The sequence below is a fragment of the Dryobates pubescens genome, chromosome 9 (genome assembly GCF_014839835.1).
Source record: "Dryobates pubescens isolate bDryPub1 chromosome 9, bDryPub1.pri, whole genome shotgun sequence".
NCBI lineage: Eukaryota > Metazoa > Chordata > Aves > Piciformes > Picidae > Dryobates > Dryobates pubescens.
This window is the reverse complement of record NC_071620.1, coordinates 328,304-463,537: the sequence shown is the minus strand read 5'-3', so window position 1 is coordinate 463,537 and position 135,234 is coordinate 328,304. Positions and strand designations below refer to the sequence as shown.

General features: G+C 60.2%; 4 protein-coding genes across 6 annotated transcripts; 1 reads left to right on the top strand and 3 right to left on the bottom strand.

The window, feature by feature from the left end:
• Positions 1–3,603: 3,603 nt before the first annotated feature.
• On the top strand, positions 3,604–30,729 carry EMILIN2 (elastin microfibril interfacer 2). Its single transcript, XM_054164410.1, has 8 exons — positions 3,604–3,785; positions 4,549–4,671; positions 15,413–15,588; positions 16,190–18,091; positions 22,047–22,370; positions 23,405–23,443; positions 27,301–27,429; positions 30,374–30,729. Exons 1-8 carry the CDS (start codon positions 3,661–3,663, stop codon positions 30,709–30,711), a joined length of 3,156 nt encoding a protein of 1,051 aa, XP_054020385.1. The 5' UTR covers positions 3,604–3,660; the 3' UTR covers positions 30,712–30,729.
• A 6,590-nt stretch (positions 30,730–37,319) lies between these two features.
• On the bottom strand, positions 37,320–73,403 carry LPIN2 (lipin 2). Of its 3 annotated transcripts, XM_054164176.1 has the most exons (20): positions 73,373–73,403; positions 59,857–60,057; positions 55,002–55,097; positions 54,516–54,814; positions 53,913–54,020; positions 51,407–51,530; positions 50,268–50,586; positions 49,971–50,070; positions 49,204–49,367; positions 47,562–47,655; positions 47,064–47,133; positions 46,379–46,468; positions 45,617–45,699; positions 42,364–42,508; positions 41,329–41,477; positions 40,779–40,865; positions 40,049–40,201; positions 38,734–38,848; positions 38,489–38,592; positions 37,320–37,528 (listed from the first exon to the last, which is right to left on the bottom strand). In XM_054164176.1, the coding sequence occupies exons 2-20, from the start codon at positions 60,046–60,048 to the stop codon at positions 37,384–37,386; spliced, it is 2,637 nt and encodes an 878-aa protein (XP_054020151.1). In that variant the 5' UTR covers positions 60,049–60,057; positions 73,373–73,403; the 3' UTR covers positions 37,320–37,383. The 3 variants fall into 3 exon arrangements, with proteins under 3 accessions (XP_054020151.1, XP_054020152.1, XP_054020153.1); XM_054164177.1 differs by lacking the exon at positions 40,049–40,201; XM_054164178.1 differs by lacking the exon at positions 38,489–38,592 and having other exon boundaries at positions 37,395–37,528.
• LOC128897443 (collagen alpha-2(I) chain-like) lies at positions 65,976–72,929 on the bottom strand. Its single transcript, XM_054164409.1, has 4 exons — positions 72,728–72,929; positions 70,250–70,431; positions 67,372–67,501; positions 65,976–67,261 (listed from the first exon to the last, which is right to left on the bottom strand). Exons 1-4 carry the CDS (start codon positions 72,927–72,929, stop codon positions 65,976–65,978), a joined length of 1,800 nt encoding a protein of 599 aa, XP_054020384.1.
• Positions 73,404–78,697: 5,294 nt separating the features above from the next.
• MYOM1 (myomesin 1) lies at positions 78,698–122,168 on the bottom strand. Its single transcript, XM_009899401.2, has 36 exons — positions 121,771–122,168; positions 119,500–119,637; positions 115,994–116,213; positions 114,751–114,908; positions 112,988–113,080; positions 112,563–112,651; positions 112,398–112,460; positions 111,606–111,770; positions 110,779–110,940; positions 110,367–110,508; positions 109,410–109,609; positions 107,631–107,687; positions 107,153–107,277; positions 104,011–104,194; positions 101,075–101,249; positions 100,367–100,488; positions 96,963–97,159; positions 96,217–96,343; positions 95,596–95,780; positions 95,099–95,213; positions 94,285–94,441; positions 92,716–92,822; positions 92,553–92,597; positions 89,023–89,159; positions 86,461–86,605; positions 86,259–86,318; positions 85,717–85,784; positions 85,179–85,292; positions 84,040–84,127; positions 83,608–83,646; positions 83,417–83,522; positions 82,151–82,314; positions 81,538–81,574; positions 81,256–81,278; positions 80,690–80,745; positions 78,698–78,967 (listed from the first exon to the last, which is right to left on the bottom strand). Exons 1-36 carry the CDS (start codon positions 122,166–122,168, stop codon positions 78,698–78,700), a joined length of 4,731 nt encoding a protein of 1,576 aa, XP_009897703.2.
• Positions 122,169–135,234: the final 13,066 nt, after the last annotated feature.

The window sequence follows — 135,234 nt, the reverse complement described above, 5'->3', positions numbered from 1 at the left end:
GCAGGAGAGTGCAGCAGGAGAGTGCAGCAGGAGAGTGCAGGAGATGCTGCAAGGCTGACAGGAAGCTGAAGGCAGAGGAAGCGCAGGGGCTGCACTTCCATAGCCTGGTTCTTAGCCAGAATCTGGCTGTGAGGAGCTCCTCTCCACCAGGGCCTCGCTGCTGTGGCCTTGGCCTGCCCAGACCTCTCTAGGAATGAAGGCCCTGGGAGCCCTCCCACTCCTTTTCCAGGCAGGAAAGGCTACCTCCTGGGTGAGGCAGCGGCGCTGCGGCCGCAGGGGCTGCAGGCAGGGAGGGACCAAGAGCGATCCCAACCCCCTCGGGCACCGCTGCTGCTGCACTGCCATCAACTCCAGTGGGTGGCTGGCCACCCTTGCTGGTCCCCAGGGCCCTCTTGGGTGTCTTGATCAATGCTCTGGGTGAGGGCACCCAGGGCACCCTCAGCCAGTCTGCAGATGGCACCAGGCTGGGTGGCTGTGCTGGTCTGCTGGAGGGGAGGAGGCTCTGCAGGGGGACCCAGCCAGGCTGCACATGAAGGTGGCATCTCCCAGCACAGCCTCTCCTGTTCCTCCCCAGCTGGAGCCAGGCAACAGCAGAAGTATTTCTGAGCAGCACTGGCAGCTGGCAGCTCTCCCTTTCTTCAGGAAGAAAAGGCCAGAAGGCCCTCTCCCTTCTCTGCCCCCTTCCCACTGCCTCCACTTCCAGGCCAGCCTCAGCTGGGCTGCGGCATTCGGCGTGGGATCAGGAGAAGCAGGGAGAAGGCTTCCTGGAAGCTCTCAGCTCTTTCTCTGCCGAAGGCTGGGAGTTCTGTGTGCCCAGGAAGCCGTGAACGGTGCTGTCTGGGCTCAGTGACACCAGGAACTTCCTCCTCTTGTTTGCAGAGCTGCTTGTTCTCATTTTACTGCATTTTGTCACCAGTTCCTTATTAAAAACCCAACAGCATCTCTCGTGCTTCATCTGAGCTGGCAACATCTGGGCAGGGTCCCTGCTGGGCTCAGCCTGGCTGGGCTGAAGCCCCGAGCTCCAGCGGGAGGCTGGAGCAGCGGAGCCCCGGGGTCGGCGGCATCCTTCACCAGGACAGTGTCAGGGCTTGAAAATCTGCTGACAGCCTTCTCCCAGGCACTGCACAGGCAGCTGCCACTCCCTGCCCCTCCTTCCCAGCTCAGCTGCAGCCTGGGATCTGGCCTGTGGAGCCAGGGAGAGGAGAGAGAGAGGACACAGCAGGGGCCTCTGCGGGCTGCCCCCAGTTTTCATCTTTGCTCTGGAGCCCTTCAGTCCCAGGGGGGTGGGACTGGCACGGGCTGCCCGGGGAGGCTGTGGCTGCCTCCTCCCTGGAGGCCTTCAAGGCCAGGCTGGAGGAGGCCTGGAGCAGCTGAGTCCCTGCCCGTGGCAGGGGGTTGGAACTGAGCGGTCTTCAAGGTCCCTTGCAGCCCAGCCCACGCTGTGAGAGCCGCTCGGAAGGGCTGCTGGGCTCCCGCCTGTGACCTCCGTCACCCAGGGGCACCTGGAAGCTCTGCTCGGGGCGGTCCCAGGCTGCAGGCTCCCCGGGGAGGGAGGGCTGGGAGGATGCCTTCCGTCCACAGTCAGAGCCACCCGCCCTGGGCTTTCTGCGCGGCGCAGAGGACACAGCAGGAGGAGGAGGACAAAGCGTGAGCACTGCGGTGTCCTTGGGAGCACAGCTCACCCTCATTCCTACAGCCTGAAATAAAGGCAGTTACACCCACGGCAAAAATGCATCCATGAGCACATGGCCAGGCTGCACCTGAGCCGAGGATCCTCCCAGCAAAGCCCAGGCCCACCCTGGCTGGGGCTGCACCAGCTGACCTCATAGGCCCAGAGTGAATATCAGAAGAGCTGAGGTCAGCTCTGTGCATCTGCCCAAACTCCTCCATTTCTGGTCAGCTCTGGGCTTCCCAGCACAGCTCATCCTCTGCTGTCACCGAGTCACACAGCAGAGCCCTGTTCCCACACAGCTCCAGCTGCAGCCAGGAGCAGTCAGGCCCTGCAGGGCTCTCTGCTGGGATGGCTCACTGCAGACAGAACCAATTCAGCCTCTGCAGGGAAGGAGATTTCACAGCCTCTCTGGGCAGCCTTTGCTGTCCTCAGGCTGCAGCAAGTCCCCACCCCTGGGGTCAGCCCCCTTTGGTGTGTGTCTGCAGTGGGATGGCTACTAAGGAGCACTCGGAGAGCAGCACTTGGCCTCAGCACTCAAAGGTGCTCCCTGCTGGCTTTGGAGCCCTTGTGCGAGCCCCAGCAGCTGATGCAGCTTGCCAGTCTCAGCAGCTTGGGGCAGGTGGTGGGCTCCAGGTTGAGCAGGGGAGGCCCAGCCCCTGCTTTGCCTGCATGCCAGACCTAGGAAGCTGGAGCAGCTGTTGTGGCCGTGGGAGGGGGTGGGCAGTGTTGGGACAGCTCCTAACTGTCACCCCTGCCCTCTTCCCCACCTCAGCATCGCTCCCTTCCCTCCCCGGGAGCTGAGGGGGTCGTCGCCGCGGTGCGGCTCACGTGGCCAGGTCACCAAGTCAAAGGTGCTTCAGTGCATGTGGGTGAGCCAAGGTGCCGAGGGGCCTGCAGCAGCTCTGGCAGCAGCAAAGGCTGAGAGCCTGGAGAAAAGCAGCCCCAGAGGGGAGCTGAGCAGTGCTCAGCAAGAGCTAAAGGCTGGGGGGCAAGAGGCTGGGGCCAGGCTCTGCTGAGTGGTGCCCAGGGCCAGGCCAAGGGGCAGAGCCTGGAAGCCAGGAGGTGGCAGCTGAGCAGGAGGAGAAAGTGGTTTGGGGGGAGGCTGCTGGAGGCCTGGAGCAGGCTGCCCAGAGAGGTTGTGGAGTCTGCTGGGGTGGAGAGCTTCCAACCCCCCCTGGGCACTGTGCTGCTGGGGGGCCCCTGCTGGAGCAGCTCCCAAGGTCCCTCCCAACCTCACCATGCTGGGGCTGTGTACGATTCAGTGAATGCTTACTGCCCTCTACCCAGAAAGTGGCTCTCCTTATGGAATCATGGAATCATTTGAGTTGGGAAAGACCCTTCAGATCATCCAGCCCAGCTCTTAACCCACCACTGTCAGGGCACCACATGGCCCTCAACACCGCATCTCCATAGCTTTGAATCCCCCCACCAGGGGTGAGGACTCCACCACTGCCCTGGGCAGCCTGGACGACCCTTTTGGAACAGAAACTCTTCCTCACGTCCAACCTGAACCTCCCCTGGGACACCCTGAGTCCGTTTCCTCTGGCCCTATCACACCAGCAACAGCTTCCTGCACTCCTGCAGCAGGGGGCAAAAGCCTCCCTCAGCGGCCCCCAGTGCCCCGGAGCCTGCCCCCCTCCCCTCCCTCATCCTCCTCCCGGGGAGCTTCACAGGCTCCGGCGCACCTCAGGCAAGGGCTGGGGGTGCTCCGCGCACGGCGCTCGGGCGCTTTGCAGGGGCCGGGGGGCGAGAGCGGGGCCGAGGCCAGGGCCGGGACTGGGGCCGGGCAGGGGTGGAGGAGAGCGGCCGGAGGGGGCTGCGGAGCCGACGAGGAGGGCGGAAACAGGGTGGGGGGAGGTTTGCGTCAGTGAGGGAGCTGGGAGCGGGCGGGACGGACGGACCGACCGAGGGGCGGACAGACAGGCAGGCAGCGGACGAGCCGACGGACGGAGCCCGCGGAGCGGCACCGGCGCTCCCCGCTCGCCCCTATGGAGCTGTGTCCGGCTCCCGCTGCCCCCTCGGGCTGGGCGCTGCCCCTTCTCCTCGCCCTGGGCGCGGGGCTCAGCCAGGCTACCCCGCACCTGCGCTACAGCCGACCGGGATCCCGCAGCAAGTGAGTTACCGACCGCCCCGGGGCTGCCGACGGGCCAGCCGGGGCCAGCCGGGGCCAGCCGGGGCCAGCCGGGGCCAGCCGGGGCCAGCCGGGGCCAGCCGGGGCCAGCCGGGGCCAGCCGGGGCCAGCCGGGGCGGGCGGAGGTGCCTGCGCTGAAGCAGCCCGGGGATGCTGTGGCGAGCTGAGGCAGGCAGAGGTGCCGGGGCGGGCGGATTGAGGCAGCCCGGGGGTGCCGGGGCGGGCAGAGGAGAGCCAGAGCAGGAGGGCTGGAGCAGCCTCGGGGTGCCGGGGCGGGCAGAGGAGAGCCAGAGCAGGAGGGCTGGAGCAGCCTCGGGGTGCCGGGGCGGGCAGAGGAGAGCCAGAGCAGGAGGGCTGGAGCAGCCTCGGGGTGCCGGGGCGGGCAGAGGAGAGCCAGAGCAGGAGGCCTGGAGCAGCCTCGGGGTGCCGGGGCGGGCAGAGGAGAGCCAGAGCAGGAGGGCTGGAGCAGCCTCGGGGTGCCGGGGCGGGCAGAGGAGAGCCAGAGCAGGAGGGCTGGAGCAGCCTCGGGGTGCCGGGGCGGGCAGAGGTGCCAGGGCGGGAGGGTTGAGTAAGCTCGGGCGTGCTGGGGGGGGCAGGGGAGAACCAGGGTAGGATGGCCGGAGCGAACCGGGGGTGCTGAGGCGAACTGGGACAGTCTGGCATGTCGAGGCGAGACGGGGGGGTCCCTTCAGGGGGTCCCCTCATGCTGTGCCTTCCCTGATGCCCGTTGTGCTGCCCTGCCCAGGAACTGGTGCGCCTACATCGTCAACAAGAACGTGAGCTGCTCGGTGCTGGACGGGACGGAGAGCTACGTCCAAGCCCAGTACAGATGCGCCTGGAACCAGTTCCCCTGCCAGCCCACCTCGGTGTAAGTAGCTACGGAAGAGCCCTCGGGAGGGCGAGTGGCCGCCGCAGCGCTCGGGCTGTGCCTGGCACCTCCAGAAGCATAGGGCCGGGGTAGGGGGAGGCGTCCCCGGTCTGCTCCCCGGCACGCCCCGAACAAAGCAAGCTCAGCCCGCAGCGCTAATTGGAGCCAGATTGGCTGCAGGGCTGCAGGGCCAGGCCGGAGGGCAGCGGTGCTGGCACCCCTCGGTGCCTCACACCCTGCTTCCCTGGTGTGCTTGGGCCGGGCAGCCAGAATGCCAGCGTCTGCTGGGAGCACACCTGGCTACCCCAGCACAGCTGTGCCAGGGCATGGCGTTGCTCAGAGCCAGAGAATTGCTTGGGTGGGAAAAGCCCTCTGAGATCAGCCAGTCCAGCCAGCAACCCCACCCCACCATGGCCATCAAACCACGTCCCCAAGGGCCATGTTTCCTGAACACCTCCAGGGATGGTGACTCTGCCACCTCCCTGGGCGATCCCTGACCGCTCTTGCAGCACAGAAGTTGTTCCTCATGCCCAACCTAACTTTCCCCTGTCACAATTTCAGGCCGTTCGTCTCAGCCTGTCACTTGTTACTAGGGAGAAGAGACCAACCCCCACCCGAATCCAGCCTCCTTTCAGGGAGCTGTAGAGGGCAATGAGGTCTCTGCTCTTCTGAGGCAACAGCCTCGAGTCGTGCCGGGGGAGATTCAGGTTGGACAAGAGGAACAATTCCTCCACAGAAGGGGCTCTCAGGCAGTGGCCCAGGCTGCCCAGGGGGGTGGTGGAGTGGACAAGAGGAACAATTTCTCCACAGAAGGGGCTCTCAGGCTCTGGCCCAGGCTGCCCAGGGCGGGGGTGGAGTCGCCATGCCTGGAGGTGTTTCAGCGCTGGGTGGATGTGGTGCTGAGGGAGGTGGTTTGGTGGCGGTGGGGCAGCAGCAGCGGTGGGGTTGTGAGCGCTGGGTGAGATATCTCAGAGGTTTCCTCCAATCTCAACGCTTCTGTGTCCTATGATCCTACAGCAGAGCTGTGTGAGCAGGTACAGCACTCAGGGAGCAGCTGTATCTCAGTTAGCTTCTGCCTAAGCTCAGGCACATCCCCTTGGCTTCTCTCCCTGAACAGCAGCAGTATTTGTGCACCTCTGCTGGAAAGCTGGGGGTGACAAGCACTGTGTGGAGCCATGCCACCCCCCCCAGGAGGCAGGGAGAGGACAGCCTGAGAGTTTCACAGAGCCACAGCTTGCAATCATGGAACGCTTTGGGTTGGAAGGGACCTCAAAGCTCATCCAGCTCCAGCCCCCTGCCATGGGACACCTCCCACCAGCCCAGGTTGCTCAAGGCCTCATCCAGCTTGGCCTTGAACACCTCCAGGGAGGGGGCAGCCACAGGCTCCCTGGAGGGGACCTTAAAGATGGTGGTGGGCAGAGGTGACAGTGAGGATTCTGTTGCAGTGAAGCATAGCTTCGGGTTTCATTCTGAACGTGAAGCAGTGAGGGTGAGGCTGAGGGCTGGCCCTGGCTGCTGCTGGAATCAGGCTGTGGGGGCTGCTGGTGACACTGCAGCCCTGGGGACAGTAGGTGCAGGGCTGTCTGTTTGTTTGGATTGCTATTCCTGTTCCCAGAGCAGCTCTGCTCTGTCGGGAGGTACACAAACAGGGGCACTGGAAGGAAATAACAAAGGCAGCAGACAGCTGAGTGCTGCTGGGGACGAGGCTTGGCCCCAGCCTCGGGGGGGAGGGGGGACATGATGGTCCTGGGGGTCCCCTCCAGCCAAAACCATTCTGTGAGTCTGTGACAGGAAAATCTGCCTGTTGGGGGCTTGAACTACCTGGCAGCTGCTAAAAATGCAGCTTGGGGCTGGATTCCTCTTCCTTCCTTTGTATTTTTGCTAACACGTGAAATGTCCCTGGGGTGTTTCAGGAGCGTGTGGCCATGGCACTCTCGGCCATGGTCTAGTGGCCATAGGATCATGGGATGTTAGGGGCTGGAAGGGACCTTCAAAGATCCTCAAGTCCAACCCCCTGCCAGAGCAGGAGCATAGAATCCAGCACAGGTCACAGGAACACATCCAGATGGGGCTGGAAAGGCTCCAGAGCAGGAGACTCCACAGCCTCCCTGGGCAGCCTGCTCCAGGGCTCTGGGACCCTCACAGTGTAGAAGTTCCTCCTCGTGGTGAGGTGGAACCTCCTGTGCTGCAGTTTATATCCACTGCCCCTTGTCCTGTCCCAGGGTGCAAGTGAGCAGAGCCTGTAAACACCGTGGTGGTGTTAGTTTGAAGGTTGGACTGGGTGGTCTTGGAGGTCTCTCCCAGCCATGAGCTGCCCTGGCTCTCACTGCACAAATGGCCACTCTGGACTTGTGACAGGGCCCAGGGGCTGTGTCCCAGGCTGCGCTCTCTGGCTCCCCGGGGAGGAGCGAGGGGTGGTTGGAACCCATAGATCAGCAAGCATGCAGCTAAGGAGCTGCAGAGGAGGCAAAGGAAGGCTTCCTTGGGCTGGCTGTGGGCAGACAAGGAAGGACGGGCAGAGGCATCGCTTCTGGCCCGGGGCACTGCTGAGGCGAGCGCTGCTCCGGCGGGCCGGGACCGGGCAGGGGCTGGGTGGCCCCCATGGGTCCCATCCCTTCCAGACTGACTCTGAAGTGTCATTGTCTGGCCCTGTGCTGCTCCCACACGCCTGGAGCCGGCTGCTGCCGGGGCGAGGAGCGGGGCTGGGCGGACCTGCCATCTCCTGGGGGTGTCTCAGAACGGCGTTAGATACTTGCCAGCAGCCTTTCTGCCCTCAGAGCCTTCCTTGGCAAACATCCTTGTGATTTTCAGGACCACGAGGGCCGCTGCAGCGGAGCTCCTTAGGCTCCTCAGATCGCTTGGAAAGGCTGCTCAGAGAGCATCCTGGCAGCAGGGACGCTCGAGTCTGAGCTGGAGGATCTCCGGGGATGAAGCCTCAACCGCATCCCTGGGCAGCCTGCTCCAGGATTTTGCCACCCTTCCTGTGGAGAGCTTCAGCTGTTTTCAGTCCCTCTCAGCCCCAGGTGCTGAACGCTGCGAGCAGCTGCAGCGGCAGGGCCTGGACAGTTTGCTGCCTGCAGACCTTGCTGCTGACAGGCTGTGACCTTGCTGTGTCTCTCTGGGCGTGCTGTGGAGGGTCTCTTAGAGGCAGAGTCACAAAGGAACTTGGAATCCTAGAATGGTTTGGGTTGAAAGGGACCTCCACAGGTCATCCAGTCCTACCCCCCCCTGCACCCAGCAGGGACATCCTCCACCAGATCAGCTCTGCTCAGAGCCCTGTCCAGCCTCACCTTCAGTATCTCCAGGGATGGAGCCTCAACCACCTCCCTGGGCAGCCTGCTGCAGTGTTCCACCACCCTCACAGTGCAGAACTTGTTCCTCGCATCCAATCTCAATCTGCTCTGCTCTCATTTCAAACCATTGCCCCTTGTCCCTCTGCAGCCTCCTTGTAGCCCCCTTCAGGTCCTGGCAGGCAGCTCTAAGGTCGCCCTGGAGCCTTCTTTTCTCCAGGCAGAACACCCCCAGCTCCCTCAGCCTGGCCTTGTAGCAGAGGTGCTCCAGACCCCTTGGTCATCTTGGTGGCCTCCTCTGGACCTGCTCCATCAGCTCCATCTTTCCGTGATACTTCTACAGCTGTGCCTGGAGCTGGCTGAAGGGAGTGAAGTGCCCAAAGTGAGGGGTGGGAATAGAGAAATAAAAAGGATTAAAACCATCCAAAGGATCAAAGTGTTTAGCTGGCTGGAAGGGCTTTACCTGCTGCAGCTCCTTGATTTGGGCCACCATGGAGACGAGTGCCAGCAAGCTGATGTGGCTGGGGGGGCTGACTGGGACAAAGTGGCCCATGTGGCCTGGACCAGCACTGAACACATCCTTTGCAACAGTCCCTTCTGGTGCATCCTGGGAGGCCTAATGCAAAGTGTTTGGAGTAGCCAGCCCTGAGCCCCTCTGCCTGTGTCCCTGTGGGGAGCATTGCTTGGTGCAGCAGGACAGCTGAGTGCTCAGAGCTGTCTGTGAGCTCACGTGGACACAGGGGCAGGAAAAGAGCTGGAAAGGCAACAAAGGCAGGCCTGTGAGGGCTGGCCTGGGCTGACTCTCTTTTTTCCTTCATGCACTTGAACAGAGGAGTTAAAAATGGACTCAATAGCAGATATTCATTGGAATAAACTGCAGTCCCTGTCTGCGATCCCCAAGGGCCAGCTAAGAGCTCGTTCTGCTGGGGACAGTGAGAGCCAGGGCAGCCAGCGCTCCGGGGGAGTGAGCAGCACCTGAGTACTGCAGCAGGGCTGCTTTCGCCACTTGGTGGCTTTGCTGGTGCTGTAAACGGTAACGGTGGGGAAACATCCAGGTCCAGCCAGATCCCTGCTCTCTGCCAGGGAGGGAAGGGTGCATGGAGCAGGTGGGCAGAAACCCAGCAGAAACGTGCTCAGGGTCTTTGCTGCAGAGCCCCACGAGAAATGTGTCTTTAGTGGTGTGGAAGTGGAGCTCTCCCTGTAGATTACCCATCTCCAAGATTTGGTTGGGCTGGCAAAGCCCTTTCAGCTCACCCAGTCCAACCATCCTCTAACTCCACTAAGGCTGGGGCTGACCCCATGGCCCTCAGCACCACAGCTCTGCCTCTGGGAAACACCTCTAGGGATGGGGATTCAACCACTCCACCCAGGGCAGCCTGGGCCAGGCCTGGAGAACCCTTTCAGGGAAGAAGTTTCTCCTCATGGCCAACCTAAACCTTCCCTGGGGCAACTTGAGGCCATTTCTTCTTGTCCTCTCTCTTGTCTCTTGGGAAAAGAGCCCAACCCCCACCTGGCTCCAGCCTCCTCTCAGGGAGCTGCAGAGAGCCAGAAGGTCTCCCCTCGGTCTCCTGTTCCCTAGGTCCCTCAGCTGCTCCTCCCCAGCCCTGTTGTCCAGACCTTCCCCAGCTTTGTTGCCCTTCTCTGGCCCTGCTCCAGTCCCTCAATGTCCTTCTTGGAGTAGGTGGCCCAAAACTGACCCCAGTATTAGTGTAAGCCTGGGTTTAAGGAGCCTTTCTGGTGCTTAGGTACAGCCTAGGCTGTGCACAGCCTTTGCTCACATCAAAAAGCTCTCTGCAGTTGGTGTCTCACTGCCTTGAGCACGGAGGGTCCTCCTGAACTCCTCATCTTCAGACTCCACGTGGCCTATCTAGCTGGAGATGTCCCTGCTGCCTGCAGGGGGTTGGACCAGATGCCCTCGAGGGTCCCTCCCAGCCCAATGCAATCTGTGAGCGTGCTGCAGCCATGGATTTACAGCCAGCACTCTTCTCTTGGCTTCCTTTGTCCAGGAATGGGAAGCTCTGGTGATTACCCCTAAAAACCATCCCCCTGGACCCTTTTTATCTTGCCTTCAGGCCTGTTAAAAAGACCTTAAAGGTCTTTCCCAACCTTAAGGATTCTGTGATTTGCCTGCCCCCTCCCCCACCCCTCCCCACACACACCCTCCAGGAATGCCTGCACAGTGCTGTGATTCCAGCTTGGCTCCAGGGCTTGGGATGGAAATGCAGGAAGTGATTACTCTGCATTAAGTGGTTTGGAGGTGTTGGGGGCTCAAAAGTGCATCTCCAGCCTGCAAAGTCACTGAGTGCTGAGGAGAGGAGGGGGCTGAAACGTGAGTGTCTGAGAGATAGGAGGAGAGGGAGCAGGAGGGAGAAGCAGGAGGCTGCTTTGATGTCTGCTGCCTTTGAAGTGAGGGGCTCCTGGTTTATTTTCCTTAGGATTGTGCTGAGCAAAGGAGGGAGGGAGCTTGGTGCTGGTGAGTCATGGGGCTGCGGGATACTTGCACAAGAACATGTGGTGGTTTGCACCCACTCAAGAGAACTCTGTCTGGAACAGGGATGTGGCTTGGGAAAGAGCTGACCCCTCCCCTGTGGTCAGTTTCCTTCCCTGCCTTGGTGGGTGCCTCACTAACTCCCCTGGCCTTAGCAGCAGTTTGGAAGGAATAGGAAAGGTCTTTGTCTTCCTGGCTGCATCCTACACACCCCTTAGGCCTGGGGCTTCCCTTGGGCACCCCCTCGTCTGCGTGGCTGCTCCAGGGTCAGATGGCCATCATGGCTCAGGTTGGAAGGGGCCTCAGTGATCCAACCTCTCCACCATGCCCAGGGACACCTCCCACCAGCCCAGGTTGCTCAGGGCCTCATCCAGCCTGGCCTTGAGCACCCCCAGGCAGGAGGCAGCCACAGCCTCCCTGGGCAGCCTGGGCCAGAGGCTCAGCACCCTGGTGCTAAAGAACTTCTTCCTCAGCTCCAGGTGATGTCCCTGGGTTTGGTTTGCTTCTTGTGCTGCAGAGCATCCCAGAATCCCAGTACTGGGGGTTGGGAGAGGCCTCTGGAGCTCCCCCAGCCCACCCCCCTGCTCAAGCAGGACACCCACAGCAGCTTGCCCGGCAGCACAGTTGGCAGCCAGGCTTGGAAGCTCTCCAGAAAGATGGTCAGGACGGTGGTGAATGGATCAGCAGCTCACAGAGCCGGGCTCCCCAGCTGCCCCCTGAGCAGTGCTTTCCAGCCTCTGGCCATTTCTTGCTTCCAGAGGACCAACACTAAAGCTGCTGCCAAACTACTGATGGCTTTCATCACTGCCCAGGGGAAGGCTGAAGGCAAAAGACTGGGAGAACCTCGGAGGCTGTTCAGTGCTGGGTTCTGCACTCATCAGTACCAGAGCTGGCTGGACCTAGCAGCAGTGCACAGCTTCTCACCAGCACTGTTCAATGGCTAGGAGTGCAGTCAGCAGACACCTGCCGAGGCTGGAAGAGGCCTTGGACTCCAACAAGTCCAACCTCTCACTTGGAGCTCTCAATCTCACCGCTGCTGCTCAGCCACCACCACTAAACAATGTCCCTCAGCTCCACACCCAGGGGGCTTTGGGACCCCTCCAGGGATGGGGACTCCACCACCTCCCAGGGTGGGTGAAGGTGGGGAATCTGATTCCTAAACTCCAGCACATCAGACTTGGGTTCAGGTTGGAGTGGAGCTGAGGAAGAAGTTCTTCAGTCCCGGGGTGGTGAGACTCTGGCACAGGCTGCCCAGGGAGGCTGTGGCTGCCTCTGGCCTGGGGGTGTTCAAGGTCTGGCTGAGAGGTGTCCCCGGGCATGGTGGGGAGGCTGGGGCAGCTGAGCTCTGAGGTCCCTCCTAGCCTGAGCCATGCTGGGATTCTATGATCTGGTCAGTTCTAGGCTTCTGGGATGACCTCAGCAATTCACCATGTCCTGGCCACCCCGGAGCCACCTGAGTGGAGCACATCAGCCCCGCACTGGGAGCCGGCAGCAAACCCACCTGCAGTTCCCAGCCCCTTAGCAGCCCCGCTGCAGTTTGCAGTTCAAAGCCTTGAAGGCCTGGTGAGAGCTGCCGAGTTTTCCCCTCCCCATCTCTGGCAAGGGCTGTAGGATGATTTTTTTTCCCCCCTCTTCCCCCCTGCTCGTTTTGCACGGAGCAGAATCTCTTTGTAGAGGCTCCAGCTGGCTGGGGTGGGGGCGAGCCTGAGGGCTCCGGGCTGCAGACCGTGCCTGGGTTTCCTGGAGGCCTGGCTGGGAAGCCCTGGGGCGGCTGCTGGGTGTGGTGAGCTTTTCCTGGCCGGCTCCCTGGGTCCTGCATCTCTGCCCCCACCAGCGAGTCCCCCCCCGTGGGCCGGGCAGGGAGCTCTCCTCTCACACTTCATTCCGGCTTGCTGCGGTAATGCTCCCCGGCGCCTCCCACGCCGCTGCTGCGCTCACAGGCAGGGCCGGGAGGGCTTCCTGGGCTGGGAGAGACGGCTGACCTGCAGCTCTGGGGCCTCCCTTGCAGAGCATCAAACTGTTGCCAAACCAGCAAATTGTTCATTTTAGAATCCCAGAATGGCTCAGGCTGGAAGGGACCTCAGGGCTCATCCACTCCAACCTCCCCACCGTGCCCAGGGACACCGCTCAACCAGACTCATCCTTGAACACCCCCAGGCAGGAGGCAGCCACAGCCTCCCTGGGCAGCCCGGGCCAGAGTCTCACCACCCTCACACTGAGGAACTTCTTCCTCAGCTGCAGTCTAACCCAGGTCTTCAGAGAGGTTGTGGAGTTTCCCTCTCTGGAGACTTTCAAGAGCCAGAGGATGCCTTCCTGTGTGGCCTGCCCTAGGTGCCCCTGCTCTGGCAGGAGGCTTGGGCTGGATGATCTCACTGGGGTCCCCTCCCACCCCACCATCCTGTGATGTTTGCATTCATCTCTCCCCTCTGCTTCACTTCTGACCCAGTGCCCTGGGCAGTGTCAGCGCTCCAAACTGCTGTGTCCTGTGGTGGGAGCTGAGGTGCCACAGCTCAGCTCTCGCAGCCACCCAAGTGTGGGCCATCTCCTCTGTCAGACTGTGCTCCCAGATCCTCTTTCTTGGAATGATCCTGGACAAGAGGTTCTCGTGTGGGCAGAGGAGCAGAAGAGATCCTCCTGGAGCTCAAGTTCTCAGAGCATCCTGGTGAAGCTTTGTCTGCATCCTCACCTGCTCTTCCTGCTGCTGAGAGGTGAGGAGCTTGGTCACTGCTTGCTGGAGGAGCAGGTGAGGGCCTTGTTAGCACAGAACCAGGGGCAAAGGTGCTCCTGTTCGTCACTGTCAGACTAGACCATGGTGCTGCTCAGCAAAGCTCTTCTGAAACCCAGGCTGCCCAGAGGGGTTGGGAGCTGCCCCATGGCTGGCAGCACTGCAGGTCAGGCTGGCTGGGGCTCTGAGCAGCCTGCTCTGGCTGGGGATGTCCCTGCTGGCTGCAGGGGGTTGGACTGGATGGACTTTGAGGCCCCTTCCCACTCAACCCAGGCTGTGATTCTGTGACTGCATGTTCAGGGTTCTCCTGTTCCAGTTCATTTACTGTTCTGTAGTAGATATGGCAACCAGAAATAAGCAGTATGGACATGGGGGCATGTTCCAGAGAGTCCCTTGGTTGGTTCTTCCCACGAAGTTTCTGTCCCCTTCTCTCTAGAAGATTGGGTTGGAATCCCCAGGTTTTGGGATAGAAGAATTCTGAGATGAGTGGTGCCAAAATTCCCTGGGTGAGCGATGGAGATTTTGAGTGGAGCTCCAGCTGAAACCCTCTGTTGATGTCAGGAAAGGGTTGAACAGTTTTGTCTTCTGCCAGTTCTGTCATCTTCTGCCCTTCTGACTGGGGAAAAACCCAACAGCTAAGTCTGTGCTGAAACCCAGCCAGGTTCTCTGGGGTGTGTTGGGCCAGCCTCCCCTGGGGAGGACAGCAGGGTGAGAAATGGCAATGGGTGTCTTGTGCAGTAAAGAGACCCCTGTCAGGGACCAGGCTGTGTGACCTGCTCTAGGTGGTGCTGCTCCAGCAGGGGGGGTTGGGCCAGATGATCGTTTGAGGTCCTTTCCAACCCCTAACATGCTGTGTTTTGGGCACCATGATTCTCTGCTCCTTCCCTGGCATCAGTAGATGAGGGGCTGATGGTCTGTAGGTGGAAGGAAGCTTTTCCCCCATCCATTACAGTGAGGGTGGGGAGACACTGGAACAGGATGCCCAGGGAGGTTGTGGATGTCTCCTCCATGGAAGTGTTCAAGGCCAGGCTGGGTGAGGCCTTGAGCAACCTGGGCTGGAGGGAGGTGTCCCTGCCCATGGCATGAGCTGGAATTGGATGGTGTTCAAGGTCCCTTCCATCCCAAACCATTCTATGAATCTAGGAAACCTGAGAGCCAGTACCTGGGTCTCCATTCAACACAAGCATTCCATGGTGAAGGCCCCTTCTCTGCTAGCTGAGGAAACCAGGATCTGCAGGCTGCTCAGCTGTGGGACCCCTTCCAATGCCTACAGAAATGTGGCCCAGCCTGGCAGCTGTGTGCCCACTGGAGATGCTGCTTGTGCAGAGCATCTGCTGATGCTGCAGTGTCCCTTCCTCACTGCCAGGATGTGGTGGCCCTTACTCCTCACCCTCCCCAGGAGGTCCCATGCTGTGCCTAGTTGCAGAACTCAGACATATGTTTCCCCCCCCCCCGCTGTCCTGCCTGGTTTGAGTGCCGTTAGGTGACATCCCAGCTGCCAGGGCTGGCTGCTTCCCTCTGGGCTTTAGCAGGGCCAGCGAGCCGTGGGCCGTTCCCCAGCCTCCATGTCCAGGTTCCACAGCAAGCATCTACTTCTGATTAAGCTTTTCCTTGTCTCTTAAATAGGAGGAGTAATGGAATGCTGCTGCCACGCTGGGTGACCTCATTGCAGCGGCACAATGCTTAGCCACTCGATGTGGAGCTCTGCATTGGCCTTCTGCATTGCCTCCGGGTTGGGTCAGCGCCGTGAGCTCATGGCTCATGCAGCCCTCAGGCAGCTGTGTGCTGGGCTGCAGCCAGAGCAGGGTGGGCAGCAGGGCAGCAGAGGGGATTCTGCCCCTGGGCTCTGCTCTGCTCAGACCTCCCCTCCAATCCTGCCTCCAGCTCTGCTGTCCCCAGCAGGAGATGGACACAGAGACATTGGAGAGAGTCCAGAGGCGGCCACAAAGATGATCCAAGGGCTGGAGCACCCTGCAGGCAGCAGGGACACCTCCAAGTCTGATCTTGGATGTCTGCAGGGATGGGGACTCCACCGCATCCCATGGCAGCCCGTTCCCGTTGAGTGGAGGCCATGTTAGCCCTAGAGGGCCATGGCTTCCTCTGGTGTCTGGAGGAGGTCCTGGACCAGAGGTGGAAGCAGCTGAGCTCGATTTCAACCCTGCTGTGGCATCAGGCCCTGGTGTGAGCCCAGCTGTGCCCCCTGGCAGAGCTGCTGATGGCCCGCCCCTGTCTTGGCAGGTACCGCACCAGCTTCCGGCCGCGCTACACAGTGGCGTACAAGACAGTGACGGAGCTGGAGTGGAGATGCTGCCCTGGCTACAGAGGGGAGGACTGCAGGGAAGGCCCAGCAGAGAAGCCCAGCGCCGCTCGCCGCCCCGCCACGCCGGCCAGAGCCGTGGTGAAGAAAGGCCTGGGTAACTTTGTGTCATTGCTGCTGTGCCTGCAGCCAGAGAAGGGCTCAGGCTGGGGGGGACCTCAGAGCTCATCTACCGCAACCTGCGGCCACCTCTCAGCTAGGCTCCCCTGGGGTTGTCCAGCCTGGGCAGGCATTTTACTCCAACACACTTTGCTAGAGAAGACTCCAGGGGGACCTTAGAGCTGCCTGACAGTACCTGAAAGGATCCTGCAGGAATCCTACAGAGGGACTTTCCAAGCTGAGGCAGAGCAGGGGCAGAGTGGAGCTGAGGAAGAAGTTCTTCAGTGTGAGGCTGCTGAGCCTCTGGCCCAGGCTGCCCAGGGAGGCTGTGGCTGCCTCCTGCCTGGGGGTGTTGAATGCCAGGCTGGATGAGGCCTTGAGCAGCGGAGTCTGGTTGAGAGGTGTCCCTGGGCACGGTGGGGAGGTTGGAGCAGAGGAGCTCTGGGGTCCCTTCTAACCTGAGCCATTCTATGATGATGATGATGTAATTGAAGTCATATTTGGCTCCACAGCAAAGTGAGGTTAGCCTCAGCTGGTGGAAGCAGACACCCCTCTGGGGATGCTGACCTCGGGCTTTGTCTGTTGTCCCCACGGAGCAGATGCAGAGCCCACAGAAGCTCCGGAGCCTTCTCCATCTGAGAAGAAGCTGCAGTTCCTGGAGGACGAGCTGTTCCGGCTGACGCGCTCCGTGCTGGAGCTCCAGTCCTCCGTGGCAGGGGTGAACGAAAACCTGAAGCTGACTGTCCAAGAGGATGCCAGCAGGATGTTGGTCACTTGGCTGAACAACCTCTATGACCGGCCGGAGCCCGACAGCGCGGTGGCCGGGGACACCGACACCATCCGGCTGCCTGGGCTCCTCAGCAGCAAAGATCAGAAGGATCCTTTTCTGGATTTGGAGATGGAAGATCTCAAGTCTGAGCTCGCCGAGGTCAAAGAGGCCCTGAAGGTGAGGAACGAGCAGCTGGAGGAGCTGACCGGCAAGGTGAAAGGCTACGAGGGGCAGCTGAAACAGCTGCAGGAGGCAGCGCGAGGGCCGCCGCTGTCGGTGCCCAAGGACAACGTCTACCAGGACTACATCGACTCCAGATTCGAGTCCCTCAGGCAGGAGCTGCTGGAAGGCTTTGAGAAGAGGCTGGCAGACCTGAGGAGCTCCTGCGAGTGCCAACCTCAGGACAGCCAGCGGCGGTGTGAGGACGACGGCAGCTGCCCGGCAGCCAGGGACAGTCCCGGAGGGCAAGAGAACCACCCGAGGAAGGAGATCGAGGCCCCCTGGCCTCAGGCCCCGTCCAACCAGTCCGGTTGCTGCCGGGAGGGCGGCAGGGACGGCCTGGAGCAGCAGCTGCGGGAGCTGGGGAGGCAGCTGGACCGCGTGGCCGAGGCACACCGCATCCTCAACGTGCGCATTGACAACGAGATCGCGCGGCTCTCCACCCCTGACCTGGAGGACATGTTCGGGGAGAGGCTGGAGGAGCTGGACGCCAGGATGAACGCCACGGAGCGCAACGCCGAGGAGCACTGCTTCTACGTGGAGGAGACCCTGCGGGGGGCCATGGCCGCCGAGGCGGAGGAGCTGAGGGACCTCTTCGACCAGAAGCTGCGGGCGCTGGAAGCCAGGCTGGGCGGCACCATCTTGGAGATGGCCAACGCCAGCGACCCCGACGGGCTCTACTTTAACCCCGAGCCCCTCCTGCCCGGTGATGGGGGGGCCGGCAGCCAGCGGCTGGCAGCAGAGGTGGACTTCCTGAGGGAGAAGCTGCTGTCCCTGGAGCAGCTGTGTGGGCGGCAGTGTCACTCCGCGCCACGAGGTGCCGAGGAGCTGCAGGAAGAGCTGCAGAGCTGCCGCAAGAGGTACGAGGAGCTGCTGGGCAGGATGGAGAGCGGCTCTGCTCTCCTGCGCTCTCTCAACGGCTCCCTTCAGGAGCAGCTCCGCCTGATCCAGGGCAACCAGCGGGAGATCCAGAAGGCGCAGCGGGACGCCCGCGTCTCCCGCTACAGCCTGGGCGTCCTGGACAGGGACCTGAAGGCGCTGCAGGACGGCCTGAGCAGCTGCCGGGAGCAGCTCCTGGGCGTCAACTCCACCTGCAGGAAAGCGCAGCGAGGGGTCTTCAGGAAGATCGACCAGATGCAGAGGACCTTTGCCAACCACACCGCCCAGCCCGGCGAGAGCTGCTGCGGGGAGGTGAAGGAGAGGCTGGAGCAGCTCGGCCGCCAGGTGCTCGCCGGGTGCCGGGAGCCGGCCCCGGGCGGGCAGGAGGGCAGGGCGGCCGCGGAAAGCAGGGTGTCGCGCCTGGAGGAGGTCTGCGGCAGGCTGGACGCGGTCTCGGGCGGGCTGCAGGGGCTGAGGGAAGGCCTGGAGAAGCACCTGGGCAGCCTGTGGAGCGGCGTCCGGCAGCTGAACGGCAGCCTGGTGGCACACGCCAGGGACATCGCCAGCCTGCGGGGGCAGCTCTCCAGAGCCACCAGCCAGCTGCAGGGCGGCCCGGCAGTGCCCGCAGGCACAGGTGAGCCCTTGGCTTGCTCGGGTGGCGGGTGGGGGATTGGTCTTGTTTGATGGACTAGGACTGGGGGGCATGGAGCAGAACCAGAAGTGGGGAGGTTGAGATTGGCTGTGAGGAAGAAGTTGTTGCCCATGAGGGTGGTGAGAGCCTGGCACAGGCTGCCCAGGGAGGTGGTGGCAGCCTCCTGCCTGGAGGTGTTTGCAGCCAGGCCGGAGGTGGCTGTCAGCCTTTTTTAATGCTGTTTGGGTTTCCCCCCCCTCTTTGAATGCCTGTTCTGGGGGAGGGGCTTTGCCTTTAATGCTTTTGTCTGTTTCATTCGTCATGCTTTTTTTTTGGTTTCCTTTTTGCCTTTTTAACGATTTTTTGTCTCCTTTTTTAACACTCTGTTGAATTTTTGCCTTTTTATGCTTTTGACATTTTTCTCTTTTTTTTTTTCTCCCTTTCTAATGATTTTTTTTTCTCCCTTTTCTCCTTTTTTTGAATTTTTGCCTCTTTATGCTCTTAACTATTTTCTCTTTCATGCTATTTTTAGTGAGGTTTTTGCCTTTTCTTGCCTTTTTTTGTGTGTGTTTGGCCTCTTTAATGCTTTTTTTTCTTTTTGCCTTTTTCCCCCCCCACTTTTTGATGCTTTATTTGTGCCTTTTTTTTCCCCTTTTAAGATGCTTTTTGGTTTTATTCTTCCTTTTTGTAATGCTTTGGGGTTTTACACTTTTTTCTTCTTTTTTTTTGGATGCTTTTTTGGGTTTTTTGATGCTTTTGGGGGAGGTTTTGCTTTTTTAATGATTTTTGTTGGTTTTCCTCCCCCCCCTTTTCCCCTCCTTTTTTCCCCTCTTTTCTTCCCTTCCCCCCCTTTTCCCTTTTTTTCCCCTTCCCCCCCTTTTCCCTTTTTTCCCCCTTCCCCCCTTTTTCCCTTCCCCCCTTCCCCCCCTTTTCCCCCTTTTTTCCCCCTTCCCCTCCTTTTTCCCCTCCTTTCCCCCTCCTTTTTCCCCTCCTTTTTTCCCCTCCTTTTTCCCCCCTTTTTTCCCCTCCTTTTTCCCCCCTTTTCCCCCTTCTTTTCCCCCTCCTTTTCCCCCGCTTTTCCCCCCCCTTTCCCCCCCCCCTTTTCCCCTCCTTCCCCCCCCCTTTTCCCCCCTTTTCCCCTCCTTTTCCCCCCCCTTTCTTCCCCTTTTCCCCCCCTTTTTCCCCCCTTTCCCCCCCTTTTCCCCCCCTTTCCCTCCCCTCTTCCCCTCCTTCCCCCCCCCTTTTTCCCCTCCTTTCCCCCCCCCTTTTTCCCCTCCTTTCCCCCACTTTTCCCCCTCCTTTTTTCTCTCCTTTCCCCCCCCTTTCTAACACTTTCTTTGTGTTCCCCCCCCCCTTTTAATGTTTTTTCCCCTCCTTTTCCTTTTTTAATGCCTTTTGTGGTTATTTTTCCTTTTTTTAATGCCCCTTTTCCTTTTTTCTTTTTCAGGCTTTTTTATGTTTGGGGTTTATTTTTTTTTTACCCTTTGTAATGCCTTTTTGGTATCCCCCCCCCTTTTTTTAAAGCTGTTTTGGGGATTATTATTTATTTTTTTCAGCTGACTTTCTCATCTGAGCCTTTCTAAAGGGAACTAAACAAGGGAGGAGATATTTCATATTACACAATTTCTGCTTTGTTTTCCCAGTGACTCTAATTTTGGCTCTTTCCTCCAGAACAGCAGAGGACTGGGAGTGCTTTTTAAAGTATCCACAAAATCAAACAGAAAGCAAAAAAAAACCCAAAGCCAAACAACCCCAAACCCAGAAAACAAACAAACAAACAAAGCCCCCCCCAAAAAAACCAAAACAACCAACAACACCACCACAAAAAAAAAAGGGGGGGGGAAGGGGGAGGGGGGAAGGAAAACAAACAAACAAAAAATGAAGCAAAATTAAAATGATCAGGGGAAAAAAAAAAAGGGTAGAAAACAAACAAAACCAGGAAAAAACCAGCCACAAATCCCAGGGAAAGAAAAACCCAAACTGAAAGAAAGCAGAAAAGAAACAAACAAAACCCAGAGGGAAAAACAACAACCACCACTAACCAAAAAACCCACCAAAAAGCAGGGAAAAAAGAGGCCAAACCCAACAAAACCAGGAAAAACCAAACCCACAGCTGGCACTGCCACAGCACAGCTGGCAGTGGATGCCCAGCACAGGTGGCAATGGATGCCCAGCACAGCTGGCAGTGGATGCCCAGCACAGCTGGCAGTGGATGCCCAGCACAGGTGGCATTGCCACAGCACAGCTGGCAGTGGATGCCCAGCACAGCTGGCAATGGATGCCCAGCACAGGTGGCAATGGATGCCCAGCACAGCTGGCAGTGGATGCCCAGCACAGCTGGCATTGCCACAGCACAGCTGGCAGTGGATGCCCAGCACAGCTGGCAATGGATGCCCAGCACAGCTGGCAGGGCTTCCACGCCTCCCTCCAAGCTGTCAGCTCAGGTGGTTTAAAGAGGCTGAGAAGCAGGACCTCTGGCACAGGTTGCCCGGGAAGGCTGTGAGTGTCCCCTCCATGGAGGTGTTCCAGGCCAGGCTGGATGAGGCCTGCAGCACCCTGGGCTGGTGGGAGGTGTCCCTGCCCATGGGATGAGCTTCGAGGTCTCTTCCAGCTCAAGCCATGGTTGGAAGGCTTCAGGTGGGTGACTTGGGTAGCCTCAGACACTGGAAGGCCAGCGGAGGTCTCCCTGGAGCCTTCTTTTCTCCAGGCTGAACAGATCCTGGCAGGCTCCTGGGTCGGCAGCCTCTGAGCTCTCCATTTTCCTAGCTACAAGCTAATCAGGACAGCTTGGGCAACCTGGCCATGGCAGGGGGCTGGAGCAGACGGTCTCTGAGGTCCCTTCCAACCTGAGCCGTTCTGGGATTCCCTTTGGTCCCCATGGCTGGGAAGTGGTAACCTCAACGGTGATGTGTGGAGACCTCAGGACATTCTGTTCCTTCCACGAGGTTCTTGCTCCAGATTTCAGCACTGGGTTGTTTTGCTGAGTGAGTCCAAATGGACACGAGGGGGCTGAGTTCCTGTTTCTGTTGCCATGACACCAAAACAAGGCCGTTTGAGGCTGTTTGGAAGCTGCTCTCCTTGGTCAGTGCATCTGCTCCGACCCCCTGTAGTGAGAAGGGACAGCCTGTGCCAGAGCAGGTTGCTCATGAAGCCTGACCTCGAGTATCTCCAGGGATGGAGCCTCCACTACCTCCCTGGGCAGCCTGTGCCAGTCTCTCCCCACCCTCACTGTTGAGAATTTCTCCCTCCTCTCCAGTCTCAGTCTCCCCTCTCCCAGCCCAAGGCCATTGTCCCTCATCCTGGCCCTCCCAGCCCTTGTCCAGAGTCCCTCCCCAGCTCTCTTGGAGCCCTTCAGGTATTGGAAGGCTGCTCCAAGGTCTCCCTGGAGCCTTCTCTTCTGCAGGGTTGTGTGAGCCCAGAGCTGGAAGCAGGAGCAATGGGTGGGAGAGGCTCAGGAGAAGTGGAGTGAGGGTGTGGAGATGGAGGCTCTGGTGGGAGCAGGTGGGACAGACACCTGCTGGGTGTGGAAGGTCAGAGCTGGAGCAGCTGGTGAGCATTCCTGCTGTCTCCAGGCTGTCCACCCCCTTCCCAGTGTCATGGGCTGGGAAGGAAGGGATCCACAGACTGGGAAGGAAGGGATCCATGGGCTGGGAATGAGGGATCCACAGGCTGGGAATGAAGGGATCCACGGGCTGGGAAGGAAGAGATCCACAGGCTGGGAATGAAGGGATCCATGGGCTGGGAATGAGGGATCCATGGGCTGGGAATGAAGGGATCCATGGGCTGGGAAGGAGGGGATCCACAGTGCTGCTAGACTGGGAGGGGGCTTTCCCAGCCCTCCCAGGGGCAAGGCTGGGGCCCTCTGGCATCTTGCACTTGTTCTAACCCACAGCCCCCCTGGCATCTCCTGCTTGGCACCACTCACCCTGCAGCTCTCCTCTTCTTCCACCGTTTCCAGGGCGGTCAGAAGTGCCACAGCAGCCCCCGCCCCCTCTGCAGCCCCCAGCTGGCACCCCGCTGCTGCCGTCGCGGCCGAGGACGCAGCCCCCCTGGCACAGGACGCCGCTGCAGCCGCCCCCGCCCAGGCCCCTGCCTCGCCCCGCGCTGCCAGGCTCGGGGGGGGCGCCCCTGCTGCCGGGCACCACCGGCGTGATCCTGGAGACGGGCGAGGCAGGGCCCCCGGGCACGCTGCTGATGGCGGGGCGCGGGCGGCTGCGCAGCGCCGACGGGCAGGCAGGGCACAGCGCCGTGCCCAGCGCCGAGGGCTACGCCGGGGCCCCAGGTGAGACACACTGCCCCTGCCTGGGGCGCTGGCTGCTGCGGCAGGGGGGCACTGACACCTGGCATGGGCGCCCAGGGCAGTGTTCCCCTTGGGAGTGGGCTCCTGGCAGGGGTGAGAGACCTCGGAGAAAGAGCCCTGAGGCTGTGCAGCCTGGGGAAGAGCAGCCCCAGATCCGAGCAATGCTCAGCAAGAGCTGAAGGCTGTGGGGGGCAAGAGGCTGGGGCCAGGCTCTGCTGAGTGGTGCCCAGGGCCAGGCCAAGGGGCAGAGCCTGGAAGCCAGGAGGTGGCAGCTGAGCAGGAGGAGAAAGTGGTTTGGGGGGAGGCTGCTGGAGGCCTGGAGCAGGCTGCCCAGAGAGGTTGTGGAGTCTGCTGGGGTGGAGAGCTTCCAACCCCCCCTGGGCACTGTGCTGCTGGGCAAGCTGCTGGAGCAGGGCTTGGGCTGGGGCAGCTCCAGGGGTCCCTTCCCACCTCTCCACGCTGGGGTTCTGGGTTAAAGCTCCACTGTCCTTTTCCTTCCTGTGCTCCCAGTGCCACCCAAGCTGTCTCAGGTTCCTCTGGGCCCAGCTCTTTCTGCTGCCTCTCTCCCAAGCTGCTGAGCTTCCTGGAGCTGCTGGTTTGTTGTGGGCCAGCCCCAGATCATCTCCAGAGGTCCCTTCCCCCCACCCCATGCTGAGCTGCTGAGAGTGGCTGCAGGAGTGGAAATACCTCCAGTGCCAGCCGTGGTGCCAAGGCTGCACAGAGCGTGAGGTCTCCAGGGCTGATGTGAAACCCCTGGTGCCCACCCCAGCCTTTGGCTCTAGAGAAGCTGCTGTGATGTCCCCACCATGGCTTCAGCCACTGAAGCCAGACTTTGGCTTTCTTGGCCATGGCCACTCCACTTTCGGTGCCCACCAAGCACGCCACAGAAGCTGCTGTGTGGTAGCTGTTTTGGTGGGCTGCTGGTGGGTAACCAGGGACGCTCCCCAGGGCTGCAGAGACCTTCTGCCATGCTGTGTCCCATGCTCTGTGTCTCACAAGCTGCTCTTCCTTTGCAGGATACCCAAAAGCTTCTGCACCTGCCACAGACTTGCCAGGTAAGGCAGCTGGTGCCTAGAAACCCTTTGCACAGCTTCTCCCTGTTCATTCCAGTCCCTCTGAAGGTGCCATGGGGAGACCAAGGGGATGGTCTTCAGCAGCTGAGCATCAAGGAAAACCTGACAGATCTGAGGGCCACTTCTCCTTAATGTCTTTATCAGTGACCTGGTGAGGGCATCCAGGCACCCTCAGTCAGTCTGCAGATGGCACCAAGCTGGGTGGCTGTGCTGCTCCGCTGGAGGGGAGGAGGCTCTACAGAGGGATCCATGGGGCAAGAAGGCCACCAGCATCCTGGCCTGGAGCTGCAATGGTGTGGGCAGCAGGAGCAGGGCAGGGAGTGTACCCCCTGGACTGGGTACCGGTGAGGCCACACCTTGAGTGCTGCATTCAGTTCTGGGCTCCCCACTGCAAGGAGGACATTGAGGGCTGCAGCAGGAGCAGAGAAGAGCACAGAGCTGGGGAAGGGGCTGGAGAACAGGGCTGGGGAGGAGCAGCTGAGGGAGCTGGGGGTGTTCAGCCTGGGGAAGAGGAGGCTGAGGGAGACCTCTTTGCTCTCTGCAGCTCCCTGAGAGGAGGCTGGAGCCAGGTGGGATTGGTTCCAGCTTCCAAGGAACAACTGTCAGGACATAAGGAAATGTTTTCAAATTGCACCAGAGGAGCTTGTTCATGAGGAACAGTTTCTGCCCCCAAAGGGTTGTCCAGGCCTGGCCCAGGCTGCCCAGGGCAGTGGTGGAGTCCCCATGCCTGGAGGGGTTTCCAAGCCCTGGAGATGTGGTGCTGAGGGCCATGGGTTGGTGCCCTGGCAGTGCTGGGTTAAGGGTTGGCTCCATGATCTGCAAGGTCTCCTCCACTCCAAAGTTTCCATGGTTCCCTGAGTCTTGATGTGCTCCAGCACTCACCACAGTTTGTAGCCTTTGAAACCAGGAGTTTGGGAGCTTCTGAGAACTCTTTGGGGTTGTTGTTCTTTTCTTCAGGCCTTCAGCCAAAAACCCTCAAGTTTTGTCAACACAAAGCTTGCAGTTTCCCAGGCAAGGCCTCTTCTGGCCTGGTGCTCCCCTTTTAGCTGAGAAAATGGAACTTTTGGTGCTTTTAGTGTTCGTGTAGGAAGAGAGGAGTGAAGACTGAGCCTTGAGGCACTGTGAGCCGCTGGGCTGAGGGCAGGAGCTGACTCTCCCGGTGGGGCAAGAGCTGTGGGCTCCCCTTGCTGCCCTCAGTGGCAGCAGGATGCTGCCCCTGCCTGCTCCCCTTTGCCAAGCCTGCAGCTGCAGTGTCCTTGCCCTGCTGGGGTTTTGGTCATGCAGGTTGTGTCCTCACAGCCCAGCTATGGCTTTGGCTGACAGTCTGCTGTCAGTCTCCTGTGGGACCGGCTGGGTGCCCTCCATAAATACCTTGGCTGGGTGCTGCCTGCCCTCCAGCCTTATCCTAGAGATGCTATGGAGCCCTGGGGAGTGGTGTCCTGGCACAGGGTGGCTGTTCCCACAGCCTCTCCCAGGAAAAGGGGATTTCAGCCAAGGGAGTTTGAGGAAACAGGGGGAAACAGAAGGAAATCAAAGCTGGGGGCTTTCAGGCATCCCCAGCCCTGCCCTTGGGGCTTGGCTGGGCAGCCCTGCCAAAGCAGATTGGGCTGGGGGCTGGCAGAAGAGCTGTGGAGTGATGAGGGGTTCTGCTAATTAACAAACCTCTCCAGGCCATCTGCCTGCAGGGCAGGGCTGGTGGGGAGAAGGAGCAGCAGCAGGGGAGGCTTCTGGAAGAGGACAAGAAGTGTTGGTTTATCTTGATGCCAACAAAGCCAAGAGAGATGCTGAGATTCTTGGTGTCCTGGGGGTGCCCTGGGGGCCACTCTGTGTCATCTGCTGCTGTTCAGAGGCAGCAGGATTTTACCAAGGGTGGGAAGTTGCTGGGCATGGCAGGGGGGGTACTGCCTGCTGGAACCTGGGCTGAGGAACATCTTCATCTGTGCATGCAGAGAGAAGTGGGCTTGGCCAAGGAGCTCCTTTTCCTGAAGGCCTACCTCAGCCTGAGAGAGAGTCACAGAAGTGGAAGAGACCTCTGAGATCATGGAGTCCAAGCATCCACCCACCCCCACCAGGGCCATCAAACCATGCCCCCCAGTGCCATGGGCACCATCCTAACCAGAGCAGGGCAGAACAGAGAGAGCAGCTGAAGACAGCTCTTGGTGTTGACCTGCTGGCGTGCCCAAGGAGCTGACACCTTCTGGCAGTGGGTCCTGCCTCAGGGGAGATGTTTGGAGGGAGCTGAAGCATGAGTGGTCTGTGACTAGACACATCAGTAAGTTTGCAGCTGACAGCAAGCTGGGGGCAGGAGTTGAGCTGTGAGAGGGGAGGAGAGCTCTGCAGAGGGATCTTGCCAGGCTGGGCAGAGGGGCAGAGGCCAAGGGCAGGAGATTGAACACAGCCAAGTGCCAGGGGCTGCACTTTGGCCACAGCAACCCCAGGCAGTGCTACAGGCTGGGGGCAGAGTGGCTGAGAGCAGCCAGGCAGAGAGGGACCTGGGGGGAGTGGTGGAGAGCAGCTGAACAGGAGGCAGCAGTGTGCCCAGGGGGCCAAGAAGGCCAAGGGCATCCTGGCCTGCAGCAGACAGAGTGTGGCCAGCAGGAGCAGGGAAGTCCTTCTGCCCTGTGCTCAGCACTGCTCAGGCCACCCCTGGAGTCCTGTGTCCAGTTCTGGGCTCCTCAGGTCAGGAAAGAGGTTGAGCTGCTGGAAGGTGTCCAGAGAAGGGCAACAAAGCTGGGGAGGGGTCTGGAGCACAGCCCTGGGAGGAGAGGCTGAGGGAGCTGGGGTTGCTTAGCCTGCAGAAGAGGAGGCTCAGGGGAGACCTTCTTGCTCTCTGCAACTCCCTGCAGGGAGGTTGGAGCCAGGTGGGGGTTGGGCTCTGCTCCCAGGCCCCCAGCACCAGAACAAGAGGACACAGTCTCAAGCTGTGCCAGGGGAAGTTTAGGCTCGAGGTGAGGAGGAAGTTCTTCAGTGAGAGAGTTGTTCACCATTGGGATGTGCTGCCCAGGGAGGTGGTGGAGTCCCCATCCCTGGAGGTGTTCCAGAGGGGATTGGATGTGGCACTTGGTGCCAGGGTCTAGTCATGAGGTCTGTGGTGCCAGCTTGGACTCGATGATCCTTGGGGTCTCTTCCAACCTTGGTGAGACTGTGACTGTGAGACTGTGACTGTGAGACTGTGCCACTTTTCTGCTTTTCAGCTATTCTACAGAATAACAAAATAAAACCAGTCATACAGTAGGGACTTTTGAATCAAACCCCCCCAGATCCCATGCAGTTTTGGTTGTGCCTTAAATTGCGTTTTGCAGACTATTTTTGAACTCTGTATGCTATCCTTTTAATTCACTCCTGGGATGGGATGGGATGGGATGGGATGGGATGGGATGGGATGGGATGGGATAGGGTAGGGTAGGGTAGGGTAGGGTAGGGTAGGGTAGGGTAGGGTAGGGTAGGATAGATGTTCTCCAGACCCTTCCCCAGCCTTGCTGCCCTCCTCTGTCCCTGTCCCACCCCCTCAAGGTCCTTCTCGGAGTGCAGGGCCCAGAGCTGAACCCAGCACTTAAGACATCCAAGGGCAGCCTCTCAGCTGCAGGTGTGTGGCAGGAGCAATGTGGGGCTGAGGGGTGGTGGCACCTCCCCTGCCAGCACGCTGGAGACTGTGGCCAAGGGGGCACGCTGAGGTGCTCACTAGGTGTCCTGGTGAGACACCCGGGGCCGGGGCCAGCCGCTGATGGCCCTCAGCGACAGGGTAAGTCCTTGCGCGGGACCCGAGGCAGCGGGAGGGAAGAACCTGGGGGCGAGAGGGCGCTGCCCCCCCCGCCCCTGACTGCTGCTGTACCCCGCAGGCGCCGCCGCAGCCTCCCTGGTGTCCTTCTCGGCGGGGCTGACGCAGAGGCCGTTCCGCAGCGACGCCGGCGTGGTGCCCTTCAACAAGGTGCTGCTCAACGACGGCGGCGCCTACGACCCGCACACAGGTGGGGCCGGCGCGGCGCCGGCGGGGCAGGGCGCGGGGCCAGCTCGGGGACAGCGGGGCAGTGCTCGGGGCCAGCAGGACACAGCTTGGGGCCAGCTCAGGGCCAGCTCGGGGCAGTGCTTGGGGCCAGCTCGGGGCCAGCAGGACACAGCTCAGGGCCAGCTTGGGGCCAGCTCAGGGCCAGCTCGGGGCAGTGCTTGGGGCCAGCTCGGGGCCAGCTCGGGGCCAGCGGGGCAGTGCTCGGGGCCAGCTCGGGGCTAGCAGGACACAGCTCAGGGCCAGCTCGGGGCAGTGCTTGGGGCCAGCTCGGGGCCAGCTCGGGGCCAGCGGGGCAGTGCTCGGGGCCAGCTCGGGGCTAGCAGGACACAGCTCAGGGCCAGCGGGGCAGTGCTCGGGGCCAGCTCGGGGCCAGAGGGGCAGTGCTCAGGGCCAGCTCGGGGCCAGCGGGGCAGTGCTCGGGACCAGCTCGGGGCCAGAGGGGCAGTGCTCAGGGCCAGCTCGGGGCCAGCGGGGCAGTGCTCGGGGCCAGCTCAGGGCCAGCAGGGCAGTGCTCGGGGCCAGCTCGGGGCCAGCGGGGCAGTGCTCGGGGCCAGCTCGGGGCCAGCGGGGCAGTGCTCGGGGCCAGCTCAGGGCCAGCTCGGGGCCAGCGGGGCAGTGCTTGGGACCAGCTCGGGGCCAGCAGGGCAGTGCTCGGGACCAGCTCGGGGCCAGAGGGGCAGTGCTCAGGGCCAGCTCGGGGCCAGCGGGGCAGTGCTCGGGGCCAGCTCGGGGCCAGCGGGGCAGTGCTCGGGGCCAGCTCGGGGCCAGCGGGGCAGTGCTCGGGGCCAGCTCGGGGCCAGCGGGGCAGTGCTCGGGGCCAGCTCAGGGCCAGCAGGGCAGTGCTCGGGGCCAGCAGGGCAGTGCCTGGGGCCAGCTCAGGGCCAGCGGGGCAGTGCTCGGGACCAGCTTGGGGCCAGCAGGGCAGTGCTTGGGGCCAGCAGGGCAGTGCTTGGGGCCAGCTCAGGGCCAGCGGGGCAGTGCTCGGGGCCAGCACAGGGCCAGCAGGGCAGTGCTTGGGGCCAGCAGGGCAGTGCTTGGGGCCAGCTCAGGGCCAGCGGGGCAGTGCTCGGGACCAGCTTGGGGCCAGAGGGGCAGTGCTTGGGACCAGCTTGGGGCCAGAGGGGCAGTGCTCGGGACCAGCTTGGGGCCAGAGGGGCAGTGCTCAGGGCCAGCTCAGGGCCAGAGGGGCAGTGCTCGGGGCCAGCTCGGGACCAGCTTGGGGCCAGCGGGGCAGTGCTCAGGGCCAGCTCGGGGCCAGAGGGGCAGTGCTTGGGACCAGCTTGGGGCCAGAGGGGCAGTGCTCAGGGCCAGCTCGGGGCCAGCGGGGCAGTGCTCAGGGCCAGCTCGGGGCCAGAGGGGCAGTGCTCAGGGCCAGCTCGGGGCCAGAGGGGCAGTGCTCGGGGCCAGCTTGGGGCCAGCGGGGCAGTGCTCAGGGCCAGCTCGGGGCCAGAGGGGCAGTGCTTGGGACCAGCTCGGGGCCAGAGGGGCAGTGCTCGGGACCAGCTTGGGGCCAGCGGGGCAGTGCTCGGGGCCAGCTCGGGGCCAGAGGGGCAGTGCTCGGGACCAGCTTGGGGCCAGCGGGGCAGTGCTCGGGGCCAGCTCGGGGCCAGAGGGGCAGTGCTCGGGACCAGCTTGGGGCCAGCGGGGCAGTGCTCAGGGCCAGCTCGGGGCCAGTGGGGCAGTGCTTGGGGCCAGCGGGGCAGTGCTCGGGGCCAGCTCGGGGCCAGCTCGGGGCCAGCGGGGCAGTGCTCGGGGCCAGCTCGGGGCCAGCTCGGGGCCAGTGGGGCAGTGCTCGGGGCCAGCTCGGGGCCAGCTCGGGGCCAGCGGGGCAGTGCTCGGGGCCAGCTCGGGGCCAGCTCGGGGCCAGCGGGGCAGTGCTCGGGGCCAGCTCGGGGCCAGCTCGGGGCCAGCGGGGCAGTGCTCGGGGCCAGCTCGGGGCCAGTGGGGCAGTGCTCGGGGCCAGCTCGGGGCCAGCGGGGCAGTGCTCGGGGCCAGCTCGGGGCCAGCGGGGCAGTGCTCGGGACCAGCTTGGGGCCAGAGGGGCAGTGCTCGGGACCAGCTTGGGGCCAGTGGGGCAGTGCTCGGGGCCAGCGGGGCAGTGCTCGGGGCCAGCTCGGGGCCAGTGGGGCAGTGCTTGGGGCCAGCGGGGCAGTGCTCGGGGCCAGCTCAGGGCCAGCAGGGCACAGCTCGGGGCCAGCAAGGCACAGCTCGGGGCCAACAGGGCACAGCTCAGGGCCAGCTCAGGGCTAGCAGGGCAGTGCTTGGGGCCAGCAGGGCGCAGCTCAGGGCTGCCAGCTGTCAGTGCTGCCTCGGGCCTGGATGGGGTGTTGGCCATCCACAAGTCCACCTGCACCACCCACAGCTGCCCAGGCGGAGCTTGGCTCCCTTCCCTGTAGCCAGCAGTGGGCAGCCCGTGTCACCTGGTGGCTGTCACTGTGCTGAGAGCTGTCCGGTGTCCCCGGAGTGAATCAGGGGAGCTGCCACACCCCTGGCACCACTGCAGCTCAGGGTGTCTGGGGTCTGAGCACCCTGCTCTGGTAGAGGATGTCCCTGCAATGCTCAGCAAGAGCTGAAGGAGCTGTGGGGGGCAAGAGGCTGGGGCCAGGCTCTGCTGAGTGGTGCCCAGGGCCAGGCCAAGGGGCAGAGCCTGGAAGCCAGGAGGTGGCAGCTGAGCAGCAGGAGAAAGTGGTTTGGGGGGAGGCTGCTGGAGGCCTGGAGCAGGCTGCCCAGAGAGGTTGTGGAGTCTGCTGGGGTGGAGAGCTTCCAACCCCCCCTGGGCACTGTGCTGCTGGGCAAGCTGCTGGGGGGGCCCTGCTGGAGCAGGGGCTGGGCTGGGGCAGCTCCTGGGGTCGGTGCGCGGGTGGTGGGCGCTGCGGGCGCGGGGCTCAGGCTGTGTCTCCCCGCAGGCATCTTCACCTGTCCGCTGGACGGCCGCTACCTGCTGACGGCGGTGCTGGCGCCGGAGCGCGGCGCCTTCGTGGAGGCTGTGCTGTCGGTGTCCAACCGCAGCGTGGCGCAGCTGCGCACCGACGGCTACCGCCGCGAGCTGCCCGAGCAGCGCCGCGCGCCCCCCGCGCCCCGCGCCTGCGGCGGCCCCGGCGCCTTCCAGCTGGTGCTGCGCCTGCGGGCGGGCGACGAGGTCGGCGTGGTGCTGACCGGCGGCAGCCTGGCCTACGGCGGCAGCGACGACGTCTACTGCACCTTCAGCGCCGCGCTGCTCTACCCGGCCCCGCCGCGCCCCTAGCGACCCCTGCCCGCAGGCGCCCGGCGGCAGGCGGCGGCAGGCGCGCCCCCGACCCGAAGCGGCGATGTGCGCAGGCTGCAGCGGGCCGGCTCTGGGGACTCCGCTCGCACCTGCCTGCGGAACTCCTCTGCTCCTACTCCCTCCTGCTGCTGCAGCCTGCAGAACGCCTCTTTGAGCCCCGCGGGGCTCCCGGGGCTTGATGTGAGTCACACGGGGCGGAGGAGGTTGAATTGTCTGAGCTTGGGTAGGAAAAGGGAGATCTGGAGAAGGCTGAAAACAGCTCAGCCTGTTCCTGGTGCTGCTGGGGAATCTGCGTCACCCAGGGAGCTTTGGCTTCGGGCCTCTGTGGAGAGCAAACCAGGGGTAAAAGTGATGGTGGAGGAAGAGCGTCTCGTTGGCCATTGCTGTCACCTCTGGGGCTGGAGAACGTGGCAATGGAGGAGGGCAGCAAGGCTGGGGAAGGGTCTGGAGAAGAGGGCTGGAGAGGAGCAGCTGAGGGATCTGGGGATGTTCAGCCTGGAGGAGACTGAGGGGAGACCTCATTGCTCTCTACAGCTCCATGGAAGGAGGCTGGAGCCAGGTGAGGCTTGGGCTCTTCTCCCAAGGAACAAGGGACAGGGCAAGAGGAAGGAAATGGCCTGGAGAAGAGCAGCCCCAGAGGGGATCTGGGGCAGGTTTAGGTTGGACATCAGAAGAAACTTCTTGACTGAAAGGGTTCTCCAAGCCTGGCCCAGGCTGCCCTGGGAGGTGGCTGAGTGCCCACCCCTGGAGGTGTTCCCCAGAGGCAGAGCTGTGGTGCTGAGGGCCATGGGGCAGCCCCAGCCTGGGCAGAGTTAGAGGATGGTTGGAGTGGGTAAGCTTGGAGGACTTTGCCAACCCAACCCACTCTTGACTCCATGCTCTGCACCAGGCCCTTGCAGTCAGGCTCCTGCTGCTGTGCTTTGTGTGAGGCTTGGCTGACAGGCTCTGCCCCTTGGGCTGCAGCAGCTCCCTTCAGCCAGCTGAGCCAGCAGTGTTCACTCCTCAGACCTTCCTCACTGGAGGGGACAAGGGGGATGTGCTGGTGGTAGCGAGTTGGCCTGTTGAGGGCTTTGCTGGCTGGGAAGGCCCCAGCCATGCACTGCAGAGAGCAGGACCCCCAGCTGGCTCCTGCAGCTGCTGGACCTTGAACTGCTGAGCAGCCTGCTCCTGCTGCCTGCAGGGCTGTGTGCTGTGCCTTCTCCTCCAGGCCACAGCAGCTGGAGGCCAGCGGTGCTGGCTGCAGCCCTGCCCCCCTGGGGGGCACAGGAAGACTTGGGCCTTGGTGGCTGTTGTGGAAGGGACACTCCCTAATCACTCCCTGTTTCCAGGAGGTGATCTGGGGCTGACCCACAGCAAACCAGCAGCTCCAGGAAGCTCAGCAGCTTTGGAGAGAAGCAGCAGAAAGAGCTGAGCCCAGAGGAACCTGAGACAGTTAGGGTGACACTGGGGGAACCAGGAGCACAGGAAGGAAAGGGCCAGTGGAGCTTTAACCCAGAACCCCAGCAGGGTGGGGCTGGAAGGGACCTCTGGAGCTGCCCCAGCCCAGCCCCTGCTCCAGCAGGGCCCCCCCAGCAGCTTGCCCAGCAGCACAGTGCCCAGGGGGGGTTGGAAGCTCTCCACCCCAGCAGACTCCACAACCTCTCTGGGCAGCCTGCTCCAGGCCTCCAGCAGCCTCCCCCCAAACCACTTTCTCCTGCTGCTCAGCTGCCACCTCCTGGCTTCCAGGCTCTGCCCCTTGGCCTGGCCCTGGGCCCCACTCAGCAGAGCCTGGCCCCAGCCTCTTGCCCCCCACAGCTCCTTCAGCTCTTGCTGAGCATTGCTCAGCTGCCCTCTGGGGCTGCTCTCCTGCAGGCTGCACAGCCCCAGGGCTCTCAGCCTTTGCTGCTGCCAGAGCTGCTCCAGGCCCCTCAGCAGCTCTGCAGCCTGCCCTGGGCTCTCCCCAGCAGTTCTCTGTCCCTGTGAGCCTGGGGAGCTCAGCTCTGGCCCCAGCAGTGCAGCTGTGGCCTCAGCAGGGCAGACAGAGGGGCAGGAGAGCTTCCCTTGCCCTGTTGGCTGTGCCTCACGCAGCCAAACCCAGCTGGCTTGAGGGGGTTGGGGGATGTCTTGTGGCACCTGACCTCAGGAATGAAGGTGCTGCTTCTGCTGCTGCTGAGCAGAAGCCAGGAGCTGGCTCTGGAGCAGCTGAGGCCAGAGAGGTACAGGAGCCCTTCCCAGCAGGGTGAGGGTGGCCAGCCCAGCTCATTGTCCCTGCACTCTGCCCTGGCCCCATGCTGCAGGGCAGCTGGCACCCGGTTCAGGGGGTGCTTGGTGTGCTCTGGTCCCACAGCTTTGGGTGTCAGCAGTGCAGAGGCAGCAGGAAGGGTTCCTCTCTGTGCTTTCTCAAGTGGCTTTCCTCACCCACCTTGCTTGGAGCCACGGTTTCCCCTCCTGCCCCACAGCTGGAGAGGAGCCCTCGGGCTCTCTCACCCCTCAGGACCAGGCCTTGGCTCTAGCCAGCTGTGACTCACTGCAGGACTGTCAGGTCATCGCTGCCTGGCCTGGAGATGACTCATGGAATCTAGCAGAGCACAGGGACACCTCCCTGGCAGCACAACCCTTTCCCTGCTGGCCTTTCCCCTCCAAGTGAGAGGCTTCCAGGGCTCAGAGGTGAGTGCTGGGGGCTGGAGCTGGAGGAGTTTAACCCTGCAGAGTTCTCCCTCCAGAGCACAGGTCTGCAGTGGGACATGGCCTTCCACCAGCACGTTCTCCTCGTCCCCAGGAGCTGCTGCTGTGATGCCTGGAGACCTTGCAGTGCACTCCTGAAGCTGTCCCACGGCAGGGGCTGAGGACTTTGTCCCCCATCCGCCAGCTCCAGCAGCGTGGTGACCAAAGCTGGGACTCAGGACGAGGACCTTCTGCCTCTGGAGGGACATGGAGCCTCCACTGCTCCTTTGGGGATTGCTGTGAGCAGGACAGGAGGCCCTCTGGGAATTGCTGTGAGCAGGACAGGAGGCCCAGGTTGCCCTGCTGAGGGTGGTTTCCTGGAGCTGATGAGGTGACGAGCACGGTGATGCAGCTCCTGACCCCAAACCCAAGCTCAGGCTTGGAGGAGACCTCCACTGGAGCAGAAGCTGGAGGAGACTCCAACATGGAAGAAGCAAGAGCCCCCTTAAGCCGTGGATGGAGCAGTGCCCCTCTTCAGTGAGCACCAGCAGGAGGAGACAGCTGCGCTGGCCGGCCCAGGGCACTGCCCCTGGCAGCCACAGGCTCGGCTAGGAAGCACATCTGCCGCCCGAGAGAGCCTCCTGAGGCCTGAGCACCACGCTGCCTTCCAGAGCCTGAGCAGGAGCCGGGCAGCCTGCTCCCCTGGAGGATGTCCCTGCTGGCTGCAGCGGGGGCTGGGCCCTTGGCGGTGCCGCGCAGCCCCCAGCGCGCTGTGCTTGCCCGCAGGGTGAGGCCGGGGCCGGGGCGCTGCCCTGTGGCGCGGCCGTGAGGGGGCGCTGCTCAGCCGCTCCGCCCCGCGGGGCGAGGGCCCGAGCCGCTGTGGCGGCCAGCGGAGGCCCAGGGCTGCGTCCCTGCGAGGCGGCTCCGTGCCCGCACGGGCAGCAGGGCGGCCGGAGAGCGCTGCTGGCAGCCGGGGAGCGCTGCTGGCAGCCGGGGAGCGCTGCTGGCAGCCGGAGAGCGCTGCTGGCAGCCGGAGAGCGCTGCTGGCAGCCACAGACCCTGCGCAGGGTCCCGGAGGAGCTGTGGGAAGGCGACGAAGCGGCACCCGAGGCAGTGCTGGCCCCAGCGCCGCCCGGAGCCAAGCAGGAAGGCCCAAGGCCACCCCCGGAGCTCCCTCATTGCCACCGCTGGCCGGCGGGAGACGGTGCAGAAGAGATCCCCACGGTGACAGCCAGGAGCTGGGGGGCTTGGCTGTGGGCTCCCACCGGGCTTCCTGGCAGCAGCTTTGTGCAGCTGCAGCTTGGTTGCCGAGCAAGCAGCCAAGAGCCAGGTGGTGAGAGCCGGGGGCTGGAGGAAGCTCCAGGTGGGAGGCACAGGAGGACAAATGTCCCTCAGCAGCTTCAGAAGGTGCTGGGAAGGGCAGGCAAAGGGCTCCCAGCTGCCTCCACATTCCCAGCAGGGTTTGGCTCTGTTCCTGAGGGCCCACCATGGGGCTTGGCTGCTGAAGAACTTCAGTCCTGCTCCAGCCCGCGAGGGTCTGGTTTGCACCAGAACTAGAGCCTGGAGACAGGAGAGCCATGGCCTCCAGCCAGCCCTGGGCACTGCTGGCTGCTCATGGCACAGAGCTCAGGTTGTCACCAGGACCACCTGGGGCTGTGTCCTGTCCTTCTGCTTGTGAGAAAAGGCCCTGTCCTGGTGGTGTTCAGCCAACCCCAGTGCCCCTCAGGGTGCCAGGGACACGAAGGGACCTGTGCTGGACCCCAGCTGCAGAGGTGTCTAAATAAAGCCCACCTGGTGAGTCCTGGCCTGGTGCTCTTGCTTCCCAACAGCTCTGCAAGCTTGCAAGTGGGGGCTCTCCTTCCAGAGCCCCATGGCTTCATTCATGTGGTGCCCCTGCTGCTGTGCAGGCTTTGTGGCATAGCCAGCATGGCTCCTGCTGGCTCCTGGAGAGCCCTGAGTGGTCTGGAGCAGACCAGGCTGCCTCAGTGGGAAGGGACCCACAGAGCTCACCTCTGACCACCTCCAGGCCAACCTGAAGGCTAAGGGTGTTGTGAAGGGCACTGTCCAACCACCTCCTGACCCCTGATGTCCTCTCCAGAAAGCCTGTTCCACAGTCTGACCACCCTCTAGGTAAGGACATGTTGTCTGGTGCCCAGTCTGGGCCTCCCCTGATGGCCACAGCTCCACTGAGACAGGAGGAAGAACTTCCTGAAGGTTGCTGGAGGCCTGGGGCAGGCTGCCCAGGGAGGCTGTGGAGTCTCTGTCTGGAGAGCTTCCAGCCCCAGCTGGATGTGTTCCTGTGTGAGCTGCCCTGGCTGCTGCTCTGGCAGGGGCTGGATCATCTCCAGGGGTCCCTTCTAACCCTGCCTCTCTGGGAGTTGTTCCCAGGTGTTCCATCACTGGATCTGAGGGGGAGCTCAGCACCTCCATCTTCACCCAGGGTATGTTCCCCCAGCAGTTGCCTCAAGCAGACCCCCCCCCCCCCCCCGCCATGGGAGGACAGAGCTCATCTGGGCACAGTGAGGCCACTTCTCACCCTACCATTTGTTCCTTGGGAGCAGAACCCAACCCCCTCTGGCTGCAGCCTCTTCTCAGGGAGCTGTAGAGAGCAATGAGGTCTCCCCTCAGCCTCCTCCAGACCCCCAGGTCCCTCAGCTGCTCCTCCCCAGCCCTGTTCTGCAGCCCCCTCCCCAGCCTGGTTGCTGGTTGGTCCATGTGGAGGGGCTGCCAGCCCCAGCAGCCCCATTGCCAGCTCAGCAGCAGCTCAGCAGCAGGGTTCCAAGGAGGAGCAGAGAAGCCCAGAGCGGTGCAGGCTGGGTTGAAGTCTGTTTATTGTGAGAAGGCTGTTCTGAACATCACAAACATTGCAACTGACCCTGGGGGGGCACCCACCTGGGGTGGCCCAACCTCTGCTGTGCTCGCAGCTCTGACCACCCCATGGGGGCTGGGCTGCCCCAGCAGCCCCCAGCTTCAACAGACAGAAACAAAACCAAGGGGTGAGGAGAGCCCTGCCACACTCCTGGGCACCAGCCACCCTTGACCGTTCCCCCTGCACGTTTTGGATGCTGCAGATGTGCCCCAGCCTCCCCCGGGGGCTCTGCACAGCTTCACTCTGGCCAGCAGGGGCAGGGGAAGGCAGCTCGGGGCCAGGCTGGGCTCCACAGCTCACTGGCTCATGGGCACTGAAACAACCCCAGCCCCTGGCAGCCTCGCTGGGGGACCTGGGGAGAACTGGGGGGAAAGAGGGAAAAGGGGGGGAAAGGAAAAAGGAAGGACAAGAGGACAAAAGAAACAGGGAAAAAGGATGGGGGGGGGGGGAGGGAAAAGAGAGGAAAAAGGGAAAAGGAGAGAAAGAAAAGGGGGGGAAGAAGGGGAAGCAGCAGCAACAGCTTCTCCCCTGTGTAAGCTGGGCCCAAGCACTGCTGCACAGGGCCCTGCAGACCCTTCCCCAGCCAAGCTGAGGAGCAGGCTGAGGGGCAGGTCACCAAGCGATGCTCCTGGCCCCAAGGTGCCCAGCACAGCCCTGTGCCCGTGCCAGAGGTCCTCTTTCCCCTGGGGCAGGGACTGGGTGGCTGCAGAGCCCTCCCAGCTGGAGCCCTGCCCAAGGCAGAGCCCCCCAGGGGCAGACTGGCCGTGGGTTGTGGCTCCCTCCCACAAGGTGCCCCTGGCCCAGGTCCTCCAGTCCCAGAAGCGGCCTCAGCCGGCAGCTTCCAAGCGCCTTTGGCTCAGGCTCTGCTGCGGGGGCACAGCCCCAGGGTGCCTGCAGGCAGGGCTGTGCTGCTGGCAATGCAGAGGCCACCCCTCCAGGGTGCCAGCCCCAGCTCCAGTGCCTGGCAGCAGGGACGTGGAGACAACAAAGCAGCCGGGCCCACGGCCACCGGCGGCGGCTCAGCACCACGAGGGCTGAGGGCAGGCCCCGGCAGGGCTCCTGGGGCTAGGACAAAGCAGCTGCGGTGCTGACCACCTTCTGCACGCTGGAGCTCCAGCAGCTGTGGCTGAGCAGCAGCCTCAGGCCAGGTCATCCAAGTTGAGGGCAGGGAGAGGCTTTCTCCAGTAGCAGAAGGAGCTGAACTCGGGGCAGGGGAAGGCAGAGCTCTGCTCCTTGCTGAGCAGGGGGAAGAGGTGCTCCACCAGCTCACTCAACCTGTGGTACCTGCAGGAGACACCAGCACTCAGCAGGCTGCTCCTGCTCTGCTGCAGCACTGAGCTGCCTCCTGCCACTTCACTTTGCTCTTGGAGGAGCTTCAGTCCAGTATCCAAAGTCCTGCTCCTGTGTTGTGTGCTACAGAAGACAACCTCATGGAGCTCAGCTACGACAAGGGCAGGCTTCTGGCCCTGTTGAGGAACTCCCTGCACAGCTGAAGGGGGACCTGCTGGGAAGCTGCTCCAAGGAAAAGGACCTGGGAGTGCTGGGGCACAACAAGGTCCCCAGGAGCCAGCAGAGTGCCCTGGTGACCAAGGAGGCCAAAGGTGTCCTGGGGGGAATTAAGAAGAGAGTGGCCAGCAGGGCAAGGGAGGCTCTCCTGCCCCCTCTATTCTGCCCTGGTCAGGCCACAGCTGCACTGCTGGGGCCAGCTCTGCGCTCCCCAGTCCCAGAGAGACAGAGAGCTGCTGGGGAGAGCCCAGGGCAGGCTGCAGAGCTGCTGAGGGGCCTGGAGCAGCTCTGGCAGCAGCAAAGGCTGAGAGCCCTGGGGCTGTGCAGCCTGCAGGAGAGCAGCCCCAGAGGGCAGCTGAGCAATGCTCAGCAAGAGCTGAAGGAGCTGTGGGGGGCAAGAGGCTGGGGCCAGGCTCTGCTGAGTGGTGCCCAGGGCCAGGCCAAGGGGCAGAGCCTGGAAGCCAGGAGGTGGCAGCTGAGCAGGAGGAGAAAGTGGTTTGGGGGGAGGCTGCTGGAGGCCTGGAGCAGGCTGCCCAGAGAGGTTGTGGAGTCTGCTGGGGTGGAGAGCTTCCAACCCCCCCTGGGCACTGTGCTGCTGGGCAAGCTGCTGGGGGGGCCCTGCTGGAGCAGGGCTTGGCCTGGGGGAGCTCCAGAGGTCCCTTCCCACCCCCCCATGCTGGGACCCCCCTGGTCAGAAGGGTTTTCCCCCTGAGCCCCCAGCCCCTCCGTGGCTCTTACGAGGACTTGTTGCCCTTGGTGCGCTCCTGGATCAGCTCCCCCTTGGGGTTCACAGTGAAGATCCTGCAGTCTGGGACCCCCACCTGCCTGTAGGCGTAGACATCCTGCAAGCACAGACCCTGCTGCAGCACACAGCCTCAGCATGCCTCTGCCACCCTCCCCTGGCAGCAGCTCAGCCTGGAGCTGCCCCCAGCCGCGCTGCGGCCGTGCCCTCCCGCAGCGCCGCGGCCCCGGCCGGCACTCACGTTGGGCCTGTTGCCAAAGGCAGCATAGAAAGGCTGCTTGCTGGGGGCAAAGAGGTTCTTGATGTCATTCAGGCACTCGACCTTGAACTTCTCAGGCTTCTTCTCTATGACTTCCCTGGAAGCAAAGGGCAGCAGTCAAGCTCTGGGTACCCGGAGACCCTGTCCCCGCCTTGCCTGGCGCTCCCAGTCCCCTCCCTGCCTGCTGCTGTAGCTCCACAGGCGCTGCTCACAGGGCTCCAAGACCACCCAGCACTCCCAGCCCTCCACCATCCGTGGGGCCAAGCTGGTGAGGACCCCCAGCTGCGCAGCCACAGCTCACTTCCTGAGCTGCTTTGACTGTAGGTGACCACCTGAGCCAGCTGGGGCCAGCTCTGGAGCCTCCAAAGACAGGGACCTGTTGGAGCAGGGCCAGAGGAGGCACAGCAGCACTGGGAGGACTGGGAGCTCTCTGCTGTGAGGCCAGGCTGAGAGAGCTGGGGCTGTTCAGCCTGGAGAAAAAAAGGCTCCAGGGAGACCTTCTGGTGGCCTTTCAGTGTTGGAAGGGGGCTCCAGGAGAGCTGGGGGGGGGCTTGTGGCAGAGGCATGGAGTGATAGGATGAGGGGTGATGGCTTCAGGCTGGCAGAAGCTGGACTGACATGAGACAGGAGGAGGAAATTCTTCTCCAGGGGGTGGTGAAGCACTGGGACAGGTTGCCTGGAGGAGCTGTGGAGGCTCCAAGCCTGGGGGTGTTCAGTGCCAGGCTGGATGAGGCCTGGAGCAAGGAGTCCAGCGGGAGGTGCCCTTAGCTATGGCAGGGGGCAGGAGCTGGATGAGCTGGGAGAGGCCTTCCAACACATCCCACCCTGTGACTGTGGAGTGCACACCAGCTTGTGCCAGCTCCTGCCTGTGCCAAAGGAGTGCAGAAGGCCTGCAGGGACCTCAGTGGACACTGCTGTCCTCCTCAGCCATCAGCAGCTGCTCTCACTCAAACCCTTTTCCACTGCTGGCTCTTCCCATCGAGTCCAAGCAGCCTGTGGCTGATCCAGAGGATCAGCTGAGCTGAACCACCTCAGGAGCACTCCCAAGGACCTTCGTAGCGATCCCTTCTGCCCAGCCTGCCTTCTCCCTCTCTCTTGGTAGCAGCAGTGCCCTGCAGTCTGGGGAAGGCCAGCAGCAGGGCCCAGCAGCAGGCAGCCAAGGGCCAGGCCACCAGCACGAGGCTGAGCCAGCACAGAGAGCTGGGGACCCAGCAGAGGGGGACCCCACAGCCCAGCAGGGCAGCTGGCAGGGGCTGCAAGGGCTGCTCCCAGTGCAAGGCTGGCAGGGGCTGCTTACCTGTGCAGGGCAGAGAAGAGGCTGCTGGGGGACAGCATGAGGGGGCCCCTGGGCAGGATGGTGCCTCTGTCATTGACCCAGTGCAGGTAGCCTCTGGTCATGTCAGCCATGCCGATGGCGCGCGCCGAGCAGTACAGGAACTTGTACCCGTTCCTGGGGGGACAGCAGCCGGGGGCACAGCGGGGCCTGGCGCTGCCCACGCCCCTGCCACACCCACAGCCCCCTCCCACACCCACAGCCCGCCCCAGGGGCGGGGCAGGGCAGGGGGCGTGGGCAGGGGCTCCGCCGGGGCCGCCTCGGCCTGACCCAGCCGGGGCACGGGTCCTGCCCAGGGGCTCCAGCACAGACTGCTGGGGGCCAGGCCTCCTGACCTGCTCCTTGGCCAGGCACTGGCACAGGCTGCCCCAGGGGGTGGAGCCCCCACCTCTGGAGGTGTCCCAGAAAGCTGTGGCCCTGGCACTCTGGGGCATGGCTGGTGCTGGACTCCTCTTAGAGGCCTTTTCCCCCCCAGAGAACTGAGGCCTCTCCAAGCTGCTGGCAGCAGAGTGAAGGGTCCCCAAGCCCCACCCCCCACTGCAGGCTCTGGGGGGGCACTGCACAGCTCTGTGCACACAGGAGACTCAGAAGGCTTCCCTCTGCCCAGCAATCCCAAACCTCCTCTGCCATGGGCCCCTGCCCAGCAGCTCCTCACCCCCGAGCCCCCTCCCTGCTGCACCAGCCTCACACTCACTCGTGGATGGAATGGTAGAGCTTGGCGATGCCCTGGTGAGTCCAGTCCTTGCCCAGCTGAGGAAGGATGTGTCCCAGAGCATCAGACCTGAAAACAGAGACAGCTGGAGCTGAGGAAGTGACCTCTGGAGGGACAACAACCACTGGGCATGTGATGGAGGATGGGAGGTCACAGAAACACCTCTGCAGGAGGCCCTCAAAGTGTCAAGGAGCAGCAGCTCCTCTGGAGAGGGCACGAACAGAGCCAGGCAGGCCAAGCAGCAGGGGACACTGTCACCTTCACCCTGCTCTCCTCAGAGACCTTCTCTGGTCTGCTGCAAATCCAGGACACCTTACCCTCCTGGGGCTTTCCATGACTGCTGGGAGCATTTTGTACTACTCTGCACCCTGAAGATCACCGAGCCGCAGCCCAAACCGTTCCGGAGCGTGCAGGGGCAGGGACCCCTTGCACCAGCCCAGGCTGCTCCGGGCCCCAGCCCAGCTGCCCTTCAACACCTGCAGGGCTGGACCAGTGGAAGCCCCAAAAGGCAGGAAAGCAGCGTGGTGCTCACTTGGTGATTGTGCCATCAATGTCTGAGATGATGACCTTGTCATCCCAGTTCCAGAGGTAGATGGTCCCAGCGCAGCGGCAGGTGCCCTGGTACTGGGTGGTGATGCTGAAGACGACGTCGTTGGGGCCGTCTCGGAGCTTCAGCTTCGCCTTGGGACAAGAGAGAAGCTGCTCTCAGCACCACACCTCAGCTGACCAACCACTCCTCATCTACTCTTCATGAGCCCAGCACTGCATCCCAGCAGGGTGGGATGGGAAGGGACCTCAGCAAGGCAGCCACAGCAGCTTGCCCAGCAGCACAGTGCCCAGGGGGGGTTGGAAGCTCTCCACCCCAGCAGACTCCACAACCTCTCTGGGCAGCCTGCTCCAGGCCTCCAGCAGCCTCCCCCCAAACCACTTTCTCCTCCTGCTCAGCTGCCACCTCCTGGCTTCCAGGCTCTGCCCCTTGGCACCACTCAGCAGAGCCTGGCACCTTCATCCTGACACCACCCCCCAGCTATTGACAGACACTGCTCAGATGCCCTCTCAGCCTTCTCCTCTCCACACCAAACAGCCCCTGGGCTCTCAGCCTTCCTTCACAGCAGAGCTGTCCCAGTCCCCTCCTCATCCTCACAGCCTCTGTTGGACTCTCCCCAGCAGCTCTCTGTCTGTACTGAACTGGGGAGCCCCAAACTGGACACAGCCTTGCAGGGGTGTGCTGGGCAGGGCAGAGCAGAGGGGCAGCAGAACCTCCCCAGAGCTGCTGGCCACACTTGCCTGGATGCAGCCCAGGATGCCCTTGGCCCCATTGACCACAAGGGCTCACTGCTGTCCACCAGCACTCCAAGGCCTTTCCCCATGGAGCTGGAGCAGCCATCCTGCAGCCCCATCAGCTCCCACTGTGCCCCAGCAGGCAGCAGCACTGTGTGGTGTCTGCAGCACCACCCTGGAGGTGACCTCAGCTGCAGACAGCAGCAGAACCAACTCAAAGCCAGAAGGTCCATCTCTCAGGGAGAGAGAACCCCTCAGCACCCCATCAAGCAGGAGGGCCACTCACTATTTGGTCTGAAGACAGCCTAAGGGACTTCTTGTAGGATGGAGCATTCCCATGGGGGGAGTGTTCTGCTGGGGCAGAATCGAGCTTCAGAGACTCCTTCACCTCCTGGGAGGCTTCATCACTGGAAGAGTCATCCTCTGGAGGCCTAGCATGACAGCAACCAGGGCAAACATGTAAGGGCCTCACATCTGCAGCTCCCAAGAGTCACTTCACAGCCTGGCTCAGGTGGGAAGGGACCTCAGAGCTCATCTACTGCAACCCCCTGCCATGGGCAGGGACCCCTCCCACCAGCCCAGGCTGCTCCAGGCCTCACCCAGCCTGGCCCTGAATGCCCCCAGGGAGGGGGCAGCCACAGCCTCCCTGGGCAGCCTGTGCCAGGCTCTCCCCACCCTCTCTCAACAGTTTCTCCCTCATCTCCAGTCCCAACCTGCCCTCTCCCAGCTCCAAGCCACTGTTCCTCATCCTGGCACTCCCAGCCCTTGTCCAAAGTCCCTCCCCAGCTCTCCCAGAGCCCCTGCAGGGACTGCAAGCTGCTTTGAGGTCTCCCTGCAGCCTTCTCTTCTGCAGGCTGAACAGCCCCAGCTCTCCCAGCCTGGCCCCATCCCAGAGGTCCCAGCCAAGAGGTCAATTCATGGCTCTGGGGCTGGTGCCATGGACAGGCCTTGGGTTCTACAATCATGGCTTGGTTTATAAGGCACCAGAGCTGCAAACAACTTATGGGATGCACTTTCCCAGAGGGGAAAAAGGATCCTGGGGCAGGAGTTGGCAGGGCTCATTGATAGGGCTTTAAACTAGATTTGAAGGGGGAAGGGGTTCATAGTCTCCTGCTGGCCTGTGACAGAGGGGCAGCTCAGCAGAGGCAGAGGGATGGAGAGCTGGGGAGGGCCCTCAGCTTGCTGCCCTGAGGCAAGCCAGGAATGATGCACCAGGGCACTGTGCAAACCAGGGGGAACTGGCACCAGAGGACAGGCCCAGCCCAGCTGAAGTGCCTCTGTGCCAATGCACACAGCCTGGGCAGCAGACAGGATGAGCTGAGGGCACTGTGCTGCTGGGATGCCAGACACAGTGGCTGTCACTGACACTTGGTGGGATGATTCCCATGGCTGGGATGTAGGGATAGAGGGGTATAAGCTCTTTGGGAAGGACAGGCAGGGAAGGAGAGGAGGAGCTGTTGCCCTCTGTGTCAGTAACCAGCTGGAATCAGTGGAGCTGCACCTGGGGAGGGATGATGAGCTGGTTGGGAGTGTAAGGGTTACAATCAAAGGCAAGACAGGGGAAGGAGATACTACTGTGGGGGTCTCCTACAGGCCAGCTGACCAGTGGAGCCAAGCAGATGAGGCCCTCCACAGGCAAACAGAAGCAGATTCCAGGTCATAAGCCCTGGTCCTCATGGGGGATTTCAACCACCCTGAGATCTGCTGGAGGGACAACACAGCAAGGCACCAGCAACCCAGGATGTTCCTGGTTTGCTGATGACACCAAGCTGTGTGGTGCAGCAGACAGCTGGAGGGAAGGGATCCATCCAGAGGGACCTGGACAGGCTGGAGAGGTGGGCACAAGCCAACCTCAGGAGGTTCAACAAGACCAAGGGCAGGGTCCTGCAGCTGGGTGGAGGCAACCCCAGGCACAAATCCAGGCTGGGCAGGGACTGGCTGGAAAGCAGCCCTGAGGAGAGAGCCTTGGGGGTGCTGAGGGAGGAGAAGCTCACCAGGAGCTCTCAGTGTGCACTTGCAGCCCAGAGAGCCAAGCAGAGCCTGGGCTGCAGCAAGAGAAGTGTGGCCAGCAGGGCCAGGGAGGGGATTCTGCCCCTCTGCTCAGCTCTGGGGAGACCCCACCTGGAGTACTGCCTCCAGTGCTGGAGCCCCTAGGACAAGAGGGATCTGGAGGTGCTGGAAGGTGTCCAGAGAAGGGCCAGGAGGATGAGCAGAGGGCTGGAGCTGCTCTGCTGTGAGCACAGACTGAAGGAGTTGGGGCTGTTCAGTCTGGAGAAGAGAAGGCTCTGAGGTGACCTCATTGTGGCCTTCCAGTATCTGAAGGAGGCTACAAGAAGGCTGGGGAGGGACTGCTCAGGATCTCAGGCAGTGATAGGACTAGGGGGACTGGAATGAAGCTGGAGGTGGGGAGATTCAGGCTGGAGGGGAGGAGGAAGTTCTTCCCCATGAGAGTGGTGAAGCCCTGGAATGGGTTGTCCAGGGAGGTGGTTGGGGCCCTGTCCCTGGAGGTGTTTAAGGCCAGGCTGGATGAGGCTCTGGGCAGCCTGATCTAGTGTGGGGTGTCCCTGCCCATGGCAGGGGGGCTGGAACAGGATGATCCTTGTGGTCCCTTCCAACCCTGACTGGTTCTGTCATTCTATGATCCCTTTGAGCATCTCCTCTGGAGCCTCTCCAGCAGCCCCAGGTCCTTCTTGTGCTGGGGCCCCAGAGCTGGAGGCAGTGCTGCAGGTGGGGTCTGAGCAGAACAGAGGGGCAGAATCCCCTCCCTGTGCTGCTGCTCTCCCTGCTGTGGATGCAGCCAGCACACAGCTGCCTGCTGGGCTGCCAGGGACCAAGGACAAGTCCTGCCTGCCCAACCCAGTGGCATTCCACCGTGGCAGAACTCCACCAGTGGACCAGCAGATGTCATCTCTCTGGACTTCTGCAAAGCCCTGGGCACAGTCCCCACCAAGGCTTCTCTCTGAGCTGGGGGTGTGGATGTGCAGTGGGGAAGGAAAGGGCTGGGTGATGGCACTCAGAGGGTCATTGGAGGCTTGGACAAGATGCCCTTGGAGGCTCCCTTCCAGCCCCATGGAATCTCAATGATCCTAAAGGTCTCTCCCAGCCCAAGCAATTCCCTGTCAGCTGTGCCAGGGTTTCAGGGGTAAGAGGAAGAGGCTGTAGGGCATCACTGCAGGGTGTCTGCAGCCCCCACACCTGCTGCCTTGCTTTGCTGAATTTGTTTCCTGAACACATCCTGGGTCCCCTTCAGTAGCTCAGAGGAAGCTCCCCACAGCAGATCCCAACTCCTCCTCCAGCAGAAAAGCAATAGGAAGGGAGGGGGGGAGAGAAACAGACACTGATCCACAAGTCTGTATTGTGCAGATTGGTGCCTGGGCTGGGATCTGACTGTGCTGCTGCTGCAGGGCTGAGGCAGTGGCAGGGCTGAGGCAGTGGCAGGGCTGAGGCAGTGGCAGGGCTGAGGCAGTGGCAGGGCTGAGGCAGTGGCAGAGCTGAGGCAGTGAAAGGCAGAGGGTTGCTCTCTTCACAACAGGACAGACCTGCTGGTGACTTGCTCTTTGACAGCTGCTGGCAGCTCGTTTGCTCTCTGGGTCTCACTTTTCCCCTCTTTGGCCTCTGGGATCTGAAGCAGCACAACACAAAGCAGGGATTTTAAAGCCTTTTCAGCTGACCCAGCTGGACCCACAGATCACCCTTCAGCCATCAGGAAACTCCTTCCCATCTCAGACCCACTCATGCTGGACAGGATGTCACTGATCATCATCAAAACCCCCCAAGCTTGACTGGAGCAGGTCCTGTCTGCCCCAGGCTGAGAGCTGTGAGGTTAACACCAGAAATGGACCTGGAAAGGAGCTGGCAGCCTCTGGGCCTAGAAAACTCACTTCTAAGGTTTAAAAGCTGAATTTAGTCTAAAATGGGCTGGCTGAGCACACCAGCACAGCATCTGCTCGCTGCTCTGGGGAGCCATGCCCAAAACATGCTGAAGAGGAGCTCTGACAGCTGCTGATGACTGAGAAGGAATTGAACACAGGAGGACTGACTGAAGCAACTTAAAACCAGATCTGGTAGCTAGGCCCAAGTGCACAGAAGCAGCTGCAGCCCTCAGCAGCTCCAGGGACACAGGGATGTCAGAGCAGCTCCCAGCTGCCAGCCAGGGACTCAGGGATGTCAGAGCAGCTCCCAGCTGCCAGCCAGGGACTCAGGGATGTCAGAGCAGCACTGAGGTGCTCCTGACAAATTACAGGCTTTCCATCATTGCAGAGCTAAGGGAAGGAAGCCCCCAGAGCAGGAGCCTGAGGTACCTGCTTGGTCATGCTCTCTCTCTTGCGCCAGAACCACCACCCTCCAGACTTCTTTGGCATCTTCTCTTTGACCCAGGACTCAACAGTGGCCTGAAAAATGAGGGGTGGTTTTAATTGGCATGAGGAGAACCAGCAGGGGTTACTGCAGCAGAACCCTGCCCCCTCTGCTCTGCTCAGACCCCCCTGCAGGGCTGGGGTCAGCTCTGGAGCCCTCAGCACAGCACAAAGCCACAGCAGTGCTGGGATGGCTGGCAGCCCTCTGCTGCAAGGCCAGGCTGAGGGCTGAGGGCTGGGGCTGTGCAGCCTGGAGAAGAGGCAGCTTCAGGGGGACATTCTGGTGGCCTTTTAGTGTTGGAAGGGGACTAAGGAGAGCTGGGGAGGGACTTGTGGCAAAGGCATGGAGTGACAGGATGAGGAGTGATGCCTTTGGGCTGGCAGAAGCTGGATTGAGATGAGACAAGAGGAGGAAACTCTTCCCCAGGGGGTGGTGAGGCACTGGGACAGGTTGCTTGGAGGAGCTGTGGAGGAGGTGTTCAAGGCCAAGCTGCATGAGGGCTGCAGCAAGAAGTCCAGTGGGAGGTGTCCTTGCCTTTGGCAGGGAGTGGGAACTGGATGAGCCTGAAGGTCCTTTCCAGCTCCAGCCCTCTCTGAAGCCCTAGAGCTGTGTGCTTCCAGCCCTGCTTACCTTGGGCAGACTCTTCTGGAAGACCTGCAGGCTGAGGATCATGGGACCAGCCAGGGCCCAGTTGTAGTACCTGGTGTGAAACAGGACAGGTTACACAGCACACAGCCTGCCTGGGGCCAGCAGCTGCCAGGCTGCAAGCTGCCTTCTCCTGAGGGCAGCACCTGCTAGGTGCCAGCCAGGGATGCCAGGGTGCTGTGTGAGCAGGGCTGGGCTCAGGGTGCCCCTCAGCAGAGGCACTGTGCACTCCTGGCACCGCTGCACCCCGTGGCAGACAGCAATACACTTGGTGTGCTTGTAGTATCAACACCTCAGCATCCCTTGTACCTCCTGAGCAAACCTCACCTCAGCTGAGTGAAAACTTCACCTGGACACAAACCTTCAGCCCAAAACTCACTGCCTCTGAGAAGCAGATCCCTCAGGCCCACACTGCTCTCCTTCAAGGGCAGATGCTGAATGAGGTCCTTCTAAGTGGCTCACTGTAGGAGAGAGAGCCCTTACCTGTTGTAAATCTTTATCACCAGGTTGGGGTTGTCTATGAGCCCAGGGTTCTCAGCAAACTCCTGGTAAGTGATGATGTGCTCCAGGAACTTCTCTGCAACAGAAGCAGATTGGAACTAAACATGGAGAGAGAAAGTCCCAAGAATCCCAGGCTGGCTCAGGGTGGAAGGGAGCTCAGAGCTCATCCACCCCAACCTCCCCACCACAGGCAGGGACACCTCTCAGCTAGACTCAGCTGCTCAAGGCCTCAAGTTGGTTGCCCAAGCTGTCCTGATTAGCTTCCATCTAGGAAAACAGACAGCTCAGAGCCTTTGCTGACCTAGCAGCCTCCCAGGATGTCTTCAGCCTGGAAAAGAGAAGGCTCCAGGGAGACCTTCTGGTGGCCTTCAAGTGTTTGAAGGGGGCTACAGGAGAGCTGGGGAGGGGCTTGTGACAAGAGCAGGGAGTGACAGGATGAGGAGCCATAGCTTCCAACTGGGAGAAGCTGGATTGAGGTGAGGCAGGAGGAGGAAATTCTTCTCCAGGGGCTGAGGCACCGAGACAGGCTGCCCAGAAAGATTGTGGAGGCTCCAAGCCTATGACTGCTCAAAGCCAATCTGGATGTGGCCTGGAGCAAGGACTCTGGTAGGAGATGTCCCTGGCCATGGCAGGGGGTTGGGACTGGATGATCTGGAAGGTTCCTTCCAACCCAGCTCAGTCTGATTCTGTGCTCATGAGCAAGAGGGGCTCCTGGGAGGTCCCTCACAAATCTCCATTCCAGTATTCAAGAGCATTCAGAGATGGAGCAGCAGGAGCAGACCTCAAGGCCAGCACCCACGGAGGCCAGGAAGGGCACAGCAGAGAGCTGCGTGGCACAGGGGGCGAAGCTTTGTAATGGCTGAAACACTGAGCCAGCAGAGAGCTGTGGGGCAGGGGAAGGAGTCACAGCAGGGAGGAGACCTGGCAGGGCAGGCAAGCAGCAGAGCAGCCCCCAGGGCTGCAGCTACCCAGGGACATCAAGCTGCCCAGGGGGCACCCAGAGCTGCGTGCTGCAGGGCAGGCTCCGCTGCCTGCCGGCTTAGGAGGGAGCGGGGCAGCCCCCAGGGCTTGATGCAGGGCAGCTCCCAGTGGGGCAGGGCAGGGCAGGGCAGGGCAGGGCAGCCCCCAGTGGGGCAGGGCAGGGCAGGGCAGGGCAGCCCCGAGGGCTTGATGCAGGGCAGGGCAGGGCAGGGCAGCCCCCAGTGGGGCAGGGCAGGGCAGGGCAGGGCAGGGCAGCCCCGAGGGCTTGATGCAGGGCAGGGCAGGGCAGGGCAGGGCAGGGCAGGGCAGGGCAGGGCAGGGCAGGGCAGGGCAGCCCCCAGCGCGGCAGGGCAGGGCAGGGCAGGGCAGGGCAGGGCAGGGCAGCCCCAGCGCGGCAGGGCAGGGCAGGGCAGGGCAGGGCAGGGCAGGGCAGGGCAGGGCAGGGCAGCCCCCAGCGCGGCAGGGCAGGGCAGGGCAGGGCAGGGCAGGGCAGCCCCCAGCGCGGCAGGGCAGGGCAGGGCAGGGCAGGGCAGGGCAGGGCAGCCCCCAGCGCGGCAGGGCAGGGCAGGGCAGGGCAGGGCAGGGCAGGGCAGGGCAGGGCAGCCCCCAGCGCGGCAGGGCAGGGCAGGGCAGCGCCACCTACCGTGGGAGATCTGCCCCTGCTCGCTGAAGCCGCCGCAGAGGGACAGGGTGACGTCGGGCAGGTCCATGGCCGAGTCCGACAGGCACTCGGTGCCGCTGTCCGCGGCCGCGCTGCCGACCGACTGCGGGGACTGCCAGCCCGGCTCCGGCTCCGGCTCCGGCTCGCTGCGGCGGGAGCGGCACGGGGCAGGGGGCACAGAGGGGAAGGGCAAGGGGGGGCACAGAGGGGAGGGCACATTGCCCAGGAGGGGTCACAGAGCCTGCTGTGTCACTCCTCCACGGCCCCTGCTGTGCCCTGCTCTGAAGCCCATCGGCCACCGCTGCTTTATTTCTCAACGGAGCAGTTCCAACCCCACCAAACGCAACCCAGCCCCAAGCAACCCTCCCAGCCCCCTCCAGCTCTCCCCACGCTCAGCTGCACTCCTCCTGCCCGCAGCCGAGGCTGGCTGGGGCTCTGAGCGACCCGCTCCAGCTGCACGTGGCCCTGCAGATGACCTCGGGAGGTCCCTTCCCACCCAGCCCACTCTGACTCCACAGCAGAGGACTGGTGCCCAGAGGGTGCAGTTTAAACCTGCCCTCCTCTGCAGAAGACAGAGGCTCCACCAAGGCATGACCTCCCACTCAAGGTGGTTCTTGCCTGATCAGCACCAGGCTTCCACAGGGATGGAGGCCCCACCAAAGCCTAGGAGGCTTCAGACCAACTCTTTATCATGAGCCCTGCAGCAGCCCCCAGGATGTGACTGCTCCAGAGCCAGACCCCAGAATTACCTTTTGGGGAAGTAGAGGGCTGCAACCTCAGGCTCCAAGGCCTTCAAGTCCTCCAGGTAGATACCATCAGGCCCTTGGTGGTGGCTGCGCTTGTGCATCCCTGCGGATCCCAACCAGAGCACCGAGCTGAAGCTGCTCTCCCGGCTGGGGAGGGCCCAGGCCGGCCTGCAGCACTCGGCACTTTGCTTGCAGCTTTAGCCAGAGCAGACTTCAAACACTGCAGGCTGCAGAGGGCTGCTCACAGGCCTGCCCTGGGGCCTCAGAGCTGGCAGATGCCCCTGGAGCTGCAGGGCTTACCTTTCTTTTTGGAAGGAGAGTCAGCCTTTGCTATTGGCTTGGCCTCAGGCAAAGGCTCCCCCAGGAGCCTGGAATACTGCTCTGTATCCAGGGGCAGTGGAACCTGGGGCTCTGTGATGGAAGCAAGGGAATCCTTCACCTCCAGCTGCTGGAGCAGAGGATGGGATCTTGGTTCAGGTTTCAGCACTGTGCAGACAGATTCCTTCACATCATCATCATCTTCCACTTCATCAGAGCTGAGGATCACCCTGAAGTGAGTCTTCTCAGAGGGAGTGATGGTGGCTGTTTGGGGGTGCTCCAGCTTCTCTTTCTTGCTTATCTGAAAAGCAAAACCCTGGTCAAGCCTCCAGAGTCACAGCAGGGTGGGGTGGGCAGGCACCTCTGGAGATCATCCAGGCCAACCCCCTGCTCAAGCAGGGGCACCCAGAGCAGGTCACAGAGGAGACACACCCAGAGGGGGCTAGAAGCTGGAAGGGACCCCTGGAGCTGCCCCAGCCCAAGCCCTGCTCCAGCAGGGCCCCCCAGCAGCTTGCCCAGCAGCACAGTGCCCAGGGGGGGTTGGAAGCTCTCCACCCCAGCAGACTCCACAACCTCTCTGGGCAGCCTGCTCCAGGCCTCCAGCAGCCTCCCCCCAGACCACTTTCTCCTCCTGTTGAGGTGGAACCTTCTGGGTTCCAGTTTCTACTGGTCTCAGCATCCAGCTTGTTCTGGTACAAGTCTTGGCCCCAAGTGCACTGGCAGGAGAGCTGGAACTAGATCTTCAACCTCCCACCAGCCCAGGTTGTTCAAGGCCTTGTCCATCCTGGCCTTGAGCATCTCCAGGGAGGGGGCATGCACAGCCTCCCTGGGCAGCCTGTGCCAGTCTCACCACCCTCACTGCCAAGAGTTTCTTTCTCAATGAACCAGAACAGCCCAAGATAAAGAAAGTCCTCTCTAAAACTGCCTTCTTCAGCCCCTGCCTGGCAAAGCCAGGCTCCAGCTGCCTCCTGCCTGCAGTACCCGACTGAGGCCAGCAGCCTGCCCTCCCCTGAGGCCACCAGGAGGTGCTGCCTTCCTGCTGCACTGACCTGCAGCAGCTTCCCATTGCTCTCCAGGGGGTGCCTGAGCCGGGCTCAGGCAGGGACAGCACACAGATTTACCTTGGTTGACTCTGGGAAGCCTCCCCAGGTCCACTCCATGTGGGACTCCGAGCGGAGCAGGCTCTCAGCAGGGTTCACCTCCAACTCTGAGTCGCTTTTGGGGCAGGCAGTCTCTGAGAAAGGGCTGAGCCAAGGCAGGGGACAAGAGAAGAATGGGAAAGCAAGGCTGCAGAGTTTAAAATGCATCTGCTGTGCAGCCAGCACAGGGAGAGCTTCCTCCAGCTTGACAGAGCCTCGATTCTTCAGCGAGGTGGCACAGGGCCCAGCAGGGCTGGCAGACAGGCAGGAATTAGGCTAACCCCCAGATCACATTAGAGGACTTACCCAGTGATCCCCCTAAAGAGACTCCCCTGCCCTGCAGCCCCCAGCCCCCTCCTGCTCAGCAAACCAGCTGAGGCTCAGCACCAACCCCAGGGGATGTCCTCCTGTCACAGCAGAGTCCTGCAAACCTCAACTCAGAGCTGCACAAAGCACCACCAGCTCCTGGGGCAGGGAGAGCATGGGCTGGGGAAATGCTGTCCCCAGCACCAGAAGGACACAGAGCTGGGGGAGTGAGTCCAGAGGGCTGCCACAGAGACAAGCCAAGGGCTGGAGCAGCTCTGCTGTGAGGCCAGGCTGAGGCAGCTGGGGGTGCCCAGCCTGGAGAGGAGGAGGTAGCTGAGGGGAGGCCTCCTCGCTCTCTGCAGCTCCCTGAGAGGAGGCCAGAGCCAGGTGGGGGTTGGTCTCCTCTCCAAAGTGACAGGACAAGAGGAAACAGCCTGAAGCTGCCCCAGCAGAGCTGCAGTTGCAGTTTCTCTGTGAGAAGCAGCCCCAAGGAGCCTGCTGATGCAGCAGGCCGTTAGAGCACCATGCCCCCAGGCTGCAGACCAGGAGAGGGATGGAGCCCAGCTCCACAGCCAGCCTGCCACTCCGTGCTACCTCTGCTCCTGCCCCCTGAGCATGGCCAGCAGCCTGTGGCACAGCTAGCCTGGTGACACCAACCACACCACCTCAGGCCAAATGCAGTGCCTGCTCCCCAGCCAGGAGCCCCAAAGCTCTGGGGAGCAGCTGAGGCCTCCAGCTCGTGAAGCCCAACTGAGGATGTGGCTCCAGCCCCAAGGCTGAAGAGCCTTGGCATTTCCTGTGCCACCCTTCCCATGAGCAACCAGCAGGTAGCAAGCACAGGGTGGTGCCCTCAGGCTCTGCTGGGGCCACAGCCCTAGAGACACCCCTAGCAGTGGGCCCCTGCTTCACCAAGTGCTGCTGGAGCTGGGCACCCCTGCGGTGCCCCCACGGCACAGCGGGCATCTGGGCCCTGAGCAGCTGCCAGGCCACATGGCTGTCACTGCCCAGCAGCACCAGTGACACTGGCACTGGCTCTGCTGGGAACCACACAGCTGGCTGGGCTGCAAGAGACCTTGGGTCACCCACTCCAGCCATGAACCCAGCACTGCCAGGGCACCAACCCATGGCCCTTAGCACACCTCCAGGGCTCTGAAACCCCTCCAGGCATGGGGACTCCACCACTGCCCTGGGCAGCCTGGGCCAGGCCTGGACAACCCTTTGGGGGCAGAAATTGTTCCTCATGGCCAACCTGAACCTCCCCTGGGACACCCTGAGGCAATTTCCTCCTGCCTTGACACTTGCTCCTTGGGAGAAGAGCCCACCCCCCACCTGGCTCCAGCCTCAGGGAGAGCAATGAGGTCTCCCTCAGCCTCCTCTTCTCCAGGCTGAACACCCCCAGCTCCCTCAGCTGCTCCTCCCCAGCCCTGCTCTCCAGACCCTTCCCCAGCTCTGTTGCCCTTCTCTGGCCCTGCTCTGGCTCCTCAGTGTCCTTGCAGTGAGGGGCCCACAGCAGTGAGGCAGAGCGGAGTGAGGCAGAGTCCTCAGCCAAACTGCAAGCAGTAAAGGTAGACACCAAAGAGCTGAGGTGGCTCAAGCTGCTCCTCAGCGTTCTCTGGGCTATGGAGATGTCCTTCCCCATGCCCAGTGCTGAGGAGAAGCAGCAAATTCGCCTCAGGTGCTACTGCCCAGGGACAGGACCTGTTCTTATGTCACCAGAGACTGCTGGGATCCCAAGGGGAGCCCTGGGCAGTACAGAAGCAAACTGCAAGAGGAACCCAGTGCCATGGGCAGCAGGAACTGAGGAGGTTATCTGCTTGAAAGTCTCCCCTGAAGGACACTGCCTGTGCCTGACATCTGTCTGGAGAGGTGCTCCCTGCCACTCAGAACCCAGAGGCAGCTGACTGTGGCATCTCTGGGAATGGGGTTTGGTCCCTGGGGGGCTCTTTAAAGCTAACTTCAGTAGGAAAGGGGCTGGGTTCTTTCTTCATGTGAGGGGGAAAACCCCAAGAAGATGTGAGAGGAAAGGCCCTGAAGTTCCACCTAGGTATCAGATGCTGCAGCTGCTATCACAGCAGGCAGGCATGGCAGATAGCTGTGCAGGCTGGGGGGAAACAAGCCCCAGTGCAGTAATTGGTGAGTAGCTCTTCACCACTATCCATTTGGTGACAGCACAGAGCCTTACTTCTCCAGAGGGGACCAGTCTCCATCAGACAGGGGGTAATGATCCTTTGAGTGATAAATCAGTGACTCCTTCTGCTCTTCAGCCTTTGGAGATGAATTTGAGGAGCCTCTGTGGGGACACAGGAGAGAGACAAAGTCAGCAGCCTGCATGACTCATCCAGCTGGACTAGATGATCAGGGTGACAGAATGGGTTGGTTGGAAGGGACCTCCCAAGCTCATCCAGTCCAAGCCCCCTGCAGTCAGCAGGGACAACCTCCACTGGATCAGGCTGCCCAGAGCCCTGTCCAGCCTCACCTTGGGTATGTCCAGGGATGAGGCCTCAACTACATCCCTGGGCAGCCTGTGCCAGTGTCTCACCACCCTGGGACTGAAGAACCTCCTCCTCAGCTCCAGTCTAACCCTGCTCTGCCTCAGCTCCAAACCATTCCCCCTCGTCTCGTCCTCAGGAGCAGTCCCTCTGCAGCCTTCTGCAGGATCCCTTCAGGTACTGGAAGGCAGCTCTAAGGTCCCCTTGGAGTCCTCTCCTGCCCAGGGCCTACACAAGGCCCCCCTGGAGGTTCAGAGGCAGGAGTGGAAGCAGCCAGCCAGCAGCTGCCAGCTTACCTGAGGGGCTGGACACTTTTCTCATCATCTGAGCTGATCTCCATCTCAAAGATCTCCTCTGTGCCAGGAGAAGAGACCTGATCTTCCTTCCTGCTGTCTGCTTTGTATTTCTTCCTTCTCCTCTTTTTCTTTTTGACAGAGCCTGGGGTGAAGGCAGCCTCTGTCTCCACAGGGTGTGACAGCTCTGAGGGTGCAGCTGGCCTCTCGCTGTCCCCTGCCTTCAGGTGACTGCTGGTGTCCTTGAAGAACTGGTCCTCGGTGGGGATTGGAGAGGTCGCTAAGTAAGCTGGAACTTTCTCCTAGGCATGGAGAGAAAAGACACAACAGGGCCAACCTTCCCACCTTGGGCTGTGTTTTGCCCCAGCCAAGCCTGCCCTTCAGCACACCAAATTCTCTGGAGGGAGCCTGGGGGAAGGAGATCGCTCTGGAGGCCTTCCCCCGGGCTCCCCCCAGCTCACTGCTGGAGGCCACCAGGCAGCCACTTACATTCTCCTCCTCAGTCTCCTGCACAAAGAAAGCTTCTCCATTGTCCCCCAGCTTCATGTGGAGGTCAACAGCATCCCCATTGATTTCGATGTCGATCTGTGGAAGGAGATCAGGCTGAGGGGCAGAGGGCTTGGGTGGGCTCGGGAGGCGCCTTCGGGGTCACAGACCTCCGCCTGCCCAGCTGGCTCCAGGCCTCACCCAGCCTGGCTCTGAGCACCTCCAGGGATGGGGCAGCCTCCCCCTGGGCGCCTCACCACCCTGCTCTAATTGCTTGCAGGAGAAAGCAAGCTCCCCTCGGAGAGCTTTGTCCCCCTGGATGCCCAGAGGCTCCTCCTCCTTCCCTGGGACTCTGGGACCCTCATGGGATCAATGCTGTTAACCTTCCAGGAGCCCTACAGCTGCCAGGCAGAGCTGAAAGCAACCCGGCGTGGGCAGGCTGCATCTGCTCAGCTCCTGTGCAGGGCTCCCCACTGCCCTGGTTTTCTGCTCAGTCTCTTCTCTGTGCTGATGTGGACAGACAAACATCCCTGTTTTCAGCACCCAGACCTCAGGCTGGCTTCTGGGGACTTGAGGCACAGCTCCAGAGGCCTGGCTGGTGTCCCCACACCCCCTGAGCCTGCACACTGCTGGTGGCCTCTTCACACAGCAGAGGGAAATGCCTGAGAGCAGCCAGCTGCTGGGGTAAGCCCTGTGGCAGCAGGAGGAGCTGGCAGCTGCACTCCCAGCCCCACGAGGAGGTGCTTCTGCCCTTCAGGAGCTTTCCAGAGGCAGCCAGAGGCTGGAATCCTCTCCAATGTGGGTCAGCCTCTCTAACCTGCAATCTAAGACATCCTCCCAGCTCAGGTTTCAGCTCACTCCTGCGGTGGCTGTTTGTGACTCACTTGGACATCGCCAAAGGCCCAGCTCTGGCACCCTGATGGACAGCTCTGGCCCCATCTGCTCCAGCACGAAGGCAGAGCAGCTTTTTGTCAGCAGGAAAGGGCAGGAAGCAGGAAAGCAGAGCAAAAGCAAGGCAGTGCACACTGCTGCCAGTCTGACAGGGCAGGCACTCCCAGTATGAACCAGTAACAAAGCAGCAGCCCAGCAGCTGCTCCCTTGGCTGCACCTCATTCTCCTCTCACAACCCAGACAGGGATGGGGGGAGCTGCCTGCAGTGCCCCTCCACCTCTCAGGGAAGTCTGCAGCTTTTCTGGCCTCTTTAAATCACCCCTGCCTTGGCAGCCCCCCCCAGCCCTCCCTGCTGGCAGCAGTGTCAAGTCCCCACACAAGAAGTCCCTATTTCAGTTAAACTGACACCAAATTCACCTCCTTGCCTTGGCACAGCCACCCAAGCCCATGGCAAGGGACCAGCAGGACAAGCTGCTCAGGTTGCACCAGCCTCAGCCTGGCTGGGCAGGGATGCCCTGAGGAGGGCTGACAGGAGAAACACTTCTGAGAGGTCACCAACCCTTAAGACATGCTCAGATTGTCCTCCAGACACCCCCAGCATAGCTGCTGCAGCACCAGGGATCGTTAGGTGGCCTGAAGCTTTCCTTCCCCAGCACATGAGAGCTGCAAGTGAACAGGCAGGGCAGTCTGTGGGTGCTGAAGCCCCCGTGGCTGCCTTCTCCCTGCACAGCCCCACAGCCTCAAGGCTTGTCTCTCCCACTGCCTTTACTTGCAGTCCTGAAGCTCCCAGAGAAGTTTACAGAACAGTGAGGGTTGAAAGGGGCCTCTGGAGAACTTTGAGTCCAAGCCCCTGCCAGGGCAGGGTCACCCAGAGGAGGTCACCCAGGAACATGTCCAGGTGGGTCTGGAATCTCTCCAGAGATGGGGACTCCACCACCTCTCCTGGCAGCCTGCTCCAGGGCTCCACCACCATTGGAATGGTGAACTTCCTCCCCCTGTTCTGATGGAACTTCTACATTCTTAACTCTGTGGGTGGGGAGACACTGGGAGAGGCTGCCCAGGGAGGCTGTGGATGCTCCCTCCTTGGAAGCATTCAAGGCCAGGCTGGATGAGGCCTTGAGCAGCCTGGGCTGGTGGGAGGCATCCCTGCCCATGGCAGGGGTGTGGAACTCAATGATCCTGAAGGCCCCTTCCAGCCCAGCACATTCCATGAGTCTGTGAACTTCTGATGCTCCAATCTGTGCCAGTTGCCCCTTGTCCTGTCACTGGGCACCACTGAAGACAGACTGGTGCCACCCTCCTGACCCCCACCCTTTAGGTATCGATCAGCATCGGTAAGATCCTCACCTCTGGGGCTGCTGTCCTGCAGGCTCTCAGCCCCAGGGCTCTCAGCCTCTGCTGCTCCCAGAGCTGCTCTGGGGCTGCTCTCCTGCAGGCTCTCAGCCCCAGGGCTCTCAGCCTTTGCTGCTCCCAGAGCTGCTCTGGGGCTGCTCTCCTGCAGGCTCTCAGCCCCAGGGCTCTCAGCCTTTGCTGCTGCCAGAGCTGCTCTGGGGCTGCTGTCCTGCAGGCTCTCAGCCCCAGGGCTCTCAGCCTCTGCTGCTGCCAGAGCTGCTCTGGGGCTGCTCCTCTGCAGGCTCTCAGCCCCAGGGCTCTCAGCCTTTGCTGCTCCCAGAGCTGCTCTGGGGCTGCTGTCCTGCAGGCTCTCAGCCCCAGGGCTCTCAGCCTTTGCTGCTCCCAGAGCTGCTCTGGGGCTGCTGTCCTGCAGGCTCTCAGCCCCAGGGCTCTCAGCCTTTGCTGCTCCCAGAGCTGCTCTGGGGCTGCTCTCCTGCAGGCTCTCAGCCCCAGGGCTCTCAGACTCTGCTGCTCCAGAGCTGCTCTGGGGCTGCTCTCCTGCAGGCTCTCAGCCCCAGGGCTCTCAGCCTCTGCTGCTCCCAGAGCTGCTCTGGGGCTGCTGTCCTGCAGGCTCTCAGCCCCAGGGCTCTCAGCCTTTGCTGCTCCCAGAGCTGCTCTGGGGCTGCTGTCCTGCAGGCTCTCAGCCCCAGGGCTCTCAGCCTCTGCTGCTCCCAGAGCTGCTCTGGGGCTGCTCTCCTGCAGGCTCTCAGCCCCAGGGCTCTCAGCCTTTGCTGCTGCCAGAGCTGCTCTGGGGCTGCTGTCCTGCAGGCTCTCAGCCCCAGGGCTCTCAGCCTTTGCTGCTCCCAGAGCTGCTCTGGGGCTGCTCTCCTGCAGGCTCTCAGCCCCAGGGCTCTCAGCCTTTGCTGCTCCCAGAGCTGCTCTGGGGCTGCTGTCCTGCAGGCTCTCAGCCCCAGGGCTCTCAGACTCTGCTGCTCCAGAGCTGCTCTGGGGCTGCTGTCCTGCAGGCTCTCAGCCCCAGGGCTCTCAGCCTTTGCTGCTCCCAGAGCTGCTCTGGGGCTGCTGTCCTGCAGGCTCTCAGCCCCAGGGCTCTCAGCCTCTGCTGCTGCCAGAGCTGCTCTGGGGCTGCTGTCCTGCAGGCTCTCAGCCCCAGGGCTCTCAGACTCTGCTGCTCCCAGAGCTGCTCTGGGGCTGCTCTCCTGCAGGCTCTCAGCCCCAGGGCTCTCAGCCTTTGCTGCTCCCAGAGCTGCTCTGGGGCTGCTCCTCTACAGGCTCCCAGCCCCAGGGCTCTCAGCCTCTGCTGCTGCCAGAGCTGCTCTGGGGCTGCTCCTCTGCAGGCTCTCAGCCCCAGGGCTCTCAGCCTTTGCTGCTCCCAGAGCTGCTCTGGGGCTGCTCTCCTGCAGGCTCTCAGCCCCAGGGCTCTCAGCCTTTGCTGCTGCCAGAGCTGCTCTGGGGCTGCTGTCCTGCAGGCTCTCAGCCCCAGGGCTCTCAGCCTTTGCTGCTCCTAGAGCTGCTCTGGGGCTGCTGTCCTGCAGGCTCTCAGCCCCAGGGCTCTCAGCCTTTGCTGCTCCCAGAGCTGCTCTGGGGCTGCTGTCCTGCAGGCTCTCAGCCCCAGGGCTCTCAGCCTTTGCTGCTCCCAGAGCTGCTCTGGGGCTGCTCTCCTGCAGGCTCTCAGCCCCAGGGCTCTCAGCCTTTGCTGCTCCCAGAGCTGCTCTGGGGCTGCTCTCCTGCAGGCTCTCAGCCCCAGGGCTCTCAGCCTTTGCTGCTCCCAGAGCTGCTCTGGGGCTGCTGCTCTGCAGGCTCTCAGCCCCAGGGCTCTCAGACTCTGCTGCTCCCAGAGCTGCTCTGGGGCTGCTGTCCTGCAGGCTCTCAGCCCCAGGGCTCTCAGCCTCTGCTGCTGCCAGAGCTGCTCTGGGGCTGCTCTCCTGCAGGCTCTCAGCCCCAGGGCTCTCAACCTCTGCTGCTCCCAGAGCTGCTCTGGGGCTGCTGTCCTGCAGGCTCTCAGCCCCAGGGCTCTCAGCCTTTGCTGCTCCCAGAGCTGCTCTGGGGCTGCTGTCCTGCAGGCTCTCAGCCCCAGGGCTCTCAGCCTTTGCTGCTCCCAGAGCTGCTCTGGGGCTGCTGTCCTGCAGGCTCTCAGCCCCAGGGCTCTCAGCCTTTGCTGCTGCCAGAGCTGCTCTGGGGCTGCTGCTCTGCAGGCTCTCAGCCCCAGGGCTCTCAGCCTCTGCTGCTCCCAGAGCTGCTCTGGGGCTGCTGTCCTGCAGGCTCTCAGCCCCAGGGCTCTCAGCCTTTGCTGCTCCCAGAGCTGCTCTGGGGCTGCTGCTCTGCAGGCTCTCAGCCCCAGGGCTCTCAGCCTTTGCTGCTCCCAGAGCTGCTCTGGGGCTGCTCTCCTGCAGGCTCTCAGCCCCAGGGCTCTCAGCCTTTGCTGCTCCCAGAGCTGCTCTGGGGCTGCTGCTCTGCAGGCTCTCAGCCCCAGGCCCCTCAGCAGCTTTGCAGCCCCTTGGCGGTCCCCTCCCCGGCAGCTCCCTGTCCCTGGCCCCGGGGAGCCCGGCGCGGGGCGGGCCCGCGGCTGTGCGCCGAGCAGGGCTGAGCAGGGGGCAGCAGCCCCCTCCCCACTCACCACCTTCTCCCGGGAGCGCAGCACGCCCAGCTTGCCGAAGCGGACGTGGAACGGGGAGCACTGGAAGGAGCCGTCCTGCTGCCGCACCACCACCACGTCGATGCATCCCGACAGCGTGGCCTGGTTGATGCCCTTGTACAGCTCCTTCACCGTCACCAGCACCTGGCCCGCCAGCTGCCCCACGTAGTTCATAGTCTGAGTCTGGGGGACAGAGCAAAGCCAGAGTCAGCCCCCAGCCCCCGGCACTTCCAGGCCGCGCCTAGCAAACTGCCCCCGGGCCTGAGCCAGGGCAGGAGGTAAACAAATCACCGCCGGGGGCAAGGAAGGAAAACGGCGATCAGCGCTGAGCGGTCCCGGGGCCACGGCGCAAGCACAGGCTGGCCGTGGGGGCTACTCTCGCACAGTCTCACAGTATCACTAAGGCTGGAAGAGACCCCAAGGATCATCGAGTCCAAGCTGTCACCACAGACCTCAGGACTAGACCATGGCACCAAGTGCCACGTCCAATCCCCCCCTGAACAGCTCCAGGGCTGGGGACTCCACCACCTCCCTGGGCAGCACATCCCAATGTCGAACGACTCTCAGTGAAGAACTTTCTCCTCACTTCGAGTCTAAACCTCCCCTGGCACAGCCTGAGACTGTGTCCTCTGGTTGTGCTGCTGGTTGCCTGGGAGAAGAGACCAACCCCCACCTGGCTACAACCACCTTTCAGGGAGTTGTAGAGAGCAATGAGGTCTCCCCTGAGCCTCCTCTTCTGCAGGCTAAGCAACCCCAGCTCCCTCAGCCTCTCCTCACAGGGCTGTGCTCAAGGCCTCTCCCCAGCCTTGCTGCCCTTCTCTGGATACCTTCAAGTGTCTCGATGTCCTTCTTAAACTGAGGGGCCCAGAACTCTCTTGGTGGCTTCCTTACTGTGGGAGAGGCTAACTCGCTTCTGGCTGGCTCGGATGACCTTGGCTCTGCTCTGGGCTTTGGCTAAGCACTAACAAACAGCTCCCTGTGCTCTCTCTCGGCCCTGTGTGTCCAGGGCGGCAAGGAGGGGAGCAGGGATGGGAAAGCTGTTAGCCCCCCTGGCCAGGGGGGTGGTGCTTCTACTGTTTATAATTGTAAATACCTGTAAATACTGTGTATTTCTCTGCTCCCAGACACCCAGCACCAGAACAAGAGGACACAGTCTCAAGCTGTGCCAGGGGAGGTTCAGGCTCTGGAGGTTCTTCCCAGCCATAGAGATTGGCCCTGGGGATGTGCTGCCCAGGGAGGTGGTGGAGTCCCCAGCCCTGGAGGTGTTTAGGAAGAGCCTGGCTGAGGCCCTTGGTGCCACGGTTGAGTTGCTCAGCTGGTGCTGGGGGAGAGGTTGGACTGGATGAGCTCAAAGGTCTCTTCCAACCTGGTTCATTCCATGCTACTCTGCTCTATCCTGTCAGTCCTAAGCAATGCTCACTGCTTTTCATATTGCAGTTCACAGAATCACCAAGGCTGGAAGAGACCTCGAGGACCATCAGGTCCAAGCTGTCACCACAGACCTCATGACTAGACCCTGGCTCCAAGTGCCACATCCAATCCCCTCTTGAACACCTCCAGGGATGGGGACTCCACCACCTCCCTGGGCAGCACATCCCCATGGCTGTGGTAGCTCTGGTTGCAAATGCAGCTTCATTTGCTTCCAGCTGGGCTGGGCTGGGCTGGGAATCTAATGTTGGGGGGGGGGGGTGATTTTCAACCCACCACACAGCTGAAGAGGCTTGGGGATGGCTACTGGAGACCCTGCCACAGGCAGGCACCTGCCAGCCCCCACCCTGGGCCTGCCCAGCTTCACCCCTGGGGCAGTTTGAGGCTGTACCTTGCAATTTTCCACAGATCCTGAACAGGAAGCAGTGGAATGTGAGCAAGTGACCACTGGGTGTGAAAAGGAAACCAGTCAACAGTCCCTTGGGCAGTGCCTGCCACGTGAGTTAGATCTGTACTCATTTTCTCTCCTCTCAGCTCCTCTGCCCTGGCAGACACTGGCCCTGGCTTCTGCTGGCTTGGCTGACCTTGGCTGCACTGCTTTGTTGTGGCTGAGCATTAACACACAGCTCTCTGCTCCTTCTCTTGTCCCACGTGTACAGGGAGGCAGGGAAGGGAGGCTATGATTAGCCCCTTGTTTTCTGTCCAGGGGGGGTTCTGGTGCTGTTTACCAACTGTAGAGGCCTGCAAGTGTTGGTTATTGCAGATCTTGTACCTATTCTTTGGATCCCAGAGTGCAGACTGGAGCTGTGCTTGTGCATGCAGCTCCCTGTGCTTCCACTCAGCTGCTCCAGCACTGTTAGGGTGGGGGAATTTTCAACCCACCACAAGCCCACAGCAGCTTCTGGAGCCCATCCTGCCCTCACCACTGGCCTCCAGAGTCACAAACCCCACTCTTCACAGCCTGTCAGCTGCAATCCAGGGCTGAGGAGAAGGGCTTGGGGTGCTGGGGTTGCACTGAGCCCTGCCAGCCCAGGGGCAGCCATGTCCAAGGTTGGGTGGGCAGCAGGGGCAGGGAGGGGATTCTACCCCTCTGCTGCACTGCTGAGCCCCCTGCAGTGCTGGAGCAGCTCTGGAGCACAGACAGGGACCTGCTGGAGCAGAGCCAGAAGCAGCCACAGCAGGCAGGGCTGGAAGCCCTCTGCTGTGGGGACAAGCTGGGAGAGTTGGGCTTGGTCAGCCTGGAGAGGAGAAGGCTCCAGGGAGACCTTAGAGCAGCCTGCCAAGATCTGAAGGGGCTCCAGAAGAGCTGGAGAGAGACTGCTGGCAAGGACAAGGGGTGGCTTCCAACTGGAAGAGGCTGGATTGAGGTGAGGCATGAGGAGATTCTTTCTCATGAGGGTGGGGAGGCACTGGCACAGATTGCCCAGGGAGGCTGTGGCTGCCCCCTCCATGCAGATGTTCAAGGCTAGGCTGGATGAGGCCCTGAGCAACGTGAGCTAGTGGGAGGTGTCCCTGCCCTTGGCAGGGGGTGGAGCTGGATGAGCTGCAAGGTCCCTTCCAGCCCAAACCATTTATGCAAGAGGAGGGGAAATGGTGAAGAACATCTTGGAACACCACTGGAGACCTCTGTGCCACCCCTCCTGGCTCTGCCTTCCCAGCTCCCATCCCAGAGCTGCCCTCCCTCACCACTGCAGCGCTCTGAAGCTCAGGGTGGTGTCTGGGAGGCCCCTGCCAGGCAGCCAAACACAGAGCAGGGCAGAAGCTGTGCCAGTGGTGCTTTGGGAGAGCACTTCCACCCAAAAGGCAGCCCACAGAGGGTGTCTTTGTTTGCTAATCCAGGTTTATTGGCCTCTGGACAAGGTGAAGGATTTTCCTTTGTGCCTCCAAACAAACCCAGAGTGCAGCCCAAGAGTTGCTCCTCTGAGCTTTATTTGTGGGACTGAGTAATCATTCCTGGTCTGGGCCCTCAGTCATGCTCCCAGCAGCACAGGGCGTGCTGCATGCAGCCCAAAGGAAGCTGCTTGGGTAGCCCCTCACCATGCAGGAGATCCAAGCCCACCTGCAGAGCCCCGCAGCAGCCATGGCTCTGCTGGGCTCCCTTGTGGGCTTCTGACACCTCACCCACACGAGGGAACCAGCCTGAGAGGGAGGGCTGGGGGCTTCCCAAGCCAGACTGAAGGCTGGGATGAAATGATTCTCAGGATTACCAGGCCAGGCAAGCTGGTGGAGAATCCTCTCCTGTAGCCTGGGTAAAGAGGGGTGGCTGAGGAGAGAGCAGACAGTGTCCCTAAGTGACTAAGGCCAGGAGCAGGGACTCCCATCCCCACCAGCCACTGCCAGAGCTCAGGGTCATGCCCAGCTGTGAGACTGCTGCTTGCTGAAGATCACAGCTCACTTCTGCTCCCTTCAACCCTCCCTCCCTGGCCCTCTCCTCCAGCTGACCTTAGCTCCCTGACTCCTCACCCAGTGTATGGTGGTTGGCCCAGCTCAGGCAGAAGGTGCCAGAGTCCTGAGGCACACAGCAGCCCCAGGGAGCCAGGCACAAGAGGCTGGGGCAGGAGACTGAGCACTGCCCTTTGAGCAGAGATCTGTGGAATGGTCTGGGTTGGAAGGGACCTCCAAGACCATCCAGCTCCAGCCCCCTGCTATGGGCAGGGACACCTCCCACTGGACTACCTTGCTCAAGGCCTCATCCTGCCTGGCCTTGAACACTTCCAGAGAGGGGCATCCACAACCTCCCTGGGCACCCTGCTGCGGTGTCTCATGGCTCTGTGACCCAGCAGCTCCTCTGTTCTGCTGCTGAAGGATCTCCCCCACCAGGGAGCTCTCTAACAGTCATTAGAATTCATGGCTACACCGTGGCTGCTTCCAAGAGGAGCTCTCTGGTGTTGGCTTACAAAGACAAGCTGGTTCCATGTGACCAGGGAGACTGCAGCTGTGAAAAGAGCTGCTGGAACACAAGTCCTCAACAGTCTCCATCCCATATGCCTCACCAAAGGGAACAGACTGGAGCAGAGGCCATGAGCAGGGAATTCTCCAGCACTTGAGCAGCTCAGACCCCCCAGCAGCTGCTGAGAGCTGAGCTCAGCCGGTAAAGGCTCTGCCCTCACGGCATCTAACCACAGGAAGCCAGCAGCCCCCCAGGACCCAGGCAGTCACCTCCTACAGACCCGTTCCTGCTGCCCTGCAACAGCAGCTCCCTTCTCCACACCTCACTGACACCTCCACAGCTTGCCCAGAGGAGCTGTGCAGGCTCCAAGCCTGGCAGTGTTCGAGGCCAGGCTGGCTGGGGCCAGGAGCAAGGTGGTCCAGGGGGAGGTGTCCCTGCTGGTGGCAGGGGCTGGAACTGGGTGATCTTTGAGGTCCCTTTCCACCCAAGCCAGTCTCTGTGGCTGACAGCAGAGGCACTTTCATGAGCACCCACGAACAGATAGCAGCTTCGAGGCGTGAAAGGGATGAACTTTTGAACCTCCTGAGCGTTCAAAACAACCTCTCTGAGGAGGGCAGCTCTGTACCGGCCCAGCCTCAGCAGCGGCACTGCTCTGCAGCCTGTTAGCAAAGGAGACCAGAGCTCTGCTCTCGGGGCTCAGCTCCCGGAGCGGGCTCGGCAAGGCTCCGGTGCGGGCAGTGAGCAAGCCAGAAGGAGCCGACCCGGGAAAGGCGACCTGGCTGGCGGGGCCAAAGCCCCAGCCGGGACGTGTCACCACGGGGAGGGGGTCTGTGGTCTGTTCTCATGAAGAGAGCAGGGACTGAGCAGAGGGAGGAACAGCCTAAGCTGTTGGTGTGGTCTGTCTGGCAGACCCCCCAGGGAAAACCATCCCAGACAAAGCATTTCCTCCGTGCCGCTCTGTGTCTGATGCTCAGCAAACAGCTGCCCGGCGGCTCCGTCCTGCAGGCGAGGAGCTGCATGCCCCAGAACAAGGGCAGGACAGCAAAGCCCTCAGTAAGTCCTCAGCAAGGCTTTGCCCTTGGGAGGAGGGTGGAGCAGATGATCTCTAAGGTCCCTTCCAAGCTGAGCCGTTCCAGATTCCATTTTGTACCCTGAACAGCCTGGGGCAGGGCAAATGCCCAGGTGAGACAGGACCAGCTGCAGCAGCAGCTGAGAAACGAGCAGCGAGCCCCCCCCTGGCTCCCGAGCAAAGCTGCGGGCTGAGGTTTCAGGAGTCTGCTGAGCGCCTGATGAACGCTGTGCGGGTCCTGCCCACCCATGCAGCTAGTCCGGAGCTGGTTTAACCACGCCGCGGGAGATGCCAGCCCCGCGGTCAGCAATGAACTGGCCAACTCACCAGGATTCCCGAGGGCACCCTGTCGTGGGCAGCACCACCACTCCCGAAGCCCTGCTCAGCCCCATCCTTCTCCGGGAGGTGCATCTCAGCACGGCAGGGTTGCACAGGGCAGGGCAGAGCGCGGCCCCACCATCACCTCTCCTCCCATGGGCGCGGAGGGGATGTGACCCCCGCGGCGCCCCCGGGCAGCTCCCCGGCCGCGCCGCGAGTGGGGCAGGGCTTGCGGCAGGCGGGCAGGGCACCTCCCTCCCCCGCCGGCGCCGCTGGAGGCGGCCCGGCCCCCGGGCAGCTGCCGCGGGCCGATAAGGGCAGAGCTCTGCTGGGCGAGCACCGATAGTGCCCATCCCGCCGCTGCCCGGCCCCCGGCGCCGGCTGGGATTGAGTTAATCATTCCCGGCACGGCCCACGCCGGCTGCCCAGCGGCTGGGTGCCCACTGGTGCGCTCCCGATGCCCTCCGCGGTGGACAAAGTCCTGCCTCGGCTCACTGTGCTCCAGCGCCCGCTGCGATCCCGGTGCCCGCCGCGCCCCCAGCGCCCGCTGCGATCCCGGTGCCCGCCGCGCCCCCAGTGCCCGCTGCGATCCCGGTGTCCGCTGTGATCCCGCTGCGATCCCGGTGCCCGCTGCACCCCCAGTGCCCGCTGCGATCCCACTGCCCGCTGTGATCCCGCTGCGCCCCCAGTGCCCGCTGCACCCCCAGTGCCCGCTGCGATCCCGCTGCGATCCCGGTGCCCGCTGCGATCCCGGTGCCCGCCGCACCCCCGGTGCCCGCCGCGATCCCGGTGCCCGCCGCGCCCCCAGTGCCCGCTGCGATCCCGGTGCCCGCTGTGATCCCGCTGCGCCCCCAGTGCCCGCTGCGATCCCAGTGCCCGCTGCGATCCCGCTGCGCCCCCAGTGCCCGCTGCGATCCCGGTGCCCGCTGCGATCCCGCTGCGCCCCCAGTGCCCGCTGCGATCCCAGTGCCCGCTGCGATCCCGGTGCCCGCTGCGATCCCGCCGCACCCCCAGTGCCCGCTGCGATCCCGGTGCCCGCTGCACCCCCAGTGCCCGCTGTGATCCCAGTGCCCGCTGCACCCCCAGTGCCCGCTGTGATCCCGCTGCGCCCCCAGTGCCCGCTGCGCCCCCGGTGCCCGCTGCGCCCCCGGTGCCCGCTGTGATCCCGCTGCACCCCCAGTGCCCGCTGCGCCCCCGGTGCCCGCTGCGATCCCGGTGCCCGCTGCGATCCCGGTGCCCGCTGCGATCCCGCCGCACCCCCAGTGCCCGCTGCGATCCCGGTGCCCGCTGTGATCCCGCTGCGCCCCCGGCGCCCGCTGCGATCCCGGTGCCCACTGTGATCCCGGTGCCCGCTGCGATCCCGGTGCCTGCTGCGATCCCGGTGCCCGCTGTGATCCCGCTGCGCCCCCAGCGCCCGCTGCGATCCCGGTGCCCGCTGCGATCCCGGTGCCCGCTGTGATCCCGGTGCCCGCTGCGATCCCGGTGCCTGCTGCGATCCCGGTGCCTGCTGCGATCCCGGTGCCCGCTGCGCCCCCGGTGCCCGCCGCGCCCCCGGTGCCCACCGCGATCCCAGTGCCCGCCGCGATCCTGCTCCGCCCCCAGTGCCCGCTGCGCCCCCAGTGCCCGCTGCGCCCCCACCGTGCCCCCAGTGCAGGAATGCTGCACTTGCAGTCCAGCACTACCTGTTGCACCCCCAGCACCCACTGCCAGCCCCATCCCTGCTGCAGCCCAGCCCCTGTCCCCACTGCCAGCTCTGTGCCAGCGTGTCCCTGGGCCACCCCTCACAGCCCACCCTGCTGAGCTCTCAGGGGCTGCTGCCCGCCCCGGCAGCGGCACTGCCACAGCGACACCTCCTGCCGTGGGGCCGTGCCAGCCCCTGCAGCAACGCTGCCCGCCAGGTCCAGCACCTGCCTGGGGGACATCTGTTGGAGCAGCAGGGGGGGGCCATGGGGACCCCCCACCCTCCTCTCAGCTCTGCCCACCCACGCAGCAAGGGCTGGCACTGCTGGATGCAACCAAACCGCTCCTGGGTTCCCTGAACCATTCCTGAGTTACACTGAGGCCACAACTTCTGGAGGACAAACTCCTGAGGGGCTGCTGGGGTCCACCCAGAGCTGTCCCAACCTCTGGTAACAGCTGGTGGGTGGCAGAGAACCCTGGCGATGCCAAAGCACTACACTGGTGCAGCAAAGGCAGCAACACCAATGCCTGCCCTGCACCCATGGCACAAGGTGACCCACTGCAGGCAGCCCAGCAGCCCTGCTGCCAGCTGGGGTGACCCCACTGCAGGCAGCCCTGCTGCCAGCTGGGGTGACCCCACTGCAGGCAGCCCAGCAGCACTGATGCCAGCTGGGGTGACCCCACTGCAGGCAGCCCAGCAGCCCTGCTGCCAGCTGGGGTGACCCCACTGCAGGCAGCCCTGCTGCCAGCTGGGGTGACCCCACTGCAGGCAGCCCAGCAGCACTGATGCCAGCTGGGGTGACCCCACTGCAGGCAGCCCAGCAGCCCTGCTGCCAGCTGGGGTGACCCCACTGCAGGCAGCCCTGCTGCCAGCTGGGGTGACCCCACTGCAGGCAGCCCAGCAGCACTGATGCCAGCTGGGGTGACCCCACTGCAGGCAGCCCAGCAGCACTGATGCCAGCTGGGGTGACCCCACTGCAGGCAGCCCTGCTGCCAGCTGGGGTGACCCCACTGCAGGCAGCCCAGCAGCACTGATGCCAGCTGGGGTGACCCCACTGCAGGCAGCCCTGCTGCCAGCTGGGGTGACCCCACTGCAGGCAGCCCAGCAGCACTGATGCCAGCTGGGGTGACCCCACTGCAGGCAGCCCTGCTGCCAGCTGGGGTGACCCCACTGCAGGCAGCACGTTGCCAGTGCAGCCTGAGGAGCTGTTTTGCTTCCCAGAGCAAACACTGACAGCAGAGCAGGCAGTGCACAGCTCCCCTGGACTTGGCCCTGTGGTGGTGTCACCAGGGCTCACCTGACTCATGTGGTGACCTCTTCCCTTGCATTCACTGCAGCTGACAAAGAGCTGCAGTGACATCAGAGCTGTGCCAGGAGCCCCCTGAGCAAGCTGTGCTGTCACAGAGCAGGTCCCTCACCACCTTGGGCTGCAAGCACAGAGTCCTCCTGTGAGGGAACATTCAGCTTCTGTCAGGCAAGAGCTGGCTGCTCCCAGGGATTCCAGGCCCCTGGAATCTGCAGGGGCATGTCCCAGAGCAGGGCCTGCGACTCTCAGCAGCCCTGCTGCCAGCTGCACTCTCCTGCAGACACATCATCCTTGGCTGACCTCATTCCTAGACACGTTCCACAGAACCACAGCTTCCAGCACCGGTTCCAGCCCCCTCCCTCCCACAGCAGATGACAGAGCAGAGGAAGCAGCTCCTGCCTGCCCCTAGGCAGCAGGAAGTGTTGCCCTGGGGAACAGCCCTCACCCCTCCAGCTTCACCGCTGCCAAAGGCTCCTTTCCAGGCACTGATCTGCCTCAGGGGGATCTCTGCTGTCACACAACCCCAACACGGGGGGTGGGAAGGGACCCCTGGAGACCACCCAGCCCAAGCCCTGCTCCAGCAGGGCCCCCCCTGCAGCTTGCCCAGCAGCACAGTGCCCAGGGGGGGTTGGAAGCTCTCCACCCCAGCAGACTCCACAACCTCTCTGGGCAGCCTGCTCCAGGCCTCCAGCAGCCTCCCCCCAAACCACTTTCTCCTCCTGCTCAGCTGCCACCTCCTGGCTTCCAGGCTCTGCCCCTTGGCCTGGCCCTGGGCACCACTCAGCAGAGCCTGGCCCCAGCCTCTTGCCCCCCACAGCTCCTTCAGCTCTTGCTGAGCATTGCTCAGCTGCCCTCTGGGGCTGCTCTCCTGCAGGCTGCACAGCCCCAGGGCTCTCAGCCTTTGCTGCTGCCAGAGCTGCTCCAGGCCCCTCAGCAGCTCTGCAGCCTGCCCTGGGCTCTCTCCAGCAGCTCCCTGGCCCACTGGAAATGGGACAGGTCCCCTCTCATCCATACTGGGTTGTTCCTCCCCAGGGCACGACCCTGCCCCTGTCCTGGATAAACACCATGAGGGTCCCCTGCCCATGCCTCTCTGACAGGCTGCTTCTTGCACCCTCCCAGGGCCTACAAGCCAGAGCCCAAGAGCCCAGTCAGGTATGGGACTGGATGAAGCCTGAAGAACTGGTGGTGAATGACCTGCTGCCCTTCAGAGTGGGGACCACCTGCACAGGAGACCTCCAGGCTGACAGAAGGCGCAGAAGTGCAGTGGCTGGGGCAGGAGGAGCCTGGGCAGAGGCCCCACAGGCTGCTGTCAGTGCTCAGGGTCACACTCCCCACCCAGGGAAGCAGCAGCCCACACCACCGCGGGGAACTGAGGTTCTGTCTGCACTTCAGGGCCCACCACAACCCCCAGCCCCTGGCTAGCCAAGGCAGAGGGCACTGCCCCAGAGCCGAGCTGCACAGCGCCCCCTGCAGCAGGCTGTGACAGCCTGCAGGCAGCAGCCGGCCCCGCAGGCAGCAGCCGGCCCCGCAGCCCCGCAGGCAGCAGCCGGCCCCACAGGCAGCAGCCGGCCCCGCAGCCCCGCAGGCAGCAGCCGGCCCCGCAGCCCCGCAGGCAGCAGCCGGCCCCGCAGCCCTGCAGGCAGCAGCCGGCCCCGCAGCCCTGCAGGCAGCAGCCGGCCCCGCAGGCAGCAGCCGGCCCCGCAGGCAGCAGCCGGCCCCGCAGGCCCGCAGGCAGCAGCCGGCCCCGCAGGCAGCAGCCGGCCCCGCAGCCCCGCAGGCAGCAGCCGGCCCCGCAGGCAGCAGCCGGCCCCGCAGGCCCGCAGGCAGCAGCCGGCCCCGCAGGCAGCAGCCGGCCCCGCAGGCAGCTGCAAACAGCCAGGCTGGGGACGTGGCCTGGGCCTGGCTCAGCCCCTGCTGGCTGCAGCACCCTCCTGTGTGGCACAGGGCTCAGTCAGCTCCCAGTGCTTTATCCATCCGGAGCTCAGTGCTTGGAGCCAAGCCGCCGCCTGGCTGCAGCCGTGGCTCCGGTCTGCTCCCTCAGCAGCAGCCAGGCAGAGCCCCAAGGACAGCTCCTGCCGCTCCCCGTCCCGGGAGGTGGCTGCAGGGACATCCCACAGCTCACTGCCAGCTGCCCCCAGGCTGTGCTCCAGCCCTGTCCCCAAGCACTCAGAGGCTCAGCTCGGCCTGAGGCCGCCCTGCGGAGCTGGACGCTGAGCTCTACAGCCAGCACTCAGCACAGCTGTGCAGCAGCCCCAGCGAGGAGCAGCCCCTCTGAAGTGACACACTGCCGGCAAAGGCAGCCCCACCGCGACCACGGCCGGGCAGGGCCAGAGGGACACCTCCGGAGGGGGCATCTCTCCCTGTGGAACCTCAACACCTGGCCTGAGGCAGCTCCAGGGCGCAGAAGGCTCAGCACAGCCGGGCACAGCAGCCGTCCACCGGGACGTGGTGTGGGGCAGACATGCAAGGCACCAGCTTCAAGCCCAGGGTTTGTCTCAGACACCTCACCAGCTGCTCTGCAGGAGCCTGAGGGCTTTGCCCTGCACTGGCTCACCCCAGAAGGTGACCTTTCATTCCCTCACCGGCAGTTACCTACAACCATCTGCAACTCGTGATGTGAGCAGCAAGGAGAGTCACTTCACTAGCAGACAACAACCAGCAGCCTCCTAACCCAGCCCATAGACTCCAGGACCACGAGGATCCCTCTGGCTCCCCACACACTGCACCGGTAACGGCAGAAAGAGTGGAAAAGAGGAAGGTGGTGGAGCAGGAACCACTTGAGCACTGCCAGCAGGAGAGAAACCCAACGGCTGTAACCTTTGGCAAGAAGCTCCCAGCCTCGGGCAGCTGCAGGGCCTCTGGGGCTGGTGCCCAGGGCTCCAGGTGCGCTCATCCTGACCCCGCACCGGCGCAGGGGAGCGCTGGAAGCAAGCACAGGCTCCTGCCCAGCGGCACTGGAGCATCCCACATTCCAAGGCAATCACAACAAAGAGCTCCACTTCATGGTGTGACAACCCAAACGTCCCCAGCAGAGGACACGTTCAGGCAGCAAGCGCTCTGCAGGCCTTGAGAGCCCAAACATTGCTCAGCTGTTAAGCTCTGCCGGGAGCTTAAAGATTAACACCGCAACTGCTGACAGCAGCCCTGCAGCAGCCTCAGCGACTGCTCCTCTCATCAATGGCACTATCAGCAGGTAGTGAAGCAGCCCAGCCCAAGCTCCGAGCATAATGACTCCATTCCAGACTCGTTACACACCACACACAGGGCTGTGTGTGCAGAGAGCACCCCACGGGAACCCCACAACCAGCAGCAGCGAGGGGATGTGCCTTGGTACCACAAGAGGTGGCAAGGGTCTTCTCCTACCCCTCTGCTCTGCACACAGCTGCAGTGCTGGGGCCAGCTCTGGGCTCCCCAGTCCCAGAGAGACAGGGAACTGCTGGAGAGAGCCCAGGGCAGGCTGCAGAGCTGCTGAGGGGCCTGGAGCAGCTCTGGCAGCAGCAAAGGCTGAGAGCCCTGGGGCTGTGCAGCCTGCAGGAGAGCAGCCCCAGAGGGCAGCTGAGCAATGCTCAGCAAGAGCTGAAGGAGCTGTGGGGGGCAAGAGGCTGGGGCCAGGCTCTGCTGAGTGGTGCCCAGGGCCAGGCCAAGGGGCAGAGCCTGGAAGCCAGGAGGTGGCAGCTGAGCAGGAGGAGAAAGTGGTTTGGGGGGAGGCTGCTGGAGGCCTGGAGCAGGCTGCCCAGAGAGGTTGTGGAGTCTGCTGGGGTGGAGAGCTTCCAACCCCCCCTGGGCACTGTGCTGCTGGGCAAGCTGCAGGGGGGGCCCTGCTGGAGCAGGGCTTGGGCTGGGGCAGCGCCAGGGGTCCCTTCCCACCCCCCCATGCTGGGGTTCTGGGACACAGGAATACTGCACATTTTCATAACACATTCTGGGAAGCCCAGAGCCCAGCACCAGGGGATGTAGATACCTGAACCCACCCAACAGAACTCATCCTGCTCTGCCTCCAGCCAGGACCACACCAACTTCTTTCTAGTAGCGGCGCTGGGATTTTTATTGGGTGAAACACACGGCCGTGAGACCAGGAGCGGAGCCAAGAGCCAGGTCTCTGGATGACATCACCGTGCCGGCTGGAAGGGCAGAGCTGCCAACGGAGCGCTGCCCACTGACAGCCGCCGACGGAGACGTCCTCGGCAGCCTCCTCCACGCCACCGCTCCGGCGGAGGGCAAACGCCGGCCAGGCAAACCCGCTGGGCCGAGCGGTGGGAGCGGCAGAGCCCCGGGAGGCAGGCGCCGTGTCCCCAGGGGTGGCCGCCGCAGCCCTCCGGGCCCGGCGGAATGCAGGGGCAGGACGCGGCTGCCCGGTAACCATCGGCACTGTCGCGACCTGTCACGCCGAGAGCCGCATCGCCACCACAGCCGGTGCCCAGCGCCGCCACGGGGGGGGGGGAGGTGGGAGTGGGGGCTCCGGGGCACCCCTCGCGGACAGGCAGGGTCCCTCAGCACCGCCGGCAGCCAGGGGCGGGATGCTGCCCTCTCCTGCCGCCCCTCACGGCGGGGCAGCGCCGGCAGCGCAGGCCCCGGGCCAGGCGCAGGCGGGAAGCTCAGCGGGGGCTGCCCGGAGCCCTTCTCGGTGAGGGGAGCGAGGCAGAGCCGGCAGCGGGGCCCTGCCCCCGCCACCTTCCCCCCTCTCAGCACCCCCTTCTCCCCCCATCACGCCCCGGCGGACACCGCGTCGCGTCGCGTCGCGTCGCGTCCCGTCCCGTCCCGTCCCGTCCCGTCGCGGCTCAGCGGCCCCGGCCGCCTCGGGCTTACCTCCGGCGGGGCCCGGCGCCAGCCGCGGGAGGAAGGGCTCGCGGGGGGGAGGGGGGGCCGGCGCGGGGCGGGGGCGGCGCCGCGCCGCTCGCGAGCTGCGACAGGCGCCGGCCGCCGGTGCCGCGGGCACGCGCGTGACGTCAGCGGGGCGGCCCCGCCTCGCCCCACGTGACCCGCGGGGCGCCGCGTTTGGGCGGGAAGGGTCGGAGGAGAGGGGCGCGGACGCCATCTTGGGGGGGGGTGTGGGGGTGTGTGTGTTAGTGCCGCCTGCGCCGGGGCTGCCCCCTGCGCCCCGCTGGATTCCGCGGGCGATGCGGCCGAGGGGCGCACTGCGTCCAGAGGCCCCGGGCGTGCCTAAGGAGTGGGGCTGTGCGGAGCTCGTGAGGGCCAGTGTGATGAGCGGAGCGGTAGTTCGTGTCGGATGATTTCGGTTACAGTAGAAAGCTAAAGCCTGGGTGGTGAGACAGGGGAGCAGAGACTGCGAACTGTAACACAGGGAACTACAGCAAGACTATTTTTTAGGTTTTATTATAACCAGTTGTTTGTCTACGAGTCATTTGGTTTGCTTTAATATATGTCATAGAATCACAGAACCAGTCAGGGTTGGAAGGGACCACAAGGATCACCTAGTTCCAGCCCCCCTGCCATGGGCAGGGACACCCCACACTAGATCAGGCTGCCCAGAGCCTCATCCAGCCTGGCCTTAAACACCTCCAGGGACAGGGCCTCAACCACCTCCCTGCACAACCCATTCCAGGGCTTCACCACTCTCATGGGGAAGAACTTCCTCCTCCCCTCCAGCCTGAATCTCCCCACCTCCAGCTTCATTCCATTCCCCCCAGTCCTATCACTGCCTGAGATCCTGAGCAGTCCCTCCCCAGCCTTCTTGGAGCCCCCTTCAGATACTGGAAGGCCACAATGAGGTCACCTGGGAGCCTTCTCTTCTCCAGCCTGAACAGCCCCAACTCCTTCAGTCTGTGCTCACAGCAGAGCAGCTCCAGCCCTCTGCTCATGTCTATAAAGGCCTTGGTGAAATGTTAGGGACTCAGAGCTGTGAGAAACCAGCACACTGCTGAATTTTAACTACAAGCAGTTTATCACAAAGGCAAAGCATCTCTGGGCACAGAGCAGGGGTGCTAGGGGCACAGCACCACCAGGCAGAGCTGAGCTCACATAGATGTCAAACACTCATACCTGTCCCCAGGACGCTCCCATCCCGGCAGCACCTCACCTGTCCCTCCCAGAGCAAAGGCATCGCGCCCAGACAGCGCAGCCCACCACCACCCAATCAGCACAGAGGTCCAGCCCCACCGATTCCCCTTGCCAAAGGCAAAGATTTCAACTTCTTGCAATCCCTCCCCTTCTTTTCTACTCCATTTGGGCAGGGACTGGCTGGAGAGCAGCCCTGAGGAGAGAGCCTTGGGGGTGCTGGGGGAGGAGAAGCTCAGCAGGAGCTCTCAGTGTGCACTTGCAGCCCAGAGAGCCAAGCAGAGCCTGGGCTGCAGCAAGAGAAGTGTGGCCAGCAGGGCCAGGGAGGGGATTCTCCCCCTCTGCTCAGCTCTGGGGAGACCCCACCTGGTTCTGGAGCCCCTAGGACAAGAGGGGTCTGGAGGTGCTGGAAGGTGTCCAGAGCAGGGCCAGGAGGATGAGCAGAGGGCTGGAGCTGCTCTGCTGTGAGGACAGACTGAAGGAGTTGGGGCTGTTCAGGCTGGAGAGGAGAAGGCTCTGAGGTGACCTCATTGTGGCCTTCCAGTATCTGAAGGGGCCTCCAAGAAGGATGGCTCCCCCGCGCCCAGCGCTGCTTCCTTGCCCTTTTCTTGCCTTGAATTGCTCTTTCCAAAATCAAATCGTGTTTCACAACACTTTAATTGGCTTTGTCATTAATAACAGTCAACAGGGCTAAGCACAGCATCCTGCAGCTGGGCCAGGACAGCTCTTGGTATCGACACAGGCTGGGGACTGAGAGCAGCCCTGTGGAGAAGGACTTGGGGGTGCTGGTGGGTGAGAAGCTGGGCATGAGCTGGCACGGTGCACTGTCTGCCTAGAGCACAGAATGACAAGATCACTTCAGTTGGAAGAGCCCTTTCAGATCACCCGGGTCCAGCCCTTCTCTAGCTCCACCGAGGCCGGCGCTGAGCCACGGCCCTCAGCACCACAGCTCTGCCCCTGGGAAACACCTCCAGGGATGGGGATTCAATGAAGCAGCCGGGGCCTGGGCTGATCCCCGGCAGCAGGGGCAGGGAGGGGACTCTGCCCCTCGGCTGTGCTCTGCTGAGACTCCCCCCCCTCAACTCGGGGAGGTTGAGGCTGGAGAGAAGAGAGAAATGTTTGCCCCTGAGGGTGGGGGGAGCCTGGCCCAGGCTGCCCAGAGAGCTGGGAGCTGCCCCATGGCTGGCAGTGCTGCAGGGCAGGCTGGCTGGGGCTCTGAGCAGCCTGCTCTGGCTGGGGCTGTCCCTGCTGGCTGCAGGGAGCTGGGGCTTGGTGACCTAGAAAGGTTCCTTCCACCCCACCCATGCTGTGATTTACCTGCAGGAGCAAAAGGGGACCGAGGAGCCATGGCTGCAGCCATCAGAGCCTTGTGAGGCAGCCACCCACAGCACAGTGCAGGTGGCCTCCCACGGGCCAGCCTTCCTCACCTCTCCTCCTCCTCTGCCCACGGTGGTGGCCTGGGTCCCACCAGGGTCCTGGGGCGTGGGACTGAGGTGAGCAGCAGCAGAGAGCTGCTGTAGCTGTGGGCTGAGCTGTGCCTCAAAGCCAAACTGGGCAGGGGGCTTTCAGGAGAAGCCCGATGTTCTGTAGAAGGCAGGGAGGGACTTCTTTTAGTTAGTTATTTCTTGTTCAGGTGAAAACCTCAACTGCAGAACCCAAAGGGCCAGGCAGGCCAGGTGGGTGCTTCCAGGCAGCAGCTTGGCTGTCTTTTGCTGCAGTGACTCATGCTGCAGCTGGCCCCATGCTGCGTTGCTGTTTACCTGAGGCACTCACCCAGCAGCCCTGGGTGAGACAGGGGAGGAACTAAGCCGGGACTACAAACTCAGAGAATTGGTTGGGTTGGAAAAGACCTTCCAGCTCACCCAGTCCAACCATTCTCTAACTCCACCTAGGCTGGGGCTGACCCATGGCCCTGACTACCACAGCTCTACCTCTCTGAAACCCCTCCAGGGATGGGGATTCAGCCACCTCCCTGGGCAGCTGGGGCCAGGCTTGGAGAAGCCTTTCAGTCAAGAAGTTTCTGCTGCATTCTTCTTTTCAGACAGGGTCAGTTTGTCTTCGTGTCCTGGGGCTGTCCCAGTCTGTCCTGACACAACAGTGACAGCTACCTGGAGCAAAGCAAGAGTGACAACTGCACAAGTGAGGAGCATGGAGGCATCACAGACCATAGCTGGCCCCTGGGCAGCAGCAGCTTTAGAGTCATGGAGCTGAGTCACGGAATGGGTTGGGTTGAAAAGGACCTTGAAGCTCACCCAGTCCAACCATTCTGCAGCTCCAGCCAGGCTGGGGCTGCCCCATGGCCCTCAGCACCACAGCTCTGCCTCTTGGGAAGCCCTCCAGGGATGGGGATTCAGCCACCTCCCTGGGCAGCCTGGGCCAGGCCTGGAGAACCCTTTCAGTCAAGAAGTATTTTCTGATCTCCAAACTAAACCTGCCCTGGGGCTGTTTCCTCATGTCCTGTCCCTTGTTCCTTGGCAGAAGAGCCCAACCCCCACCTGGCTCCAGCCTCCTCTCAGGGAGCTACAGAGAGCAATGAGGTCTCCTTCAGCCTCCTCTGCTCCATGCTCAACCCCCCCCAGCTCCCTCAGCTGCTCCTCCCCAGCCCTGCTCTCCAGACCCTTCCCCAGCTCTGTTGCCCTTCTCTGGCCCTGCTCCAGCCCTCAATGTCCTTGTAGTGGGGAGCCCAGAACTGAGCCCAGCACTCAAGCTGTGGCCTCCCCAGTGCCAGGTCCAGGGCAGACACTCCCTGCCCTGCTTGGGCTGGCCACACCACTGCTGCTCCAGGCCAGGATGCTGGTGGCCTTCTTGGCCACCTGGGCACAGCCTGGCTCATCTCCAGCTGCTGTTGACCAACACCTGGAGGTGTTCAAGGCCGGGCTGGATGAGGTCTTGAGCAACGTGGTGTAGTGGAAGGTGTACCTGCCCATGGCAGAGAGGTTGGAGGAGATGACCTTTAAGGTCCCTTCCAACCCAACCCTTTCCATGATGCTCTGACTTGTAAAGAGCCCTTTGACAATGGCCCCAAACCACCACTGTCATTTCTGGTCACTGTGCTGGGCCTGGTACCTGAGCTCTGGGTTGTTCCCTCACATTTCCTCTTAGACCTTAGCTGCCAGCAAACCTTGGGTGCCAAGGGTTGGGGCGTGGTTTGGGTTACACTTGCTGGTGGCATCCTAACAGCAGTGCCACAACTGCAGCCAAAGGGGAGAAAAGCAAGAGAAGAGGTGGGAGAGGTGCCCCCAGCCCATGCTGGTCTCTGAAGGGAGACGTGAGGAGCTGTGCTGCTGAGAGAGGAGGGAGCAGAGGTGCTCCAGCCCTTGGATCATCTTTGTGGCCCCCTCTGTGTCCTTATGTTGGGGACACCAGAACTGGGCCCAGTGCTGAAGGTGGGGGCTCAGCAGAGCAGAGTCAAGGGTGAAGGGATGCCACCAGGGGCTGTGTCACGAGGTTGTCAGGGATGTGAAGGGTGGCAGTGGTGAGACAGGAGGTGCTGTGCACAAGGACCTGGTGGCACAAGGCGCAGTGAAACAGGACAAAGGGAGCGAACTCAGTTTATTGGTGAGCACGGAGAGGAGAGGTGGGACAGCTCTGCACACACACACACACAGGGGTCTCCTGGCCTGAGCCTGCTTGCCCTGCAGCTAGCAGCACTTTCACCCCCTGAGCACGTCAAACAATTCCTATGGGTGGAGCTGGCAGCCCCGTGGAGGCCTCTCTACACAACTCAGCTCCCGCTCCTTCCACCCGTGCTGCTGGAGCAGAGCTTGGAGCCGCCGCTCCCAAGCGCCTCCAGCCTTTGTTACCTTCCCAGCTGCCTCAGCAGCGGCCTCCGCCGAGAGGGCTCCTCACCCCTCCTGGCTTTGTGGGAGGCTCGAGCGCTCCAGGAAGGGGGGCAGGTGGCGGAAGCGTGCTCACAGGCGGAAGGTGGCAGAGGCAGCCGGGCAGGCGGCAGCCAGGAGTTAGCAAAAGCCCTGCTGTTGTGCCCCGGCAGAGCTGCAGTTACAGAAGCAAAAGAGAAGAGAAAGGAAGAGCCCCAGGGCTGCCTGCAGGAGCAGAAAGCCACCCGAGCCCTGGCTGGCGCCACCCTGCCTCCGCCCCCTGGCCCTGCCGCCGGAGTCAGGCCTCGGCGCTCTTCCCGGCCGCGACCTCCTCGGGGATGAAGACGCTGACGGTGACGTCGCTGGTCTCGGTGCCGAACTTGTTCTTCACCACCAGGCTGTACTTGCCCGAGTCCAGGGTGGACACGCTGGAGATGCTGAAGGTGACGCTCTTGCCCGCTTCGAAGCGCAGCTGGCAGTTGGCGTCTGAGGCAAAGGCCTTCTCGTTCTTCAGCCACGCCACCTCCGGGGGGGGATCCCCCCAGACAGTGCAGGAGAGGTTGAGTGCCTGTGGGAGGAGCACGGCCAGGCTGCAGGCAGGAGTGGCTCTGGACTCTCCAGGCCGTCCATTCCCCATGTAGGAAACGGATGCCCAGCACCAGCAGCAGCCACCAGTCAGTTTTGTCATCTGACTCATAGAGGAGAAGCAGCTCAGTGAACCCCAATGCTGCAGTCACAGTCTCACAGTATCACTAAGGCTGGAAGAGACCCCAAGGGTCACCGAGTCCAAGCTGTCACCACAGACCTCATGCCTAGACCATGGCTCCAAGTGCCACATCCAATCCCCTCCTGAACAGCTCTAGGGCTGGGGACTCCACCACCTCCCTGGGCAGCACATCCCAATGTCGAACGACTCGCTTGGTGAAGAACTTTCTCCTCACTTCCAGTCTAAACCTCCCCTGGCACAGCTTGAGACTGTGTCCCCTTGTTCTAGTGCTGGTTGCAAGAGAGAAGAGACCAACCCCTTCCTGGCTACAACCACCTTTCAGGTAGTTGTAGAGGGCACTGAGGTCACCCCTGAGCCTTCTCTTCTCCAGGCAAGAGTGTATGGCTCCCTCTCTACTCCCACAGTCCCCAGCAGAGCCTTCTCCAGGCATCACCTTCAGTGTGAGGTTAGATGTTGGCTGCACTGGAGTCAGAGACCTGACCTGAGGACTGGAGGAACCATCAGGTGGATTTTGTAGAGCCACAGAATGGCTCAGGTGGGAAGAGACCTCAGACACCTTTCAGCTAGACTCAGCTGCTCCAGGCCTCATCCAGCCTGGCCATGAACACCCCCAGGGAGGAGGCATCCACAGCTCCCTGGGCAGCCTGTGCCACAGTCTCACCACCCTGGTACTAAAGAACTTCTTCCTCAGATCCAGTCTAACCCTGCTCTCCCTCTCTGGGCAGCCTGCTCCAGGCCTCCAGCAGCCTCCCCCCAAACCACTTTCTCCTCCTGCTCAGCTGCCACCTCCTGGCTTCCAGGCTCTGCCCCTTGGCCTGGCCCTGGGCACCACTCAGCAGAGCCTGGCCCCAGCCTCTTGCCCCTCACAGCTCCTTCAGCTCTTGCTGAGCATTGCTCAGCTGCTCTCTGGGGCTGCTCTCCTGCAGGCTGCACAGCCCCAGGGCTCTCAGCCTTTGCTGCTGCCAGAGCTGCTCCAGGCCCCTCAGCAGCTCTGCAGCCTGCCCTGGGCTCTCTCCAGCAGTTTCCTGTCTCTCTGGGACTGGGGGGCACAGAGCTGGCCCCAGCACTGCAGCTGTGGCCTCAGCAGGCACAGTACACAGGATTTTGGGTTCCCAACACTTCTGCTCAGCTCCTAATCAAGCACTTCTAACCCAGCTGACCAGGGACTGCCAGGAGCACCATGAAGCTGCCCTGGTGCCACCTCACAGCTTCCCACTGCCCTTCCTGTGTTCAATGCAGGATACACAAAACCTCTTAAATCTGGTTAAAAAAAGGCATCAAATTCCCTGGCACAACAAAACCCTGGCTGGGGGCCTGCAGGTGGATGTTTGAAGAGCTGCTTCTGGAAGGAGCTGCAGCCCCAGTTCTGTCCTCTCCCTTTCATCTCACACTGAGAAGACCCTGCCCTGACTGCAGCCACCAGCTGTGCCACGCTTCCCTGCAGAGCACCAGGGCTGAAGAAGCCCTGGGGCAGGCTTGGAAATGGCAACTTCTCAGCCTAGAGCAAGCCCAGAAGTGGAAGTGTGCCCAGCACCCACCCCAGCTTCTCTTCACTCACTGTACCTTGCCCTCCTGGATGGTGACAACGTCTGGCAGGCCTCCCAGCACCCGCGCGCGGTCTGCAGGGAAACAAGGGACACAGGCACCCCAAAATCAGCTGGGCCCACACCCTGCTTCTCCTGCTGCTCCTTCCTTCACCTCAGTTATGCAGGAACAACCTGCTCCTGATGGTGAACTGCTCAGCAATGGTGTGGGTGGGAAGGGACCCCTGGAGCTGCCCCAGGCCAAGCCCTGCTCCAGCAGGGCCCCCCCCCAGCAGCTTGCCCAGCAGCACAGTGCCCAGGGGGGGTTGGAAGCTCTCCACCCCAGCAGACTCCACAACCTCTCTGGGCAGCCTGCTCCAGGCCTCCAGCAGCCTCCCCCCAAACCACTTTCTCCTCCTGCTCAGCTGCCACCTCCTGGCTTCCAGGCTCTGCCCCTTGGCCTGGCCCTGGGCACCACTCAGCAGAGCCTGACCATTTCCCCTTCCCATTCCCCATTCCCTTCCCTTTTCTTTCCCCATCCTTTCCCTCCCCTCCCTTCCATTCCCTTGCCTCCCCTTCCCCCATCACCCCCTAAGCCCCACTCACTTTTCTCTGCAATTGCAGCTTGCCTGGAGTTGAAAGAGGGAAAAAGAAAGCCCAGGGTGAGTTTAGGTTTGGAGCGGTTGAAAACCAAGCTCAGCTTCTCAGCTGCTGTTATCTCTTGAGGGAAATGTCCCTCAGCAGCTGGCTCCTGCCAGGGCAGGGACACTTCCCTCAGGAGAGGGAAGAGTGACAGCAAACAAGCCCATGCAGAGCCCCCCCATGGCAGTTAGGCCCAGCACACAGCACTGTTGTTAGCTCAGGGCATGCAGCTGGCACCAGACTTACTTCAGCCTCTGGAACTCTGCAAAGGCTTCATCAAAGGCTTTGGAGAGAGAAAAATGGAGGTGAAAGGGAGGGGCAGAGAGAAAGCATGGTGAGCTTCAAGTGACACTGTGGAAGCCAAGCTTAAAGGGGAGAAACCAAGTGCACAGGGTGGAAACCAAGTTTAAAAGGGGAGAGACCAAGTTTAAATGGGCAGAAGCCAGGTTTAATGGGGTGAGACCAAGTTTAAATGGGCAGAAATCAGGTTTAATGGGGTGAGACCAAGTTTAAATGGGCAGAAATCAGGTTTAATGGGGTGAGACCAAGTTTAAATGGGCAGAAGCCAGGTTTAAGGGGGTGAGACCAAGTTTAAATGGGCAGAAGCCAGGTTTAATGGGGAGAAAGCACAGAACAGCTTTGGTTGGAAGAGACCTTCAAGATCATCCAGTCCAGCCTTCAAGCTAGCACTGCAAGGTCCCCACCAAACCAGGCCCACAGCTGCTTCAAGCCCTGCAGGGCTGGGGACTCGCCCATGCCCTGCCCCACAGCTCCGCAGCCAGATCCTGCCGTGCAGGCTCCCAGCCTGGCACGGCGCCGTGCCCACCCGCAGGTGATGCCCGCTGAGGGCACGGCCTACCTTGCCCAGAGAGGTCCACTGTCTTCTGGTGTGCAGTTTTGCCATCAAAGAGCTCCATGGTGTACCTGCCCTTGTCCTGGGGGGTGGGCTCGTTGATCTGCAGCCAGAGCTGCTCCCCAGTCACACCGCTCCTCAGGCGCTCCGTGAACTTCAGCGGCGTGTCGCTGAGGGGCACCAACAGCATCACCCTGGGCTGCTCTGCAGGAGCTGCTCACCTGCCAGCATCACCCTGGGCTGCTCTGCAGGAGCTGCTCACCTGCCAGCATCACCCTGGGCTGCTCTGCAGGAGCTGCTCACCTGCCAGCATCACCCTGGGCTGCTCTGCAGGAGCTGCTCACCTGCCAGCATCACCCTGGGCTGCTCTGCAGGAGCTGCTCACCTGCCAGCATCACCCTGGGCTGCTCTGCAGGAGCTGCTCACCTGCCAGCATCACCCTGGGCTGCTCTGCAGGAGCTGCTCACCTGCCAGCATCACCCTGGGCTGCTCTGCAGGAGCTGCTCACCTGCCAGCATCACCCTGGGCTCCTCTGGAGCCTGCAGGAGCTGCTCACCAGCCAGCATCACCCTGGGCTCCTCTGGAGCCTCCAGGAGCTGCTCACCCAGCTGGACCAGGTCTGCTGCTCTGCTCTGGTCAGTCAACCACAGCTTCTGCCAGACACAGCATCCACTGCTCAGCTGGCCTTGGGGGGGCCAGGGAAGGAAAGTGCAGAGGGGAAGGGGAAGGGGAAGGGGAAGGGGAAGGGGAAGGGGAAGGGGAAGGGGAAGGGGAAGGGGAAGGGGAAGGGGAAGGGGAAGGGGAAGGGGAAGGGGAAGGGGAAGGGGAAGGGGAAGGGGAAGGGGAAGGGGAAGGGGAAGGGAAGTAGAAGTGTGGGTGAGAGGCTGGGGCCAGCCTCTTGTCAGTGGTGCCCAGGGCCAGGCCAAGGGGCAAGGGGCAGAGCCTGGAAGCCAGGAGGTGGCAGCTGAGCAGCAGGAGAAAGTGGTTTGGGGGGAGGCTACTGGAGGCCTGGAGCAGGCTGCCCAGAGAGGTTGTGGAGTCTGCTGGGGTGGAGAGCTTCCAACCCCCCCTGGGCACTGTGCTGCTGGGCAAGCTGCTGGGGGGGCCCTGCTGGAGCAGGGGCTGGGCTGGGGCAGCTCCAGGGGTCCCTTCCCACCCTCCCATGCCCTGCCAGCACTCATGAGATGAGAAGCAAGCTGGGCCTTGTCTCTCACGCTGGCAGGCCCTCCCTGAGCCTGGCCCAGCCTGGCTGCAGAGCCTGTGGGTACTCACTTGTGCACCCAGCCCACCCGCAGCTCCTCCACGTAGTAGGTCACGTAGGAGTAGATCCTGATGCCCTCAGCTGTGCTCTGGATTTTCAGGTCTGAGGCAGACAGAGCTGAAGGAAGGACACAAGGTTCATGCAGCCATTCCCTGAGGGCCACCACAGGGGTCATTCAGTGGAGGGGGACTCCAGCTCTTACCAATCCTCCTGCAGACTTCATTCATCAGCTCTGCAAAGGCTGTGGAGACAAAAGCCAGAGCTTGAGGCTCTGTGGCTGCAGCTCAGGACAAGTCCTGGCTTTCCAATGTCCTTCCTGTGGGCCCTGGGACACAAACCTGACCCCCCCACACCACCTAAGCGATGGCCAAACAAGACCTGGTCCTGTACAGCTCCCAGCTTTCACTGCAGCCTCCAGGAGCCCTGCTGCAGCTCCACAGCCCCCCAGGAGCTGTCCTGGGGTTCGCTGCTGGGCTTGCAGCCACAACATCCAGCTGGCCAAGGCTGCTCCAGCTGCTGCTGACAGCTTTTAGATCCGGAGGAGGGGCCAGTGGGATGGTCCCAGTGCAGGAGGAGGCAAGCCCCAGAGGGGTCTTGCAGGGCAGAGGTGGGTGGGTGGCTGCCAGCCTCTGACCTGTGTCCTTGAGCTGCAGCTCGCTGGTGTCCTTCCCGCGGTCGTCCTTCAGGATGACTTCGTAAGTGCCAGCATCTTTCCTGGAGAACTGCAACCATTCCACAGCAGAGCAGTTGGCAGAGGGGCACTCTGGGAGGCTCTGGAGTCTGACTGCTGAACCCAGCTCATCTCCCACCCCCGTGCCCAGGGAGGTGCCTGGTGGCTGGGCTAGGGCTGCACCACTTCTCCACAGCATCCTGTTCCTGCCTGGGGTGGTGGGATGGGCACTGGCTGCAGCCATGGAGGAGCCCTGCCATTTCTGCCCAGCCTCATCCAAAGGTCTGAGAGCAAAGAGGTGAACTCAAGAGAGACATAGACCTGATTGAGAGGGTCCAGAGGAGGCCACAGAGATGATCAGAGGGGTGGAGAACCTCTGCTGTGGGGCCAGGCTGAGAGCTGGGGCTGCTCAGCCTGCAGAAGAGAAGGCTGCAGGGAGAGCTCAGAGCTGCACTGCCATACCTGCAGGGGAGCTGCAGGCAGCAGGGGAGGGACTGCTCAGGAGGGGCTGTGGGGACAGGAGGAGGGGCAGGGGGTTGGAAGTGGAGCAGGGCAGAGGCAGCTTGGCCATCAGGAGGAAGCTCTGCACAGGGAGGCTGGGGAGGCACTGGCACAGGCTGCCCAGGGAGGGGCTGGAGGCTCCATCCCTGCAGCCATCCAGGCTCAGCCTGGCTGTGGCCCTGGGCAGCCTGCTCTGGCTGGAGCTGTCCCTGCTGCCTGCAGGGGCTTGGCCTGGGTGCCCCTTGGAGGGTCCCTTCCAACCCAATGCAATCTGTAAACACAGGTCAGGGTCACCCCTGAGCAGGGTCAACTCTTTGGTGACTCCAAGAGGGGGTCCTTTGAGAGCCAGAGTAAGAAGTGCCTGCCAGAGGCCCTTTGAGAAGGGGCTGTGGTCAGGCTCTGCTGGCAAACACAGGAAGTGACAGAGTTCTTCTTTCCCCTCTCATCATTTCCTGCTGACTTGGACCAGCCGCTGCAAGCAGATGTTTGCCCCAGGAGCTTTTCCACTTCTCAAAGCCACTTCCTTCTCTGGCTGTTCAGCTGAAGAACCCAAACTCCAGCACCCCAGCTTCAGCTGCAGGCCAAGGGGTCCAGGCCCTCACCTCTGAGATCAGCAGGGTGCAGACCCCGTCCTTGAAGTCGTGCTCTTCATCCACCATGATCTCCCTGTCGTCCTTGTACCACACGATGTGTGTCTCCTTCTTAATGTTGGCCACCTGAGCAGGGGAGAACCCCTCTGGGATTGTTCTCCTTTCATTTCAGCACTGGAATGGCTTGGGGTTGGAGAGGACCTCAAAGATCATCCTGCCTGTGGCAGGGAGTTGGAACTGGATGATCTTTGAGGTCCCTCCCAACCCAACCCGTTCCATGACTCTGTGAATCAAGAATGAGGAGGAGCCAGGGCTGCCAGCCTTGTCCTCACTGCTCAGCTTGCCCTTGCCTGGGCTGAAGGATCTGAAGGAAAATGTCCCAGCTGCTTTCCAAGGCCTGTGGTGCCATGCCCAGCACCACTCATGAGCTCTGTCACCACCCAGCCACGGGCACCGAGCCAAGGCCACAAGTCAGAGTCCCAGCAGCAGGTCCAAGTGCTGTGGCCATGGTGCTCCAGGCATGGTGCTCCATCTTCTCCTCACCCCTTACCTTGCATTTCAACATCACATTGCAGTCATCAGTCACCTCCCATCCCAGCTTGTCCACAAAGTGAGGACCTGTTTGAAAGGACAGGCACAGCCTGAGAGGCCAACTGATGATTCCACCCAGCCACAGAATGGCTCTGGTGGGAAGGGAGCTCAGAGCTCAGCTGCTCCAACCTCCCCTGGGACACCTCTCAGCTACACTCAGCTGCTCAAGGCCTCAGTGGTGCCCCCCAGGACCTGTTCAGGGCACAAACACATTCTGAGAGGCCACCTCAGTGCCCCCCAGGACCTGTTCAGAGGACAGCCATGCTTTGATGCCCCCTCAGTGGTTTCCATGGCACAATGCCCCAGGCAAGGGTCTCTGCCTTGCCATTTTCATGATTTTGTTCTCTCTTTGTCCTGCTTCCCCTTCAGAAGGCTGCAGCAGCCAGAGCTGAGGACAAGCAGCCAGAGCTGAGGACAAGCCCCTTCTGTGTCCCACACTGCCCATCTACAGCAACATTCACCAGCACCAACCCCTCACAGCCCAGCCCAGGGAGATCTGACCTTGCTTCCTGTGCCACTCCTTCCTCTGGAAGGCTGCTTCATCCTGCAGCTTCTTGAAGACTGGGGGTCAAGAGCAGCAGAAGCAGAAGGTTAAGCACTGGGACATAAACCCCCCCTGCAACTGGCAGTGAGGAGAGTGGGAGCTGAGGATGGCAGCCCAGGGTCGTTGTTCTGGGCTGCTGTGCAGCACGGAGCTCCTTACCGTCCCCAATGAGGACCAGGCTGGACTGGGTGGTGGCTTTGCCGTCCTGCAGTTGGAAAGTGTAAGTCCCTTCATCCTTCTCCTCGAGCTTCTCCATGACCATTTCAACCAGGCCTGTCTTCTGGTCCACCTTCATCTTGTATTTCTTCAGGAAAGGAAGCCAAGCAGCCATTAGTGGGTGCCATGGGCAGGAGATGCCTGTTCTGTGCTGCCCTGAGCTGACATCTCTGGCTAGAAGAGGCCTGCAAAGGTCATCCAGTCCAGCTCTGACCCAGCAGGGCTCCCTTGTCTTTATCCAGCCCCTCACCACCTCTAGCTCCAGCTCTGACCACACAACCGAGGGCATCAGAAAGCCCAGGAGCCCAGCATGGTGGGGCTTGGATGGGACCCCTGTGTGCCATGCCCGGTGCCTGCTGGGCACCACGCTCAGTCCCACGGGGAAGGTGCAGATGTCTCCTCACAACAGCAGTGCTCCACCTCTGCCTGCCACCAGGCCATGCCATGGGCCCCACTCTGGGAGTCACACCTGCTGCTGCACACAGCCCCTTGGGGCTTTGCTCTTGGTGTCATCAGCTCCCCCAGACAGCAAAGAGAGGCAGGAAGCAAGCAGAGGGCCATCCGTGGAGGAGGTAGGATGGATCTGGGCTCCTGGGCAGCCCACAGGAGCTGCTGGCCTGGCCCTGCCTTTCTGAAGGTCCCTAGCAATTGCCAGAACATGTGGCTCTCACAAGGGCTGCAGGAGGTCAGGGAACCATGGGATCATAGGAGGGGTTAGGTGGGAAGGGACCCTAAAGGTCATTTAGATGCAGTCAGCAGGGACATCTGCTGCTGGTTAGAACCCCAACCAACCTGACCTGCAGTGCTGCCAGCCATGGGGCAGCTCCCACCCCTCTGGGCAGCCTGGGCCAGGCTCTCCCTACCCTCAGTGTCAAACATCTCTCCCTTCTCTTCACTTTCAAGCTCCCTGAGTCCAAACCATCCCCCCTTGGCCTGGCATAACAGGCTCAGAGAGCTGCTGCCCAAGCCAGGGGCTGCCAGCTTGGCCAGGAGCTTGCTGTGGGGGATGGTGGCAAAGGCCTTGCTGCAGTCCAGGCAGACTGCATGAAGTCCTCCTCTGTACTTTCTGTCCTCTTCCAAGGAGGGCTCAGGGCTCTCCTTCAGAGATGTAGGACTCTGCTTCTTGGGTAGAACTTCTCCTGTGCCCTTCCAGTTGGCACAGAGGAGGTGTCAGCAGCTCCATGGATCCCTGTGTGGCCTGCTCTGGCCCTGCTCCAGCAGGTCCATGTTCTTCCTGTGCTGAGGCCTCCAGAGCTGTGGTGACAACCTTTCCAAGGGTGCTTCCAGTGCTGCTTCTCCTGGCAAGGCCCCAGGGTGGGACAGGATCTGGAAGCATGTTGGAGATGAGCACTCCTGGCTATGGCTTGGGCAGCAGCTCTCTGAGCTGGGTGAGGAACTGGCTGGAGGCTGAGCCCAGAGAGTGGTGGTGAATGGTGCCACAGCCAGCTGGCAGCCAGGCACCAGTGGGGTGCCCCAGGGCTCAGTGCTGGGCCCCAGCCTGGTCAATATCTTCATTGAGGATCTGGAGGAGGGGATGGAGTCCAGCAGCAGGAAATGTGCAGCTGACAGCAAGCTGGGGGCAGGAGTTGAGCTGTGAGAGGGGAGGAGAGCTCTGCAGAGGGACCTTGCCAGGCTGGGCAGAGGGGCAGAGGCCAAAGGCAGGAGACTGAACACAGCCAAGTGCCAGGGGCTGCACTTTGGCCACAGCAACCCCAGGCAGTGCTACAGGCTGGGGGCAGAGTGGCTGAGAGCAGCCAGGCAGAGAGGGACCTGGGGGGAGTGGTGGAGAGCAGCTGAACAGGAGCCAGCAGTGTGCCCAGGGGGCCAGGAAGGCCAAGGGCATCCTGGCCTGCAGCAGGCAGAGTGTGGCCAGCAGGAGCAGGGAAGTCCTTCTGCCCTGTGCTCAGCACTGCTCAGGCCACCCCTTGAGTCCTGTGTCCAGCTCTGGGCTCCTCAAGTCAGGAAAGAGGTTGAGCTGCTGGAAGGTGTCCAGAGAAGGGCAACAAAGCTGGGGAGGGGTCTGGAGCACAGCCCTGGGAGGAGAGGCTGAGGGAGCTGGGGTTGCTTAGCCTGCAGAAGAGGAGGCTCAGGGGAGACCTTCTTGCTCTCTGCAGCTCCCTGAAGGGAGGCTGGAGCCAGGTGGGGGTTGGGCTCTGCTCCCAGGCACCCAGCAGCAGAACAAGAGGACACAGTCTCAAGCTGTGCCAGGGGAGGTTCAGGCTGGAGGTGAGGAAGAAGTTCTTCCCAGCAAGAGAGATTGGCCCTGGGGATGTGCTGCCCAGGGAGGTGGTGGAGTCTCCATCCCTGGAGGTGTTCAGGAGGAGACTGGATGGGGTGCTTGGTGCCAGGGTTGAGTTGATCAGATGGTGCTGGGTGATAGGTTGGACTGGATGATCTTGAGGGTCTCTTCCAACCTGGTTGATTCTATTCTTCTCTTCTCTTCTATTCTCATGGTAAAGAACCCCCTGATGCCCACAGACACACAGAGCCCCAGGCAGGACCCACCTCTCCATTGAAGATCTCCTTGTCATTGAAGACAAAGTTGGCCTTGGCATTGCCAGACAGCTTTTCAGCTTGCAACCAGAACCTGACTTCTCCTTTCTCCAAGATCTCCACTGCCAGCTCAGAGGTGAGTGGGACAGCTGGGAAGAAGAAAGGAAAGAAGTTAACCAGCTCCTGGTAGCTCTTGGGACAGCCACAAGATCTCTGCACCCACATCCGCATGGGAGGACAGACAGAACTGAACCTTCTGATGACTTCTGCTCCATTCTGCCACCAGGCTACTTCAAAGGCCAACTGGAAGTGCCTCTGCACAGTGGAGACCCATGTCCAGGTCCTCAACAAGTTGGTGGCCACTGTTACTGTGAGACACCAAAGGGATTCAGGCTGGGGGCACCACATCCCATTCCAGCACCACCCCAGGGCAGAAAGGCAGCTGCTGGGCTGAGGGTTGGGAGATAGCTGTAGGCACCCTGCTCAGTGCTCCACTGCTCACTGGAGGCTCCTTTTCCAGAAGCCACCAAGTGTCTGCACACCCTCCCAGTCTCCCCAGGACAGTGGGGCCCCTCTGGAGAATGGAACTTGGCCATGTAGGGACCAAATCCTCTGGTAGCAGGAAAAAAGGTGCCAAGGGTTACAGACTGCAGGGAAGCTTGGACTGCTCCTGCTTTTTCATCCCAGCTTGGAGGGGCTGGAAGGGCCCTCTGGAGCTCCCCCAGCCCAGCCCCTGCTCCAGCAGGGCCCCCCCAGCAGCTTGCCCATCAGCACAGTGCCCAGGGGGGGTTGGAAGCTCTCCACCCCAGCAGACTCCACAACCTCTCTGGGCAGCCTGCTCCAGGCCTCCAGCAGCCTCCCCCCAAACCACTTTCTCCTCCTGCTCAGGTTCTTGGCTTCCACCATTTCCATCTCTCCAAGTGGCTGCTGAGGCTCTCCACACACATCCTGCTGTGGGCAGCCCAGGTGCTGGCTGTGGCCTCTGCCCTGCTCTCCACCTTCTCAGCAGGGTGAAGTCTGGTTGGGCATCAGAGCTGAGCACAGGGCAGGAGCAGGGCACCCACTGTGTGACAGCTTGGGCAGGGCTGGGCCTGTAGCCCTGCCCATGGCAAAGGCAGGAGAGGACAGGGCCTGAGGCACTCTGCTGTCTCCTTGTACCATCCTAAGTGCCTGTGGGGCCTGCTGGAGTAGAGCTGCCAGCCCACAACCTCCCAAGCACAATGAGAGGTCCATTTCCCTTTCAGGTCATTGTGTCCAGTCATGAACCCTGCCCTGCCAGGTCACCACCAAACCCTGCCCTCAGCACCACTAGCAGCTGCCTCAGGCCTTGCCCAGCCTGGTGCTCAGGAGGTTTCCCACCCCATGAGCACAGCAGCTCTGGGCACTCAGAGCAGGGGCAGGTGGAGCAGATGATTTTCTCCCAGCACCACCACCCTGGCACAGCCTTTCCCAAGCCATGTTCTGGAGGGCAGCAACCCTCTGCTCTGCCCTGCTGAGGCCACAGCTGCAGTGCTGGGGCCAGCTCTGGGCTCCCCAGTCCCAGAGGGACAGAGAGCTGCTGGAGAGAGCCCAGGGCAGGCTGCAGAGCTGCTGAGGGGCCTGGAGCAGCTCTGGCAGCAGCAAAGGCTGAGAGCCCTGGGGCTGTGCAGCCTGCAGGAGAGCAGCCCCAGAGGGCAGCTGAGCAATGCTCAGCAAGAGCTGAAGGGGCTGTGGGGGGCAAGAGGCTGGGGCCAGGCTCTGCTGAGTGGTGCCCAGGCTGGGATTCTGGGATTTTCCCATGGAGTGCCTGGCTGCAGATGTTTCTCAGCAGCAGCTCCAGCTCAGAGCAGCTCAGCAGCAGGGAGCAGGCAGCAGCTGAGCTCCTGCAGAGTCAGAAGTGCCTAGCAACAGGGACTGTGCTCAGAATGGGGGTGAAGCTCAGCAGAGAAGGTCTGGAGATGGGGCTGAGCTTTCATGGCTGATCCACAGGAGCGCAGGATTGTTTTCCTTGCCTTACAGTGACCTCACTGCCGGATGATGGCAGGAGCTTTATTAGCATAGGAACACAGGGTCCCAGAATCATTAAGGGTGGAAAAGACCTTCAAGACAGTATAACCAGTATAACCAAGGTTGGAAGAGACCCCAAGGATCATCAAGTCCAACCTGTCCCAACAGACCTCACAACTAGACCATGGCACCAAGTGCCACGTCCAATCTCCCCTTGAACACCTCCAGGGACGGGGACTCCACCACCTCCCTGGGCAGCACATCCCAATGACGAACGACTCTCTCAGTGAAGAACTTTTTCCTCACCTCGAGTCTAAACCTCCCCTGGCACAGCTTGAGACTGTGTCCTCTTGTTCTGGTGCTGGGTGCCTGGGAGAAGAGACCAACCCCTTCCTGGCTACAACCACCTTTCAGGTAGTTGTAGAGGGCAATGAGGTCACCCCTGAGCCTCCTCTTCTGCAGGCTAAGCAACCCCAGCTCCCTCAGCCTCTCCTCACAGGGCTGTGCTCAAGGCCTCTCCCCAGCCTTGTTGCCCTTCTCTGGACACCTTCAAGTGTCTCGATGTCCTTCCTAAACTGAGGGGCCCAGAACTGGACACAGGACTCAAGGTGTGGCCTAACCAATGCAGAGTCCAGGGGCACAATGACCTCCCTGCTCCTGCTGGCCACACTATTCCTAATGCAGGCCAGGATGCCCTTGGCCTCCTTGGCCACCTGGGCACACTGCTGGCTCATGTTTAGGCAGGTGTCAATCAGCACCCCCAGGTCCCTCTCTGCCTGGCAGCTCTCAGCCACTCTGGCCCCAGCCTGTAGCTCTGCATGGGGTTGCTGTGGCCAAAGTGCAGCCCCTGGCACTTGGACTTGTTGAATGCCATCCTGTTGGACTCTGCCCATCTGTCCAGTCAGTCAAGGTCCCTCTGCAGAGCCTCTCTACCTTCTAACTGACTAACATCTGTTCCCAGCTTGGTGTCATCTGCAAACTTGCTGATGACTGACTCAATCCCCTCATCCAGATCGTCAGTGAAGATGTTGAAGAGGATGGGGCCCAGCACTGATCCCTGGGGGACACCACTGGTGCCTGGCCGCCAGCCAGTCCGTAGTGCATCAAGTCCAACCTGCTACTCAATACCTTCTAACCCAGCCCACCATGGCCACCAAACCATGGCCCCAGGTGCCATGGCCACATGTTTCTTGAACATCTCCAAGGATGGGGACTCCACCACCTCCTTGGGCAGCCTGTGCCAATCCCTGACCACTCTTGCAGCAAAGAAATTTCTCCTCATGTCCAGTCTGGAATGGTTTGGGCTGGAAAGGGCTTGAAAAGGGTATGGAAATGGCATGCTTTGGGTGGGAAGAGACCTCTCAAGGCCATCCAGTCCAGGGACATCCCCAACTGGAGCAGGTTGCTCAGAGCTCCAAACCACCTGACCTGCAATGGTACCAGGCATGGGACAGCTGCCACCTCTCTGGGCAGCCTGGGCCAGGCCCTCCCCACCCACATGTGGAAGGTTTCTCCCGCACAGAGCAGCGCCCCGCAGCCAGCTCAGAGTCACTTACTTGGGAACTTGTGCTCGTGGCTTAGGGCCAGCAGACGTTTCATCTCTGCAAGAGACAGGGCAGAAATCATCTGAGATGCCTGTGGGCCCCATGGAGCTGAGAGGGCAGCAGGGCAAAGCAGCTGGGGAGGGGAAGAGGAGTGGTGCAGAGCCATGGTGCCTACCTTCCTCATCAATCGTGTGGCTGGCTGAGACCCCGTCTGTGTCTGTCACCACACAGGAGTAAATGCCCAGGTCCTCTTCTCCCAGATCCTTAAAGGAAGCTTTTGACCTTGAGACAAGAAGAAAAGCACTGTTTGAGTGGGAAAAGCCCTCTGAGATCACCCAGCTCCACCTTCAACCCAGCCTCACCATGGCCATCAAACCACGGCCCCAGGTGCCACAGCCACAGGTTTCTGCAACACCTCCAGGGATGAGGACTCCACCACCTCCCTGGGCAGCCTGTGCCAAGCCCTGACCACTCCTGCAGCAGAGAAATTGTTCCTCATGTCCAACCTTTTAGTCAAAAGATGAGGTTGGTCTGAACCAAACCTCTCCTTTAGGTCTAAAAATGCAGGCAGAAGAGCCTTGTGTCACCTTCTGCTGACACCTCCTGGGCTGCACCTCTGCCTTTGCAGGAAGCTGGGCTGCAGGCCTCTGCCTGCCTCTGCTGAGGCCTGCAGGAGACTTGCAGAGCACTGGAATTTGGCATACCAAGCCCTGGTGATGCCACCTTAACTCCTGCTTACTGTAGCACCTCTGAAGGGGGAACATGGCAGAAGCAGGAACAAGCAGCCAGATCATTTCATCCATTGGACATTTAGCATAACAAGAGGAGGAATCATTAATAACAGTTCATTAAGAATTTGCCTTGATTGACAGCTTGTGGGGTGACAGAGCACAGATTCCTCTCTCTCTGCCCAGGCTGCAGCTCTCACTCCTCTGTGAGCTCCAGTTTCCAAATGGTCTACATGTGGAATTGCTGGAGATAACAGTCATGAGATGGACCTCAAGGCCAGGCCAGACACACAGGGATGGATTGCTGGAACCCCCTGGCCAGGTCAGACACACAAGGATGGATTGCTGGAACCCCCTGGCCAGGTCAGACACACAGGGATGGATTGCTGGAACCCCCTGGCCAGGTCAGACACACAAGGATGGATTGCTGGAACCCCCTGGCCAGGTCAGACACACAGGGATGGATTGCTGGAACCCCCTGGCCAGGTCAGACACACAAGGATGGATTGCTGGAACCCCCTGGCCAGGTCAGACACACAAGGATGGATTGCTGGAACCCCCTGGCCAGGTCAGACACACAGGGATGGATTGCTGGAACCCCCTGGCCAGGTCAGACACACAGGGATGGATTGCTGGAACCCCCTGGCCAGGTCAGACACACAGGGATGGATTGCTGGAACCCCCTGGCCAGGTCAGACACACAGGGATGGATTGCTGGAACCCCCTGGCCAGGTCAGACACACAGGGATGGATTGCTGGAACCCCCTGGCCAGGTCAGACACACAGGGATGGATTGCTGGAACCCCCTGGCCAGGTCAGACACACAGGGATGGCTATCATACAATCCTAGACTGGTTTGGGTTGGAAGGGATCTCAGAGCATCTACTCCAAGCTCCCCACCATGCCCAGGGACACTTCTCAACTAGACTCAGCTGCTCAAGGCCTCAACTGGGCTGCTCAAGGCCTTCTGTGGCCACTCCTGGTCCCTGAAGGCACAAGAAGGTTGTGGTCCTTACTTGCCGCCCTTGGTGTCGATGTTCAGTCGGGAGTCATCCTCAATGGGTTCATAATTCTTGGACCAAACAAACTTGGAGCCTGGAGACATCTTCTCACACTCAAAGTTGAGGGAAATGACTCCGTTGTCATCTACTTCAACCACCACCTCCTTGGTTCCTGGAGGAGCAGGAGAGGGCAGTTCCAGGAGCTCAGAGAGGGCAGCAGAGCAAGCTGTCCGGTATCAGTCGTAGGCTGGCTGAAGCAGCCCCAGGAGCTGCTGCAAACCTTGCCTGGGTTCCCAGGAACAGTCCTGGGTCTAACACACAGCCAGGAGAGCAGCAGGCATCAGCTGCCAAAGAATTATGGACTGGCCTGGGGGAGAAAGGACCTTTCAAGCTCACCCAGTCCAACCATTCTCCAGCTCCAGCAAGGCTGGGGCTGCCCCATGGCCCTCAGCACCACAGCCCTGCTTCTTGGAAACACTTCCAGGGGTGAGGATTCAACCACCTCCCTGGGCAGCCTGGGACAGGCTTTGAGAAGCCTCTCAGGGAAGAATTTTCTTCCCATGTCCAACCTAAACCTCCCCTGGGGCAACTTGAGGCCATCTCCTCTTGTCCTGTCCCTTGTTCCTAGGGAGAAGAGCCCACCCCCACCCCTAGCTCCAGCCTCCTCTCAGGGAGCTGCAGAGAGCAAGGAGGTCTCCCTCAGCCTCCTCTGCTCCAGACTCAACAGCCCCAGGGCCCTCGGCTGCTCCTCAGAAGATCTGTTGGAAACCCATCACACAAAGAGGAACCTGCTGGGGGATGAGAGGAAAAAGGAAGGTTGGCAGCAGACCTGGTGGTGTCTCAGCCAGGACAGGATCCGTGGCGTCCGAGGGCTTGCCCACGCCGGCCTGGTTGGCTGCCCGCACGCGGAACACGTAGCGCCGGCCCCGCGCCAGGCCCTGCACCTGCAGCGTGCAAGAGACGCCTCGGGTGGGTGCCCACAGCCTCCCCCAGCCTCCCCTGCTGCCACACCCACGCCTCACAACCCTGCCTCCTGCCTCCCCTTGCTTCACTGCTCCTGCCCCTGCTCTGTGTGCTGCAGCCCCAGGCTGACAGCTGCAGGGATGGCTGCTTCCACACACAGCCAGCAGCTGGGCAGCCTCCCTGCCGGCACTGCCGAGGGCACAGGGTGGCTGCAGCACAGCAGCCCCTCTGCCGGCACTGCCGAGGGCATAGGGTGGCTGCAGCACAGCATCTGAGCTGGTGCCCATCTGGACCTGTGAGCCAGAAGACATCCAGGATGGCTCCTGCCTTAGAGGCATGGAATCTGCACCTCAAGCTCTTTACCTTCAAGTACTTCTTCTGGAGAGGCTTTTCATTGACACTTCTCCAGAGCTCCTCCGTGGCTTCGTGCTCCTTCATATCAACGTAGTACCCAGCGATGGGGCTTCGGCCAGTGTAAACTGGCTCCTTCCACAGCAGAACCACGGAGTCCTTCCTGACCTCTGTGCATGTCACATCGTGGGGTGGCCCTGAGAGGGGAGAAGGTTGCAGTTGTGACATCAAAAGAAATCCCCAAATGGGTTAAAGATGCCTTAGGACTCCAGAAACCAGACAGCAAGTTGTAAGCCCAGAGCTGCCTTGACACCTCCAGCTCCTCTACACCATGTCTGGACCCAAGGAAGGCCCAACCAGCCCAGCCCCAGGACCAAGCCAACTTGGTGAGGTTGGCATCTCCAGGAGGTGCCCATGATCAAACAAACCCCCCAACAAACAATCTCCAAACATTAGGATCTGAACTAATTCTTAAGCCCATGTCCTGCTCTAAAGTCCCCTGAGGTCAGCAGGGGTCGTCTCCATTCACCTTCACAGCCCTGGCCTTGGAGATGTTCAGCCAAGGGTTAGATCATGGGTCACAGAGCACCCTTGGGCTGTGAGCACCCTCCACATCCCCCCTCAGTGTCCTACCAGGCACAGCAATGCTCCACTCTTCACATTTGAAGGGCTGGCTGGGCTCAGAGGGTGTCCCCACCCCAGCCAGGTTGGCAGCAGCCACCTGGAACTGGTAGACCATGTTCTCCTTCAGGTTTTCAATCTGCAGAATGGAGGAGATGGCACTTAGTGACCTGAGAAGGGTGTCACAGTGACAGGGGACACGAGTGTGATGGGAATGCCTGGAGAGATTCACTGAATGGGTTGGGTTGGAAGGGACCCATGGGCAGGGACACCTCCCACTAGCCCAGGTTGCTCAAAGCCCTGTCCAACCTTGAACACCTCCATGGAGGGGACATCCACAACTTCTCTGTGCAGTTTATGCCAAGATAAAGAGCCTTAGAGACACCTCCCACTAGCCCAGGCTGCTCAAGACTTCATGCAGCCTGGCCTTGAACACCTCCAGAGAGGAGGCATCCACATGTCTTTGGTGTGAGGCTGCTGGAGGCCTGGAGCAGGCTGCCCAGGGAGGTTGTGGAGTTTCCTTGTGTGGAGAGCTTCCAACCCCCCCTGGGCACTGTGCTGCTGGGCAAGCTGCTGGGGGGGCCCTGCTGGAGCAGAGGGTTGGGCTGGGTGGTCTCCAGAGGTCCCTTCCCACCCCTGCTGTCCCAGGATGCACTCAGCAGCCTGCACACTGACTCACAGCTCATCCCAAACTGCCTCTGGGGTAGTCTGGGGAGTCCCACCTGCCCTCAAGGCACCAAGAGAAGCTAAGGTCTTACCCTGTAGGCTCTGTCACTGACAGCTTTGATGTTGGCCTCCCTCCACTTCCCAGGAACTCCACCAACCACTTCCCGGTAGTTGACGTAGTATCCGGTGATCTCGGTGCCCCCAGCAGACTGGGGCTGCTTCCAGCCCAGCACCATCGAGTCACGGACACTCTCCAGCACCACGATGTCATAGGGTGCAGAGGGGGCAGCTGTTGAACAGGAGGAACACATCAGTAGGAGGCAACAGGTCAGTGTCAGCCTGGCATTCAGTGACCATGTTCAGGTGGTACCCACAGCCTCCCTGGGCAGCCTGGGCCAGAGGCTCAGCAGCCTCACACTCAACAACTTCTTCCTCAGCTCCACTCTGCCCCTGCTCTGCCTCAGCTCCAAACCCTTCCCCCTGGGCCTGGCTCCAGCCCCCCTCAGGAGCAGTTCCTCTGCAGCCTTCCTGCAGGATCCCTTCAGGTGCTGGCAGCAGCTCTGAGGAGCCCCTGGAGCCTTCTCCTCCGCAGGCTGCACAGCCCCAGCTCCCTCAGCCTGTGCTCCCAGCAGAGCTGCTCCAGCCCTGGCAGCATCTCTGTGGCCTCCTCTGGCCTCCCTCCAGCAGCTCTGTGTCCTCCTGCTGCTGGGGACAGCAGAGCTGGAGGCAGGATTGGAGGTGGGGTCTCAGCAGAGCAGAGCCCAGGGGCAGAATCCCCTCTCTCACCCTCAGTTGTTGGTTGAGAAGCTGACAGAGGTGGTGCGGTTGCAGCTCTGATCCAAGTGCTCAGGGCTGGCTTGCAAAAGGTGGGAAATGAGGAACTAAAACTAACCCCACAGGAGAAGTTCCAAGCACAGCTGCCATGACCTGGCTCCTCTGGCTGAAACAGCTTCACACAGCTGCTGGGCTGCCTTATTTTAAGCCGACCCACAGGGGACTTCAGCTCTCTGCTCTGGGCTGGGTTTGCCTTTGGGTGGGTTTGGCTTTTTGGGTGGGTTTGCCTTTGCTTCTCTTTTGTTAGATTTGGCTTTCTTTGGGTTGGGTTTTTCTTCTTCCTTTGGGTTGGGTTTGGCTTTCTTTGGGTTGGGTTTTTCTTCTTCCTTTGGGTTGGGTTTGGCTTTCTCTTTTGCACACTGTGCCAATTTCCTTGCTGCACGTACCACACCATCCTACCTTCCTGGAAGGAAGGGTGACCATGGGCACTGGAGATAACCAGGAATGGAACATTCCTGTGACTGGGCCTTGCATGCAAACATCTGTGGCACAACCCTCTATTTTTAACACCACAGAGCTCATGAACTTCATCCCAGGTACAAATCCACAGAGGACCTTCACCCATCCTACCACAGCCCAGATCTCCACACTTCCCATCAGCATCAGACGTCTCCTTCACACGTGCATAACCCAGACAGGAAGCAACCAGACTCCTAGCAGATTACTGAGGTGGTTTAGCAAGAATTCCCCATCCTGGGCACATCAGTGTGTGGTCACAAAGCTGTGGGATTAGTAAATGGAAGGCTGAGTCACCCCTGAGGCGTGTGAAGCGGGCCCTGACACCATTCCATGCATGATGACCATGATGCAGAGCGTGCAATTAATGGGGCTGGGGGAGGATGCATTGCTGGAGGCTGCATTCACCTGTGGCACGGACAGCAGAGGCTGCATCCATCAGTGACATCTCTTTATGTGATTAACTCTCACCTGTCTGCTCCTTCTTGGTCCCTTTCTCCAGGGTCAGGACGTGCCTGGGGTGAGGCCTACCTGCCTGCTCCACGACAGCGCTGTGCGGCGCAGGGGCGGCCGTGTCCATAAGAGCTCCTCCCTCGCCACGGCCTCCTGCGCGCCCCGGCGCGCCACAGCTACTGCCTGACACGTCTCTGCTAGGCTTAGCAGCAGGCTTCAGCAAAGCCCCAGTGTCAAAGACAGGCTGGGAGGCCTCATGCATCCCTTCCCAGCTGGCACGGCGGGCTGTTAGTGCACCAGCCTCAGGGCTCGGCGCAGGGGGCGTAGCGTGGAGAGAGCCTCCCTCTGCAGCAGAGACACTGGGAGTCAGAACTGGGTCCTGCTCCATGCAGACAACAGGATGAGGGAATGGGCACAGAGAAGGGACAGCCAAAGTGTGACATGTGGCAGCTTGGACACACACAGTATTAGGCCTGAGGTCAGTGTTTGATGCATGTGGGATGCATCTCAAGCTGCTCACAGGCAGCCTCTCCTCCTCTGAGCAGAGCTACAGGCAGCCAAAAATATCCTGCCCGTGGCACAACTCTTTCATGGAGTCATTGAATGGCCTAGGTGGGAAAGGACCTCAGAGCTCAGTGATCCAACCTCCCCTCCACGCCCAGGGACACCTCTCAACCAGGCTCAGCTGCTCAGGGCCTCATCCAGCCTGGCCTTCAGCACCCCCAGGCAGGAGGCAGCCACAGCCTCCCTGGGCAGCCTGGGCCAGAGGCTCAGCAGCCTCACACTCAACAACTTCTTCCTCAGCTCCACTCTGCCCCTACTCTGCCTCAGCTCCAAACCCTTCCCGCTGGGCCTGGCTCCAGCCCCCCTCAGGAGCAGTTCCTCTGCAGCCTTCCTGCAGGATCCCTTCAGGTGCTGGCAGCAGCTCTGAGGAGCCCCTGGAGCCTTCTCCTCTGCAGGCTGCACAGCCCCAGCTCCCTCAGCCTGTGCTCCCAGCAGAGCTGCTCCAGCCCTGGCAGCATCTCTGTGGCCTCCTCTGGCCTCTCTCCAGCAGCTCTGTGTCCTCCTGCTGCTGGGGACAGCAGAGCTGGAGGCAGGATTGGAGGTGGGGTCTCAGCAGAGCAGAGCCCAGGGGCAGAATCTCCTCATTTGAGATTTTCCACCTCCAGAGGATCCCACTGCAGTGCCCCTGGCCACATCTGTCTGCTCTGAGGCTGAGGAGTGAGGCTGTGAGGTAGAAGGCAGAGGAAGGGGAGGATGGTGCACAACTGACTCTGTTCATGCTTAGTGACCACATTGATCTCTGTGGGTTAGTCCAGGCAGGGACAAGCAGCCAGAGCTCATCCAGAGGGGGAGGACAGGCAGGGTTAGGAAGGTTCACAAGAGCCACCTGGCACTGATTGTTTGGTTGAGTTGTGGGGGTCAGGAGCTGGTGTGCAACAGGGGTGACAGACACCACAGAGGTGATAAGCACCATAGCAGCAAAGCAGAACCACATTCCATGGCCCAGGACAGCTGTGAAGTGAACTTGGCAGTGCCCTCTGACAGGGAGCACCTGAAGAAGACTGGATGGGGAAGGTGAACAGGTCCACAAGAGTGCAGTGCCTGAACCTGTGGCTGTGAGAGCAGAGGAGCTGCCAACCAGTGATGGTTTGTGGGCAGCATTGGTTACAGGGAGTGGCTGCAAACATCCTGACTGCATTAAACACCCAAGCCAGCTGAGTGCAGGGAGGAGCAATGGGAGAGCCCTCACCAATGGCTGCCTTCACCTCGATGGGCTCCGAGTCCTGGGAGAACTCGCTGAGTCCTGCGGCGTTGACAGCCCTGACTCTGAAGATGTACTTCTCACCATGGGCCAGCCCGTGGCAGACGAACCTGCAGCAACCCAGAGGAGCAATTAGCAAGGGTGGCACAGCAAACAACCACCTTGGGTGGAGCTAGAAGGTCTTCAAGGCCCCTTCCAAGCCAAACTGTTCTGTGCATTGTCTCAGGGGGGAAATGAAAGGGTTCTTCCCTGAAAGTTTCTCCTGCTTTTACAAACCCATGAGGCCAACCAGCTGTGGAGTTAGAGAGTGGTTGGACCTGATCTTGAAGGGCTTTCAGAAATGAAATGATTCCATGGAATGAAGGCCTTGGAATGCAGAATGTATCCAAGCACCTCACTCACCTTGAAAGCTCATCCAGCCCAACCCCCTGCAGCCAGCAGGGACATCCCCAGCCAGAGCAGCCTGCCCTGCAGTGCTGCCAGCCATGGGGCAGCTCCCAGCTCTCTGGGCAGCCTGGGCCAGGCTCTCCCCACCCTCAGGGGCAAACATTTCTCCCTTCTCTCCAGCCTCAACCTCTCTCTGAGTCCAAACCACCCCCCCTTGGCCTGGCACCACAGGCCCTGAGAAGAAGCCTGTCCCCAGCTTTCTTCTAGGTCACTTGAAGCAGTGAAAGGCCACTAGAAGTCCCCCATTACCTTGTGCCTTTCACAGGATTGTTGTTGCATGGTTCCCAATGACCAGATCCAACCAGACTTGACTCAATGTAGTACCCAACCAGCTCCTTGGCATCTGGGGGCTCTGCCCAGGTGACAAGGACTGAGGTGTCTGTATTCCTCACTGGCATAACGTGGCTAGGAGCCTTGGGAACGTCTGTGGGAGAGAAGCAGACATCAGTGAGCCAGCATCCAGCCAGGACATACACAGCACACCATTCTTAGGGACATTCTCTGGGACACCAACAGGGCAAAGGCCAGTTAGCCCTCCAAAGCCTTCTCTGATCTACATTGAGCAGGGCAGGACCACAAGACAGGACCAGTAGGTTCAAGCTCCTGATGGTAAGGTTCCACACCAAGTGTGGGGTTCTGACCCTGAGAAGGAGCAACCCCCTGCATCAGTGCAGCTGAGGGGGGACCTGCTGGGAAGCAGCTCCAAGGAGAGGACCTGGGAGTGCTGGGAAACAGCAAGGTGCCCAGGAGCCAGCAAAGTGCCCTGGTGGCCAGGAAGGCCATAGGTGTCCTGGGGGGCAAGAACAAGAGTGCAGCCAGCACGGCAAGGGAGGCTCTCCTGCCCCTTTGCTCTGCCTTAGTGCAGCCCCATCTGGGCTGCTGGGTCCAGTGCTGTGCTTCCCAGTCCCAGAGAGACAGAGAGCTGCTGGAGAGAGCCCAGGGCAGGCTGCAGAGCTGCTGAGGGGCCTGGAGCAGCTCTGGCAGCAGCAAAGGCTGAGAGCCCTGGGGCTGTGCAGCCTGCAGGAGAGCAGCCCCAGAGGGCAGCTGAGCAATGCTCAGCAAGAGCTGAAGGAGCTGTGGGGAGCAAGAGGCTGGGGCCAGGCTCTGCTGAGTGGTGCCCAGGGCCAGGCCAAGGGGCAGAGCCTGGAAGCCAGGAGGTGGCAGCTGAGCAGCAGGAGAAAGTGGTTTGGGGGGAGGCTGCTGGAGGCCTGGAGCAGGCTGCCCAGAGAGGTTGTGGAGTCTGCTGGGGTGGAGAGCTTCCAACCCCCCCTGGGCACTGTGCTGCTGGGCAAGCTGCTGGGGGGGCCCTGCTGGAGCAGGGCTTGGGCTGGGGCAGCTCCAGGGGTCCCTTCCAGCCCCACCCTGATGGCATTCTGGGATTGCTTCTGACTGAGGGCATTTCTCTCCAGTCAGGTTTAGTCCATCCCCTCCTGCTGCACACCTGCACCAGGGATGTGACTTGGAGCTTCCTGAGAGGGAAAAGTGTGCTGGGTGCAGACTGAGGAGCTCTGCAGCCCACGGGATGAGTCACAAACCAAGCTCCTGTCAGACACCGACTTGCTCCTGAGATGTTTTCCAAGAGGAGCTGTTTTGCTCCCCAGGAATTGAGTTGGAAATGAAGCCAGCAGAGACAGGCTGGGAGCTGGATCAGGAGCTGCCCTGCAGTTTGGAAACAAAGGGCTGGGGGAGGCGTAGCTCCTGGTGCTTTGCTGTGGGGAACATCTCGGCTTCTCCTGCCCTGGAATCAGTCTGCATGGATGGAATTCCTGCTTGTTTGCATTGGCAGAGCAGGAAGGTGAAGCTCTGCTGATGTCTGGGCTTGGTTTCAGTGAGGGCTCTGAGAAGAAGGATTCTGGTGTTTCCTTCCCTTTGCCCTTCCTCTCCCACTGTCTTCAGCCTTTCAGGTTCTGGCCAGCCTTTACCTGCAGCTGGACTCCCTTGGTCTGCAGCTGTCATCTGAGCAGGTGTTAGAGGGTCAACAACCTAAACCAAAATGAGTCTAGCTAGGGAGAAGACATCACTGATGGCTTCTGATACTTGAGAACAAGAAGACACAGTCTCAAGCTGTGCCAGGGGAGGTTTAGACTGTAAGTGAGGAGGAAGTTCTTCACTGAGCGAGTCGTTTGCCATTGGGATGTGCTGCCCAGGGAGGTGGTGGAGTCACCATCCCTGGAGGTGTTCCAGAGGGGATTGGATGTGGCACTTGGTGCCATGGTCTAGCCATGAGGTCTGTGGTGACAGCTTGGACTCGATCTTTGAGGTCTCTTCCAACCTTGGTGAGACTGTGAGACTGTGAATCATGGAACCATGGAGCCACTGAATCGTGGAGCCATAGAATGGTTTGGGTTGGAAGGGACCTTAAAGACAGAATCATAGAATTGTGGAACCATAGAACCATGAAACCATGGAATCACAGAATGGTTTGAGTTGGAAGGGACCTTAAAGATAGAATCCTGGAACCATGGAATCACAGAATGGTTTAGGTTGGAAGGGACCTTAAAGATAGAATCCTGGAACCATGGAATCACAGAATGGTTTAGGTTGGAAGGGACCTTAAAGATAGAATCCTGGAACCATGGAATCACAGAATGGTTTAGGTTGGAAGGGACCTTAAAGATAGAATCCTGGAACCATGGAATCACAGAATGGTTTAGGTTGGAAGGGACCTTAAAGATAGAATCCTGGAACCATGGAATCACAGAATGGTTTGAGTTGGAGGGGACCTTAAAGATAGAATCCTGGAACCATGGAATCACAGAATGGTTTGAGTTGGAAGGGACCTTAAAGATAGAATCCTGGAACCATGGAATCACAGAATGGTTTAGGTTGGAAGGGACCTTAAAGATAGAATCCTGGAACCATGGAATCACAGAATGGTTTAGGTTGGAAGGGACCTTAAAGATAGAATCCTGGAACCATGGAATCACAGAATGGTTTGAGTTGGAGGGGACCTTAAAGATAGAATCCTGGAACCATGGAATCACAGAATGGTTTAGGTTGGAAGGGACCTTAAAGATAAGACTCACAGAGCCATGGAATCCTGGAACCACAGAACCATCGAACAGTTTGGGTTAAGAGGGACCTCAAAGCTCATCCAGTTGCAGCATGCCCTCCCTGGGCAGGGACCCCTCCCACCAGCCCAGGTCGCTCAGGGAGGGGGCAGCCCGGCAGGGGGCCGCACTCACCCAGCTTGTCGCCGGCCACGGTGGCGGCGGTGGCCTCGGAGGGCTGCCCCACGCCGGCGGAGTTGCAGCAGCGCACGCGGAAGCTGTAGGCCTTGCCCTCGGCCAGGTCGAAGAGCGCGAAGCGAGGCGAGCGCACCGGCGTCTCCGTGTTGACGCGCTGCCAGTCCTCCGTGCCCGCCACGCACTGCGGGCACAGCCGCGGCGTCAGGCCCTGCCCGCTCAGCCTCCGGCCCCGCGCCCCCCCCGGCCTTGCAGGGACTCGGTTGGACTGGGAGAGGCCAGGAGCCAGGGATTGTTTGGGCTGGAAAAGACCTCCGAGATCAGCAATCCAGCCACAGCCCTAGGAGCAGGGAAGTCCTTCTGCCCTGTGCTCAGCACTGCTCAGGCCACCCCTTGAGTCCTGTGTCCAGCTCTGGGCTCCTCAGCTTAGGAAAGAGGTTGAGCTGCTGGAAGGTGTCCAGAGAAGGGCAACAAAGCTGGGGAGGGGTCTGGAGCACAGCCCTGGGAGGAGAGGCTGAGGGAGCTGGGGTTGCTCAGCCTGCAGAAGAGGAGGCTCAGGGGAGACCTTCTTGCTCTCTGCAACTCCCTGCAGGGAGGTTGGAGCCAGGTGGGGGTTGGGCTCTGCTCCCAGGCACCCAGCAGCAGAACAAGAGGACACAGTCTCAAGCTGTGCCAAGGGACGTTTAGGCTCAAGCTGAGGAGAAAGTTCTTCCCAGCAAGATGGGAACGTGCTGCCCAGGGAGGTGGTGGAGTCCCCATCCCTGGGGGTGTTAAAAACAAAAGATTGGCTGTGGCTCTTGGAGCCATGGTTGAGTTGTCAGGAGGTGTTGGGTGTTAGGTAATAGGTTGTACTTGATGATCTCTCAGGCCTTTTCCAACCTGGCTGATGCTGTGATTCTGTAACCCAGCAGCCCCCTGCACACAGCTCTCAGACCATGTCCTGAACTGTCTCCAGGCATGGTGACTCTACCACCTCCACAGGCAGCCTGCTCCAGTGTCTGACAACCTCCAAGATCATCCAGTCCCACATCAACCCAACACCACCACAGTCATTGACCCATGTCCCTGCCTGCCATGTCCCCACATTTCTGAACACCTGCAGGGATGGGGACTGCAGCACCTCCCTGGGCAGCCTGTTCCTACAGCGTGAGCAGAAGTTACAGCAGGTGAAGGTGCCAACTGTCCACCTACTGCGGAAATTTTGCTGGCTGTAAGGTACCAAAGCTAAAGTCCTCTCCAGCAGAAGGAAGTGGTGTCATTGACTACATCCAGTTCTGGACCACTTGCAAACCAAGGTCTGCAGACATCCAACATCACAGAATCAGACACTGGTTTGGGTTGGAAGGCATCTCAAAGATCACCCAGTTCCAACCCCATGCCATGGGCAAGGACACCTCCCACTAGCCCAGCTTGTTCAAGGCCCCATCCAGCCTGGCTTTGAAGACATCTAGGCGTGGAGCCTCCACAGCTTCTACCATTAACACATTGCTCTTGTGTCCCTCTGCATCGTTCTGGGGTGGCTTCCAGAATTTTCATTTTCCAGCCAAAAAATAAGCCCTGAGCTGGTTTTAGGCCTGTGGGTAGCAGCACTCTGGCCCTTGTTCACTAACACCAGTGATTAATGGTGATTTCCACCCCCTGTGCTTCACATGAAGGACATTTTCTGGCTTCTGAGGGATTTCAAAGCTTTCTTAGATGGGAACTCAAAAATGCATCCTTTCATCCTCCCCAAGCTTGTTGCTAAGTGAAACATTTATTTAGACCAGATTTTGTATGAGGGATGAAAAAAAATGCCACATAAAGGGAAGCTATTTTTGGCTCCTTTGATGACACCTCAGGAGTGACAGGGAGAAAAGTTGGTGAGCCATGAGACAGAAGTGAAAATGGTGGTGGCCTGAAGGATCTTACAGGCTGGCAGCCATGAAAAAAACCCCAGCAGGGGACTGAAATTAAAATGGATTCTGGTCTGGAAGAGACATTTTGTCACCTTCCTTGAGCTGGTTGAGATCCAGCAAGGTAGAGTCCTGCATCTGGGAAGGAACAGCCCCATGACAGGTTGGGGCCTGACCTGCTGGAGAGCAGCCCTGGGGAAAGGGTCCTGGTGGGATGCCTGTGAGCCAGCAATGTGCCCTTGTGGCCAGGAAGGCCAAGGGCATCCTGGGGGGAATTAGAAGGGCTGTGGTGAGTAGGTCCAGAGAGGTTCTGCCCCTCTGCTCTGCCCTGGTGAGGCCATATCTGGAATATTGTGTCCAGCTCTGGGCCCTTCAGTTCAAGAAGGCCCTCAGGTTACTGCTGGAGAGAGTCCATCCCAGAGGCACAGAGCTGCTGCAGGCAGTGGAACATCTCCTATGAGGCCAGGCTGAGGGAGCTGGGGCTGGGAGCTGGGAGCAGAGCCTGAGGGCTGCCCTCATGGCTGGGGATGAAGATGTGCAGGGCTGGAGCCAGGCTCTGCTGAGGGATGGCCAAGGACAGCACAAGGGGCACTGGGGGCAAGCTGGAGCAGAGGAGGTGCCAGGGGCAGAGAAGGGAAACCTTTGTGCCTGTGAGGCTGCTGGAGGCCTGGAGCAGGCTGCCCAGAGAGGTTGGGGAGTCTCCTAACCCCACCTGGATGTGTTCATGTGTGCCCTGGCTGCCCCTGCTCTGGCAGGGGGTTGGACTGGATGATCTCCAGAGGTCCCTTCCCACCCCACCATGCTGGGATGTGACTTTGCTCTGTGCTTTCTCTTCACAGAGGCAGTTTGTCAGCCCATCTGCTTCAGGGCAGGTCACTACCCAGCTCATCAAGGGACACTGCAGCCTTTGACACCTTCTGCGTCTACTTTCCCATCTCCTGTCTTTTCGTTCCTCTTCCTTTATCTACAGCCACAGTTCTCTTGGTCACCTTCTAGTCCTGGCCCTAGTCTGAAAGTTCTGGGTGGAAATAAATTCATGGAATGGATGGGGCTGGAAGGAACCTCAAAACTCATCCAGCCCCCTGTCATGGGCAGGGACACCTCCCACCAGCCCAGGTTGCTCAAGGGCTCATCCAACATGGCCTTGAACACTTCCATCAAGGGGGCAACCACAGCCTTCCTGGGCAATCTGTTCCAGTGTCAAAATGCAAAGGTTATCAGCAGCTGGTTCTGCATGTGTCCCCTGTTACCTTCTCCACATAGTACATGATGCCCTCGTGGCCCCGCTGCCCAGGAGGCTTCCAGCTGAGCACCACGTAGTTCTTGGTGGCTTCAATAACCTGCAGGTCCGTAGGTGGGCCAGGAACAACACCCTCTGAAGAGCAGGGGAGAACAACAGGAAAGGGATTGGGATTGGGTTCCTCCAGATGTAGTGCCGTAAGGAAAACAGAGGAGGGGGACCAACACCCTGCCCCAGGAACTCGATACTCTCAGAAGGTAGAATTAAAGTTCTGCTAAAGCTTGGGCTGAAATGTCCTTCTCCAGGCATGGTTATCTGCCAGGACCTGAGTAATGAAACCTCACCTCCACCACCAAGCTCAGGGCTGAGTGACTCTCAGCACAACAAACTTTGGGTAGGAGCCAAAGTTCACTGAACCCACTGGGAGTTCTCCTCCTTACTCAGCCAGCTTCACCTTGGACTTTGGTAGGCCAAAGGGCTGTGTTTACCTGCAGGTTCCTCCTCAGTGACAATGATCTGGCCAGTCCAGGGAGCAGAAGGGTGACCTGAAACAAATGGCAGAGGTGTCATGGAAAGGGAAGACTTCAGAAACCTCTGAAATAAGGAGAAAGATGACTCCTAGGGCTCAAAACTAACACAAAGGTCACTGTGGCCGTTTGACGCTGTGCCTTTAAGGAAGGGGCACACTGGCTAAATGTTTATAAAAATATTTTGGTATTCTAAACGAATTTCATTGGCCAAGGAGGTGGGAGGTGAGATTGGACCCAAGGGAGCTGGGAACTTTCTCTCAGTCTTCCTTCCTTCGCTGTCCCTTTTGGCTGGATCTGCTTCTGGGCTTCTTGCCAAGAGATAAGAACTAACTCCCTCCCGGTGCCAGGCCTTTCTTCCTTCCCTGCCCTGTAAACCGTCCACATCTCTTTCTTCTACCTCTTTGGGGGAGAAGGGAGGTAGGGGGGTGAAGGGGGCAGAGGGGGAAGCCCCCTCTGTGGGGGGTCTGGTTTCTGGTTGAGTTCATTTGCTGTATATTCCTGTATATATTGTAAAATCCCTGTATTGGTTGTGTTACACAGAATCTGTTCCCTTGTAAAATATACTCTCATTTCTCCGACTGGGTTTAGCCGTGGTCTCTTTCTCAGTGGGGGAGGGAAAGCAGAGCCTTTCCTTTCAAACCACTACAGTCACCTAAGCTCCATTTTTGGTTGCTGTTGTGACTGTTGCTTATGTAGCAACCTGGTCACCCAAGGTGGTCACCCAAGGTGGTCACCCAGGGTGGTCACCCAGGGTGGTCACCCAAGCTAGCTGCAGGCTCGGGGGCTGGAACTGGATGATCTTGAAGTTCCCTTCCAGCCCAAACCATTCCACGAATCTATGAAACATTAAAGCAGAGAGCTTGGGATCTGTTGGGCATTGTGCCAATGTTGCTGCAGGACTTTGATCACCACATGAGCACAGTCTGTGGCTCAGAGACCATCCACACAGTCACAGAATGGGTTGGGTTGGAAGGGACCTTCAAGATCCTCCAGTTCCAACTCCGTGCCATGGGCAGGGACACCTCCCACTCGCCTAGGTTGCTTGAGGCCTCACCCAGCCTGGCCTTGAACACCTCCAGGGAGGGGGCATCCACAACCTCCCGGGAGGATCTGCTCAGCCGCTTTGCTGAGCTGTGGCTCCGTGGTGCCTGTGAGCTGGGAGCAGGGAGCACTGCAGCTGACAGAGCCCCCAGCGCAAAGAGCGGCGGGGTGATTCCTCCCTGCAGAGCTGTCTCCAGGGGGCTCTGCGTTTGCACTGCTCCCTCTGGTGGTGTTTCAAAGCCTTCTCAGGAGGTTGTTCTCATCCGGGTGGGGTTTTAATGGGCTGGGACTTCTTGTTCCGTGTGGGGAAGAGGAAGCTGAGGGGAGACCTCATTGCTCTCTACAGCTCCCTGAAAGGAGGCTGCAGTGAGGTGGGGGCTAGGCTCCTCTCCCTAGGATCAGGTGAGAGCAGGAGAGGAAGTGGCCTTGAATTGCCCCAGGGGAGGCTTAGGTTGGACGGGAGGAGAAATGTCTTTGCTGCAGGAGTGGTCAGGGACTGGCACAGGCTGCCCAGGGAGGTGCTGGAGTCCCCATCCCTGGAGGGGGTCCAGAAAGGTGTTTCCATGGTTCGTGGGGCCACGGTCTGGTGGCCATGGTGGGGTTGGGTCAATGTTGGACTGGATGATCTCAGAGGGCTTCTCCCACCCAAGCAGTTCCATCACTTCTAAAGCTGTGGGGCACCCTGCTCCACCTTACTTCTCAGCCTGGCTCTGTCAGAGGGGTCCAGGGCGGCCACGGGCGGTGAGACACGCGACGGGAGGCTGACGCCGGCGCTGTTGACGGCGCGGACGCGGAAGGTGTAGGAGCGGCCTTCCACCAGGCCGGTCACCGGCAGCCGCGCGAACTTCACCGGCGTCTCGTTGCACTGCGTCCAGTGGCTGGTGCCAACCTCACACCTGCACAGCACACATGGCCCAGAGAGTGACGGTGAGGGAAGGACCCAAGCTGGGGGCAGCCACTGACCTCTAGAGCTTCAGCTTCTCTTTGTCTTGGCTGGCTGCTCCGCAGCCACCTGCTCACTGGTGTTGGCTGGAGGTGACACCAAAGCAGCTGCACCAGGGCTTAGGGCTGAGGCACCATCTAGGCATGCACTAAATCCCTCACACCTGCACCCCTCTTTTTCCTCAGCTGAAAAGTCCCCATCCCTGGAGGTGTTCCAGAAAGGTATGGCCGTGGTGCTCAGGCACATGGTTTAGTGCCCACGGTGGCACTGGGCTGGTGGTTGGACTGGGTGATCTTAGAGGGCTTTTCCAAACTTAATGGTTCTGTGGTCAACAGGAACATGACCTAGCAGCTTGGGAAGCACTAGAGCACCTCTGCTGGGATTGCCAAGCCAAGGGAGCTGGGGTTGTTCAGCTTGGAGAAGGCTCCAGAGAGACCTCCTTGTGGCCTTCCAGCACTTAGAGGGGCCAATAAGAAAGATGGGTGCAGGATAAACAACCCCATCCCTCCCAGCCTGAAGCTGAGGGAGGAAGCAGGCTGTCATCATTTCCATCAAGTTAGAGCAGACCCAGCCAATCTAGACCCAATAAAGTCATTTTCTGGCCAGCAAGAAGAACAAAAACACCAAGTGACCATTTCACCTCCTGCTTTTACGGTCTTGAGTGAGGAGGAGCAGCAAGATGAGACCTCCAGCCCCATGTGCCCACTGACCTGTCAATGAAATAGCCAAGGATGGGGCTTCCTCCATCCACAGCAGGCTGCTTCCAGGAGACAATGACATAATCTTTGTTGGCATCCAAGCACTGCACGTCCAGGGGGGCACCTGGGGCGCCGGGGACCTCAGCATCAGCATCTGTGAGGACAGGGAGGGACATTCCCAGACCTGAGCCACGGGCCTTACACAAGGGTCAGGCAGTAAACACTGAAATCCGTTCCTACTGAGCCAAACCACCAGGTTCCATCAAGGCCAGGCTGGGTGAGGCCTTCAGCAGCTGAGTCTACCTGAGAGGCGTTCCTGCCCACGGTGGGGACGTTGGAGCAGATGAGCTCTGAGCTCCCTTCCAATCTCAGGCATTGTATGATGACTTCTGCAGTGAGTTTCCCTCCCAAGCCCATGTCCTACCTCTCACAAAGACATAGCTGCTGTACTCCTCATAGTAGTCTCCCATCACCACCCTCAGGGTGTAGAGGCCTTCATCTTCCTTGTTGGCATGGGGCAGGGTCAAGGAAGCTCGCTCCCCGCTCCAGTGCATCTGCACCCACTTGGATGGTGTAAGGAGGACACCTAGGAACAGAGAATTTCATGGTGAGAACTTGCTGGGTCTACTGAGGAGCAGCTTCTGGATAGGGAGAATATATTGGACCAGACTGGAAATACACAACAGTGTATAGAGCCTGGGTTGGAAAGGACATCCAAGATCATCAAGTGCAACCATCAGCCTAACACCACCATGACCATTAAGCCATGTCCCAAGGTGCCATGGACACTTTCTGTCCTCAAACACAGCCATAAATTGCAGGCAATTCTGTTCCCATGCCACTGGAACAGGTTACCCAGGGGGGGTCATGGAATCCCCCCTTCCTGGAGGTGTTCAAGGCCAAGCTGAATAAGGCCTTGAGCAACCTGGTCTAGAGGAGGGGTTTTGAATGAGGTGATCTTTAAGGTCCCTTCCAACTCAAACCATTCACAGAATCATGGAATATCTTTGGTTGGAAGAGACCTTCGAGATCACCCAATCCAACCTGTGACCCGGCACCGAAGGGTCACTGCTGAACCACGTCCCCAAGCACCAGGTCCAGATGCCACTTCAACATCTCCATGATTCTATGAACTTTCATTGAAAGAGAGAAACTGTTGAGTGTTTGGAGCTGTGAGGTGGTGGATTCAGCCGTGCTGCCCCAGGGCTGAAGGTGCAGAAGCCGCTGTTCCTCCCTGCCCGAGCTCCTCACCGTTGCGGTACCACTCGATGCCGGGTGTGAAGCGCTTGATGTCAGGACTGATGACCACGCTGCAGCCCAGGCTCATGGTCTCTCCTTCCCTCCCAAAGGACACATCAAACTTGTCAACAAACTTGATCTCAAACCTGGAGGCAAAGCCGTAAGGGGAAACTCCAACTGTGGGAGGGAGAAAGGAAAGAAATTAGGGCAAGAGAGTCCTACAATGGCTCAGGCTGCAAGGGACCTCAGAGCTCATCTGCTCCAACCTCCTGCCATGGGGAGGGAGTCTCAACCAGACTCAGCTGCTCAAGGCCTCGTCCAGCCTGGCTTTCAACACCGCCAGGGAAGTGGCAGCCACAACTTCTTTGGGCAACCAGAGCACTGCTGGCCCCTGGGGAGTTTCTCAGCACCCCCAAGTCTCTTCAGGGGTGCTCCCAACCCACTCTGCACCCAGCCTGGATTTGTGCAGTTTCCTTGTTGAACCTCATGCAGTTGGCACTGGCACACTTCTGAAGCCTGCTAAGAGTCCTCTGGATGCCATCCCTGCCCTCAAGTGAGTCCAGCAGCACACAGCATGGTGTCTCCCCAAACCTGCTGAGGGTGCCTCAATGCCACTGCCCACATCGCTGACAAAGATGTCAAACAGGACAGATCCCTGAGGAGCTCCACTTGTCACTGGTCTCCCCTTTATGGGTATTTAATTCTGCTTTTGTGACAGAAGCAGGAAGCAGCTTTGCAGTCCTTTGTCAGGATGTGCCAGTTGCAGAGGGATGTGCACCAAGCCAACCATGGAGTGCAACTTACGGCCCAGAGGCATGGAGCTAGCTCCAAAGCGTAACAGGCTTTCATCAACTTCTCCTTTGTATCCTAGAAAGGGAAAAACAAACCAACTCTGGTCACTGGCATCAAGAGCTGAGGGCTCCCTGAGCCCCAAAACCAAGGCAGGAAGGAGAGGTTCTGCAAACCTACTCTTGACCACGAGGGAAGCAAAGGCTGAAATTTCTCCTTTGACATTCATGGCAGAGGCTCGGTACTGAGCAATGTCATCAAAATCACACCTGAAACAGAGGGAGATGATGAGCTGGAGTACCTCTGTGCAGGCTCAGCACTGCTGGAGACCTTTCTTCTGTCTAAGTGAGGCTGGATGGAGGCTTGAGCAACCCGGCCCAGTGGAAGTCCCTGCCCGTGACATGGGGGTGGGACCTGGATGATCTTCAGGGTCCCTTCCAACCCAGCCCATTCCACAAATCCATGAAAGCCAGAACCACAGGCAGCTCAGCTGCACAGCCTTGGGACCTCTCAGATCCCCTAAGAGGAGCACTGACTTTCTGCAGGTCTCCATCCACAGCACGCTTCAGCAGAAGGCATCAGTGCAGCTCCCTGGCGGCCCTTACGTGCTGATGTGCAGCGAGTGCAGCCCGTAGCGGCTCTCGATGGTGTACTTGCCGGGGTGAGCCTGCACGTCGATGGGGACATTGTTCTTGTACCTGGGGAGAGCACAGACACTGTCACAACCAGGGGGTTTCACCAGGGACCTGGACAGGTCAAAGGCTTAGTGTTGCATAGAACGGCTCAGGTTGGAAGTGACCTCAGAGCTTATCTGCTCCAAGCTCCCCACCATGCCCAGGGACACCTCTCACCTCCACTCAGCTGCTCAAGGCCTCATCCAGCCTGGCCTCCAGCACCCCTAGGCAGGAGGCAGCCACAGCCTCCCTGGGCAGCCTGGGCCAGAGGCTCAGCAGCCTCACACTCAACAACTTCTTCCTCAGCTCCACTCTGCCCCTGCTCTGCCTCAGCTCCAAACCCTTCCCCCTTGGCCTGGCTCCAGCCCCCCTCAGGAGCAGTTCCTCTGCAGCCTTCCTGCAGGATCCCTTCAGACATGCTGGCCACACTCTTCTTGATGCCCCCCAAGACACCTTTGGTCTCCTTGGCCACAGGGGCACATTGCTGGCTCATGGTGAACTTCTTGACCTCCAGCATTCCCAGAACCCGCTCCTTGGAGCTGCTCCCCAACACCTCAGCCCCCAGCCTGCACTGATCCATGGAGCTGTTCATCCCCAGACGCAGCACTCTGCACTTGGCATTCTCCAATCCCATCAGAACATTGCCATCTCTAAGTTTTCTCCACAGGGCTGGGCAATGTTTGGATGCTGGTGGCCATCACCTGGTGTTGTAACTGCTAGCAGGCAGGTGACCTCCACTTCTTTTGTCTTCACTGTCAGGTTGGGGAGAAGGGATGGGCTGAGCCCTCACTCCCGCACAGGCAGGGCCGCTGTGTGAGGAGCGCCCCTCGGTATTTCTGGCAGGGTGAATTCCAGCAGAGCCAAGTCATGAGCTAATCTTGGCCTGCAGCCTCCCACTGCCAGCATGGCTCCTGCTGCTGGTGTCACATGTCCTGCTTCTCCAGCTGCTGCTCCCAAGGCAGCCACAACAGCTGCAGCAGACAAGGCTTTACTGTACAGAGAGCTTGTGGAGCTTTGGCCAGGGGCCAAGCTGCCCATGCAGCCACCCCAGCCCCAGTGAGAGCTCTGAGGCTGAGGGGGACATGGGAAGATTTTGAGCATCAGAGAAAAAGGAGGCGAAGGAAAGGGCTGTGAGTTGGGGCTTGCTGGGCAGCGAGGGCAAAGCTGGTGGAGAAACTGCACTGAGAAGTCTTCAATGCCAATGCTCAGCAGAGAAGGCTTCACCCAGAGGAGAAGGCAGCCAGCTTGGGGGGATAGTTTGAAGACCTCTGCACCTGGCCTTGAACACAAGTCCTGTGAGGAGCAGCTGAGGGAGCTGGGGTTGGTCAGTCTTCAGAAGAGGAGGCTGAGGGGAGACCTCATTGCCCTCTGCAGCTCCTTCAGAGGAGGTCGCAGTGAGGTGGGTGTTGGGCTCTTCTCACGTGCAACAAGCGACAGGACAAGAGGAAACAGCCTCAGATTGTGCCAGGGGAGGTTCAGCCCACTGCCCAGGGAGGTGGTAGAGTCTCCATCCCTGGAGGTGTTTCAAAGCCAGGTGGATGTGGTACTGAGGGAGGTAGTTTGGTGGTGGTGGCTCAGCAGCAGCAGTGGGGTTGTGAGCTCTGGGTGAGTGCTTGGACTTGCTGATCCCCAAGGTCTCTTCCAACCTCACCTCTCTCTGGGGGCAGACAGCAGTGACACGGTGACCAACTCACCAGGTGACACGGGGCTCTGGCCAGCCAGCCACGGAGCAGTGGAAGCTGACAGTCTGCTCCTCCCAGACGGTGTGGGAGCGCGGCTCGATGACGAACTCGGGGGCGTGCAGCAGCTGGTCCTGGTTCAGCTTCCTGCGGAAGGCCTGGGTCTCCTCCAGCTGCAGGGCAAACGCTGCTGCCAGGGGCTGCCCACCGCCCCTGGGCACCAGCTCCAGCAGCTCCCTTAGCACACACAAAGCAGGGCTTTGAGAGCAGGAGAAAAGCAGCCTCTTTGGCTTGGAAATTGGAGACAGACAGAGTCATGGAACAGGTTGGGTCAGAGGGACCCTAGAGCTCAGCCAGTTCCAAGCCCCTGCCGTGGGCAGGGACAGCTCACACCAGCCCAGGTTGCCCAAGGCTGCGTCCAGCCTAGCCTGGAGGGACTCCAGAGAGAGGGCATCCACAGCCTCCCCAGGCAGCCTCTCTGAGGTAGGCACTTTGGCTAAGCTTATCCCCAGGCCTTAAAACTCCAGAAGCCACCCCAGCACAGTCTTGGTAGCAAGACAGGGACAATGGCAGCTACCTCATCACCCATCCTCATCCTCATCCACACAAGGATGCTGTGCCACTCAGCTGGGTGTTCTAAGATGTCCCTCTTATCCCAGCACATCAGAAGCATTCCTGGTGCCTACCTGGGGCACAGAACCTCTTTTCTTATCCGCCTGACACCATGATGACAAGACAGAAACGATCTCCTTTCAAGGCATTTTGGGTTTTACCACCATTACTGTGATGGTCCCTGGCTTAAATCAGGGTCCTGTTGTCATGGAATGGAATTGTTCTGGTTGGAAGAGACCTTGAAGATCTTCAAGTCCAACCACGAACCCAGCACTGCCAGGGCACTATTAAATCCATGGCCCTCAGCAGCATGTCTCCATGGCTTTGAAACCCCTCCAGGGCTGGGGACTCCACCACTGCCCTGGGCAGCCTGGGCCAGGCCTTGACAACCCTCAAGGGGAAGAAATTGTTCCTCATGTCCAACCTAGACCTGTCCCGGTACAACGTGAGGTCAGTTCCTCTCATCCTGTCGGAGAGACCGACCCCCCCCGGCTCCAAGCTCCTTCCATGGAGCTGTAGAGAGAGGTCTCCTCTCAGCATGCAGAATCCCTTTTAATTCCTTTGTCATTTGCTTCATGGCCAGGCAGTTCCAAGCCCCATCACAGCCCCATGCTGTCACATCCCAGATGCCCCTTCCCCCCTTTACCTTCTTCTGCAGGGCCACACGCTCAGCAGACTCCCGGACCACCACTTTCCTTGACTTCTTCTCATGATGCTCCTCTTCAGAAGCTGTCTTGGCTGTCTTGGCCACCTTGCTGACCTTCACCCCTTCACTCGTGGCAAAAAGGTTCCTCTGGGCAACGTAGGCAGCACTTTCCTTAATCCTTTCCTCCTCTGTGTCTGTGATACCACTCAGGTTCACTTCCCTGAAAGACATTCAAAGGGACAGCCTGCTGGGCAATGCTGAGGGCATGCTGCAGTGATACCTTTGATCAAGGAGCCAGCTGCAGTGGACATCCCTCCTGCATGACGTAGAACCATAGCTTTGGCTTGGAAGGGACCTCAGAGCTCCTCTGCTCCAACCTCCCCTCCATGCCCAGGGACACCTCTCAGTCAGACTCAGCTGCTCAGGGCCTCATCCAGCCTGGCCTTGAGCATCCCCAGGCAGGAGGCAGCCACAGCCTCCCTGGGCAGCCTGTGCCAGTCTCACCACCCTCACACTGAAGAACTTCTTCCTCAGCACCAGTCTAACCCTGCTCTGCCTCAGCTCCAAACCCTTCCCCCTTGGCCTGGCTCCAGACCCCCTCAGGAGCAGTTCCTCTGCAGCCTTCCTGCAGGATCCCTTCAGGTGCTGGCAGCAGCTCTGAGGAGCCCCTGGAGCCTTCTCCTCTGCAGGCTGCACAGCCCCAGCTCCCTCAGCCTGTGCTCCCAGCAGAGCTGCTCCAGCCCTGGCAGCATCTCTGTGGCCTCCTCTGGCCTCTCTCCAGCAGCTCTGTGTCCTTCTCCTGCTGGGGACAGCAGAGCTGGAGGCAGGCTTGGAGGGGCAAAATCCTCTCTCCTGCCCTGCTGCCCACCCTGCTCTGGCTGCAGAGATGTGAAGGTTGTTCTGGTGCCCAGCTCACTGTGGCCTGAAGTGGCTGGGCTCTTTTAGGCTTTTCTTTCATGTTGGTATTGTGTCCATGACCACATGCCAAGGCTGAAGAGGTCCCTGCCACATTCCACTCAGATATTTATTGTTGTGTGGAAGATAACAGCTGAAGGCCACCGACCCACCTGCACCCCGAGTGTCACTCCAGCCCCCCTGCCTGCCCCATGTGCTCTTTGCCATCAGCACACAAGCATTCCCTGGCAGAGCTCAGCTCTCCAGGCAGCTGCTGCCCATGCTGCTGGAAGTCCTTCCAGTGCGGTGTCACCGTTTCCATCGCTTTGTGCTGCTTTGGAGCCCTCAGCTTCTCCCCTCAGGGCAGTGATTGGATCAAAAACTGGCTGGTTGCTGGGCCCAAAGAGGGGTGGGGAACCGAGTGAACTCTGGCTGGTCACCAGTGGTGGTCCCCAGGGCTCTTTGGTATCTTTATCAATGCTCTGGGTGAGGGGATCAGGCACCCACAGCCAGTCTGCAGATGGCACCAAGCTGGGTGGCTGTGTTGGTCTGCAGGAGGGGAGGAGGCTCTGCAGAAGGCCCTGGGCAGGATGATCCATGGCTGAGGCCATTGGGATGAGGTTCAACAAGGCCAAGTGCTGGGTCCTGCACTGGGGTCACAACAACCCCACGAAGGCCCCAGGCTTGGTGCAGGGTGGCTGGAAACTGCCCAGCATAAAAGGACCTGGGGGGCCTGGGTGACAGCAGCTGGAGATGAGCCAGCAGTGCCCAGGTGGCCAAGAAGGCCACCAGCAGCCTGGCCTGGAGCAGCAATGGTGTGGCCACCAGATGCAGGGCAGGGGGAGAAGGTTGGTCCTGTCTCCCAAGGAACAAGTGACAGGAGAAGAGGAAATGGCCTCAGGTTTTTCCAGGGGAGGTTTAGGTTGCCCATGAGGAACAATTTCTGCCCACAAAGGGGCCCCATGCCCAAAGAGGCTTCAAAGCTGTGGAGATGTGGTGCTGAGGGCCATGGTTTGGTGGTGACCTGGCAGTGCTGGGTTTGTGGTTGGACTGGAGGATCTGAAAGGTCTGTCCAACCACAATGGTCTCACAACTGCATCCCAAAGCACCCAGAGCTCATTTCAACACTCTTGCAGACTCTGCCTGTGCCTCCCAGAGCTGTTTGGAACCAGGAACAGCAATGATGAGCAAGTGTAAATATTTAATGCTGTTGATCAAAAGCATCTGGGGATCACTGCAGATGACTGGGCTGAGCTTTCTGCTGGCCTGAGGGCATTCATCAACTCCCAGAAGATGCTTTAGGCCTGGAGGAGCAGGTCCACAGAGTGATGTAGATGTTAACAGGTGTAATTACAGAGGAAATGACTCAGCTTGGCTGAGAGGGAGAAGACTGCTGAGTACAGAGAGCTCCAGCAATGTTGACACTAAGCATCCAAAGCTGACTTCAGAGACCTGCAGCTACAGGTGCTGATGGTGAGGGAGAGGCTGTGCTGAAGTGAAGCAGCTGAGACAGCAGAGCCCAGGGCAGGCTGCAGAGCTGCTGAGGGGCCTGGAGCAGCTCTGGCAGCAGCAAAGGCTGAGAGCCCTGGGGCTGTGCAGCCTGCAGGAGAGCAGCCCCAGAGGGCAGCTGAGCAATGCTCAGCAAGAGCTGAAGGGGCTGTGGGGGGCAAGAGGCTGGGGCCAGGCTCTGCTGAGTGGTGCCCAGGGCCAGGCCAAGGGGCAGAGCCTGGAAGCCAGGAGGTGGCAGCTGAGCAGGAGGAGAAAGTGGTTTGGGGGGAGGCCTGGAGCAGGCTGCCCAGAGAGGGAGAGCAGGGTTAGACTGGATCTGAGGAAGAAGTTCTTTAGTACCAGGGTGGTGAGACTGTGGCACAGGCTGCCCAGGGAGCTGTGGATGCCTCCTCCCTGGGGGTGTTCATGGCCAGGCTGGATGAGGCCTGGAGCAGCTGAGTCTAGCTGAAAGGTGTCTGAGGTCTCTTCCCACCTGAGCCATTCTGTGGCTCTACAAAATCCACCTGATGGTTCCTCCAGTCCTCAGGTCAGGTCTCTGACTCCAGTGCAGCCAACATCTAACCTCACACTGAAGGTGATGCCTGGAGAAGGCTCTGCTGGGGACTGTGGGAGTAGAGAGGGGGCCATACACTGGGAGCAGGCTGCCCAGAGAGGTTGTGGAGCTTCCTTGTGTGGAGAGCTTCCAACCCCCCCTGGGCACTGTGCTGCTGGGCAAGCTGCTGGGGGGGCCCTGCTGGGGCAGGGTGAGCTCCAGCTGTCCTTTCCACCCCACCACACTGGGACTGGGTGAGTTATAATCACACAGGTGATCTTCAGGGTCCTGTCCAACCCAAACTATTCCATGAATCCCTTTTCCAATTTGATAGAAAGTGGCCCTGGTGAGGTGCTCAAACCCAGCCACTGAGCTTCATTTGTCTGGCTCCAGATCTTCAATGTCTGATGTTTTTTGCCACTCAGCTGACCTCTCTTTGTCTTTTTATCACCGATGGCAGGTGCAAATCATCCCCTTGAGGCACAGGAGTGCAAAACCCAATTAATAAAGGATTTGTTAGGCCATAATTTGCTAATGAGCTCTCAAAAGTCAGACACCCAGCTGAACTTACCTCCCTGTGAAGATGGGCACCGAGTAGTCCATGGCTTCATTCTCCTTCTCCTCGGACACCACATTCTGTTTGGCTCTCTTCGCTTTGGGGCTCATCTTGTAGGACTGATCTTCAGCCAGTAAACTGGAATCTTTCAGCCTGAAATACAGAGAAGATTGTTCAGTCCAGAGCAAACAGCTGGGCAGAAGCTCCAAAAGGACCTTAAAGGACTGATGGATGGACTAAAAGGGTTGTGATCAATGGGCCCAGCTGAAGACCAGTGACAACTGGAGCTCCCGAGGGATCTGTCCTGGGTCCAGTGCTGTTTGACACATTTGTCATCAACATGGTCAGAGACACTGGGGCAACCTCAGCAGGTTTGGGGTAACACCAAGCTGTGTGGTGCTGGACTCACTTGAGGGCAGGGATGGCACCCAAGAAGACTCTTGAAAGGCTTGAGGAGTGTGCCAGGGCAACTGCAGGAGGTTCAACCAGGCCAACTGCAAGGTCCTGCAGCTGGGTCAGGCCAGCCCCAGGCACAGATCCAGGCTTGGGGCAGAGTGGATTTGGAGCAGCCCTGAAGGAAGAGGCTTGGGGGTGCTGGGTGCTGAGCAGCTCCCCAGCAGTGCCTCCTGCAGCCCTCAGGCAGCTGTGTGCTGGGCTGCAGCCAGAGCAGGGTGGGCAGCAGGGCAGCAGAGGGGATTCTGCCCCTGGGCTCTGCTCAGACCTCCCCTCCAAGCCTGCCTCCAGCTCTGCTGTCCCCAGCAGAAGCTGGCAGTGGAGGATGGAACTCTTTGGAGCTTTGTGAATTCAGTTTGTAGGCACCATACTGTTTCTGTGCAACAAACTGATCCCCATTTCTCTGATCAGGTTTACTTCCCTCTTTTATCTTGGCTATTTCTTGCTGCACATCATAACCCCTGAGCCCTGCCCACAACCATCACCTAGGTGTCCCCAGGGAGGACCCTGCTTTCTTGAAGCACCTTCTAAAGCTTTGCTCTTTATGTTGGGGTCTTCCAGCCTTTTATCTGCTAGGTGGAACAAGATCTCCCTGGAGGAGAAAGGAGCAGGGTGTCACTCTCTAGTTTCACCCTGAGGAACAGCATCATGACCTTCCAACAGCTTTCAGCCTCATCTGATCTGCCCCCAGATACTGCAGGGATGGATTGTTGCAGGGCAGATGCTTGGTGACCCAAGTGTTATTTCTTGATGGTTTTTCCCATGTTAGAAGATCAATGCCACCCTTTTCCTAGTCTCTCAGTCAGTGAATGGGGAGTTGTGTGACTGCCACTGCTAAAGGCAATGTCCTGTGGAGGTGTACAAACCACCTGGACACCATCAGCCTTTAGAGTCACAGATTCCTGGAATGGGTTGGATTGGAAAGGATCATAAAGATTGTCCAGTTCCAGCCCCCTGCCATAAGCAGGGACACCTCACACCAGAACAGGCTGCTCCAGGCCTCATCCAACCTGGCCTTGAAGAGAACAACACTGTGCAAGTCCTCTGAAACTTCCAAAAAGAGGGTCTGGTTTGATGTCTTCTCCTCAGACAGAAACAGACTTCAATACATAGGGTCTGTACTGGTCCCAGTGCAACAGACTCGGAGACTGAGGCACCCTCAGCAGGTCTGGAGATGGCACCAGGCTGAGTGGTGCTGTTGGTAAGGCTGAAGGGACCTGGAGAGCTGCAGAGGTGGCTGAGGAGAATCTCATGAGGTGCAATAAGGCAAATTGCACCTAGGTCAGGGCAACCCTTGGACATCAGTCCAGACTGGGGCTGATGAGATGATTTACAGACATGGACCTGCTGGAGAGGGTCCAGAGGAGGCCACAAAGATCAGAAGGCTGAAGCACCTCTGCTATGGGGATAGGCTGAGTGATTGGGGCTGTTCAGCCTGGAGAAGAGAAGGCTTCAGGGAGACCTTAGAGCAGCCTTCCAGTACCTGCAGGGGCTCCAGGAGTGCTTGGGAGGGACTTTGGACAAGGGCTGGGAGTGCCAGGGTGAGGAACAATGGCTTTGAACTTGTAGAGGGTAGATTGAGAGTGAAGATCAGGAAGAAATTCTTGGCAGTGAGGGTGGGGAGACACTGGCACAGGCTGCCCAGGGAGGCTGTGGATGTCCCCTCCCTGGAGGTGTTCAAAACCAGGCTGGATGAGGCTTTGAGCAACCAGGGCTGGTGGGAGGTATCCCATGGCAGGGGGTTGGAGCTGGATGAGCTTTGAGGCCCCTCCCAACCCAACCCAACCCAACCCAACCCAACCCAACGAATGCTCCCCAGAGGGACCTACTCACCCCCGACTGTAGGCTTCAGAACCCAGCCTGTAGGCTGTGGCCAGCTTGTTGATGGACTCAGATCCATGCCTGTAGGCAGCTGAGCTGCTGCTGAAGGCCTCGGAGTCCAGCCCATAGGCAGCAGAGCTCTGCCTGGCAGCAGAGTGCTCGTAGGCAGCGGAGCCATAGCTGTAGGCAGCAGAGCTGTGGCTGTGAGCTGAGGAAGAGTCGAGGCTGGCGGCCGAGGCCCGGCGGTACCCCGCGGCGCTGCGGCTGTAGGCGGCAGAGCCTTGGGCGTAGAGAGCAGAGCTGCTCTTGGCCTGCTTGTGGTAGTGGCTGAGGGTGGAGTGCAGCTCCCGGTGGCGGTAGGCGCGGTCGTAGTGCTCCAGCTGCCGCTGGTAGAAGGGCAGGGACAGCATGGTGGCAGCGCCGGCTCCGGCTGCGCTGCGGCGGGGCAGGGGCTGCAACACAGCAGGCAAAGAGGCTGCGGCACGTTGGAACGGGAGCTTAGAACCACGGAGTCGCAGCCTGCGGGGCGTGGAGAACAACCACTGACCCAGCACGGCCAGGGCACCGCAACCCGTGGCCCTCAGCACCACGCCTCTGCAGCTGTGAAACCCTTCCGGGCAGGGGGACTCCGCCGCTGCCCTGGGCAGCCTGGGCCAGGCCTGGACAACCTTTTCCAGGAAGAAATTGGTCATGTCCAACCTAAACCTCCCCTGGGGCAACTTGAGACCATTCCCTCTCATTCTATCACTTGGTGCTGGGGAGCACAGCCCAACCCCCACCTGGCTCCAGCCTCCCTTCAGGGAGCTGCAGAGAGCAAGGAGGTCTCCCCTCAGCCTCCTCTTCTCCATGCTGAACACCCCCAACTCCCTCAACTGCTCCTCCCCAGACCCTTCCCCAGCTCTGTTGCCCTTCTCTGGCCCTGCTCCAGCTTTCAATGTCCTCCTTTGAGTCAGAGGCCCAAAACTGAACCCAGCACTCAAGGTGTGGCCTCACCAGTGCCCAGTCCAGAGGGACAATCCTGGCCCTGGCCCTGCTGGCCACACCATTGCTGCTTCAGGCAGGGATGCTGGTGGCTTTCTCAGCCCCCTCACTTGGCTGAGTGGCCATCCCCTCAGCCCAGAGGAGGTTCTATGCCCCATGCCCTGTGTATCACAGCCCCTGCTTCCCTTCAGCATACTGGGACAGGACACAGGGGCCCCTGGGCAGCAGTAAGTGAACCCCTGCAGCTTTTGCTTTGTTTCAGGGCTCAGGTGTCTTCAGATCACAGCCACAAAATCCCTCACACCCCTGTGCAGCTGAGACAAATAAAGGAAGCTCCTCTCAGCTGAGCATTACAGACTGGGCTTCAACCCCTCCTCCCCCCACCCCGAAGAGATGAAATCTGCTGTCAGAAGCAGCACTTACCAGGGCAGCTGGGGGAGAAGCTGGCAGCTGGGTGAGGAGCAGAAGAGCACAGCAAGAGCAAAGCCAGCAAAGAAAGAGGCAGTGGGGACGAGGGGTAAGGGCTGCACTTGAAGGTCCAGAACAAAAATAATGCCTGCAGTCAGTGGAATGTCAGAGCCCCAGTCCAGGCCTTTTATGGCTGGGGGGGGATAAATATAGCACTGGTGAGGAAGAGAGACAGACACCGATACCCTCTGCTAGCTCTGGCCACTGCCAGCAGTCTACCACCAACTGCTCTGCCTTGGGACTGACCTCTCCAAACCCACCACCAAATCACCATTCCCACTCAAAAGGCCTCCTAGGAGCATCTCCCTTACTCACATCAGATTTAGCAGGGGTGTGGAAAGGTTTGTGTCATGAAGCAGAAGGTAGGAAGCAGGCCCTGTGCTGCCCTTCACCTTGCTACAGGAACATGAATGATGTATGGGTTCCTTTTTGTATAGGGTCCTTCTTTTTTTTTGGGGGGGGGGGGACCATGGGGACTCCCAGGGGGTCTCTGGAGGGTCCCAAAGGAGTTTGGGGAGCTGTCAGTGAGGTTTAGGGGTCTCTGGAGGGTCCCCACAGTATCTGGGGTGTTCTATGGAGTTATGGTGTCTCCAGTTTTGGGGTCCCAGAGGATTTTTGGGGGGGTCTCATTATGCTTTTCAGCATCCCCCCCATGTGTGGAACCCCCAGCCATGTCCACCCTGGCACATGAAGGGTGTCTGGGGGCATCTAAGGGGGTTCTGAGGGTAACAAAGGGGATCTGGGCACAAATATAGGAGGTCTGTGAGCATCTAGAGGGGTTCTGGGGATCCCAAAAAGGATCTGGAAGCCTGTGAAAGGAGTCTAGGTACATGTAAAGTGGGTCTGGGGGTATCAAAAGGTGTTTTGGGGTCATCAAAGGGGGTCTGGAGGCCTCTGGATTTTCCCTTGGGGCCTTCTGGTGGGGGTTTCTGGACGGTCCCAAAGGAGATGTAGAGGTCTGGTGGGGTCCCCACAGTATCTGGGGTGTTCTATGGGTTGTGGTGCCTCTGGTATTGGGGTCTGAGAGGATCTGGGGGTCGCCTCACTCTGGTTTTCGGTGTCCCCGCATGCATGGAACCCCCAGCCAAGCCCCCCTCCCCCTGCCCTGTATCTCCTCTATGATCTGTAAAGGTTTCTAGAATACAAAACCCAGTTCTAGGTAGAGCTTCCCAGAGGCTGGAAGTATAAATTGTCTCTATCTGGATTTAAAATAGTGACTTTTCCCTGGTGTGTCTTGTTGGGGCTGTGTCTTAAATGGAAAAACCTTCTGCACAGAGCCCAGCTGAGCTGCTCCCCAGCCACAGGAGACCTTCGTGCTGCCTACAACTACCTGCAGGGAGGTTGCAGCCAGGTGGGGGTTGGTCTCTTCTCACAGAATCACCAAGGCTGGAAGAGACCTCAAAGATCATCCAGTCCAAGCTGTCACCACAGACCTCATGACCAGACCATGGCACCAAGTGCCACATCCAATCCCCTCTTGAACACCCCCAGGGGTGGGGACTCCACCACCTCCCTGGGCAGCATGTTCCCATCTTGCTGGGAAGAACTTTCTCCTCAGCTTGAGCCTAAACGTCCCTTGGCACAGCTTGAGACTGTGTCCTCTTGTTCTGGTGCTGCTTGCCTGGGAGAAGAGCCCAACCCCCACCTGGCTACAACCACCCCTCAGGGAGTTGCAGAGAGCAAGAAGGTCTCCCCTGAGCCTCCTCTTCTGCAGGCTAAGCAACCCCAGCTCCCTCAGCCTCTCCTCCCAGGGCTGTGCCCCAGACCCCTCCCCAGCTTTGTTGCCCTTCTCTGGACACCTTCCAGCAGCTCAACCTCTTTCCTGACCTGAGGGGCCCAGAGCTGGACACAGGACTCAAGGGGTGGCCTGAGCAGTGCTGAGCACAGGGCAGAAGGACTTCCCTGCTCCTGCTGGCCACACTCTGCCTGCTGCAGGCCAGGATGCCCTTGGCCTTCTTGGCCCCCTGGGCACACTGCTGGCTCATGTTTAGGCAGCTGTCAATCAGCACCCCTGGGTCCCTTTCTGTTTGGCAGCTCTCAGCCACTCTGCCCCCAGCCTGTAACTCTGCATGGGGTTGTTGTGGCCAAAGTGCAGCACCTGGCACTTGGATTTGTTGAATGCCATTCTTTTGGCTTCTACCCATCTGTCCAGCTCGCCAGGGTCCCTCTGCAGAGCTCTCCTCCCCTCTAACAGATCAACATCTGCTCCCAACTGCAAATTTGCTGATGACTGTCTCAATCCCCTCATCCAGATCATCAATGAAGATGATCCCAGGCAAGCAGCACCAGAACAAGAGGACACAGTTTAGGCTGGAGGTTAAGAAGACCTTCCCAGAGAGATTGGCCCTGGGGATGTGCTGCCCAGGGAGGTGGTGGAGTCCCCATCCCTGGAGGTGTTTAGGAAGAGACTGGATGGGGTGCTTGGTTTAGTTGACTAGATGGTGTTGGGTGATAGGTTGGACTTGATGATCTCGAAGGTCTTTTCCAACCTGTCTAATTCTATTCTACTGTAAGGGCCAGGAGATACTAGGTCCGTGCTCAGTGCTGCCACCTTGTGTCTAATTGTCGACACTGCAGCTGTGCAGCACCCTGCGCCGCCCTGTCAGTCCTCGATGCTGCTGCCTCGTCTCTAAACGCCCTGAATGCTTGAAGTGCCTGAAAAATCCTTGGCGGATAGGGCTGGGGAGGGTGGGGGAGAGACTAAAAAGGATTTAAACTTGCAGCTGTTAGTGTGAGGAGTTCAATGGACAGACATCTCTTATTCTAATACAGACACTAAACATTTCTATTCATTCATAGCTCAAAAAGTGGTTAAAGACAAAAAGCCTGTAGCCACTCTATTACAGAAAGGATTCTAGCCGATCGAGAGCTGTGCTGCTAGGCAGCCAGCGCCTTCCCAGCGAGTCAGTGCCCGCACCGTAGAACCCACCCCTTTCTATGGGAGCGGAGGGGCGCGACGCTAGGGACCCTGCCTTGTGTAACTGCACATTGCCACGGACTCCAGGCATGCGGCGAATAGTGCTGAGCTGCTATCATCTTGGCTTAGGTGTTGTGTAACGGTGTGCTGCTGGGGACGCCACACATGCGTTGTACAACCCTGTGCCGCTGTGCGCTACGGGCAGGCCTTGTACAGCCCTGTGCCGCTGTGCACTAGGGGCAGGCATTGTACAGCCCTGTGCCGCTGTGCGCTACGGGCATTGTACAGCCCTGTGCCGCTGTGCACTACGGGCAGGCATTGTACAGCCCTGTGCCGCTGTGCGCTACGGGCATTGTACAGCCCTGTGCTGCTGTGCGCTACAGGCATGGTACAGCCCCGTGCTGCTGTGTGCTACGGGCATTGTACAGCCCTGTGCCGCTGTGTGCTACGGGCAGTGTACAGCCCTGTGCTGCTGTGCGCTACAGGCATGGTACAGCCCCGTGCTGCTGTGCGCTACAGGCATTGTACAGCCCTGTGCTGCTGTGTGCTACGGGCCTTGTACAGCCCTGTGCCACTGTGCGCTACGGGCATTGTACAGCCCTGTGCTGCTGTGCGCTACAGGCATGGTACAGCCCTGTGCTGCTGTGCGCCACAGGCATTGTACAGCCCTGTGCTGCTGTGTGCTACGGGCATTGTACAGCCCTGTGCTGCTGTGTGCTACGGGCATTGTACAGGCCTGTGCTGCTGTGCGCTACAGGCATTGTACAGCCCTGTGCCGCTGTGCACTACGGGCATTGTACAGCCCTGTGCTGCTGTGCGCTACAGGCATTGTACAGCCCTGTGCCGCTGTGCGCTACGGGCATTGTATAGCCCTGTGCCGCTGTGCGCCACAGGCATTGTACAGCCCTGTGCCGCTGTGCGCTACGGGCATTGTACAGCCCTGTGCCACTGTGTGCTACGGGCCTTGCACAGCCCTGTGCCGCTGTGCGCTACGGGCATTGTACAGCCCTGTGCCGCTGTGCACTCCGGACATAGTACAGCCCTGTGCCGCTGTGCACTACGGGCATTGTACGGCCCTGTGCCGCTGTGCACTACGGGCATTGTACAGCCCTGTGCCGCTGTGCGCTACGGGCATTGTGCAGCCCTTTGCCGCTCTGCGCTACGGGCAGGCATTGTACAGCCCTGTGCCGCTGTGCACTACGAGCGGGCATTGTACAGCCCCGTGCCGCTGTGCACTACGGACATTGTACAGCCCTGTGCCGCTGTGCACTACGGACATTGTACAGCCCCATGCCGCTGTGCACTATGGGCCTTGCACAGCCCTGTGCTGGTGTGTGCTACGGGCAGGCATTGTACAGCCCTGTGCCACTGTGCGCTACGAGCGGGCATTGTACAGCCCTGTGCCGCTGTGCGCTACGGGCATTGTACAGCCCTGTGCCGCTGTGCACTACGGGCATTGTACAGCCCTGTGCCACTGTGTGCTACGGGCATTGTGCAGCCCTGTGCCACTGTGTGCTACGGGCATTGTGCAGCCCTTTGCCGCTCTGCGCTACGGGCATTGTACAGCCCTGTGCCGCTGTGCGCTACGGGCATTGTACAGCCCTGTGCCACTGTGTGCTACGGGCATTGTGCAGCCCTTTGCCGCTCTGCGCTACGGGCATTGTACAGCCCTGTGCCGCTGTGCGCTACGGGCATTGTGCAGCCCTTTGCCGCTCTGCGCTACGGGCATTGTACAGCCCTGTGCCACTGTGTGCTACGGGCGGGCATTGTACAGCCCTGTGCCGCTGTGTGCTACGGGTGGGCATTGTACAGCCCTGTGCCGATGTGTGCTACGGGCGGGCATTGTACAGCCCTGTGCCGCTGTGCGCTACAGGTGGGCATTGTACAGCCCTGTGCCGCTGTGCGCTACGGGCATTGTACAGCCCTGTGCCGCTGTGCACTACGGGTGGGCATTGTACAGCCCTGTGCCGCTGTGCACTACGGGCATTGTACAGCCCTGTGCCGCTGTGCGCTACGGGTGGGCATTGTACAGCCCTGTGCCGCTGTGCACTACGGGCATTGTACAGCCCTGTGCCACTGTGTGCTACGGGCCTTGCACAGCCCTGTGCCGCTGTGCGCTACGGGCAGGCCTTGTACAGCCCCGTACCACTATGTGCTACGGGCATTGTACAGCCCTGTGCCACTGTGCGCTACGGACATAGTACAGCCCTGTGCCGCTGTGCACTACGGGCATTGTACAGCCCTGTGCCGCTGTGCGCTACGGGCATTGTGCAGCCCTTTGCCGCTCTGCGCTACAGGCATTGTACAGCCCTGTGCCACTGTGTGCTACGGACATAGTACAGCCCTGTGCCACTGTGCGCTACGGGCATTGTACAGCCCTGTGCCGCTGTGCGCTACGGGCATTGTGCAGCCCTTTGCCGCTCTGCGCTACAGGCATTGTACAGCCCTGTGCCGCTGTGCGCTACGGACATAGTACAGCCCTGTGCCACTGTGCGCTACGGGCATTGTACAGCCCTGTGCCGCTGTGCGCTACAGGCATTGTACAGCCCTGTGCCACTGTGTGCTACGGGCGGGCATTGTACATCCCTGTGCCGCTGTGCGCTACGGGCGGGCATTGTACATCCCTGTGCCGCTGTGCACTACGGGCCTTGCACAGCCCTGTGCCGCTGTGCACTACGGGCAGGCCTTGTACAGCCCTGTGCCGCTGTGCGCTACGGGCGGGCATTGTACAGCCCTGTGCCGCTGTGCGCTACGGGCATTGTGCAGCCCTGTGCCGCTGTGCACTACGGGCAGGCCTTGTACAGCCCCGTACCACTATGTGCTACGGGCATTGTGCAGCCCTGTGCCGCTGTGTGCTACGGGCATTCTACAGCCCTGTGCCACTGCTACGGGTGGGCATTCTACAGCCCTGTGCCGCTGTGCACTACAGGCATTGTACAGCCCTGTGCCGCTGTGCACTACGGGCATAGTACAGCCCTGTGCCACTGTGTGCTACGGGCATAGTACAGCCCTGTGCCACTGTGCTCTACGGGCATTGTACAGCCCTGTGCCACTGTGTGCTACGGGCATAGTACAGCCCTGTGCCACTGTGCTCTACGGGCATTGTACAGCCCCGTGCCGTTGTGCGCTACGGGCCTTGCACAGCCCTGTGCCACTGTGCACTACGGGCGGGCATTGTACAGCCCTGTGCCGCTGTGTGCTACAGGCAGGCATTGTACAGCCCTGTGCCGCTGTGTGCTACGGGCTGGCATTGTACAGCCCTGTGCCGCTGTGTGCTACAGGCAGGCATTGTACAACCCTGTGCCACTGTGTGCTACGGGCTGGCATTGTACAGCCCCGTGCCACTGTGTGCTACGGGTGGGCATTGTACAGCCCTGTGCCGCTGTGTGCTACAGGCAGGCATTGTACAACCCTGTGCCACTGTGTGCTACGGGCTGGCATTGTACAGCCCCGTGCCACTGTGTGCTACGGGCGGGCATTGTACAGCCCTGTGCCGCTGTGTGCTACGGGCAGGCATTGTACAGCCCTGTGCCGCTGTGTGCTACAGGCAGGCATTGTACAGCCCTGTGCCACTGTGTGCTACAGGCAGGCATTGTACAGCCCTGTGCCGCTGTGTGCTACGGGCTGGCATTGTACAGCCCTGTGCCGCTGTGTGCTACGGGCTGGCATTGTACAGCCCTGTGCCGCTGTGCTCTACGGGCATTGTACAGCTCTGTGCTGCTGTGCACTACAGGCATTGTATAGGCCAGTGCCGCTGTGCGCTACGGGCAGGCATTGTATAGGCCAGTGCCGCTGTGCGCTACGGGCAGGCATTGTACAGCCCTCTGCCGCTGTGCACTACGGGCAGGCATTGTACAGCCCTGTGCCGCTGTGTGCTACGGGCTGGCATTGTACAGCCCTGTGCCGCTGTGCGCTACGGGCCTTGTACAGCCCTGTGCCGCTGTGCGCTACGGGCCTTGTACAGCCCTGTGCCGCTGTGCACTACGAGCGGGCATTGTACAGCCCTGTGCCGCTGTGCACTACGGGCATTGTACAGCCCTGTGCCGCTGTGCGCTACGGGCCTTGTACAGCCCTGTGCCGCTGTGCACTACGAGCGGGCATTGTACAGCCCTGTGCCGCTGTGCACTACGGGCCTTGTACAGCCCTGTGCCGCTGCGCACTACACATGGCACTTGGAGCCACGGTTTAGTTGTCGGGCAGTGTTAGGTATCAGGTGACAGGTTGGACTTGATGATCTCTGAGGTCTTTTCCAACCTGGATGAGTCTATGATTCTATTTAAGAGATGGAAAGTGTTACTCAATAAAGATTAATTGGGAAATCTGTTTTCATTTGGGAAGCTGTAGATTTCACGCCTAGCAACTGCATTCCGAGAAGAAGAATGCTCCCTCCCTTACTAAACCCCACAAATGTTAACTCCTATCCCCAAAGTAGTCAGGATCTTCTGACAGAAGTTTGCAGAGGTAGTAGTCATGAGGGTGGCACTGCCTGCAGTGGCAAACTCAGGCCAATGTCATAGAATGTCTCAATAAAGGCAGTCGTGGGAGGCTCTTTCACTACGTGTGGTAGTTTCAGGCTATGCCTTTAAAATGTTTTCACAGATCTTGAACAGAAAAGTGGTAGTAAAGTGTAAATAAATCACTATTGGGTGTAGAAAGGGAAATAAAGGTATTGGTGAGGAAGTGGATACTTCCACGTTTGAGGGTCATGGTACAACAGCTTTCATCTGCTTCTGACTGAGCCAGTCTGGCAAAGTTAATGTTGGGGTGCGGGGGGTGGAAATTTCATCCCACCACATTGCAACCAAACTCCAGTCTCAGCGAAACAATGCTGTTTTCCCATCCTTAGTGCACCAGGTCCACAGGAAAGGCAACACCTTTCGCAGCATCCTCTCCCCAGTGGTTGAGACTGAGAGCTGCAGAGCAGCTCTGATGCTGCTTTACTGGGAACAATGGCTTCCAGCTCTGTAGTTTGGGTCTTTCTGAAAAAGGATGCTCAACACTGCAGCCATAGGTCAGTCTCACTGCCTCTCACAGGGGATGTTTCTGAGGCAGCACCAATCTGCTCCACATTAAAAAAAATTAAACAAATTATGGATTTCCTAATCCAATAATCACTGACAAAATACACAGAATTAACCAGGTTAGAAAAGACCTCAGAGGTCATCGAGTCCAACCTATCACCCAACACCGCATGACTAACTAAACCATGACACCAAGTGCCTCATCCAGGCTCTTCCTAAACACCTCCAGGGCTGGGGACTCCACCACCTCCCTGGGCAGCACATCCCCAGGGCCAATCTCTCTTGCTGGGAAGAACTTCTTCCTCACCTCCAGCCTGAACCTCCCCTGGCACAGCTTGAGACTGTGTCCTCTTGTTCTGCTGCTGGGTGCCTGGAAGCAGAGCCCAACCCCCACCTGGCTCCAAGCTCCCTGCAGGGAGTTGCAGAGAGCAAGAAGGTCTCCCCTGAGCCTCCTCTTCTGCAGGCTAAACAAACCCCAGCTCCCTCAGCCTCTCCTCACAGACCCTTCACCTCTATCTTCTACCCCAAAGGCTTGAAGAGAAGCCACATCATCCTTAAAATCAAACAAGCCTGCACCCTGGGTGAGCTGCAGAAACATCCCCTTGCACATGGAATAGCTGAGTGCTGTCTCCACTAGTAGGTATGTGGAGAACAACTGAATTTCCAAAAAGAAGAGAGTAAGAGTACAATGTTAAGAGTTTTGGCATCTTTTTATTAAAGTCAGTCTTTGTTGCTCTGTCCTGGTTTGGGGCCGGACAGATCCTCTACTGCCCCGAGAGGGACAAAAGAATGAGACTCCCCCAAATGGACTGGAGAGCGATGGGAAGTTCAGAGGGAAAAGCAATTGGTGTTTTACAGACATTTACAAAGCATAGTGGCAAAGATATCCCAAAGCATACAGAGTCCCTCACAGCACACCCAAAGGCCCCCAACACTTCCCTTCTCCCCACCTGAGGGTATACCCAAAACCCCCAGGACTCTTTCTTCCCCCCTCCCCGCCCCAACTAGGCTAGTCTCAGGCTGGCCAGGTCTGAGACTGCCCCAGCCCCTTCTCCACCTGGCATTAGGCCTAATACACCATTACCCAATAGGGAGCATCCCCCACAGGAGCAGAAAGGGAAGAAAGAGAATGACTTTGCAGATGGATTTATAGGGCACAGGATTTATGGAAAGAAAGAGGCTGTTTCCTGTGTCCACTGTATTGGGTTGGACACTGACAGCAGAGGTGTAGCTTACATGGCAGTAACAGGAGGCACCCAGCCTAAACTGGTATTGTCACAATATTATCAGCAATAGTGTGGCCAGCAGGAGGAGGGAAGGCATTGTGCCCCTGTTCTCAGCACAGGTTAGGCCACACCTTGAGTCCTGGGCCCCTCAATTTAAGAAGGACATTGAGACTCTTGAATGTGTCCAGAGAAGGGCAATGAGGCTGGAGACAGGTCTTGAGGCACAGCCCTGTGAGGAGAGGCTGAGGGAGCTGGGGTTGCTTAGCCTGGAGAAGAGGAGGCTCAGGGGAGACCTTATTGCTGTCTACAGCTACCTGAAAGGAGGTTGTAGCCAGGTGGGGATTGAGCTCTTCTGCCAGGCACCCAGCAGCAGAACAAGAGGACACAGTCTGAAGCTGTGCCAGGGGAGGTTTGGGCTGGTGAGGAGAAGGTTCTTTCCAGAAAGTGTAATTGGCCATTGGGATGTGCTGCCCAGGGAGGTGGTGGAGTCCCCATCCCTGGAGGTGTTCAAAAAAGAATCAGACGTGGCACTTGGAGCCATGGTTTAGTAGTCATGAGGTGCTGGGTGACAGGTTGGACTTGATGAGCTCTGAGGTCTCATCCAACCTTATTGACTCTATGATTCTATGTGCATCTGCTGCTTTGTACTCAGAGCCTCACCGTATGTGTGAGAAAGTGTGAAACTTCTACCCCAAAATCCACTACTTATTTTTCCAAAGGATCCATGTACAAGGATCCACGGTGTCAAAGTGTTAATCAACAGTCAATACAAAAGGCCTTAAATGTCACTGGAACTCGAGCAAAATTACACATGGAGACGAGTTTGATCCTGTGACCGCGGCAAGACAGCCTTTCAGGAGCTCAAGAACTCTCTTTATTATTAAAATATATCTTACATCTGTAAGCTCTCCCTTGTAGCTCATTAAGGGAACTGGCTAGAGTCTTACAGGGGGTAAGGAAAACCCAAACAGCACAACAAACCCAAAGCAAAACACTGCAGTAAAACCCCTGCTCGCCCCCCTTTTCCTCTTTGGAAATCCCTGTGTTGGAAAAGTTAGCTGAACTCAGTCACAGCATCTGAAAAGGAACACTGAACAGCTCCATTCAACTTCTTATCATTGGCAGTAAGATATGACAATCACTCATCACTTCTGCCCCAAGAAGAGTTAAGGCCTTTGATGGCTCCCCTGGGGTGGTGGCTAAACAGCCAAATACTGTCATGGGTCCCTGCAAACGAGGGCAAGGTCTAACCTCTTGCACCAAATCCTCCTCTTCCAACGTGAGGAAGCCTTTGAACAACTTGCACACCTACTGATGTCAGGAAGATACTAGAAACACCGGTCTCCAACAGCATTCCAGTGCATGTAAGAGGATACTATTTGAAGTGTTATGAATTACAGGTGACAGTCAAAGCCCCTACAGAAACACTTTGAGGAGAGCAAAGAATTCTATTCTACTTTTATTGAACAATTTAGTGGTTTGCACCTTTTCTCCTGCCACCAGACTGGGAATATAATTCTTTTGGAATTAGCTCCCTGTAAAGCTACTACAGTTTCCCAACACAAATAACCCAAGAAACAAAAGCCAAGTCAGTCATTTCAGCAGCTGAGAGAGTGACTCCAGTGGATATAACCGTCCTCTTAATTATTCTTCTTATGAAGACAGAGCTTCAAGGTCTTCCACAAGGCAGCTGAACTGTCTCTTACTATGCAAAGCCACGGGAAGTAGACAATATGTCTTGAAGAGGCCAAGTGCACAGCGAGGTAAGGCCTGCAGGTGTTTGAAGAGGAATGCTTCCCTGGGCACTGCTCCCAGGAACAGCAGGCCATGAGTCTTGGGAACTCAGAAGACAGCCACTCTCTCATGCTGAGCAGGAGCAGTACAGCACCTTCCTCACTCTGCAGCTGTTTTGATCTCCTCAGGACTCTCTTTTGGTGACCTGGAGGTAGGGATGATTGAAAAAGTAAGACTCAAATCTGCTGAGTGGTTACAAATGTCTGTTGCTGACAAATTGAAACTCAGGAGGTTCAACAAGACCAAGGGCAGTGTCCTGCAGCTGGGGCAGGGCAATCCCAAGCACTGATATAGGCTGGGCAGGGACTGGCTTGAGAGCAGCCCTGGAGAAAAGGCCTTGGGGGTGCTGGGGGAGGAGAAGCTCAACAGGAGCCAGCAGTGAGCACTTGCAGCCCAGAGAGCCAACCGGATCCTGGGCTGCATCAAGAAAAGGGTGACCAGCAAGTGGAGGGAAGTGATTCTCTCCCTCTGCTCCACTCTGGTGAGACCACACCTGGAGCACTGCATCCAGTCTGGAGCCTCTATTAATAGGAAGGGTCTGGAGGTGCTGGAAGGTGTCCGGAGAAGGGCCACGAGGATGAGCAGAGGGCTGGAGCACCTCAACTATGATGAAAGACAGAGGGAGTTGGGGCTGCTCAGTCTGGAGAAGAGAAAGCTCTGAGGTGAGCTAATTGTGGCCTTCCAGTATCTGAAAGGGGCTCCAAGAAAGCTGGGGAGGGACTTTTGAGGGTGTCAGGGAGGGATAGGACTTGGGGGGATGGAGCAAAACTAGAAATGGGCAGATTCAGATTGGCTGTGAGGAAGAAGTTGTTCCCCATGAGGGTGGTGAGAGCCTGGCACAGGTTGCCCAGGGGGGTAGTGGCAGCTTCCTGCCTGGAGGTGTTTGCAGCCAGGCTGGATGTGGCTGTGAGCAACCTGCTGTAGTGTGAGGTGTCCCTGCCCATGGCAGGGGGGTTGGGACTGGATGATCCTTGGGGTCCCTTCCAACCCTGACAATTCTGTGATTTTAAGCTTACAATTTCCAGGCAGCATTTTAGTTCAGCATGATTTTTAGAGTATAGGATAGCTG

What these genes read in the sequence shown, in the direction of transcription:
- EMILIN2 (XM_054164410.1), top strand. Translation starts at nt 3,661, where the DNA reads ATGGAGCTGTGTCCGGCTCCCGCTGCCCCCTCGGGCTGGGCGCTGCCC. An exon ending in CCCTGCCAGCCCACCTCGGT is followed by an intron (nt 4,672 to 15,412) that starts GTAAGTAGCTAC and finishes CTGTCTTGGCAG; the next exon opens with GTACCGCACCAGCTTCCGGC. An exon ending in CGCCTACGACCCGCACACAG is followed by an intron (nt 27,430 to 30,373) that starts GTGGGGCCGGCG and finishes GTCTCCCCGCAG; the next exon opens with GCATCTTCACCTGTCCGCTG.
- LPIN2 (XM_054164176.1), bottom strand. Translation starts at nt 60,048, where the DNA reads ATGAACTACGTGGGGCAGCTGGCGGGCCAGGTGCTGGTGACGGTGAAG. An exon ending in GCAGGGGCAGATCTCCCACG is followed by an intron (nt 47,656 to 49,203) that starts GTAGGTGGCGCT and finishes CTTCTGTTGCAG; the next exon opens with AGAAGTTCCTGGAGCACATC. An exon ending in GTGATAAAGATTTACAACAG is followed by an intron (nt 47,134 to 47,561) that starts GTAAGGGCTCTC and finishes GTTTCACACCAG; the next exon opens with GTACTACAACTGGGCCCTGG.
- LOC128897443 (XM_054164409.1), bottom strand. Translation starts at nt 72,929, where the DNA reads ATGGTTACCGGGCAGCCGCGTCCTGCCCCTGCATTCCGCCGGGCCCGG. An exon ending in GGACGTCTCCGTCGGCGGCT is followed by an intron (nt 70,432 to 72,727) that starts GTCAGTGGGCAG and finishes GGCTGTTTGCAG; the next exon opens with CTGCCTGCGGGGCCGGCTGC. An exon ending in GCCCCTGAGAGCTCAGCAGG is followed by an intron (nt 67,262 to 67,371) that starts GTGGGCTGTGAG and finishes GGGGTGCAACAG; the next exon opens with GTAGTGCTGGACTGCAAGTG.
- MYOM1 (XM_009899401.2), bottom strand. Translation starts at nt 122,168, where the DNA reads ATGCTGTCCCTGCCCTTCTACCAGCGGCAGCTGGAGCACTACGACCGC. An exon ending in CTTGGCTATTTCATTGACAG is followed by an intron (nt 109,610 to 110,366) that starts GTCAGTGGGCAC and finishes TGTGCTGTGCAG; the next exon opens with GTGTGAGGTTGGCACCAGCC. An exon ending in CCTGGTCCTCATTGGGGACG is followed by an intron (nt 86,319 to 86,460) that starts GTAAGGAGCTCC and finishes CTTGACCCCCAG; the next exon opens with TCTTCAAGAAGCTGCAGGAT.